The 144,179-nt window shown below is 42.7% G+C and overlaps 2 protein-coding genes across 2 annotated transcripts; one reads left to right on the top strand and one right to left on the bottom strand.

Moving 5' to 3' along the window:
• Positions 1–25,456: 25,456 nt before the first annotated feature.
• On the bottom strand, positions 25,457–36,112 carry C8H4orf33 (chromosome 8 C4orf33 homolog). The gene is made up of 5 exons (XM_028521813.2): positions 35,928–36,112; positions 33,018–33,078; positions 30,099–30,150; positions 29,771–29,970; positions 25,457–27,770 (listed from the first exon to the last, which is right to left on the bottom strand). The coding sequence occupies exons 1-5, from the start codon at positions 36,106–36,108 to the stop codon at positions 27,665–27,667; spliced, it is 600 nt and encodes a 199-aa protein (XP_028377614.1). The 5' UTR covers positions 36,109–36,112; the 3' UTR covers positions 25,457–27,664.
• Positions 36,113–41,997: 5,885 nt separating this feature from the next.
• Positions 41,998–134,710, top strand: SCLT1 (sodium channel and clathrin linker 1). The gene is made up of 21 exons (XM_036031818.1): positions 41,998–42,530; positions 49,700–49,767; positions 55,792–55,850; positions 56,394–56,466; positions 61,542–61,597; positions 62,888–63,023; positions 66,057–66,179; positions 67,964–68,029; positions 71,942–72,012; positions 83,033–83,123; positions 84,733–84,824; positions 89,042–89,219; positions 93,021–93,119; positions 96,268–96,339; positions 98,754–98,828; positions 100,599–100,744; positions 102,095–102,287; positions 106,867–107,063; positions 126,523–126,601; positions 130,385–130,480; positions 134,161–134,710. The coding sequence occupies exons 1-21, from the start codon at positions 42,497–42,499 to the stop codon at positions 134,221–134,223; spliced, it is 2,067 nt and encodes a 688-aa protein (XP_035887711.1). The 5' UTR covers positions 41,998–42,496; the 3' UTR covers positions 134,224–134,710.
• Positions 134,711–144,179: the final 9,469 nt, after the last annotated feature.

Below are 144,179 nucleotides of genomic sequence, written 5' to 3'. Positions count from 1 at the left end.
ACAAGCGATTGTCTCTGAGCGGCAAGAGAGATGCAGCAATCGGACATGGCAGAAGTTTGTTGCCTGCCTGATCTAGGAAATAAGGGCAGGTGATACAGGGAAGTCCCAACCCAAACCTGGGGATTGATGTGAGCTTCAGAAATGCTAAGTTTGAGCCAGGTGCAGCTACCCAGAAAGCATTGTTAGGGATGCAGGACTAATGGTCTAGAGAGAAGTCGAGCCCAGATATACACGCACAGACGTGGGGGAAATGTGGGGAACAGGAATGAGGGCAGAGGGCATGGGAGAGGGTCAGATGGCCCCAGTGAAGAGTGTCAGGACAAAACACCCGGCAGCAAAAACAAACAGGAGACATAGTTGGAGGAACAGCAGAAGAGAAGGGACTAAGCTCAGAAAGGACTAATTAGAGAAGTAGGAGAATCCTGCAAATAATCTTGAGAAAAAGAAAAGATTGTCCATGTCACACGTTGCACAGAAATCAGAACAGTGAGAAGATGGCATTAAATCTGTTCCCCAAGATAACTTCCACTGGCAAGAACCAACATACACGAGTTTAAGAAATAAATACATTGAAGCCCTGGCTGGTATGTAGCTCAGTGGATTGAGTGCAGGCTGGGAACCAAAGTGTCCCAGGTTCGATTCCCAGCCAGGGTACATTCCTGGGTTGCAGGCCATAACCCCCAGCAACCGCACATTGATGTTTCTCTCTCTCTCACCCTCTCTCTCCCTCTCTCTCTCTCCCTCTCTCTCTCTCCCTCCCTTTCCTCCCTAAAAATAAATAAATAAAACCTTTGAGAAAAAAAAATTATAAAAAAACAAGAAGAAAGAAATACATCAAGAAAAAGGGAGCTGCAAGGGAAGGGCTTTCCCAACAGAAAGCAAACAGGAAAAACTTTTAGGAGAACTCTGGAGACAGATGAGGAGAAGGCTTTTTAAATGGTAGACGTAAAGCATATATAAGTATCTCATTGATTTCTGGTTTCTGGCCACTGCTTGAAATGTCCTCCTTTCGTGGCTGGCATATCACAGCGTGGAAGAGCCTTCAGGTGAGTGCTTTGTGGAGCTTCCCCCGTTTGTACGTGGAACCTCGGTGACCATGATAAATTATTTTATATTTGACTGGTTCCCAGAATGCCCGAGAGCGTTTGGGCATTCTGCAACCAAGTGCTCTCTCCATCAACTCCAGCCTTGCTCCCACCCTGTGGATATTCATTTTTTTAGACAGCATTTCTCCATTTCAACCACCTTCTTCCTAAGGTTTTAAATGATAATAAAATTTTCACATCTCCTTTAATAATCTCCTGACTTGAAACTGGCAAACTTCACACTTTCCCCTTTCACACCGTCATGCATTGTGTCTGGGTAGTAGCTCCTTCTCGTGAGCATCTCCAAGTCAGAATGTGGGCACCACACGAGAAACGCACCTCGCGGAACCTGAGATGCTCTGTTTCTCCTAAGCTATGAATACTTTCATTAATCGTTAATTCATGAATAATTAATGCTAACTACCATTTCAGGGCTTACTTTGGGTAAGAAACATCAGTATAGGGCCAGCCATTCGTTATCTCATTTTATCATCTCCAAATACCTTTGAAGTGCAGGTTTTCATTGGTTTTTATTCCCTCTGACTCACAGACTCGGAAGCTGGGCATCAGAAACGGGATTCACGCGCCCAGAGGCACCAGGAGGTCAGCACCGGAGCCAGAGGCGGAGCCCACGGCGCTGGCCTCCAGCACATTTCTTCTGCCTTGGAGAGAACTCCGTCTCAGTCCTCCGATCTCACTTTATAAGTGTATCAACTGCCAATTAATACACTTTCACTATCGGAACACCGCACAAAACAATTAAATTCTCATTAGTGAAAGCAGGCATCTGTCAATTCTGCTTCATCCTCATGCAAAATATCCAAAAGGATAGAATTCAAGAACTGTTTCATTCCTTTTTCCATCCTCTCCACACACTTTTATCAGGCGATATCCTGTCTCCCAAGAGACCTGTGAGTTGTTTTAATGGGTCCTGGCCTCTGTTACTCTCTCTGCTCTGTTCTTTCTCTATATCCTAATTACCCTGAATTCATCTTCATTGATAAATAAATGTGCATAAGATCACCACGATTTGAAATTATTCCTTAATTTTCCTTAATATCATGATACTTCGTCTAGAGTTGACTTTAATACATACATCATTTCTTGTCAAATATAACAATATATTATATGTCCATAAGTATATACACATTCTATTTAATGGTATTAAATTAGAAGTATACCTTTATATTATGTGCCTTAGTGTGAATACGTTAATATCTTAACTATTATCATAATATATATCTCCACACATAATTTAATACCATTAAATTACACACATATACATAATACCATATATACACGCATATGTATGTAATTTAATGGTGCTAGCCAGCAATATATTTTATATCACATCGTTCTCAAACAACGCATATATTAGTTCTTTACTACATTCCTCTCCTAACACTTCTCCCCTCTACACTTTCGTAACTGAAATACCAGTTATTTTCATATCTTCTCAAACACATTAAAGACTGAAATGTATGATTATATTTAAAAGGAAAAAAGATGCCATACCTCTACCTCTGGAATACTTTCTCTAGAACTCCACTGTCCAATATCGCTGCCACTGGCCATACCTGGCAATTTAAATTTAAATTTGAATTAATTAAAATTAATAAAGGTTGAAATCTGTTCTCTCCATTGCAATAACCACATTTCAAGTACTCAGAAGCCACATGTGGCTAGTGGCTACCATTTAAAAAAGAGTGTATATACAGAATATTTTTCATCATCACCAGAAATTTCTGTGGGGCAGTACTGATCCAGAAGTTTCCATCAATAAGTCAATATTTAGTATGTCTTGCTGTTTCTCTTAATATAATTATCATCCATGAATTGATAAAGGCATAGTATATACATACAATGGGTGCTATCCAGACTTTTTTAAAATTCCACAATATACAACATGGGTGAACCTTAAGGACATTATGCTGAGAGAAATAATAAGCAGATCCCAGAAAGACAAATACTATATGATTCCACTTATATGAAGCATCTAAAATAGTCAAATTCATGTCATCGGGAGTGGAATGGTGGTTGGCAGGAGCTGGGCGAATGGCAAATGGGGATTAGTAGTTATTGGCATAAAGTTTCTATTTAGCAAGATGAATAAGAATCTAGAGATCTGATGTATGATATTACACCTATAGTAAGTAATTCATCATGTATGGTACACTTAAAATTTAAGAAGGTGATCTCATGGGTTTCTTTCCCTTACCACAGTGAAAAAATAAAATAAAGTAGGGCTATGCCTGGCTTAATCCAAAAGGATACAAATGGCACAGTAAGTTATTCTTTCACCATTGGGGAAAATAAAGGTTATTAGCTTCTTTCCTACTTTCTTTTTTCTATTGCCAACACTTAGGACTTCTTAATTTTTCTACTCGCTACTGTTTTGAAAAACGGTCTTGGAAATATTTTACAAAATAAGATCAATAATGTCCTGCAATTCAACAAGTCTCCCATGACTTTTTCATAAACAAAATAGCCAATAAACCTTGAGTCACTTATCGATTATTTCCCTTTTTTAAAAAACTGAAATGAAATCAGCCTTTCCAACAGAGTGCGTGATCCTTTGTAAATTTCAGTGATGAGACCACCTGTTCCTATGGACAGTCCCTTGCTGAGGATTTTGTTTCTAGAAGTTGGAAAAGAACTCAGTAGTTTGTTATATATTTTCTTATGGATAGGTCATTATTTTAGCTCCTCAATCCTAGATTTCTACCACTGTCAGCAATTTTACAATAGGTTTCAGGTTTTCCCCTTTTTACATTTTCTGAAGAGTTTGAAGACAATAGAACACACATGTGAAAAGCTGACAAAAGTTACAATTGTAACCTATAGTCATGGAACCCACAAAGGATAACTGGCCAACATATACTCGTGCACCAAACCTCTAACCTTGGCCTTATTTGGGCATACTATAAGAGGTATCCTCAAAGAGACTACAACAGTAACTTTATGTCTTAATGCATTTTCATTAGAAAAAAAAGAAATATGTCGTACTATTGTGTCTTCTTTATTTAATGATTTTTAAAAAACCACCAAAACACAGACCCAGTACTTTAAATACCAAAAAAAAAAAAGCAGCTAAAACTCCTGAAGCAGTGACTGTAATGACAAGACTGGAGTAGGGAATAATGGGACAAAAATACTGTGTTTAGTCATAAGCCCTCCAGTAGATTTTTAAACAATGTGAATTTTAAAAATAATTTTTAATAAAAAATTGCTTTTCAAACAAATCTGTGGAAGCAGCCTGATTGTCTGTCAATTGAGGAACATATGAATTTTTATGTATTAGAATAAAGTGCAGCAACTAAAATGAATAAGCCACTGCAAAACATAGGACTTTGCAAGATTTGACTGTTGTAGTATTTATATCTATTGCCCCTAGGTTCTGTCACTTATTAAAAAACATCTTAATGGCTCTTCCCAATTTATTAAAAATATGACATTTCATAAACATTTAAAATATACAACATATATCAGTTGTTTATAGACATGCACATATTGCAAAAACAAAAATACTAAGGGAATGATACAGACAAAGTTTAGAATAATGAAAGTGGAAAAAACTGGGAAAGATGGGAAGAGGAAATGAGAGAAGGAAGAGAAAAGGACAAGAGACAGGCACTGGGTGTATCTACAATGACTTACTTTTGAACATCTGTCAAGTCTAGATGGCAAATATTAAACCTAGGTGGTGGGTGTCATTATTTTCTGTACCTTTCAGCTGTGTTGAAATATTTCACTTTAAAAAGTTCTGCTTCTGCACTGTTGAAAGTGCCCTCAGTTTGTACAAGATATTCCAACTAAGTACACACTATTCTCAGCGGCTCCTTTTGGGAGCTCAGTGAAACCGTACTCCCAGAAGAGGAGCTATCGTTATGAAAACCGGCGTGCAAGAGCACGTGTAAAACAACAAGCCTATGAATGACCCTCCCACAGCCTCGTGCACGCCCGCCCTACTCAAGCCTTTTCACTGTCTTATTTTGCTTCCTCTCCCCATAACTTTGGAGAAGAAAATAAACTTTAAAAACCAAGTCTATAAATATTCAAATTTCCAAAAGCATTTTCGTCTGCATTAAAACATATAGTCACTGTATTGTAAATAACAAATGGTTGATTGGATTGAGTAAAAATGTGTAGCGCTCGCTGCAAGTGCATCCCATTGGAGAAAGCAGGAAGCGCTGTCTCTGCCTAGGTGAACAAAGAGAGAGTGATGATGGCGTGGGAATTACACCCAAAGTTCAGGCATTTTCAAATTAAATGTCATCCAGTTCTCATTTTTATCTAATCTTATTCATGATTTTCCAGCAGCTCATTCTCAGAAAACTGCAGGCAGCCTAACTGGTTAAAGCTCATAAGGACAGATGTTGGGTCACAGAGCACCTGCATTCACATAGTTAGAAGGTCTGTTTTTTTCCATTCGTGTAGATCATATATATATTTCCTCAAAATTTCAAAAAAGGATATTAAAGATAGCTAAATGTCCATAAATCTAAACTTCATCTAAATTTTCAGCTCTATTTCTATTAACAGTAGAAATTAATTACCAGACTTCTAGTAAAAATGGCAAAATATTGGGTTAGCCAAGAAGTTCGTTTAGTTTTTTCCATTTCTGTACAATGGCTCTAGTAGTGCGTAGTTGTCTTTAATTTCATTCAAAACAATTTTGTTAGACTTATTGCGACAGCTGTCATGTCAATGTGCATTTAAAAAAACTTATCAAAATGGATGGATTTTTGTGCAGCCATTTTAATACTGAAGATGGAAGAAGATATGAAACATTTTCAGAGTATTATGCTTTATTATTTCACAAAAGGTAAAAATGCAACTGAAACATAAAGAAAGATTTGTGCAGTGTGTGGAGAAGGTGCTGTGACCGATCAAACATGTCAGAAGTGGTTTGTGAAGTTTTCTTGGTACTACTGCCATTTTGGCCAAATAATTCTGTGCTGTGGGCTGTCTTATCTATTGGAAGATGTTTAGCAGCACCCCTGGCCTCTACCCACTAGAAGCCAATAGCAGGTGATAGCCAACATACTAAAAATACCAAAATCAATAAAGTTATTGATGAAAATGAGAAACGTTCATTCATTTCATGGGGAAAAATGTAAGGGACTTTTTGGCCAACCCCACAGGCACATGCTGTACCTGCATCCTCCTACAACCACATCAAAATTACAACTAAACTATAGAATCATCATTGAGAATCACCTGAAGTCTAGCCAGACAGAAGTCTTAATATTTTATGCCAGGTAAGGAAAGGAAATTCAGAAAAGGGAGAGAAAGTAGGAGGTAGGACAAAAGGGTCAGAGAGGATGAGGCAAAAAGAGGAAAAAGTAAAGAAAGGCAACCCTCTAAACTAAATAATTAATGACCAAGGAGCAGATTACAAGGATGCACACTCCGAGTCACTAGGATATAACCAATGTGCTCTAATTATCATTTTTAAACAATACCAAGTTTCACATGTCACTACCCTTTAACACTAAATAACATCTTTTAAACAAATATGTTTGAAAATCTAGAAGGCAAGCTCTAGATTCAGAGCATAGAAATAAAATTGTCTCATGGTTCTGAGATTAATTTGATTGAAACTTAAAATTCCTTTCATTCATCATTTATAATAGCAGTTTTAGACTGCTTGATTGATTTATGTTATAATCATGGAGTAATTTACTACCCTAATGTATAACATGATGTCTGTTGACTTTTGCCATACTTATATTTACACCTCCCCAAGATTCTGTCAGTTTACCAACCTCTTGGTTAATGGCCCCTCCAAGTTATTAAAAAGTTTAATTAAAGCAACTAAGGTAAAGGACTCTGTCACACTCCTCTCTGCACTGTCTCTAGTGCCTGAAACAATGTCACTGTTGTGAGGCTCGGAAATACATTCATCCAATGATTGTTTATTGAGGTCCTACTGTGTTCCTGCCAACACTCTAGGTACTAGAAGTAACACGGTGCTGTGGCTAAGCGTGGGGGGCTTGCAGGTCAGATGAGTCTGTGTTTGAATCCCTGCTCTGCCATTCAGCATACCTTGGTTTCCTCACCTATAAAATGGTCAAAAGGATAATAACTAATAACCCTTCCCTCCCAGATAAAGATTGAACAAGATCATGTATGTAACATGCCCAGCATGGCCTGTCATACACCACATCCTCAATGTGTGTTATTTATAAGTCAATCACACAATGGCTATAAAATAATTCCAATAATACAACCATTCACATTATAATCTGTGAACTATAAGTCATTGAATAAAGTTCCCTCAGGAAAGAACCTTTGCCTTTTTTTTTTGTCTTTATTGCATCTCCTCTGCCTAAAACTGTGCCTAGAACACAGGAAACACTCAAAAAAGGGTATATAATAAATGAATCTGTAATCAAGACATGTTTACATAAAAATGATTTCATTTTCTGTTACAAACATTTACTTCAAAAATTTCAAATGACATAGAAGAATGCTCTAGTAAGATTAAATGAAGCAAGACTTCTAACATATCAAGATAATCTAATATCAGGGGTGTCCAAACTTTTGGCATCTCTGGGTCACACTGGAAGAAGAAGAGCTCTCTTGGGCCACACGTTAAATCACAAACACTAATAAAAACTGATGAGCAAAAAATAGGTTTTAAGTAAATTTATGATTTTTGTATTGGGCCACATTCCTAGCCCTCCTGGGCTGCATGCGGCCCGTGGGCCACGGATCGAACACCCTGGAAACTGCCTTAGAAAGACAAGTTCAATTATATTACATAGGCAACAACTACTTACAGTAAAATGCCTACCTTTATAATATAAATAATACAATCTTCAAATTGGCAATAAATGTGGTGAGTTAATGAAGCATATCTGTCAGACACTCAGAAAAGTCTTACCACATAAGAACGTGAAAAACCCAAAATGATAAATTCAATTTTCTTATTAGTCTTGGGACAACCCAGGAGAAATGTTGTTAACAGAAGAAACTACAATTCCAATAACTTCAACCTTATCTCCCGACAACATATTTTAGTAGTTCCTGCTGCATGGTGAAATTTAGCTTATAAACATTCGTTTTCCAGTCAGTACTCCAGCAAATGTGTCCAAAGGCTGGGTCCCAGAAGGAACAGAAGAAAACAGGAGGAGCCCACAAGGATCTCCATGTACGAATTACGTAATGAGTGTCCCAGGGAGGTGGAGACATCAGGGACCCAGGTGCTTCTCTCCGCCAGAGCGCTCCCTTTTCCTCTGGACCCTTGCTGCCTCGGAGAACAACAGAGTGACGTACTACTATTTTGCCGTGTATAACGCGCACACGCGTTTTTGGTCCAAACTTTTAGGAAAAAAATCTTTCAATTTTTTAATTAATTCATATATTTATTTGTATTTGGATACTTGTTTTCTTTGTATTATAAAGTAATTTTAGTATTTATTTTTGAACATGTGATGGTACAAGAAATTTCATGTAATGAACAATTGCAAAACACAAGAGCAGATACAAGGTATTTCAGGCACTACCCATATATAATGTGCTTCTTTATTTTTCCCTTAAGAATTTGGGCAAAACAGCATGCATTATAGAAAGCAAACTACAGCTAATCCAAGTGGTGTTCAAGGAGAGCCAGGCAGACCACCGCATGCAGGATAAGCAGCACCAGGGAGACTCTGGCAGCAGGAACAGCATCTGAGAGTGGATTATCACAGTGTGCATGGTCCTCAGGGAGTGGCACTGAGGGTGGACATGATGGGACATATTCAAGGGGTGTCCCCAAAGGAGAATCAACAGGATCTGATAACTGTTTTTTGTGGGGGAGGTGCAGGGGGTATGCAGGGATAAAGAGGTCAATAATGATACCAGGATCTTGAGGCTGGTAACTTGGAGAATAACTTAACAAAAGTGGAAACTCAGAAATGAAAATGCCTGTGTACAAGGAGACACTCAGATTGGGATGTGGACAGTTCAGGCTGAAGGAGGAACAGTCAGGCTTGCACGCCCCCAGCAAAGTCGCAGATATGTTCCACGTGAGCGTGCGCACACAGAGTTCCTACTCGTCAAATTCTAGTAGCTTAAAAAACAAATGTTTTAAATAGAACCACAAAACTTATTGGGAGATTCTGAATTGGAAGTCAAGAGGCCCTGCATGTAGACACAAAGACGTCTGGGGTGGCTAGACGGCCAGACCCCTCACAGGCAGAGCTCCAGCGTCCTTTGATGCCCCAAAAAGGTCACCTTATTTTCCCTAAATTATTCAGTGAAATCGACACATTACAAAAAAAAGAAACCAAAATATCTGGGGGGGAAATCTTTCTCAAAATATGTAGCTAAAATTTTAGAAATAAGTACCACAGGACTACTATAAAATAAGAAAGGGTACAGTTTTTATAGCTCCTAGAACTTAAAGAACACTGAATTTGAATTCAATGATGCATGCTTTGCAAATACCACTTAATACCTGAAATAAAACAATTACCTGTATTCATTACTTGGACTAACATTTCCCCATAAGTTGCTAATTAATACTGTTTCATAAATACTTACTTGTCTTCAGTGCCCGTCAGATAGAGACAGTTAACTCCAGAACCTTTCAAGCCCAGGTCCCGCTGTTTCCCACCCGAGCTTTCCGTGCCGTGGAACGTTCAGATGCCCAGGGTGAGTAACATGAGACACTTGGAAACTCGGAGAGGATGAACTGACATTGCACGTGAGCACCGCCATGTATCAGGACGTGTGCCCCTTATTTCTCTCAGCCTTGGCACTGGAAATAGAAAATTTCTCACCTTCACACGCCGAGAGCCCGTGGAAAGGCTGTTCCTCATCCCCTGGCATTGTGGGGGACCATCAGAGAAGGGAGCGTTAAGGTCACCAGTCAGCCTGCAACCCCAGGCTTAGACGTGGCGGCCACAGTCCTCTGCAGCGCTGGCAGACTCTCCCACGATGGGAGAAGTCCATAGTCCAACTATCAGCATGGGACAGAAGAGCAAACATCGGGATGTAAGTAAAGCAATGTGTTCCTTGCTCCCCTGGCTTTGATCAAATTAAACTGAAATAACACTTCTCACTAATATCCTCAAGGCAATCAACGCCTCATTACATTTTAGGAAGTTCTATTAATTGCAGTAAAGCTCTTTTGTGTTAATATTCACCCATAGCAAAATTTGTACCAAAAAAAAAGTATTTAAGGAATTGGTTTTCATGACCTAGTACACACGTACATTTATTTACATAGTATGTATAATCTTTAATGATGTGAAATTGCTTTTATCCATTCCACGAAGAATTTTTGAGGGCATACTATGTGCACAGCTTCTCACTAAGTCCTGCAGAGGAAATTCAGAGAAGGAGAAGATATAACCCCTGCCCTAAAAGAGCACATAATCTTTACAGACAATGAAGCATAGAATCAGACCCCAATTGGACAACCCAGAAACATAATAGAAGCATTAGTATGGGTTGGAATAGTCAGAGAAAATATCTCTTGGGACTTGAGCTGCACAGAAAGGAAAATACATATGTTAAGTATAAGTATTTGGATAGCTTATTTTAGATGTTTATTTTGCCTACTTTAATTTCAAGCTTTTTGAGAACTGAAAATAACAACATCAATTTGCCCGCATTTACTGTTCACATTCTATACTTGCTTCAGTATACATACTGACCTGTATGTATTTCCCCAAGCCCACAAAGAGTATTAGACTATTGTTCTTTCCTAGGTATCCATTAAATGCTTATTATATGTCAACCACTTAATATTAAGGCTTATGAGGATCAGAAAGTGTCTTTTTAAAAAAGAAAAACAAAATAGAAAGAAAAACGAGGCGGGGGGGGGCGTATTTTGCAGATCTGTATCAGTTATCTATTTGCCAAGCTAATGCTGTGTAATAAACCACACTAAAATGCAGCGAATATACTGAAGTAATTCATCTCATGAAAAATATATGTATCATCAAAAAGACACACATAGAGAAGGACTTTGTTATTATAAAATACATCTTGGCCACCACCACCACCTCTTCTGTGCTGCGTGGTAGAACTACAAACACAAGACATTCCCCTTGCCCTCCGGGGACTCACAATCCAGGGGAAAGGCAGCTGTGAACACCGCCCCCTCCGGGAAAGCTGCGGGAAGTGCTTGCCCCGAAGCAAGGGGGCGCTGGGCAGCAGCCTGCAGCCCTACCCTGGAAAATGGAGGCGTGGCCCACATGCAAAGACTTCACAGAACTTACCGCTGGCAGGCGTTTAGGAACAGAACAGGAGAGGAAAGGAGTGTGGTATACATGGAGGGAACTGCAAGAACAAAAGCACAGAGCCTCGTAAGAGAAGAAGGGTGAAGAGCTGAAGGAGAGCCGAGAGCAGCTCTAAGCAGCACACTGCTCCCAGCGGGGGTGCAGAGCTGCGGGGGGTGGGCAGAGAGGGCCTGTTGGTGGAAGCAGAGCAGACCCAGCCGGTTAACACTCGAGTTCAGGCTGCGGCCAAGTTCAACCCCTGTGGGGCCTGAAGCAGAGAATTTACTAATGAGGCTTCATTACTCTGGAGGACGCCTGGAAAGAACAAACAGTCTCCAGAAAATGTGAAGTCTTATTCAAAATTTATTTTTCGATCCCAATTTCTTCTAACTACACTGGTGTGCTTTTATTGTCAAGGTTATAGTCTCTATTTTAAGTGACTATTGTGAAATGTCTTGAAGAGAAAAGGGTCTTCAAGAATATAATTGAACTCAATTCAATAACAATGGAACTCGTTATTTCCTCTCCGCAACATAATACTTCTTGAATCTCCAAGTGCTAGATACACTCAAGCACCCTCACTGGTTCATGTCTCATTATGTAAAGAAAATCAACCAACAAATGTGACCGAATGAAAAAAAACACAACATTTAGAGCCAAGAAAAAAATGACTGCAAGCTCGGAATGCGATACATTTAAAGAGCCATTTAGACAACTATACCATCGCAAAAGCAAAAGCAATTTATCTGCACAAAAGTTTAAAACTCCATACATTCAGAACTGTGATTGGTCTTTGCTTCTAAACATTCTCCATTTGTGTTTTGCTGAGTGACTTTTGCTTAGAAAAAAAAGAGGTGGAATAATTTTTTCAATTGGATGATGTGGAAGGGTTTTTTTCTTTTCTTTATACCTAGGTTACGGTCCTTCTAGTATCCCCGAATGGTTAAAGGTATTCTCCTGGCAACCTGTACACTTTAGTCAAAATATCATCTTTATCAAAATGTCAAAATAATCTGAATTTTGTAGGAAATTTTAGTTGTTTTGTTATATCATTTAGAAATATTAAATGCCAACAAGAAAAGTTATGGACCAAAGTAGCACTAATATGTGTGGACAAGAAGCACATATTTTTATTCCAGTATTCAAATGTTCTCTGGCATGAAACTTCTTAAGTGTCTACACTATGAAACCCAGTTTGTATATAAAGAAAAACTTAAACGCAAAACCCCATAACACTGTACACAACAGTTTGGAGTACCTTTATGCTTCACTGCTGATGTAAATATGAGGGCAACCCCTTTCTAAAACGGCGTGACGTTTACCAAAATCTCAAGTGCTTCAGGTCTGCTTTCTGTCAGATTTGTGAGGTTCCTGTTTGGTGCTAACACTGCACAGAACAGCACTTTGCCTGGTGAGCTTTGTTTTGTTTTGTTTTGTCTTAATCAGGTTTCCACAAAGAAATATTCTATCACCTGTAGTAACTGAGAGGTGTTATTTGGCCCCAAATGCTATGATTCCTGAACGGCAAAACTAAAACTTTCTAAACTGCAAGAAATAAACTTCTCAAAGTCAATAAAAGAGCAGATAACACTCTTCAAACCCATGTGTTGCTTAGTTTTTATAAACTTGTTTTCATAGATTTCCTTTTTCAAGGTTCCTGTAGGAAAACTGCCGATGACTTTTAAGCGATAATAATAGGAAGCCAAGCTGCACTGAAGTTAGGGCTAGGTTGTATCTCAATAGATCATTTTATTTCCAGACTTTTCTACCTGCATTTCTAAGTGCAAAGAATTAGAGAGTTACGCAATTATGTTGAATCCATTGTATCAGTGTACATAGAGAATCCAGGTAACTAAGCTAAAAACTCCATGCAATAACATCTCTTCAGTTACAGGGCTTAAAATGTGGGCCCAGCTCTTTGCAAATAAGTGCTTCTCGCCTCTACGTTTCCTAGGAGGACACGGCCCTAAAAGAAAGCCAACAATGTACACAGGCTTCTAGGGCCGTTCTTCATCCCTCTGACAAATACATTTGAGGCTTTTTTCATAGCACCTACAACTATTGAGTCATGATATTTTAAAAGGTTAATTATGTGGGCAGAAAGGTTACAACATCAAACTGATATCATTCTCCTTGTAGGGGGATTACCTTATGTTTTATAAAATACTATATATGAAGGGTCAGCAAGATAAAATCATTAATTTTGTCTAATGAGATATAAACGTGACTAATATTTTATATATATTAAAATCATGGATTTACTCTTTTGAATTAAGGAAAAGTAGCAGAAAGTAAGCCATTGATACAAAGATTTTTGTAGAATAAAAATGTGGGATGTTTATAATCTGAATATATTCATTTGAAATTATATAAAAGTATGCATATATTCTGCATAAAAGTAAGTATATTCTACATAATCTAGTAATCCTATGTACTATATATCACATTTAAGTAAGATTTAATGCATAGCATTTTTACCCACTAAGATAGAAAATAATATTTAACTTTAAGTTAGGACTGCAGCTTACTTGTAAGCAAGGCTTAGAACAAAATAGGAAGATAAGGCTTAACATTATATAAAGTCTCCTATATACATTTTAGCAATTAAAATAGCGATAATCCAGATACAAATAACATTATAGGAATAATATGGCATCTGAATTTGAAAAGAAAGCTATAAGATCCTCATCAAACCATATAAAATGATAATGCCATAAAGCTTGTCCCATTGCAGAACAAGGTGATCTGAGAAATTACAAGGCAGTGAATTTAGACCCATAAAAAGAAAATATTACTTCATAACCTTTCGTTAACCTGTAGCTACAGTTCCATAGGAGATCATAAAATCAAATTCTGTGGTTGGATTTAAAAGCTCGATAATTTTATAGCACTCATAATATCAGTGTTCAAGCTCATTGCCTTCAGCAGCTGGAATTGAATTCCTTGATCATTCATATCAGTAGACGACTAGGTATGAAGGTAGATAGTAATGTGTTGTATTAAAGGTTAAATATTGGTTCTTTGGAGTCAGATGGCATCATTTACCATGTTAGTCTCCTTTCTGACATATGTAAGAGGGATGAAGAAGAGGAGAAGCAATAGGAGCTACTTTTATACAGCAGGATGTATCATTCTCTTATGAAGACTCCCCAACAATCCACAGACCCATGTGCACGGTAAGCCTACACTCGATAAGGCACTGGCAACAGATGGACGCAAGAATTCCCATTTCTATTTCATCCTGAGTGATCTGTTTCCAAGCTGAAGCTTCAATTGTCCAGAATGTCCACTCTTCTCTGCGTGGTGCTTTAGCTTGTGAGGATACTTCCTATATCTCTCATCTGCTTTAGAAGTGCAGATTATGTGCCTACTGGCAACCTGCCTGTACTCTGTGGAGAAATGTCTATTCAGGTCCTCTGCCCATTTTTTAATTGGAGTGTGTGGGGGGTTTTGGTATTAAATTATATGAGTTATTTACAAATTTTGGGTATTAATGCATTATTGGACGTATCATTGGTGAATATCTTTTTCCAAACAGATGGGCACTAGACATATGAAACCACGCTCAATGTCACTAATCATCAGAGACATGCAAGTTAAAACCACAATGAGATACCACCTCACACCTGTCAGAATGGCTATCACCAATAAATCAACAAACAACAAGTGGATGTGGAGAAAGGGAACCCTTGTGCATTACTGATGGGAATGCAGACTGGTGCAGCCACTATAGAAAACAGTATGGAGGTTCCTTAAAAAGTTAAAAATGGAACTAACTTATGCCCCAGCAATTCTACTTCTGGGTATTTATCTGAAGAAATGCAAAACACTAATTTGAAAAAATATATGCACTGCTATGTTTATTGAAGCATTATTTACAATAGTCAAGATATGGAAGCAGCCTAAGTGCCCATCCATAGACAATTGGATAAAGAAGATGTGGTGTATATATATACATACAGAGTGGACTATTACTCAGCCATAAAAAAGAATTAAATCATACCACTTCTGACCTAGATGGCAACATAGATGGACCTAGAGGGTATCATGCTGGCAAAGTAAGTCAGACAGCCAAAGACAAACACCATGTTATTTCACTTATATGTAGAATCTAAAGAACAACGAAATAAACAGATGAAACAGAAACGGACTCATAGATACACAGATCAAACTGATGGTTGCCAGATGGGAGGGGGTTGGCGGACTGGGTGAAAAAGATGAGGAAATTAAGAAGTGCACATTGGTAGTTACAAAGCAGTCACAGGGATGTGAGGTACAGCATAGGGAATACAGTCAATAATACTGTAATAACTGTGTATGGTGCCAGGTGGATACTCCACTTATTAGGGAGATCACTTCCTAAATTATATAAATGTCTAACCACTATGCTGTATACCTGAAGCTAATATAAAATAATATTGAATGTCCTCTATAATTGAAAAAATAAAACAAGAGAAAAGCAAAAAAAATGAATAACGTGAAAAACTACAAATTAAAATGTTTTATGTAAACTTTCACTGCTCTTTTAAATGCACTGTCCTTTCGTATTTAAATCATTTCAATTGCTGTTTCCTGTCTCTGCCTGTGTCACTGGAATGCCATTTTCTGTCCCCCACCCCCCACCCCCCCCACCCCCGCCAATTCTAATTCCAGTTTCTCCCTGAAAGGATCTCTGATTTCCTCAGATGAAAACCATACCCCAACACATTCTCTCCTCCTAGTCTGTATATCCAAAATATCGCATCTGCATTTCTGATACTATTCATTTCTGTTTTACTCTAAATGCATATGGCTTACCTCTTGCTTAGCTCTCTTGTAGAGTGGAAAACTCACAAACGGTTGCTGTCTGGGTCATCCTCCGTGCGTTTCTCAGCACCTGGGGTCTTCGATGTGCCACCTGCCTGGTAAGCACCTGTGGCATGAGAGAACACTTAAATCAATGGGGTGATGTTCATGGGGGTGTGTGCTTCTGTGGCCAGGGGTGCACATGAAGAATTAGCTGTAGCTACCTGTTACCAACACCTTTATATAATTTTTCTCTCTTTCCAGCTGGCAAGTGTTTTCTTCCTTGGTTCATTTGAAAATCCCAGGACTTTAAAATAATGAAAAGAAAATGAATCTCTACCAAAAAAAAAAGATACCAAGAAACTACAGAGTTTAGATCTAGGGTTCATAGGAAAAGAAACACTTCAGTAAAAATACATAAATAAAAGAACATTGAGACTGTCATTATTTTAAACACAGTCTTGTGATTGTTTCTGGGTAGAGTCGAATAAAGCACCAAAAATGTTATTTTGTTAACCTGCTTCTTCCATCTAGTGGCAGAAAGCAGGAAGAAACAATGTCCTGGAAAAACACTGTGGTCAAATGGCCCTAAATGCCATTTGAGGAATTACTGAGGGTGGGAGGCCAATATCCAAGGTTTAAATAAAAATAGATAAATAAATAAATATAAATAAATAAATAAAGCGAATTGGCAGTACTCAATTGGCAGTACTTTGCCAATTATTAGGATAACTATCCAAGTTACTTAAATTCATATGTGCATTAGCACATTTTGAGCAAAGACTTCTGCCACCTACGTAAAGGCACCTGTCACTCCGCATTAAATCGGGATGGATTTGTTTGGTGTCCATAGTTACATTTCTGAACCAAACCATTGGGTAACTATTTAGAATCCTATTATCTCTTCAGCTATCGGCACAGGGCTACCGTGCGGTAACACGTTTCAGGAGATAAAACTGCAAGGCACTGACTTTGGCCTATCCCGCTGGAATTACCAGGTAAAGTGAATTTTCAGGAATAGGCAGTGCAATACTTTATGATCTGAGGCGTGGAGTTCATTGGAGGGGAGGAAAGAAGCAAAACTGAAGGGAGATATAATCATCTGCTCTGCATTGTTAGAGCTACCTCAAAGGCATTAATAAGAAAAATAGCAAGCAATGCACATTATACCCGTGCATCCTCCACACTCTCAAGGGCCACCAGCTTACCCCTGATGCGTGAGGTCTGGCTGCCCTCGAACACTCTGTGTCTGCCTCACTGCAAAGGTGATTAATGTTTTAGAAGCTACATGTGGGCTACGTAACAATGGAGTACTTTCCCTTCCCCCTGTTCAAGTGGGCCAGGTAGCCAGGTATGTAACAATACATAAAGTAAGAGTTGCCAAAGTTTAAAAAATATTTAGACTACATAAGGAAAATGTGTTAATGAATATCATGATTATTTCCAATTCAATATTTTTTTTTTATTAAAAGAAGACTGACTTTTTGTTTTGGAGCATCAGAATTTGCAAGAATAGAAAAATCCCGCCTTGACATCCTTAACCCCCAAAGCAAACTTGGCGGGTATTTTTCCCCCCCTCCCTAGCCACCCCCTCCACTCAGATGGAAGCAGCCTAAAACACTATGCTCTGCTACAAATGGGAGAGAAGGGAGGGAAACGGGGTGATGACACAGAGGGGAGGATAAGGCAGAGAAGGTGGGGTCGCTGGACAGCTCCATCTGGGCAAACGGCCAGGCAGAAGGCAATGCGCCTTTCACCAGGACGCCCGAGGCCAGTCTCCCCGGATGGAGCCAAGGAGAGGATGCCAACTGACTGGGAGATGGCTGGAGCCGTCGCCACCGTCTCGATGTCCCAACAGCCATACGACCTGAAGCCTCACCCCCAATCATTAAATTGACACAAACAATCGTTACCATATGGTACCAGCAGGTGACGGAATCTGGTGGCCCAGCAGGACTTCTGGCACCTGTGGCGCAACCTCGCCTGGCACTGCCCACTTCGCTTCCTTCACAACCGTATCTAATTGGTCATGCGAAATGAGAAATCCTCGGAGCTGGCCGACTCCACAATCACTCTTATGACAGATAGAGGGCAGTTGATGAATCCGGCTAAAAATCAGGTCCAAGCCAATCTGAGAAATTCCTGGAACAACCAGAGACATTTCCTCCAACTGTGAGGGTAAGTTCTTTCCTCTCACAGACCCTTCCAACGAGCAAGACCCTCGCCGCTAAGAGGGCAGCTGGAGTTCTGGCAAAAACACGCCAACCCTGCAAGAACCCTGTTAGCCCCTACCACAAAGTCATCAAAAATAAATCCTATTAGAGAGTGGGCTTCCTGGGGAGAAGCAGGCATTAGAAGGTGTATAAAGAATGGTAGTACAGGGAGCCCCATGAACACCTCACAATCCAGCCGCTCAGAGTATCTGCCCCCTGGAATACACGCAGATGGGAAGCCTCAGGGAGGAATCCAACAGGGGCTACTCCGCAAAGCCCTCTTGGATTCTGGGCTTGAAAACTCAGGCAGCTGCTCATTAAAGCCCATTTGAAAGACAGTTGCCAGCTCGTTCCTGGAAGCTGATTAAAACCGCATCAAGTCATTCTGAGGCTTCCGTGTCATTCCTGCCTTGAGTGACCCTGGGTGGGGAGGGGCCACACTGGAGAACATTCCACCTGGAAGAGGCTGGGAAAGGCAGGAAGGTCTCGGGGAGAGGGCCGCAGGCCGGAGCACGTTGCTCATCCAGCCGCAGAGAGACCCCTCCGAGGATCTGCCATCCGCACGCTGCCATGGTCCAAGCCCTGGGATTCTTTCCCAGCCAAGACAAAGCAGCTGCCCGGCTCTGTGACGGGAGCTCCTGGCTTGTGGGCCATATTACGGCTTAGAAATTGGCAGCTCTGTGCCTTACCGAGAGGAAAAAACCTTGAAGGGAGAAAGAAAGGCATGTGTGCAAATTTGGCAGAGTCGAGAGCCGCTAATTTAGCAGTGGGAGAAGAATTAGGCTCCCGATCTCAGAGGAGCATTTAGATATTTACGGCCTTGGGGCTGTCGTCAGCAGCAAATGGGTCTTCTCTCACCAGACAACAGAGAATGCTCTCATGTGGCACTCCGTGAAGGAAAAGTCACTGAGAATTAAGAAAAATTAAAGTGGGCCATGTGGATATTCACCAAAAAAAAAAAAAAAAAAAAAAAAAGAGCCCAGTTTCCAGCTCAGAGAGGAGATGAGAATGCTAAGACAGAGGCCGTCATCTGATTCCGGAGCCAGCTACCTGGGCTCCTGAAACCAGCAGGTACACAGTTCCAGATCCAGGGACAACCCGCGCCTTCCCTCACAGGGGTACACGTTCCATAATGACACCTGTTAACAACTTACTACAACGTCCGGAACAAACAGAATGAGACCCAGAATTTATTGAACGATGGACCCCGGGCACCGCCCCTAGACTAGGAGACGCGGTATCTGAAGAGCCAGTTCTGTTAGGAAGGACTAGACCGACGGATGAAGTGACACCAAGCATCAGTTTCATCTATCGTCAACAGTTATACAGGGTATCAGAGGATTTTTCTGTTTATTTATACCGTTAAATAAAAAGCAAGATTTATGTAAGCAATGATCCCCTAAGGTGAGAAAACATTGGGGGAAGCTGAATTAAATTTTCCAATAGATATAATACTTATAAAACACAATTGGCCAGAGAAGACAGTGGATTTGGCTTAGAAAAACTATATATTCAAGTTAAACGCTTCCATCAACACATTATGAAATGTTTCAAATAAGTGTGAATAAAGGAGAAAAAGAGGAACTGAGTTAGCCAAAGAACAGTGAACGACCTCTAAAGTATTTTAGGTATTTTATAGGGCAAATTCTTATCCACGATAAAAGGTGCAAATTCTGGTGGTTAATGGAGTTAATGCTGTTTTGTATAAATATCAAAGAAATGGGTGAAAGGAATAATAAAAAAGAGATACCTGATATGTGGCAAAGATGTTGACTAAGTTCAGGAGGTGGACCAGGGGGAGGGAGGAGTTAAAGCTACTGCTCTGTGATGCCTTTCCAATTACCAAGGAAACATCCTCTGGGGGGTGGAAAAGACAGGTGTCCCAGTCTAATCTTCTTGTAAATATGCTGATAACTGAGTGACTGAGGCTAAAGATCTTTGCCAGCAGTAGTGTCCTTATCTACAAAATTCTCGTAGCAAAATTGTCCCTAGAAGCTATGGATTTATAAGTCATGACCCTCAGGAAAATGTTGTGTGAGCCAATGGCCAATCTAAATATAAAATGGAGATATTTCATAACTTAAACCTCCTTCTTGCTGTGTGTCATCACCCCAAAACCTCACTGATAGAGCACATTCATTACTCTGACCCAGAGGCGGCGTCCAATGCAGACAGAAGGACCCAGGGAGCCATAAAGGATGGGCTGGTGCCTCAGACTTCTGATTGTTTTATATCCTTAAAATTATCAGTGAATCTAAATACCAACCTACGTTCATGAAAGTTTAATTTGACAGTGAAATTCTTTCTGTTAGATCCAGTATGCCAACATTTCTATCTAAGATGGAAGAGCATGTAACTATGTATACAGGATAGGACAAAAATAGGTTTGCAGTTGTCTGTATGGAAAACAATACAATGATTACAATACAGAACTCTAAAAGAATAAACTGTTTCACACATTCACACCTATAAACCTACTTTTGCCCCATCCTGTACTTATTGCTTGTATTAAAAAATGGACGCATGAACTATAAATTTCGTTAATGATAACCTACAGGAAAGGAAGATAATATGTTACAGGAAACTAGAATGGAGGCCAGCCTTCTCCCAAGCATATCTTGATTTGTAGGCTTGAGTTTGAAATCTCATATTTAAAATTATCTTAAATTTTTAAAAATCCCAAGAAGTGAAAAGGGAAGGAAGCCAATGAATCTCACTGTTTTGAGTCTGGTGGCATAATCCACAGACAGAGACTATACTCAAGATAAAGGCTCGAACACAGGAATTTAGTTACATATCCTCCGTGGGGTATACTGTAAAGTCAAAAAGAATAACAAAAATGACATGTCCTTTAAACTCTGTTCAGTAATCATATAATTGTTGATGGCATTTTTTATTCAGTCTATGTGTGTATTATGGGGAAAAGCAAAGGAGAAATTACGTTGAAATCAATGGACACCAATTTGGATCACGTTAGAAGGGAAACAGAGTATGACCATGAAAATAAGTAGGAAGTATCCATATGAAATCACAATGTATTTTCTATTTAAAAGGACTAGAAAACATGCACCCAGCTCATTAGCAATGGGCATTCCTAGTGTCCCCAAACAGTGGTCTCTAAATATCATTTACCACTGAGGGAAATCAAGACTTACAGGAGAAATGGCCAGCTCTGTCTATAGTGGGTAATATTCAAGATAAGCCTGGACCATCCTGGCATTCAGAAAGCAAATAAGCTAACTACTAAGGTCAAGTTAAATGCTTTAGGAGCTAACTTAAAGAGAATCCCTTAGTCCAAGGATGAAACACTTTGACCATCAATGAGAAAACTGCAGTGGATTGACTGATACACGTAAACTCTTTTTAAATCAGTAAGTTCATAAAGATACTTTTAAAAATCTTATTTGCCATCTTTGGATATCGCTAGAAAACCAATTATTCAGAAAGCTGCTAAATAAAAAGAATCAGCATTTTTCCTGTAAAAATGGCGCTTCTTGGTATCAAAATAGTTGAATTGGGATCATTTTTATACAAGTATTCCAGCTAAGAAATACGGAAGAAGAAAACTGGATTATTGACATACTGCAAGCCCTCATGAATTCATGGATTTAGGCAATGCTCATCAATGGCTTCCAACATCACAAAAAGGAAACAACCAGACATTATACATCTCCTTATAAAAGAATACAACACCATCGACAAGACACTCTTACCCAAAATTGAACCTGACTGTAATCAAGCTCCTTGATGTAATGCGCAGAAAATACAGGACATTATATAGATTCCATAATCCACTTCCTAATGGGTTTGCAACCTGCAGCTCGAAAGGTCACTGATGTAAATCATTCCACTTCATTACTTTCCAAAGAAAACAGTCTTCTCAGAAAGGGAAAAAAAAAGATGTATTGTCACTGTTGCAAACAATAAAATATTAAGGACAGGGAGGCAGACATTCATGACCTTTAGGTCCTCTGCACAAGTAGACTATAAAATCATTTAGAATAAATTACTGCAGAATTACTTCAGTTTCTAATAAATAGAGATTAAAAGCCATTATTGTTATTGCAAGTCACTCCAGAGTGTGAAGTTTGGTTGCCAAAGTTGTCCTGTCTTCTAAAGCTTGACTCTTGGTCTTTCACAAAAACCAAGTTAGGAAAAGCATTTATTGTAAGAGGTGGCCTGGGTTTTCTTCCTCTCTCATCTTCCCCTACACTCTGACTCACTCCCTATTCAGGATAAATACTAAGGGATTGGCATTCAGATTAGCCACCGGTCCACCAGAGTCCACCTGCTTCAATGACAGTGACACTGCTGCAATAAATGATGCCCAGGAGGGGCCTGGGGAAAAAAAACGTGTCTGTCTTTGCAAAACTGGCTTATTAATAAGGAGTGGTTTGAACACTCACCTTCCCTGAGACTGTATATACCCATAAAAGGGAAGGGCTCATGAACACCGTTTCTCTTCCACATTATTTTTATTTGTAGAATCAGGTAACAACGTGGCATCAGGGCTCACAGTAGGTTGGTTTGGGTTGAATCATTCCACCAAACAGGAGCGAGGGGCTACAAAGAGGAAAACAGGAAATGAGGAAGAGGTACAATAAGGCGTGCTATTAGTTGGCCACTGTGACAGGCAGCTGCGGTGTGATCGCTTTAGGGACCCTCTGAGGGGCGATGTGGAAGGGACCTCAGAATTGCCCGTCCAAGGAACAAAGGGGCAGAGTATGTATCCGCTGACTCCTGTCCTTCTTGGTCAAGGGTCTGTCACACATCCAGGGAAGCTGGTGAGTGAGGACGGCCAGGTGGGTTCCCGAGGGTGGCCCACACAGCTGAGGCAGCAGTGAGGCCCCGGTGGGAGCAGGGGGCCTCCAGCACAGCCGGGCGAGGTGCTGCCAGCCCCCCGAGTGAGACTGGCTGCCGGAGTACAGGGCTGAGAGGACTGGGGGTGAGCCACAGGAGCTTTCTGATGCACCGAGGGATAAAATCAATGTATGAAATCCAACGAAGCATTCAATGAGAAAGCGGAGATGATCCTTGGGCTTTGAGGCGTGAGTGGAAGCACCCAGGGCTTATTGTAATGGCTTCCTCCATTTGCCACCCTTTTTCTTTTTAAGAATCAGACTAATTACATTCATTATTTTCTGTCCCAAGTGTCTAACATTTTTTAAAATATTTTATTTATTTATTTTCAGAGAGAGGAGAAGGGAAGGAGAAAGAGAGGGAGAGAATCAGCAATGTGTGGTTGCCTCTCCTGTGCCCCCTCCTGGGGACCTGGCCTGCAACCCATGCATGTGTCCTGACTGGGAATCGAACCATTGACCCTTTGGTTTGCAGGCCCATGCTCCACTGAGCTACACCAGCCAGGGCTTCTAATGGTTTTTTTAAAAAGAGGAAGATGAGAGGAAAAATTTTCTGCAGCAAAATTTTTTTAATATCAAAAAGTATTTTAGAGGTAAAAGTAAACATTTTCCTCTGGATTGTGACTTTCCTGGCATGGGGCTGGGGATGAGGGGACAGGAAAAGCACATGGACGCACACACCGTGTTATCTATTTAGGTGGTGAGAAGAGACCATCAGCATGATGCTGGAGAGCAAGTAGAACACTGGGGGGAAATGCATTCATGCGTGCTGGTAAACAAAGGGGTGATTGTCCTTTCACGATCCTGAGGCTGAAAACCATGTTTGAAACAACCATTACAAACACCCACTTTCAAATATTAAGTTTCTACAGGGCGCATTGTTTGTGTCTTATTAATGGACACATTTTCCAAAATTCTGTGGTTAAACTGCGTGTTCCCTTCAAAAGACAATGTTTATATAATGTGTTTTTGCTTGCTTGGTATTGAAAGAAGAAACATCTTTTTATCTAGATGAAAGAAAGTTAAGAGATGCTTAAAAAACATCTAAACTGATTTTAAAAATACATAATACGTTTTAGAAAGCCGCTCATACACAACTTTCCAATTAGATGTTTTATATGGTTGTGACTGTGATCTAGAATATTTGAGCTTTACTTTTTCCCCGTGTTACAAACAGTGATGACTTATATCTGACCTTGTGATTCATAGCAATAGATTCACTTCTAAAATCAGGACGCTCTGAAATGTATCTTATTTTTTTGCACTGATAGATTTACATGCATGTATACAATTATTTCTCAGGTAACATAATTATTTATCGGGTAATCATTCTAGATTATTTTACATATGTATTTCCTACCCCAAACTGGCAGATGGTTACCATATCAAATTAGGTAGTTACTACTGTCAATTTTAAAAATAATTTCTACTTAATCAAAGATGCCGAACACTGCTGCCATGTTAAGGAATTAGAGTACTTCTTGCTTTGTTTTTCTTGGAAAGGAAGCATTTATCTTACACCAGCTCTCTTTTCAGATAAAGAAAATACTTAATGAATGAAAAAAGTTAGTTGATAAGTCACATTTATGCAGCACTAACAATTATTCAATGGAACGGCATAAATTTTAAGTGAACACCATTTTATTTGTAGTTTATTTTATAACAGTATTTTATTAAGGTATACTTTACATGTAGTACAATCACATATCTTAAAATACATACAGTTTAAGGAATGTCGACAAATGTATGCAGATACATAGCATCATCCAGATCAAAATACAAAACATTTCAACCACCCCAGAAAGTTCCCTCCTCCCCGTTTCCAGGTCTTGGAAGCCCCTCCCCTACACTGAGCAGGTGTGGTTCTGACTCAAGATAGGCTGGTTTTGCCTATAATTGGTCTTCATATAAAAACAATTATACAGTATGCTGTGTCTGGTTTCCTTTTCTCAGCATAATGCTTTTGAGATTCATCTGGGTTGTTGCACGTATTAATAAGCCATTCTTTTTCATGAGAAGTATTCCATTGTCTGCTGTATGAGACTACCCATTCTCCTGTGGATGGAAATGTGATTGTTTACAGTTTGGTGCTGTTATGAATAAAACTGCTATGAACATTCATTTCTCTTGAGTACATATCTAAGAATGAAATGCTAAATCATAGGGTAGCTATGTATTTAACCAGAAATTGCCAAGTAGTTCCCGAGCGGCCCTACCATTTTACATCCCTACCCATAGTGTAGGGAAATTCCGGCCACTCCACATTCCCATCAATGGTTGGCACTCTCAATCTTTTCTTCAGTTTCAGCCAGTTAGCCATTGCACATAGTTTGTAATTGTAGTCATTCTGTGGTATCTTGCTGTGGTTTTAATTCACATTTCTTTGATGATAAGTGAGGTTGGAACCTTTCTATATATTTATTGGCCTTTTGTATGTTATCTTCTGCCAAGTATCTGTTCTTTTGCTACTTAAGAGCAAGAAGTGGTTTGTGGTTTGTCTCACTATTACTGATTTTCAGTTCTTCACATATCCTCTCAGTAAGAGTCCTCTGTCAGATACCCTGTATTTCGAATATTGTATCCCAACCTGTGACTTCCTTTTTCACATTTCCTGGAGGCTTTTGATAAGGAAAATCTTTTCATTTTGATGAAGTCCAACTTATTTTTTTTTCTGTTTCAGTGAGTACTTTTTATGTTCTATTTGAAATTTAGATAAGTTTAAAATTTAGAATCTGTCTTCTTCGGATCATTAAGACTTTCTCCCAGAATTTTTTATTTCTCCAATCACAGTTAGGTCCATTTTTTCTGTAGGATATTAGGTAGAGGTCAGGGTTCATACTGTTTCATGTTTTTTCAGTTATTGCCACACCATATGTTGAGAGGACCATCCTTTCCCTTTTCAATACCATGTGCCTTTGTCAAAGTCGATTGACTCCAAAGACTTCCCTTTCTGGGTCCCCTATTCTGTTCCACCAACATACAACGTATTTGTCTAAATTTATGCCGAGGGCGTACTGTCTTCACTACTGAAGCTTAGTAACAGTCTTGATTCAGGCAGTACAAGTCCTCCAACTTTATTCTGTTTCAAAATTGTTTTGGCTAAGGTTCTTTCCATTTTTTTCCCACATATTTTTAATTATATTTTTTCCATGACCATTGAATCAGCATGTTAATTTCCACCCCAAAAAAATCTTCTAGGGTTTTTTTTTACTGGGATTGCACTGAATCTACAAATTGCTTTGGGGAAACAGAGTAGGTGCTCCCTTCTCCCCGGTGTGGGTGGGCAGTCCAGACAGACGGCTCTACTCCTGTGCCCTTTGGAACCCCGGCTCCTTCGTCTTTCCGCTCAGCTCTCCCTTAGGTGGCTCCTTGCTGACCATGGTCACTAGTGTGTTACCTCGGGAATTCACTCTGCAACTCAGGAAAAAGGAAGGGGGAAGGCAAGGGACAAAGGGTGTACGGCACCTGTGTCTTTCATCTTTACAGCATCTTTTCTTGAGGCCCCACCAGACACTACGAATAATGCTTATATCTCATTGACATGAGCTGTCTTATGTGGTCATTTCCATCTGCAAAGGAATCTGGGAAAATGCAGTTTTTGACAAGAGCCCTTAAAAATTAAAGTTCTATTCATACAGAAGAGTTGAAAGTATATCTTGGGTAGGCGACTGGGTATCTGTACTAGTAATGAAGGTTTTTATGCAAAACTGCTAACCTCTGAGTTGAGAATGCTGGAGAAACACCAGGTTTGGTGGAGAGGTTCATGCAGGACCTACTAGATAGCTGCAAGCTCTGAAATATAACTGAAAATTTGAAAATTGTACACCAGGCTATTTGATGTTTGCCAAAAAACAAAAAAAGAGTACATTCCACCCATTGTTTAATAGCATTAAGAAAATGGCATTTCTTTATAATAAAAGCAGAAGCTGCTACTCAAATTTCATTCCTTCTAGAGTGAAAATAGTCCTAAGACAGGAAAACCAGCTCGTTAAATAACACATGTATCTTAATGATGCCTTGACAGATGTGGATTTCCTGTTGAACTGAAATAGGTCACTGTTTTCTACTCATTTCGAGAGTGGACAAAAGATTCTGAGCAAAGAATTAATGTATATTACACGGCATTCAAGAATATTCGGTAAGATGGCCCTGTCTCAGGATGGCCGAGGTTTGGGGAAGCGGGAAGAGAAGTGATGTGAGTGGCCGAGTCGGGCATATCTGGGGTAAGGGTGATACAGAGCAGAGGCCAGAACTCACTAACACCAGGGCTCCTGGCTAAATGACTCAGAGAAAAACATTAACTTTTTAGATACAATCATCAACACACTTTCCATCTTCTTATTAATTTATTCACCACTTTCCAGAGAGATATACTGCCATTGACCTTTATGAAAATATTTATTGTTGAAATGCTTTCACGGCATCTTGAAAGAGATTATGCTTGCTATTGATTTACCTTAAAAGGTATACGGAAGAAGTGATTGATGTGGTCAGCTACTATACTCCTACAAATCAGGCTTCTCTGTTAGCCACAGGTCAGATTCTGGTTGTTTCCACTCTTCTCCAAGCAGTGTGTTAAAACTGAAAGGCTTGAAGTATTCCAGACGGTGGCTAAATGTAAAGAAAAAGAAGGTGGGAACTGAACTGAATTGCACGTTTGTAAAATAGTTGTTCTGATGGGCTATTCATGCTGTCACACCTGTGTTAGGACAACACTCTGTCTGAAGAATACCGAAGGTAAATGGAGACTGTCTGTACAGCTTTCTCACTCTGGCTCTCAGACACTCAGCCCTGAGAACAGGCACCCCCGTCCCAAAGCACTCTCCTCGAAATTCTACAGATAGCTCCCTCACACTGGAGGGCAGAGATAAAAATCACCCCTCAAAACCTGACTCGCCCCACCTTGCCTTAAATCATATTACATTCTTAAAGATGTTTCATATTTACACTTTGATGTAGTTTACCTTAGTCATGTCAACAACCGTTTTTAAAAGTTTCAGCTCCATCGATTAGAGGATATATATAGTCCTTTGACAAACCAAAGGAGATGGAAAGGGTGTTAACCCTAGTGCTTTTCTTCCCAGGAGCACCTTCTAACTGTTGCGGAGATGTCTCCTGGGGCTTAATGCAGGCAGAGGGAGGTTTCACTAACATGCCGCCGCCCGTGGAGCTCAGCTCTGCAGGACATCACTCAGCCTTGCCTCTGCCCTGGCCCGTGGTATAACCATACTTTTTCCTATGGTAAGCCTGCAGTGACATATAAATTGAGGAGCCGAACATAACGTCACAGTAAGGAGCCTAAATATAAGGAGGTATTAGGTGGTGAAGAGGCAGAGAAACAAGCCACATTGATAGGAGGCCCTGAGTCCTTTGCATCCAGACGCCAGTCCTGTGCCACTCACCTGGCCAGACCGAGCCACAACTGTCAGTCCCAGGTGAGGGGGTTAAGGAACCGACAGTGAAGGCTAAGAGAAAAGCAGGGAGCTGAAGACACTGGTTGGAAAGGCTCAGGACTGGGAAGGAACGCAGAGGGAAAAGTGTGTCAGGCAGGAGAAAGGAACAGGCTGGAAGAGATGAAGGCAGAATAAAGAGTGAGCAAGACAGGAAGGAGAAGGCAAAGAGGGAGAGGAGGAGAGCATTTTCCGGGGTAAAAAGGCAGGGAAGTGAGTCTGCTGTGGCGCAAAGCCCGCTGGGATGTCGCTGTTGGGCTCTTCTGAACCCAGGCTCTCCAGCTGGTCGTGGCCACCTGAGCACACTCAGAGGTCTAGAGAGCAGGAAGCCCAGCGTGCGCCAGGGAGGCAGCTGGCTCTTCCCGCTAAATGAGCAGAGCATGCTGCAGTCCCTGAAGCATCCACCCCGCTGCCCAGGAGCTGTGTGTCCTCAGGTGACAGATTCAAAGAGACGAGACTCAGATCAGGCAAGTGTAGGCCTGGGCTGGGCTTACATGCCCGCTGCCCCACGGGGGCCAATATCTCATATAGTAAGTCCACAGACAGAGCTTCTAGGGACCCCACAGGGGAACGTGACTGTTAAAGGGAAATCCAAAGTCATGAGTCCCCATTGGGTATTTACAGTCTATTCACAATACTATCAGTCCAGATACACCTTACCTATCGGGAGTCATTTTTATCATAAGCCATGTTGCCTAGAAACTCAGTTGATATTTTTATCCTTATGAGGCGACCAAGGGAAGAGAGCTAGGGATTTAACTGAAGAGCTAGGGATTCTCAAACAACGAGGGAAAGAATTTATTAACCCTTTGTTCACACCAAGAATCTGGATGCCTCTGGCCATTTAGCTCTGAAAGGGATCACAAATGAACGTGTGATACTTCTACACCAGCTGTTGCAGTACTCACTGAGCAGCATTGTTCTCACACTGCTGTGGAAGTGTGAGCACTGCAGTTACAGCAGTGAGTGAGACAGCCTGTCCTTCCACAGTCAGTGGGTCTGTCAAGTGTGTTTGCTGAGGACCAGCAGGGAGCACAGGACCCAACCTGGTGCTTGTACATACAGCTCTCCTCTGAGCAAAAATGTTACAACTGCTCCACCAAGAATTGATTTCCAGACACTCTCACAGGTGGAACGTGCCTTCATTCATTTCCTACTTACAAGTCAGGTTTTTGTCCGGGTTGCAGTTCATGCCGAGGCACAGGGTAAAGAGCTTCATAACTTCTTTTATCCTTTGATCCATGAATTGCAAATGCATTGAATTTTGTCACATTTGGTGGAAAATAACTCCAAGGAATACAGGCTGTGCCCTCCCAGGTGGTCTCTCCCCTGGACGCTTTGAATGATAGAGCAAGTTCTTGCTGGGAAACAATATATGAAATAGAACAGGTAAATTCAGATTGACACTTTAAACATATACATTAAATATTACACATACATATATATCTTCTACATTTAAGAATTTTGTCTTGTGTTTTTATTTACTTACTTTCCACACATTTCTTCTTCCAGATAATAGAAGCACCAAATGCTGTCCATGGCTGTCAAAATTAAAATTCCTCATGAGTGTTTGAAAGAAACAAGCAGCATTTTCTTCGCTATCCTTCATACTTGCAATGTATTTGTACATTCCAAACTTCCAAATAATTAAAAAGATGCAATACAAACATTAGGTAATTAGAGGAAGAGCCAGTGTGTTCAGTTACTTAGAAATAACATCTTTAAGTTTACCTTTTTCCAGACAATTATAGTCAAAAGCTACACATGCTCAGATTGCTTTTATATTCTTTTTTTTTTAAAGATTTTATTTATTTTTAGAGAGGGAAGAGAGGGAGGAAGGGAGAGAGAGAGACAGAGAGAGACAGGGAGAGAGAGAGAGAGAGAAACATCAATGTGCGGTTGCTGGGGGTTCTGGCCTGCAACCCAGGAATGTACCCTGGCTGGGAATCAAACCTGGGACACTTTGGTTCCCAGCCTGTGCTCAATCCACTGAGCTACACCAGCCAGGGCGCACTTTTATATTCTTTACATACAAAATTATATAAAAAGCTCCCATTGGTTAGATGATGCAAAGTGTGAAAAGGAGCGGGGGGGGGGGACAGCATGGTATTTGGAAATTATGATAAAACCAGTTTTGAAAATGAAAGGACCCGAAGAGAAGCCGGCAGTAATTCCCAGGTCTGACCCCAACAACTTTAGAAAGGTTATTTCTATAAGAAAACTGTCTTGAAGCTCATTAGGAGGGGAGAAAAGACAAAATACAGATTGTCTAAAACTTTATTTGTCCACCTCTTGCATTTTTCCTGCTTTCAATCATTAGATCGGGCACCACTGTCACATTTTCAAAGAGAAACACGATTCTCAAAGGCAACTCAAATGAGGGAATGTAATTGAGACTAGCCAGGTCAATAAGAGGCAAAGACTTGCAAGTGGTCACGTGACACAAATGTATTGTCTCTGGAAAAGACTCTCTATCTGTACATTTCTGTACGGAGACTCTTTTGTGAACTTTTCAAGGAGGGTTTTCTTTAGCAAGATATTCTAACAGACGACAAGTATTCTTTCCCTCTGCCTCATTTTATCATTACTATGCAAGCTTAATAACAGCCTAGGAGAAGTAAAAGTTCTTGTAAATTGAAACAACAGTATTTTTCACATTACTTTCCTAGAGATTAATTATTATAGGAGTTGATTGCCTGAAGCAAAACCATGCTTCTTGATTATTGACTGTCCTGATATATATGAAACCAAACTACTCTGAGGGTTTTTTTAACTTTTAGAATTTATTAATTTTGTACATAATGGTTATTATTTATTACCTTAATAAAAGAGAATCTAATTATCCTATTCATCCAGTACTAATAAAAGCACCAGTTTCAGAGTTTATGAAAATAAACTGATATTTTTATCTAATAAAAGTGAAACTAAGGATAAAACTTTAGAATTATAGTACATTCAAGTATTTTTTTCTAAAGATTTTATTTATTCTATTTTTAGACAGAGGGGAAGAGAGGGAGAAAAACATCAATGTGTGGTTGCCTCTCACACACCCCCTACTGGGGACCTGACCCACAACCCAGGCATGTGCCCCAACTGGGAATCAAACCGGCAACCCTTTGGTTTGCAAGCCAGTGCTCAATCTGCTGAGCCACACCAGCCAGGGCGATCCAAGTTCTTTACTGTCTTACAGACAAGTTATAAACCTGCTTGCTTTAGCTTTCTCACCTATACGGTGAAAATAATCACCTAATAGGTTAAATGTTTTTATGTCAAGTGACAGCTTAGGACAATTAATCATATTTTTCCACAAAAGATTTTGGCATATTATTTGAAAGGTGACGTGCAAAGATATATGTTATTCTTTTGAAAAGTATAATTGCAAACAGCTAGATTTTCCACATTAAAGTTAGCAGAAAAAACAAAATAAGGAAAAGAAAATATCTATCATCTCATTTAACTCAATCCCAAGGCTACAAAGAAACAAAGGCTACTGGATATTTGATACTGGGAGGCACTTAAATGTCATTTAAACTGAATAATCACAATACAAAAAATATTTCATCATTATTTTACTAATTTAAAATTTGTTATACTATAGATGAAAGGAGGGCATAAGTTAACTTTTTCACATCTACAGGATAAAAAATGTCAACCAGATAAAGAAGGTTCCCCGGAGAATGGTTAAATGTGAACAAAGAGCGTCCAAGCTTAAAACCTTAAATAAGTCCAGGAAGAGCCATGTCCGATTCATCCCTGGTACTGAACGCAGAGTGACACACTCAATAAATGAATGATGAATAAATAAAGGGATGCAAGAATACATTTTTATGGAATCATAAATTTAAAGTGTAATCTAGCCATTAAAAAATTCCCTGAAATATTTTCATAAACTAGTTTAATTCATTATATCTCTGTTTCCTTTTATTTCTGAATAGCTAGTACATAATAATGCAAATTTACAGAGTAAATAATGAGCTTGTGTTTTATAATAATCTTTCATTTTGCAAAAAGGAATTTTTTTAATTTATTAAAAAACCAACTACATTAGTAAAACAAAAATTATGTCAACATGATATTTTCAAGCACTTATAATACATATAGGGTGGGGTAAAAGTAGATTTACAGTTGTTCATATGGAAAATAATATAATAATTAATAAATAACAATACAAGAATAAACTGTGTTTTGCATACTCTCAACTGTAAACCTAATATTAGCCCACCCTGCTCTAAACATGTATTTTAAATTACACACTAATTTGAAAATAAGAACTATGCATAATTCAGATTAGCATTTCCTCTACATTGTTGGAATTAGTGAGTTTTTACTATGACAACATGATTTATAAGCAAAAATCAATGTGTTTAAATTATGTAGTAATGAGTTACAAAAAAAATTTCATACTTACGGGCAAAGTTCAACTTCTAAATATTGTTCCGTAATGTCATTCAAGAAAAATGCTTCCACAACTTTGAAAACAGAAATACAATATATTGAGAAATTTAATTTTGCTTCAACAATAACTAATTTCTTATTCCTTTAGAGTATAAAATAAATTAACTCATTATTTTTAATTATAGCTCTATCCCCAATAGGAAAAGGAACAAAGAAAATAAATAGACATTGCCTAGAAATAAATCACCATCAAATTCTCCCATATGAGATGACCATAAATTAAAAAGATGAATAAAGGCTACTGCTGGCGAGGCTGTAAAGAAATCAACACCATCACACAGGCTCTGAGCCAGCTTTCTTCTCCTAAGGATGTATCCTAAGGAAACAACAGACAACAAGAAGAAGTAGTAAATGTAATGCTAGTCACCAAAGTATTGCCCCCAAAATTGGAAATTATCTAAATGATTGTATCCTACTATGTAGTGTTGTTGGCAATTATATAAATAAATCTACTATATAGGAAAGCTAGTACGTAAGTTACAGAATTTATGTATTCTATGCGGTAGACTTTAATGTAGTCATTAAAATCAAAGACACGGTTAAATGTTTTTGACATGAAAAGATATCCATGATATTGTATATGGTAAGTAGGGTACAGAGCAATCACAAAGTTGGCAGATAAGCAAACCTCTCAATGTGTTAATAAGTGATGCTGCAGAGTGGGTAAGGGGTCAGGTCATGAAAAATCTTATACAGAAATCACGTTAAGAAGAGTAAAAGTAGCCCTGGATTAGTAGCCCATAGCTCAGTGGATTGAGCTATGGGCTACTAAGTAGCCCTGGAAAAGTAGCCCATAGCTCAGTGGATTGAGCATGGGCTGCGAACCAAAGTGTTGCAGGTTCGATTCCCAGCCAGGGTACATGCCTGGGTTGCAGACCATGACCCCCAGCAACCGCACATTGATGTTTTTCTCTCTCTCTCTTTCTCCCTCCCTTCCCTCTCTAAAAATAAATAAAATCTAAAAATAAAAAAAGGAAGAAGAGTAAAAGTTATCCTGGAAGGAGCAGAAGCCTGAGCAGGTTTTTAAGTAGCTGAATGATGAGTTTAAATTTTTATTTCAGATAGATCCCTCGGGCTTCCAAGAGGGAAGGGTGGACTTAAGGGCAAAAAGACTACTTAGGAGGCTCTGCCCCAGCTGAGGTACAAGGTGAGGGAGGCCTGGCCGGCAGCAGAGACGGTGGGAATGCACAAGGGGTACAGAATTGGAGAACCATTTCAGAGGGGAATCCGTAAGGCTTAATGAATCCAAATACGGCGAGTGGGAGAGACCATCTTGGGAAAATCCCACATTTCTGTATTCGGCGATTTGATGTACCGGAGCACCGCTGATACAGCGGCAGGGTGGGCGGCTGGGGAAAGCAGCGGGTTTATGAGAACGTGGGTGAGCGGGGTCGGGGACTTGCTGAGTAGGCGAGTCGCACTGCGGCGTCCCCCAGTGGGAGGCCGATGGGGGCAAGCTCTGTGTCAGTAAGAGACAACATGTGTTTAACATACGATACGTTAACAGACAAAATGCCTGCTCCACAGATGGTACAGAAAAAGCAGATGTTCACAGGGGCTAGAAGAGTCATCAAAGGTTTCTTTGAATAACTGGAGCCTGACTGATCCCTTGAACGACGCGTGGTGGGGGCAGGGCACTAGAATGAGAAAGGGTCCGCGCGTGAGAAGACGCATGGACAGTGACACCACGACCTTTCAGAAGGCGGGGGCTTCGGGCCGAAGGTGAAAGCCCAATGCATGAGGACCCTGAAAGTCTACAGGAAGGGTGGGAACTTTATCCTAGGGACAGTCACGGTTTGTGATCTGGGGAATGGCACCATTTGGTAGCTTACTTAGGAGACCCAGGAAAGGAATCAGACAGCAATCCTGAAACTGTAATTTTATGGTGTCTTTGAACCTTCATCTGATATGTGAGATCGCTTGTCAGTACGTTAAAAGAAAAACTACATTTCATGTTGAAGTTGGTGCTGTTTCTATAAGTAAAACACCCCAACACTTCCATACAGAAGGTTTATAAGGTTAAAGTGGCAATCTGGAGAGACTTAAAGACAAAACAGGCATGCTGAATGTTGGGAATAAGGAAATTAAGAACTAAATTTCCTCTAATAGACAAGAACCACATTGTAGCTAAAAGGAAATGATAAGGGAGACACAGGGCAGTTAAGCAAACATCCCGTGTCTAGCAGACGCTCTCCCCTGAGTAGGCTAGATAAGCAGTGCTTTGTAGTTTTTAATGAGAAAATAGAAAACTAGCTAGCTAGAGCCAGGAGATTACTAGGTTAATGAACAAACAGCCTGCCTTCCCGCCTTATGCAAAAATGCTTGGTTTGAAATTCCCATGCGCGGTCTCTGTAAGCGAATTGCTAACTGCCACGTCTGCTTCTGCATAACGCTTGTTTGCCCGCCCCTATATAAGAAAGTAGTTGTACGCGCTCACGCGAGGCTCTCATTTGCAGCTCCTTGTGGGCACTGTGTCGCTGGACACTTTGAGAGTTCGCCCCTGCGCAGGTTAAACTTGGCCAATAAAATAACATCTTTGAACCCCTGAAAGTCTCCGATACTGGTTCTCGCGTGTGCTGGATGCTACACTGAACTCTTCTAAAAATAGCTGGCAGACGGAAAGGAAGGACACACAGCAGCCTGGATCTGTGGTTGCCCTTTCCACCGCTCTAGGCACACCGTGCGAGGCACGCAGGTCACGGTGAAAGGGCCGGAATGAGGGGCTGGTAGGAAAACACCTCACATTGCACGTGTCAGTTCCTCGGAAGCACTCCCTTCCCCACAGCAAGACAGAATAAGCGCTCTGGGAGAGGTTATTACACAAAGATTTATGTTTGCAATAAAGTGCAGTACTTCCACTCACCTTCATAATCCCACAGTCCGCTGAAAGGCTTCCCGGGCGCTCCGGGTGGGGCCGGAGGGTCGTTGAAAAACGGAGCGCTGACCTGCAGGAGCACCCCTCCGCGCCCCGGCTCCAGCCCGACGCGCGCGGGCTCGTGGCCCACTGGGGAGCCGTCCCAGGTGTGTGCAACTCTGAAATCCATGTGAGGCTCTAGAGGGAAAATATGAAAACACGCTCTTTCACATTATACCCACAATTCCTTCGGTCAGGAATGAAATGAGCATTTCCGTGCCCAGCAGCAGGCAGGACCCGGGGGCCGCAGAGGGAGCCGCACAGGCTTTCCGCGGCGAGTCCCAAGGCCGTTCGTGTCCCGACACATGGCAGACACCGCGTTCCGCTGTAAAACGGGCAGTTGGCTCCCAGATGTTTTGAGACTGTAAGTCTAGATCCCAAATCACTTTATAAAATTGCAACTAAATCCCCTGCAGAAACTGTGCATGTACTTAACGACCATAGGCACTGTGAGTTATGTGTCATCCTTTGTCATTTACTGTACAGTGTGCAGGAGTCTGAACTATCGACCCCTGGGAACCAAGATCTTCATAATAAAATTCAATCTGATAAAAAAAAAAATCTGTAAATCAGCAAAAGCACTGCTGTTAAGATCTGGTCTTTGGCTAAAAACTCTTTTCTTTTCGGGGGAGAAAAAAGGGGGCCCCAACCATTTAAAGGTTAGTAAGCTGTAATGTTATCTGCCTTGGCCTCAGGGTATAGGCTTTCTTAGTCCAGTTCAGAGTTTAAATGATGGCATATTCTTTTTCCATTTTCAATTGGAGAAAAAGGTTTAACCAAGCAAGTGTTCATTTAACATTTAAAATGTCAAAAATTGAAAAGGCCAAGTACATGTGACACAAGCAGTGTTTGCACTTTACATGGTTTCTCCAAGGATGAAATGGAAGGACACAGTATTATACTCACAAAGTTATATTTTGTTGAAAACTATGAATTGGGCATTTTATAAACATTATCTAATTTAATTTCACAAGAAACTTGCAGATAAACTATTATTATCTTCAGTACAGATGAGGAAAATGACTTGTTCAAGGTCACATGGCTGGAAAACCAAGAAATGGAACCAACATCAGCCATGTTTTCCCTGATGAAGTCCTTTCAGGAATCTGCAGGGAAATGAAAGCTTTATTTTAGTAGTAGTGGATTTGCCAAATTATACTAGGTCCTTATGTCTTCCTTGTTCAGAAGATAATCTTGATTAGGAAATGATATTTTCAGACTGTAATTTATGTATCTAAAGTCTTTGAAGGCATTTCCTTGCTTCATATGTTATTTTTACTGCAAGTAATAAAGTACTAAATTTTGAATACATTTATTTCAGTGAATGTGTATGGAATACCAACTATGTGTCAAGCACTGGGAGATCCAAATGTATAAGCTCTGTCTCTCATCATAAATCCAACATCTCTGAAAACCTTTTTCTAAAGTATGTCAGCTTTTCCAACTTGGCTGGTGTGGCTCAGTGGACAGAGTGCTGACCTGTAAGCCAAGGGGTCACTGGTTTGATTCCCACTCAGCACACATGCTTGGGTTGTGGGCCAGGTCCCCAGCAGGGAGTGCTCAAGAGGCAACCACACCATGATGTTTCTTTCCCTCTCTTTCTCCCTCCTTTCCCCTCTCTCTAAAAATAAATAAAATCTTTAAAAAACCAAGTATGTAGCTTTTCCTGATGTTCAATACATGCTAACAAATTTTAATATATACAACCTCTAAAATCAAAAAGTAGTTCTGGTATTGCAACCCACTTACAAGTAGTAGCATTTTAGGAAAGGGTAAGTTCAGCAATTTATATTGAAATAAGCTCAGTCAGTGATAAGACTATATAAATAGACATTGACGTGGAATTTAGTCCTGACTTGCATGGAATAAAATACCTCAATAATAAATTTATTTTCTTTAGTTAAAATATGCAGATACTTTCTTCAAAAATAAATGTATAACCTCTATCCCAACTTTTTGTCCTAGTAAGTACCTCCTTATAGCATATAGGAAGAAATAAGAATAAATAAAAACATTAGAAATGTTCATTAAATCTGATTCTGGTGCCAAAATGCTGAGAGAATATGCCAGTCTCCTAACTTGGAGCTTGACCATTCTTGATCCTGGCAAAATATAGCTCAGTGACTAGGAAGTTTTGGTAGATTCATTCATTCTCCATTCATCCTTTATACCCATGAAAATGCTGCACACATTAAAGAAACTCCTATCCTCTTTGGGGGGGTTCCCCCTGAAAATTTTCAACTTCCAGCTTTCACACAATCATCTCTATCTCCAAATGGAATTAACCCCAGCCAGTGGTGAGCTCCTCCTAAAAGTAAACATTAAAAGAATGTTTGCTCTTAGTACTGCTTTTCCCCACATTTTTAACTGCTATTACTCTTTCATCAAAAAAGTAAAATAATAATAACTTTACATTAATTTTCATGTTTCCCCTGTACTATGGAAAGATCTTTAAAGTGAAGTAAAGGTTGAGAATGGAGGCAGAACCTTGGAGCATGAAAAGCTTAAGAGAGAAAAAAAATATCCACAAAGGTTAAAAGAAGGAAGTTCTGGAATAGGTATTTTTTTCAACAGTGTTTGCAAGGACAATTTCCAAATTCATTGTCTTTAGTTTTCTACAAAAATTATTTTTCAGTTTGCATCCTCCACCCCTCCCTCGGCCCCCTCAGTTAAAAGAGTAAAGGAGCAATAAGGAAGTCAGGCCGAAAGAGGGGGTAAAATGTGCCTGCAGGAGGAGGCAGCTGAAAAATAAGTCACCAGAGGAAATGCTAACAAGCCTGGACCAAGGTGCAAGAAATGAGAAGGAAGAAAGCAGATCAAGAAGAGAACAGTCAGGAGAAATGAGAGTGAAGAAAGCATATCAAGAAGAGACCACAGACCGGGAAGCTCTTGTCAGTCCGCCTGGCTCCTCCTTCCAGCGAGATCACTGGACAGGGCTCAGCCTCAGGCCCCGCCCAGGGCCCATGCGGTCTGGGGAGGGGCTTGGAGGACTGGAGCAGACTTCTGATTTTTACCAGGAAAGAAACATGTCGAAGGGCCACCAGCGAACTTCTGAAGACTTTTAATCATTCTACCAAAGCGTGAGTGATTTTCTAGGAGAAAGAAGAGTAACTCACCCATACAAATCTAGTGCACCAATTTGAAAATCAACTGTAAATCACTAAGATTAAAATAGAACATGTACAGTGATAATTTACTAAATGTACCCAAAGCCTAACTGGTTATCTAAGCCAAGCCTGGAAATTATGTTATACTAGCTCTAAATAATATTCCCTAGCTGTTAAGTTCTATTACTCTACTAGGAGGCACAGACATAGTGGTCAAAGATTGTGACGATGGGACCACATTGCAGGGGCTCAAATCCCAACTCAGGCACCGTCCAATGGTGATTGTCAGCAAGTTATTAACAAAAAATTTTAAAACAGCGCCTACCTTAAAAGGTTTTTGTAAGGATTAAATTGGGATATATATTAATATATGTATCTATCATATATACATTTTAATGTATACAATATATACATTATAACTAATGGTGTATATGCATGTATACATTATAGTGTGTATAACTAACAATGTATGTATTGTATATGCACATGATTTAGAACAATGCTGGGCACACAGTATTCAAAAAAGTTATTAAAGTATACAGGTTTGCTTAAAGAAAATATTGTTTTGTTCAAATTATTACTATTGCGTGTTTCTGAAGTAGTCATCTTTTTCTTCCTCCAAAGGAATTATTTGGAATACGACAAAAGCAGCTCAACGGTGAGCGCACACTTGAGTGCCAGGTACCTTCAAGCTGTGTGAGGCATAAAAAGGGGGTTTTCTTTACTTTCCCAGAAGTCTTGTATACACAGCACAACAAAGTTATTTCTTTTTTCACTTAAAACATGAGCACTGGCATCACAATAGCAGATACACAACTTTAAGCTGCCATTTAGTGAAATGCACCAATACTAAACAGATTAGCTTTCTTCCGTTGAGAGGCCCATGTAAGCTCCACACAGGCCACAACTTCTCTTGACAAAGGTCTACTAGAGCTGTGAACTCCTTATCTTCAGCAGTTTTGCTTGTGGGGTGGGGGTGCTTAGGGTTGTACTGATGTCCCCAACCCCGGAAAGCAGTTACAGGTAACCACAGCGAACTGTCCAGATTACTGAAGAGTGTATGGGTGATTTCAACAGCAGTGAGAAGTTCAAGTCCCAAAGTGTTCTTTGGCTGATTACCAACTGTTGGTATAACAGCTGCTGTATTTGGTAACAAAGAAAAGGTGAATTTTTTAATGGTTTTATATCTTGACCCCCTTCTGCAATAATGGAGCAATTTTGTATTGTTCCATACAAATTATAGAATGAAAATAGAAGGGGTAAAAGTTTGACTAAACTTCACCTCTTTACAGTTTTATTTTTGAAAGTAATATGTAGAATTTTCATATATTGGTTATAAATTGATTATAAACTTGCTTTCTTCTGAAATTTCTAATGTTTTACTGTTACATGAGTATAAAAGATATTTTCAACCCCGTAATCCTCACTTAATTACAATCTCTAAAAAAATCTACCTTATTGTTTTACTAGTTACATGTCAGTTCTTACAATAAATTCATTTCAAAGTTTGTGCCAGTGGGTATTATTGGTGCTTTTTGAACTGAAGTGGTTATCTTATAGAAAACTAGCCCATGAGACAGGAGAGTTGACTGACCATTGAGATCATAAAACATGATTAAGTGTTCTAGAAATATACAGTATGGTTCTGGTTAGTTCAGCCCTAACTATCCTAGCAATTTCAGCACTTACCAACCACTTCCCCTCATTTAGTGTCTCCTTTGCCCAAGACACGATGGACTTATGTTTCTATATGGTACTCAATGTATCCAGGAAGTGCTCTTTGCTTGCACAAACACTGATGTAGCTTATCCACTTTCAGCATGGATGGAGAGTCAAGTTTATAACTACTTGTTTAATGCCAATTTAAACCACAATATGATAATATACAAGGTTCAAATGTAGGAGAAGTTACAAGCAAGTCCTTGGGGAGTCAAGGAGAAGTTCATAAAGAAAAAGTCATACACTGACCTTTCAAAGAGGAATTGGAGCTTGCACACTCCATTTCTTTTTCCAGGCAACAAAAATCAACTGTTAAAAAGAAAGCTAAATTGAGCTACATCTATGACATGTCTGCTTAGTGAAACTACTTCCATAAAAACACAATCCAGTAAAAAGCACTAAAGCTACTGGTTAGCTTCAAGTTAACATTTTTATTGCTATCATTGAAATTTATTCCAATGGTAACTTGAAAAAAAAGAAGATAAGGTTTAAATCCAAAGTCAAATTTAATGATGGGAATACTAATTCAACCATAAATGTAAAGTTTTGCCTAATTCTTCTCTTGCAAAAATGTGACTTTTGTCTTTTATTTTTTTTTATGGAAGCAAAGTTATCTCTAAAGAAACAACTGCTGAATTTACAGGACCTTTAAAGGACTTCTAACTACATGCCTCATTGCCCCGCAGTTAAATATTTAAACAATAGCTGTCTCCTTTCTCCAAAGACACACGCAGGGCACCATGGTACTTGGTTTCTGGAGATTATCGAGCCCTTACTCAGAAATCCTCCCAAGGGTCAGTCTTGGTGGAGATCTCCAAAGACGCCAGTGTGAGTTCCCCTCGGACTCAGAACCCAAGAGCCTTTCCACCCACCCTCTTTGGGGAGCGGGTTCTCCCAGTCCAGGAGGGCTGGGTATCAATGGTACTGGGGAATTGAAAACATGGACTTAATGACCTACCCAGGTGTACATTCGGGGGGGGGGGGGTCTTTAAAAAAAAAATCAAACAAAAAAAGCAGCACGGTCCAGCCACCTGAAAACACAGGGTCGCCAGCTTTCCCGCCGCCACTTTGCTGGCTCAGCTAGTTGTCATCTTTCTCATTTCCCCTCCACCCTCACCTCTTGACAAATAGCCAATAGCGTGGGAGGACGCTAGGAAGCGTGATGGCGTCAGCGCTGACGCCCGCGTGGTGACGCAGGCGGCGTCACCGTCTCCTAGGAGCGGTCCGGGCACCGGTTTCAAAGTGGCAGGGCGGGCCGAGTGGACTTCCGCGACTGGCCCCGGCCCTCCTGAAATCGCCTCTCACTCCGCGTAGGGCGCCCCCGCCGGGCTGCCCGCCGGCTCCCTCCGCGCTCTCCAGGGTGCCCCGACAGGACCCGAGTGACCCGCGGGACGCCTGTATCCCTCCGTGTCCCCGACCCACCCGGCTGGGACTCGTGTAAATGCGGCCGGAATGCACTTGGCGGGTCCCGAGCAAACCTGAAATCTGAAGTCTCTCTCCGGAATCGGGGACTCGGCCGGGACTCGGGAGGAGGGGGCGCGGCTCCTGCGGACGCCGCGTGAGTAGGATGCTGATCACGCCGCCGGACAGCCTCCGCAGCAGCGTTGCGGTCGCGTTGTTTTCCCGCACCGCGAGCTCTGTCACTTCGAGGAAAGTCGAGGTGGTAAAGATCCAAACTCAAATTGTATCCCAATGGCCTCAGAAAGCGACTCTGTGAGTGAGAAAAGTAAGCTGCACATTCCTTTTTTTGAGAATTCTTATACGCAATATTTAATGTGGTGGTTGACCAACTATTTTGTGCATGCCTGTTGGGTGCGTGGAAATTGGTGAAAACTTAAGTCAGCTGCAGAAAAGGCTTGGTGGGATATACGAGGATGTGGATATACTTCAGTAGAACCATTTGGTAAACACGGGCAGGCTCCTTATGCTTCCGTGGGACTTTGCTACAGACACCGAACACGTTTGTTATGCTTCTCACGGGCTCTGGGGAGATTCGAGGGCAATGGCCAGGAAGGGTGTCCGAGTCCGCAGTTAGAACCTAGAGGCACCGCTCCGGCCGTTTGTTCGAGGATGTTTATTGGAATCCTCCTTTTTTCCCAATTATGTGGCAATGCTACCCAGGCAGAGCTGCTACCAAGGTGAAGAGGACAATGGTACCGTCCAGGAATTTAATTCGAGAAGAGAAATATATATAAATTCCATAAATACACTGAAGTGGCAGCAACTGCTAACTCCTTTGCTTCTGTTTCTTCATAGGGTTGATGGCATGATTAAATTAGTATTGGAATTTGTAAAGGATTTAGGTGTCTGACACATAGTGCTAAACTTATTAATTAGTACAGACTTGTCATGAAATGTTGTCGAGGAAGGTGCCATTGGGCTGAGATTTGAAGTACTAATATGAGTTTGCAGTGCATCCCGAATAGAACAGTATTTGCAACATTGAGGGGATTAGGACTGTGCTTAGTTAATGACTTTCGAGGAGGTTGGCTTGGATGGAATATGGTTTATGCAGAGAAATGACCGATGCAGCTGAACGGGAAGAACGGGCTAGGTGGCGAAGGGCCTTGCCCGCTACGTGGTGAGGAGTTTGGAGCATGGCACGGGTTGCATAAACCTGTGAAAAGAAATCACTTGAGAATTACATGATCAGCTTGTGATTTGGAAAGCAATTAGGCGACTGTCACCTAGGTAAGAATGAACTAAGGTTGGCACAGTGAGATTGGAGATTTGGGGATCTGGGAGAAAGACGTAGAGTGCAACCGGGTTTTGGGCTTGAGCAACAGGGAAGATGCGGGGGCGGGGAATGGCAGGTTCCATTTCGGAAGCATCATAGACCAGTGGTGAAGAACTGAGCCTCTGGATTCAGTCTGTCTGGACTTGCACCTCATCTCGTGCTCTTTCCAGGTCTTTGGAAAGAGCTTGGGTCTATGACCTTGGGTATGTCACTCAGTAATCTGTGCCTCAGTTTTCTGGTTGTAAAATGGGTGTAAATAGCACAATAACCCCATGGCATTGTTCTGTGGGTTCAAGGAGATGACGCAAATGCATCACTCAGCTTGGTGTCTCGCACATGTAAAGTGCACAGCATATGCTATCTGAAATCATCAATGACACAATAGCATTACTTTAACGTTAGCATGATTCTTAGGTTTGGGACGAGAATATGCCCCCTCCATAAGGAGGAGTAGCTGAACACCGTCTGAGAGGGGTGGGGCTTGAGGTGGGCCCCAGGCGAGTTTGGCTGGATGGGAGAGTACCCAAGGCGGTCAGAAACTGAATTTGATGGGAATGAACCAGCCCGAATTGTTAGATAAAATTGAAGTAAAGAAACAAAACAGAGAGAACCGACTAAGACAGTAAAATCATAGTAAGTTATTTTGCTGGGGGAAAAAGTGGTCGTTTACTAGAAGACAAGTTGAGTGGAAGGAGGGAATTTCAGGGGGCAGAAGCAGCAGAGGCCGAGAGGTTTGAAATAACTGCTTGTTCAGGAAGTTGTTCGCAGGAAGAGATGAGAGTCGGTGATGGATGTTGATGACCCCCGCCCCCACTTTTTTGCTTTAACTGGTAGTTCCCCTATTCAGTAAACCACCTAACCACCAGCTAGGTAGACACAGATGGCATACCCTTCTCCCACCTACCTCTGACCTTCTCTACATTGGCTTCTATTGATCCCAGTCACCTCTCTTTCATTTGTTCCATTGGATTTGGTACTTTTCACCTGGCAACGCTGCACTACACTGTCTCTTTGTGATAAAGCATCAGCTTTATACATCATAACCACCGCCAATTCCACACCTCACCAATCTTCTAGTAAACTTCTAGCGTATTTGCACCATTCTTCCACCTCCCTCTGAGAGGGGAGATCTGATAGTTCTTAGGGACCTCTTCAAAGAGTGACTTGTATATCAAGCTAAGAAATGAAGATTTCGTTCTTGTAGTGGGGATTATGGGCAGTGGGGGTGGGCTCATTTTTTTCCTTTCACTCTCTGAACAGTGTCTCTCACAGAGCAGAACTTTCTAATTTTGATGAAGTTCAATTCATTGATTCGGGTTATTTTGTGGATCTGTGTCCTATCTAAGAAACCTTTACCTAACCCAAGGCTGCAAAGGTTTTCTCCTATGTTTTCTTGTAGAAGTTTTGTAGTTTTAAGTTATACATTTAGACCTATGGTCCATTTTGAGTTAAATTTTGTACAGGTGGAGGGTAAGGGTCAAGGCTCACTTTTTTATAAATAGATGCCAATTGAAAAGAATATCCCTTTTCCATTGGAGACCTTTGCACCTTTGGTAAAAACCTGTTGTCTGTATTCATGTAGGGTCATTGCTGGACTCTATTCTGTACCATTGATCTGTTTGAAGTTTTATAATAAGTCTTAAAATCGCATAGTGTTAGCTTTTCAAGTTTGTTCTTTTTCACAGTTGTTTTGGCTGTCCTAGGTCCTTTGCACTTCCTCATACATTTTAGAAGCAGCTTGTCAATTTCTACAAAAATGATGCTTGGATTTTGATAGGCATTACATTGAATCTATTGGTCAATTTGTAAAAATTCATATCTTAATGATACTGAGTTCTCTGATCAATGAAAAGGTGTTATGTCCATTCACATATCTCTTCAATAATTTCAGCAATATTTTATAGTTTTTAATACATAGGTTTTACACATCTTTTGTCAGATTTATCCCTGTGTATTGCGCTCTTTTGATACTCTTATAAATGGCATTATTCTTTTACTCTCATTTTTGATTTATCATTGCCACTATATAGAAATCTTTTTTTTTTGCCAATTGTACCATGCAACCTTTCTAAATTCACTTATTCTAGTAGTTTTTTTTGTAAAATCCATTAGATTTTCTGCATAAATGTTTTTATCTTGTAAATAAAGATGGTTTTACTTCTTTCTCCCAATTTAAATGCCTTTCATTTCATTCTCCTGCCCTATTGCACTGATTAAAACCTCCAGTACAGCGGAGTGGACATCCTTGTCTCGTTCCTGGTGTTAGGGAGAAAATATCTGCCTTTCAAAATTAAATATGATATTGACTGTAGGTTTTTCATTGAAGTACTTAATAGGCTGAGGATGTTCCTTTCTATGCCTAGCTTTCTGAGAGTTTTTGTCAGAATGGATATCAGATTTTTTCAACTGATTGTTCTGCATTTGAGATAAGATGTTGTTTTCATTTTTAGTTTTTTCATGGGATGATATACATTGACTAAATTTCAAATGTTAAGCCCTTTTCTTTTTGGAGGATAAACTCCTCTTGGTCTTGATGTATTATCCTTTTTACATATCATTAAACTTTATTTCCTTAAAGTTTGTTTAAAAAATTATTTTATTCTCACCCAAGGACATTTTTTCACTACTTTTAGAAAGAGAGGAAGGGAAAGAGAGAAACACTGATGTGAGAGGGAAGCATCGACTGGTCTCCACTCATAGCCCCCGGACCGTGAACCAAACCCGCAGCCCAGGCATATGCCCCACAGCCGGTTACAGGACGTGTGCAGCTCCAACCAGCTGAGCCACACCGGCCGGGGCAATATTGCTTCTGTATGACATATACAGACAAGCAAAGAAAACAGATTTAAAACTAAGTGAATTACTACAATGTTCAAAAGTCAGGTAACTACAGCCTATGTCAAGAGTGCCAGGACCCCAGAAGCAAGACTCCTTGTAATCATCTCTTCCTCAAAGATAGTAGAAGATAACCAGTGTCTTTAATTTTACGCTGAGTTCAGTGGTACCTGTGTTTGAGCTTTATATAAATGAAACCGTAAACTGTGTATCCTTGTGTATTTGGCTCTTTTCATTCAACATGATCATATTTTTGAGATTTATCCATATTCTTGCATGCAGACGTACTTTGTTAATTTCATTCCTATAGAGTGTTCCAGTTTTTCAATGTATCACATTTACTGATTTTCTTTTTTTCAAAGATTTTATTTATTTATTTTATAGAGAGGGTCAGGGAGGGAGAAAGAGAGGGAGAAAAACACCCATGTTCCTGCCTGGACTGGGGACCATACTCACAACCCAGGCACATGCCATGCCCTGACTGGGAATCAAACTGGCAACCTTGCACTTTGCAGAACGATGCCCAACCAACAGAGCCACACCGGTCAGGGCTGTCCATTTTTCTTATGATGGATATTTGCATTTGTTTCCAGTTTGGGGCCATTGAGAATAATGCTTATCAATAAAGGCTAGCGACCTTTTTTTGTCATGACCTGTGGTCCACAAGTGCACACATTTTGATTGGGTATCTCACTAGGAATTATGTGTATGTTTAAATTTAAAGTTTAAATTTACACTCCTTCTTTCTTTTCTTTATTCCACATTGTCACCAACATTTGTTTTCTAACTTTAAGTCTTTATTTTATTGTCACTTTAATCTGTATTTTCAGGTACCTAATGAGGTTGGGCAGCTTTTCTGTGTTTATTGGCCATCCAGGTACCCTCTTTGTGAAGTGCCCATTCTGTCATGTTGCCACTTTTCTATACTGCTGTCCGCCTTTTAGTTGATGGAATTTTTTTATATAACCTAGATATAAGCCCTTTGTCAGTTACATGGGTTGGAAATATCTGTGTTTACGGCAGGCATTTTTACTCTCTTAACAGTCTCATTTTGGTAGACAGAAGTACTTAATTTTAACGGGGCCCAGTTTATCAGTTTTCTCTTTTATGGCCAGTGCCTTTTGTTTCCTGATCTAGAACTCTTTCCCTACCCCTGGCTATAAAGCTATTCTCTCTGTTCTCGTCTAGAGTTTGTTGTTTGCGCTCACAAGCTGATCTTCATTTCGCCTAGAATTGATTTTTATCGAGGATGTTTTATTATCCTCCCTGAGGAGGTCCAGTTGACCCAGAACCACTTACAGAAAGATTGCTCCTTCTCCCACGCTGCTGCGGAGAGCCTCTGTGATCCAGCTCACGTGCTCATACACATGTGGATGTACCTGCGGGTTCTCTCCCATTGGCCAGTTTGTTTATTCTTATTTGACTACCACGCTACCCAAATCACTGTAGTTCTTCTGTAACAGATCTTGGTATCTGATACAGCAAGTGTTCCCATTCCCCTGTTCTTAGTTCACAAAAACGTCTGAGCTGTTCTCACTGCATTTCCACCTATATTTCAGAGGCTACTTCTACATTTCTGAAAAATGCTCTTAGGGATTACTAATTGGGATTGCACTGACCTAGAGGTGAATTTGTGGAGAACTGATATTTTGACAATGCTGACTCCTGTGAGCCGTGAGCGTCTGTCTGCTTCCTCCCGTCTTCGTCTCCTGCATCTTTCATAGTCTTCTGTGCAAGAGTCTTACACATCTTCTGATAGATTTATTTCTGGATATTGATATTTTTATTAAACTTGAAATGATACCTTTTATTATCCTCTATGTTGTCAGTATCTAGAAATCCAATTATCTTTTATGTATTAACTTGCATCCAACAACCTTGCTAAACTGACTGATTCTAAGAATTTATCTTTGTGTTCTTTTCCATTTACCACATAGACACTGTAACTATAAATAATGACAACTTTTTCTTCTTTTTAAATCTTCATGCCTTTTATTCCTTTTACTTGCCTTATTGTGTTAACTTAGACCTCCAGTAGAGTGTGAATACATGTCAAAAGAATTTATGTTTTGCCATTCTCAATTTCCAAGGGAAAATTTTCAACATTTTCACCCTTAGGTATGATGTTTGTTGTCCGTTTATGGAGGAATCTACCATATTAAGGAAGTTCCTTTTTATTCCTACATTTCTAAATCTTTATCATGAATGTATCTTGAATTTCACCAGATGCTTTTTCTAAAACTTTTGAGATGATGGTATTTGTTGATCTTCTTTTTGGTGTGCTTATTTTCTGTTTCTTTCTTTGAGTGACTAATATTTGTGATTTCCTTCACTTCACTTCTCTGGGTTTAATTTGCTGCTCTTTCTCTAACTTCTGGGGATGGATGTGTAGTTCATTGACCTCAGCCTTTTCTTCTACCACATGCCATTCAAGCTGTAGATTTCTCATTAAGCCGGTTTCAAGGTATTATGTTTTCACTACCATTCAGTTCACAACACTTTCAAATTTGTTGTGTAATTTCTCCTGAGACCTGTGGATTATTGATAAGTAATTTTTTAACTACATAGTTTATGGAGATTTTCCCTTTACTTTTTGGTTCTCTATTGCAGTTTAATTGAGCTATTTAACATGCTGTCCTTAGCTTCAGTCTTTTGAAAGTTGCTAAGACTTGTCCCATTTCAGTTTTAAATGTCCCAGGTGATCTTGAAAGAATGAGTATTGCGCATTTATTGGGTACTGTGTTCTGCTGTAAATTAAAAATATCATCTTATACAATGTTGACTGAGTGCTCTTGACTTTATTCTGAACCTCCTTCCCCATCATCTCTTGCCCACTCCTGCTTAATTTGGATTCTCCATCCTGCAGTTTCTCCTCAATGTGGGGGTTTGTCCTGGAAAAGAATTTTGGCAGATTTTAACCATTCTAAAGAATATGGCTACAGCTAATCTTTCCAACTCTTTTTACTTCTAGTAGCAAAATTTTGAAAATAATCGTGCAGCATATTTTTTGACTTCTGCTAACCTAAAGAGAAAACTAGCAGAGATAGAAAATTAAAATGTATGAGATCAGAAAAATGAGTTCTTTGCAACTGTTCTTTTCCCCCTTGGTGATAGTCGGTTTAGGTATATGGACGGGGCCCTAATCTTAAACCCTGAAGCGGTGTGTTGAGATTGATGATTCATTTCATTTTGAGAAGCAATGGAGACTAGCAGTTTAGAGTTGGCAATGTCACATAATAACTTACCTATTTCTTGCTTTTTAAAATTGAACATTACCCAATGAACTACAAATTGGTTTTCCTTTTTCTATTTTTATTTTTCAGATCAAAGACCAAATGAAGTTCTTAGGCCATATAAAATGGAAGATCTTTCCAAATATTCGACAGTACAGGTATGTTAATTAATTAAGGTCTAACTGGTTCGTTTTGGTTGTAAATATATTTACATAAATATGAACCTTAATAAATTCTACTTTGGATTATTCTCATGTGAAGTTGCCTACAGTGCTTTGAGATTTTACTTACAATTTTGATTCTTACAAAGAAGAAAGCTTGTTTTTGCTTGATGAATGTAAATTCTTTGACTATAAAAATTGCCCCCTTTTTTTTTCAGAGTTAGAGCTTACATATTATGGATGGTGTTAAAATGTCTGCATTCTAAAATGAGAGTGCATCGTTGTTTTGAAACATTCTAAAATTGCTTTTCAGGATATAGCCAGTTGTAAACTTTAACTCTCTGAGTTCCTATAAATTATGACAGACTAACTAAGAATAGTAAATAATATATGGCATTGTTTTAAAGATATCTTTTCCTTGGGTGTATGTTTTTATATGAATATTGTGTTCAAATTTTTTTAACCAGTAAGGTGCCTGTTGGTGGACTCTCAGTTACAGAATGTTAAAAGAAAAACTCTTGCTCCTAGATTAGTGATAGGTGTTTACTGAATTAATAGAGAAGTGTTTTGCTTTCAACATCAGTGAATCTTGTAATTAAAGTAAATTGTTTATAAGGTTTTAAAAAGAAAGTTATTTTTAGAGCACTAAAAAAAGAACAGTTTGGTTGACACGCGTGTACTTATCCTTACAGGTATTTTTTTCACCCTAATGTGTACTCAGCATTTAGCCGCTGCTCTTCCTTTTCATTCCCAAAGACCAGACTCAGAGTCCAAGGGTCTTGAAAATATCCATCCACTGTTCACTGTGTTAATCATATTATTTTTCTTATGTTGTCTCTTATACACATTTAACTAACTCTTAGCATGCAGGTGACAGAGAATCTTTCATAATCCAATAGCTTCTAAACTTTGGTCCAATTCTTAAGTTCTTTTGCTTCTGCTTAGTGTCTTATAAAATACGCCTAAAGGGAGGATTCGAACATAAGATTGATTTTAAAGCCCGAGAAGACTTCTGGGCATGGTGCATTGCATCATATCTACTGGAAGCTATGGCTGATTTGATTGTGAGGAAGATTATGCCAGATAAACAATGACTCTGGTCAGCTCTTTAGATGTACCTGCATTATGCATTGTGGTTATAATTTGTCAAAGCCTAATGGTAACACACCAAGCAGGGGCACATCTTCACCTACTTAATAGTGTACTCTGTGGTGACATTAGCTTTCATTCTCTGAAAGTGTACGTCCTTCTCTGTCATGTACTGTTATTGTAGTCGTGCAATCGTTTCTGCATTCCTGCCCCTTATGTGCAGTGGTGGTGCAGGGTTGCTGCCCAGGGCTCCTCCTGCAGGCCACGGGCCCAGAACACGTGACTGTCTCACGACTCCACTCATCGTGGGTCTTACCTTTCACTGCGTGGCTTGCAGGAGTAAGAGGGGAGGTAATATGAGAGCAATATAAAGGTGGTTTCATGTTTGAAAATAAAGCAAAGCACCGTAATGGCAGGAAAAAGAAGAAAATTGTCTATCTCAAGAGATCTAGAAAATAATGATTCAGTTCAGTTCTCTATGATGATAAAAATTTTCAGCAAACTAGGAATAGAAAGAAACTTCTTCAGTGTGAAAGGGCTAGCTACAGAAAACTAGATATGCATTGTACTTGATGGTGAAAGGTTGACAATTTTCCCCCGGGAATGGAAATGAAGCAAGAATGCATGCTAAAACCACTTTTGCTCGGCACCATGCTAAAGTCTGAGCAAAAAGAATACATAAAAACTGAAAGGAGGCAATAACTGTCATTATTTGCAGAAAATAAGATTGTATACATAGAAAATACCAAAAAATCTTAATTGTCAGATTTAATGAATGAACTTCATAGTTTCTTCGAATATGAGGCAAAATTACAAGTTTAAATTTATTTCTATAAGTAGCAATAATCAAATTGACAGTGAAATTTAAAATAGTAATGCTACTTAGAGTAGCGTAAAAATATTATATCTTTAGGAATAGTTCTAATGTAAAGTATGTAAGACTGGAAAACTAAAACATTGATCAAATTAAAGAAAAATGAAATAAATATAAGAATATACTATGTTCACAGATTGTAAGGCTTATTAATTGCATTCAACAAAATTTCAATCAAAATGGTAGTAGGATTTATTTTTCTTCAAACTTCTGAAGCTATTTCCAAAATTTATATGCAAAGGCTAAGAAGAGCTAAGGCAATCTTAAGAATAACAAAGCTGGAGAACAGATACTAGCAGATGTCAGGATTTACTGTAAAGCTCTAAAAATTAAGACAGTGTGACATTCACTAAGGACAGAGAAATAAACCAGTCGAACAGAGCAGAGTTCAGAAATATCTCTACACATATCAGATTTCCATTTAGGAAGAAAAATTAATCTTGATCCTTACTCATACTATTCTCAAATATTACTTCTGAGTTGATTGTGTATCTAAATGTGTAAGGTAAAATAATAGAGCTTTTAGAAAGACATTTATGGGAACAAATCTGTCAATTTGCAGTAGGCATGTTGTCTTCAAAAGGACACAAAAAAACAGTAATCATAAATAAAATGATAAAGTGGACTAAGTCAGAACGAAAGAATTCGTTAAAAGGCATCATTAAGAAAGTAAAGCCAGGCTGTAAGTGGCAAAACATGTTTGCAGTCTGGGAAAAACTCATGCTAGATTATGTAAAAAATCTCTTCAAATGAATATCAAAAAATACTCAGGAAAACAGGCAAAAGACTTGAACATGTAACTTCATGATGGTCAATAAAGTTATAAAAAGGTGTTGACCTTGGTGTTTGTCAGATAAATGCAAATTAAAACAGCAGCGATGTCCCGCTGCACACCCACTGACTGACGTGAAGGCGCGAATCCAAGTGTCCGCGAAGATGGGGAGCAGCCCCCTTAGTGCTGCCTGTGGGAGAGTCAGCCGGTCCCGGCCCTGTTCGAACACTGCCCCAGCGGTCATCAGGGTCGTCCGGGGTAGACCCATAAGAAAAGGCCTTTATCAGGAATTCACTTCATTTTGCATGACACCAAGTTCACTAAGCTTTCACTTACCAAAACTGTGTGCTTTTGATTTGATGTTCCCACAGAAATGAAATGAAAATGAAGTCCCTGGTACCAATATGCACACATTTCTGTTAACTTAGTACCTGCTGTGCAAATGCGAAGACTGCTTCCGTTCCCTTTCTTGCTCTGAGTTTTGGGTGCACTGGTAGGTGCACCTTGTGAAACTGAGTGGCGTACCTGCAATAGAAGCAAGTGCTTTTCTATATGTGTGCAGTACTCAAATAAAAAAAGTCTTCCTTTCTCCTACTCATTCTCACATTCTGTGCCTCTTACATAGCATGTCTTCACTCTTATTATTGCGGTTTCTTGTTTATTTGCCTCTCCCTTCTTCAACTCTGCGACCTGCCTTATGGTTAAGGACCATGCATTGGTTGCCGTTGTATTACCTGCTATGCCTAACATGGGCCCTTGGGGCAGTAAGTAAAATAAGTGTGTACGGAGATAAGATGTTGAAAATCAGTTATGTAAAACTTTAGAATTCAGAGGCTTCTTTCAGCTGTGTCTTTTATTGGTTTTTAATTGTATATGTGATCGTGAACACTTCTTAAAAAAAAACACACAAAACAACAGAAAATTACAGATCTCTTAAGGATCCCTTTGAATCCCTCATTCTTCCCCTCTGTGCCACTCCCCGCCACCCATAGAACTGGCCTCTTGATTTTTGTGATATATCCAGGTTGATACATATAAATCTTGTTAATTCCTTGAACTACTTACAGGATCTTTTATTATTTTTCAGTTATCCTATGGATGGACTTTTTCTCTTTGTTATTACAATAAACGCTGCACTGAACATTGTCATACAATGTGTGTTTGACTATTTCTCCATCTTTATAGGAGATACTAGATTTTTGGTCATGCTACATGCTGACATGTTTCGCTGACATTTTAACTTCACCTATGGTGCCTTTGGCTGTATAGAAGTTTTAAATTTAGACATGAAATATGTCAGTCTTTCTGTTACTGGGTTGCAATACTTGTGTTTTCCAGCTGGAAGGCGTGTTTTGAGTACCAGTGTGCCAAGCACTGCCCGGACTGTTGGTGAACAGGACAGACAAAAGGCATCTTTAGTTTGGGAGCTTGAGAAAGCTTTCTCTACCCAAGGTCAACAACACATTTTCTTAACAATCATTAATTGTTAAATATTTTTAAAATTCTGGATCTGTAGTCTATCTGAAATTCATTTTCTCCACTTAGTATTGCTGGAATGTAATGTCTTTTTGATACCCGCAATAAGTTGAAAAGCAGTATTTTGTCCACTCAGTAATAATTTCACTTCTTTCATATATCATACAACTATAAATGCTCGAACCTGTTTTTGGATTTCCAGTATTGTACTGTGTCTGCACCATGTTGTTTTAATTACTCGACCATAGTGTTTTGCTATGTGGAAGGGCATGTTCCTCCTCCTACCCTCTCCTCCTCTGCTGGAGTGTCTGACCTAGTCTTGCACATTCACTCATACATCAGGACTTGAAGAGCTGTTTAATCAAGTTTTATAAGTTCTTCTGTTGGGTTTTTAAAATTTTATTGCAGTTGCAATGAATTTTAGAGAATAAATATACTGATAATATTGACTATTCCACACATCCATGAGTATGATATAGTATCCAGCTTATTCAGATCTTCTTTTATGTCTTTTGGTATAGTCAATTTTTCTTTTTTTTCTTCTTCTTTTCTTTTTTTGACCCGAAGCCTTAGTCGGCATAGTTAATTTTTCAGTGAAGTTGCTGCAACATTTTTTGGTTGTTTTTATTTATTAAGTACTACCTTTTGTTACAGTAATGAATGGGATTTTTTTCTATTACACTTTCTAATTATTGCTAATATTTGGAAAAGCCACTTGTTTATATTGATTATCTGGTGACATAGTGTACTCTCTTATTAGTTCTAATAATTGGTAGATTCTATGTTAACGGTCAAATTGTCTATAAATAATAATTGGGTTGACCAAAAAGTCCATTATGTTTTTTTCCTCTAGTAGAGGCTCTAGTAGTGCTTAGTTGTCTTCAACTTCATTTGAAACAATAATTTGTTAGATTCTGTTGTGACAGCTGTCATGTCAGCATGCGTTTAAAAATAACATCAAAATGGGTGAGTTTTTGTGCATCCATTTTAATGTTGAAGATGGAAGAAGATATGCAACATTTTGGCATATTATGCTTTATTATTTCAGAAAAGTTAAAAATGCAATGAAAACAAAAGAAGACTCGTGCAGTGTATAGAGAAGGTGCTGTGACTGACTGAATGTGTCACGAGTGACTTGTGAAGTTTCTCGGCACTGTCAACATTTTGGCCAAATGATTCTTCGCTGCGGGGCCGTCCTAGGCATCAGAGATGTTTAGCAGCAGCCCTGGCCTCTGCCCACTGGAAGCCAATAGCGGGAGATAGCCCACATGCTCAGAATATCCAAATCAATAAAGTTATTGGAGACAATGAAAAATGTCTTTTATTTTACAAAAAAAAAGCATAACAGACCTTTTGGCCTATCTAATAATAATATTTATCTTCTTTTTCAACCTTTAAATCTTTGACAACCTGCTCGCACAACAGGCTGCATTGACTAAAACCTCTAGTACAGGCTGAACTTGAGCGATGATGAGGAAGCAGCCTTATGGTAATGAATTTAATGCAGTGCTTCTGATGTATCATCATAAACAACAGTAATTGAAGTAGGTTTATGGTAGATTTCTTTTTAACAATTTGAGAAAGTTCTTTCTGTTTTTAGTATGCCAAGAGTTATTATGTATGGGTGTTAAAATTTACCAAATACATTTTTAACATCAAATGAGATGATTTTTTTCTCTCCTTTTTCATTGCATTAATAGATTTTCTAAGGTTACAAACATTTTAACCATATTTAGTTTTAAACTACTGTCATTTTCATCTGCAATGACCTGAGAAAACACTTTTTAAGAGGAAATGTTCTCTTTCACAGAGTGCTGCGTTCAAAGGAGAGGGGGATGACGTTTTGGGAAACTCAGTTGTTGACCAAAGGTAAGGTTGAGTTACCAGAGAAGTATGATTTTCTTAATTACACTTAATTATTGTGGAAATAATTCCTTTAGTGTTAGGAATGTGTATTCCGTGGTCTGCTATATAGTAATTGGGTTTGAATGATCTCTCATCGAACTGGAAAGAAAAACTAGCCAGTGTTATGATAGTCTAGACGGGGGGCTCTCCACTGGGGTGCTTTGCCTCCCTCCCTCCCCAGGTATTTGACGAGGTCTGGACACACTTGTGCTCTTCAGAGCTGCGGAGGGGGAGGGTGCTGCTGGCACCTGTTGGGAGGAGGCCAGGCATGCCGCCGAACAACTACAGTGCACAGATCCGCCCCCCGCAGCAAAGGCGATTCAGCACAGAACACTAATTGAGCTAAGGCTAAGAACCCCTGGTTTAGGAAAAAGGCAAAGTATTGATTGCTGTTGGTAAAATTATAATAAGAATAGAGGTTTTGATGTCCCATGTATTTCATAAGTTACATACTTACTAAACCAGATTGAACAGAACATGCCTTGTGTTTTTGTATTTTTTCTTTAGCATTGTAGCCCCTCCTATTACTGAGTATGATAAGCATCTGGAAGAGCTAAATGGGCAGCTGAAATATTATCAGGTATGACATCATAGTTATCCATCTTTCTGTAATATTATAAAAAATAGTGAAATAGACTCCCTTTCTTTTTAAAAACATTGATAAGAAGAAAATATTTAGCTCTCTGTAAGTGTGTATATTCTGTGTGTGTGTGTGTGTGTGAAGAGTATCTTCAGTTTGGTTTTTAATCCAGTGTTTCCTTGCTCCTGCTCTCTGGCAGGAGTGTCTCTTCGATGCTTAGAAGCAACCCTTAGTCCATCAGTTGCTTACATGTTCATTTTCCCTCAGGAAGACCCAAAACCATCTCACCTCTTCTAGGCCTTTCTCTTTACTGTCATTTCATCTGTCATTCCCACTATTTTGGCATAAATTATTTCCTGAATTTCAAATATTGTGTCTATCAGATTTTATAAGCTATTGATCCACTTCTAATATAAGCTTAAGCTGTACCAGCTTTTTTCTAAAAACTTTTATTTAGAAGAGGAGTGGGAAAAGGGAGGAAGCTGTCCATATAGACAGATTATCATCATGGGCCCCTACAGCACGCTCAGGGAGAACAAGAATAACATAGCACATTATTGTTTGGGATACTACCTGAATTTCAGTTAGCCACATTTTTAGAGTATCCCTAACATTTATAACCTGTTTCTTTGACTTGAAAATGTTTTCTTCCTTACCCTCTCAAATTCTGGCCTTTTTGATTACTGGATAACCATACAAGAGAAGCGTTTCTTAAATAGATGGTATGTGCCTCCAGCTAAGCACACCAAGAAGTGATGATGTCTTAGGGTTTTAACATACTCATCTTTGTGTTTGGCTCCAATACCAATCTTTGCATCAGCTTAGTTGTGACAAGAGTAGCAGGCTTGCCTTAATTTAATGCAAATAAAAGAACATATAACAACATTATATAAAAAGAACCCCCCGAAACTGACTTCCTCAGATAGGGGCTAGGAACATGGTAAATATTAAGGACTTTATATCTCTTTCTTTTCTTTTCATGCACTGACAACAAGAGAGCCTACCATGTGCTTTGAAGTCTAGCACATAGTAGGCCCTCGAGTTTTGATGTATAAGTAAATGTCAGGGTTTATTGAATAAGATGATTAGATCTAATATAACAGTCTCCTATTTATAAAATAATGGTTTGATACATAGCTTTACCATAAGAACACACAGTGCTTATATCTTTGAAAAATAAAGCTCTTCTATTAAGAATTAACCTCATAAAAATGTCCATACCACCCAAAGCAATTTGTAGATTCAACACAATCCCTATTAAAGTACCAATGACATATTTCACAAATATAGAACAAACATTTCAAAAATTTGTATAGAACTATAAATGACCCCAAATAGCCTCAGCAGTTTTGAGAAAGAAGAACAAAGTAGGAGGAATCACAACACCTGATATCAAAGTGTATTACAAGGCCATTGTAATCAAAACAGCCTAGTACTGGCATAAGAACAGACACTTAGATCAATGGGACAGATTAGAGAGCCCAGAAATAAACCCTAGGATCTGTGGTCAATTAATATTGACAAAGGGGGCAGAAGCGTAAAATGGAGTAAAAATAGCTTTTTCAACAAATGGTGTTGGGAGAGCTGGAATAATACATGCAAAAAAATGGAAAATCGATCACCAACTTACACCATACACAAAAACAAATTCAAGATGGATAAAAGACGTAAATATAAATCGTGACACCATGAAAGTCCTAGAGGAGAACATAGGCAGGAAAATCTAAGATATTCCACACAGCAATATTTTCACTGATATGTCCCATAGAGCAAGGGACGTAAAGGAAAGAATAAGCAAGTGGGATCTCATCAAAATAAAAAGCTACACAGCTAAAGAAAACAGCATGAAAATCAAGAGAGAATCCACTATATGAGAAAACATATTTGCCAATGATACCTCGGGCAAGGGTGTGATCTCCATAATATATAAAGAACTCACACGACTCCACTCCAGGAAGACAAACAACGCAATTTAAAAATGGGCAAAGGACTTGAACAGACACTTCTCCACAGAGGACATACAGAGGGCCCAGAGACATAGAAAAGGATGCTCAGCATCACTAGCCATCAGAGAGATGCAAATTAAAACCACAGTGAGATACCACTCATACCAGTGAGGATGGCCATCATAAACAAATCAACAAACAGAAAGTGTTGGTGAGGTGGTGCAGAAAAGGGAACCCTAGTGTACTATTGGTGAGAATGCAGGCTGACACAGCCACTCTGGAAAACAATATGGAATTTCCTCAAAAAACTAAAACTGGAAAACTGCCTTTTGACCCGGCAATTCTACTGCTGGGATTATGCTCTAAGAACCCTGAAACACCAATCCAAAAGAACCTATGCACCCTAATATTCATAGCAGAACAGTTTACAATAGCTAAGTGCTGGAAACAACCTAAGTGCCCATCAGTAAATGAATGGATCAAAAAACTATGGTACATTTACACAATGGAATTCTATGCAGCAGAAAGAAAGAAGGAGCTCCTACCCTTTGGGACAGCATGGATAGAGCTGGAGAGCATTATGCTAAGCGAAACAAGCCAGGCAGTGAAAGACAAATACCATATGACCTCATATCATATACCATACGAACTTAGGTTCCTATAAGTGGAACCTAATCAACAAAACAAACAAGCAGGCAAAATATAACCAGAGACATTGAAATTAAGAACAAACTGACAGTAAGCAAGGGGGAGGTGGGAGGGGATAGTGGGGGGAGAAGGAGGAAGCATTTTCAGGAACGTGTATAAAGGACACATGGACAAAACCAGAGTGGGGGTGGGAAGTGGGGATGGCTGGGGTGGGGGGTAGTGGTGGGGGGAAAATGGAGACAACTCTACTTGAACAATAAAAGTTTAAATAAAGTTTTTCTATTTCATTTGAAGTTATTTATACTTTTCACTTCCAAGGTCATTCTTCTAATATATAAACTTATAAAGTGATTCTGTAGAACCAAATTTCAAAAACAAATATCTCGTTAAATTTGCAGTTTCTGTTTTATCACAAGTTAAGTGTTTCCTTCGTCTTTACTGTGAGTGGTCTTTAGCCTGTGGTCATTTAAGTTTTGAGCCACCCATAGTAATGTCCTTTAATCTTTCTATTTGACAATAGCAACAAAAAGCTCTCTTTTGCACAAATGGCATTTTGCTTTTATTTTTAGGACTAGTGTGCTTTAAGTATCTGCTAATTTCACTCTCTTGGATTTGCTATAATGACATATGTGGATTTGATTGTTACAAAATGGAATAGCTTGTTATCATGAAATTAAACTTTTAAAATTTTAATTTTTCATAATGTATCTGATTTATATGTCTCTTTGGCCATTTTACTAAGGGTTTAACTTCATTTTTCCATTTGGCATTCTCCATCTAGGAGTGATAGTGCTGAATTGATGACGACAGAAGCTGGAAGCCCCAGGGTCTATGATAACAATGGTTGCTACTTTTAGAGAGATGCAAAGATGCCGATAGCTCCTTCTGAGAACACTAGCTCACACAGATACTATTGATTAGAACTAGTACTTAAGATTTATCTTACGGACCCAGTCAAAAAATAGTATGTCTTGAAAGCAAGAAAAGTATTGCTATAATTCTCTATATGGAAGATATTTCCTTCCAGAAAATGTAAATAACAGGAGGAAATCTGATGATATGAGAGGTACTACTGAGATTTAGTTTCCTTCCAACTGCTAAGTGTTTGGGAATATTTTACACTGAAAAATCTTTGGCATGGCAGTACCCATCCACCTTTAATCCTAGCTGGTGCATATAGATCCTGCCTAAGAATTATTTGAGTAATAAAAATACTTTCAAGGTATTCTGACATTTTTGCAACTTTTAAAGATCAGTTAGTTTGTTTAATTACAAAGTGGGGATAATTGCTCCACTAAAATCCCGACCCCCTAATTAGCATGGCATTCAAAATCTGCCACCTGTCTTTTTAGTTTTATCTCTCACTGACATTGCTGCATGTTCGGTCGGATCTCAATTATCTGTTAGTAAATTCGTTCACCTTGATTTGTGATTCAGGCACCATGGGGGCCTGGGGATGGTTCCTCTTCCCAGCAAGCTTTGTAGGCAGAATTGGCTGGTACTGAGTGCCAAGGGCAGGCCGCCCTGAGCCTCTGTGGTAGGAAGGGAGAGAGGCCGGGAGCATTGACTGTTCCAGGTTTCCCTGCCAGGCTCCCTCCTGCGTGGCTCCTCTCCTCTAGCCTCGGTACCCAGTCAAGACTAACGGGATGGTCAGGAGTTGGCTGCAGCTTTGCTTTAACTGGATTTCACATGGCCTCCTTCCTGCTCTTCAGCGCCCACTCACCTTTATTGACAGCTGACTGTCACTCTGGTGTTAGCTGTATTTTTTGCTCTTCACTGTTGCATATATTTCTCCCTACCAGAAATGCTCTACCTTTCCTGCTGAAATCCTATGATCCTTTTATCCTTTCAGAGGAAATTAATCAAACCTTCATCTCATTCCCTTTATAGTACATATTTTATTCTTCTTTGTATTTTAATCATTTTTTTCCCTTCTTTCCTACCGACGTTGGTGACCACATTGGTTTACCGTGGCAGCCTTGTATAGTGCAGAGAGTTTACACAATTAATAAAGGTGTGAATCAGAGACTGGAAGAATGAATGCTAAAGATCTTTACATATTTTTTCACCATTAATATTTTACTTTTTGAAATACAAGTGCTTGTATAGGCTCTATCTAAATGAAGGTGAATTAATTAAAATGCATATTCATGGTAAAGGAAGCATCTGATACTTGTTCTAGTGACATAATGATATCTTTCATCTTTTTTCTGTAATAATCTACAGATCATGGAATTACATTTAAAACCTATCTCAATGTGTTATATGAAATACTTTATATTCTGTTCAGAATGAATGTTTCAAGTTTTGTGTATCATTAATATTTTCATATCTAATATTGCTTGTTGGAAGTAAAGAATAATTATTTCTCATTTGGAGACTAGGGTCCTAGAATATGATTGCTTGCATATGAATGGATGACTCAATCGAGATCTGATTGTTTGGGAAATGTATGTCTACAGCCATATTTTATTCTTTTAGAAACAGATGGGTGAGATGAAACTACATCTTGAAAATGTCATCAAGGAAAATGAAAGGTACTGTATCACCTAACTATTGGTTCTTACTGTCTCAGATAAATTTTATTGTTATCTGATATTTTATTTATAGAATACAAAGAGTATATCTATATAGTATAACTATACTTGTATAGTTATGAGTATTATCTCTCGGGCCTGATTTCTTGTTCAGTTCCTGGCTCCATTACTTACTAGCTGTGTGGCCCTGCACAATTACTTAACCTCTTTGTACCGTAGTTTCTTCATCTATAAAGTACGTGAAATAGGCTACCTGATAGGCATCTTTTAAATGTTAGCAATTATTGTTATAAAACATACAGATACAACACAAACCTGTCAAGCAAACATCCAACTTAAGAGCCAGTATGTCACACAGTTGGGGCATCCACCCACGTGTTCCTTCTCAGCCCATCCTCCTTCCCTCTGCAAGAGGTGAACGCTGCCTTGAACGTTGTACTTGCCATGTTCTTGCGTTTGAAAGTTTTTATATGTGTATGTGTTTGTAATAATACATTGTTTATTTTTTAGTTTTATTATTTATGTGTTAATAGTAAATGCTATTTTCTGCTTATAATTATATGCATGGTTTTGAAATTTTTATATTATAAAACTTTTTTCCTCCTAGGTTTGTGTAATTTTAAAATAAAGTACTTAATCAGTCTTTTAATTTGTATATTCCTTTGCCTTTCTAGCTGTTTTAAAGTATGAACTATCTGTAATTTAGTTTAATATTAAGTTTACATTGAATTTAAGGTTTTCAGAATTATAGTCGAGCTATGTAAGAATGTGCTTTAAAAAGCCTCAGTAATCTTGATTTCATAACTAGCAACAGTTTCATTGTCTGATCACTAACTGAGACGAGTAAAATATCAAATAAGTTTTGTGAAACACAGTGAAGAAAATATCAAATAATTCTATGATTTAATACCCCATTTCCATTTAATTTACTAGAAGAAAACACTGTCACATTTTAAATATTTTTCTGAATGTCTTGTTTTATCAATTAAAGTATAATATCTGAATTTTACCTTTTTGAAAATTCAAAAACTCCCTAGGAAAAACTGGATTAGACTTGAATTAATTATTTCCAATTTAATGCATTTGAAATTGTAAGATAATGCTTTTATTCTTATAGCACAGTATTGAATGGTGATTAAAAACTTCCCATTTTTAAGGTATGCTTAAAAATGATCTTTATGGTAAAGAATTCTTTTTTAACCCAAATGTTTATTTAAGTAACCCTGAAACATTAATCAGTGTTACTAAAATGAATTTAGATGATTGCTGTGCTAACCATTTGCCCCAAAGGCTGCACGGTGAGTTAAAAGCTGCTGTTGAAAACCAGCTGGAAGCCCTTCCCCTCGGCATCGAGATGAAAAGTGATATATACGTGGATGACGAAACAGTTAAGAATCTTCAGGAACAGTTACACCTAGCCAACCAAGTGAGTGACATATATATTTTTTAAGTTCAGTTTCTGAATAAACAGCTTTTAAAAATCTGTGTTAATCATTATTTATGAATTATGATAGCAAAATAACAAAATTGTGAACATGATTTTCTACAATTCACGCAATAGTTAACATGTAACAAACCTTTTAAATAATACCCTGATTGTTATAAATGTAGTTGTGAAATATGTATTTTAATTGACTCATAAAGCTTGTGACATGAATTTATTTTTTTTAAGATTTTATTTCTTTATTTTTAGAGAGGGAAGGGAGGGAGAAAGAGAGAGAGAGAGAAACATCAATGTGTGGTTGCTGGGGGTCATGGCCTGCAACCCAGGCATGTACCCTGACTGGGAATCGAACCTGTGACACTTTGGTTCCCAGCCCGCACTCAATCCACTGAGCTACGCCAGCCAGGGCTTGAATTTATTTTACAAAATATTTTAATGTCAAAGGATATTTTTAAAGAGAAAAATCATCAGTTATCCACTTTCCAATATTTGTTGGTTTTTTTTATTTTTTTTGTCTTCCATTTACAAAGATTATGGAATTATATTTTTCAAAAATGATACTTCTACAATTACATTTTTCTAAAATGATACTTCTAGAATTAGATTCTTTCTTGTTTTATTTTCCCTCATTGTATTGAAATATTTGATAAGCCATGTTATGAATATTCTGCATTCAGTACTAATTATTTGACATATACGTAAGGGAATTTTATTCTAATTTGCTGCTTTATATCCTAGGCATCTCATATCTGACATGGATGTGAATCCCAATTCTTCTCCTTTCTAGCTGTGTGCCTCAGTTTCCTCACTTATAAATGGGGATTAGAAATTCTATATTACAATTTTGATTATAGTTATCTGTGAAAAGTCAAATATTTTTATTCCTCAGAAATTTGGTTTTGGAATTGTTTACTTATGAAAGTGACATTTTAGGTTAATCAGATATGTTGTATTTACCTTGATATCAGGAGCATGTATTGAACCCTGATTTTTTTTAATCTGTAAAGGAAAGGAGTTTGGAAGGCCCTAGAAGGCAGAAACTTGAGGAAATTGTGTTTTTTACTTGCTCTAGACTAGTGTTATCAGGAAGGATTTATACATGTTTATGCAGAAGAAATATGTAGTAGTTGGTAGTTTCAAACTACTATATTTATAGTTTCAAAAACAAATTTTTAAAAATCGGCATGTCTCTTAAAAGCATCTCTCTCTGGTAGTTTTGTTGCTATAATTCCCAGTGGTAAATTTTACTAAAATTTGAAAATTACTTACTCTTTTTTGACCAAATTTTTTAACTATACTTTTTAAAACCATACTCCCATACCTTACCCTTTTCTCCTATCTTTCCTCTCTCTGCCTCTGCATCACAAGATGTAGATGGAAAGCTCTCACTTTTTTGCTGCATTTGGATCAGTTGTTTCATAGAGGATTTGTTGAGGTCCAAGTTTGAGCAGTCAAAAAGTAGAAAGCAGCCCTGGCCGAGTCGCTCGGTTGGTTAGAGCATTGTCCTTATAGGCCAAGGTTGACAGTTCAAAGCCCAGTCAGGGCACATATTGATACCAGAAGCAACCAATGAATGCATAAATAAGTGGAACAACAAACTGATGTCTCTCCCCCCCCCCTTCTGTCTCTAAAACCAATAAATTACCCAAAAAAAATGTTTAAGGGGAAAGCAGATTAGCTACAAATTTTTCCATGAAGGTTTCTCTCTGACTCTGCCATTACTTTGCTGAGGAGCCCCATGCCAATGGCCTGAACTTCCGTTTCCATGCCCCTAAAAAGAAAAGAATGCTTTCTGCATGCTCGTCTAGTGTTTCTCAGACTCCTGGGTTTCAGAGCTGCTCTTCAGGATGCTTCAGAATTATTAAGGACCCCAAAGAGATTTTGGGGTCTGTAGGTTGTTTATCTATCAGTTTCTATGTATTGCAGATTTAAACAGACATTTTAAAAATGAATGGGAGCATAAGAGCACATTGTAGCAGCCGTCAGAGTGATGAGAGCATCACACATCACATCATATAAACCCTGGGAAACTCCACTGACTCTCATCAGAAGATGAGAGTCCACACGGCAAATGGTTTGTTTCTTTGGAAACGTAATTTTGACTTCAAGGATCTCCATACCGCACTTTGAGAATTGCTGTATTGAAAGAGTAATGACTTGAGAAGATTCCCATTGTAAATACCAAGTGAAAATTGTATAATACAGACAGCACATGATATGATTTCCAGTTTTGTTTAAAAAAAAAGTACAAAATTTTCCCCCAAAATTACATTTATAAACGTCAGTACATCCAACATTTATAAACATGATTATAATCAAATGTTAGTAGTATTTACTGTCAGTTGGTAAAATTATAGGTAATTCTTATTTTCTTCTCTATTTTTCTGTGTTTTCCTAATTTTCTGCAATAAACATGTATTCTACAATCACAAAAAGTCTTGTACTTTACTGGGGTAATTTTCATTGTCAGTAATTGCTAAGGCTTACGCTTTGTTGATGAGGAAGGAGAGTGGTTTAATCCCCATCTCTGATTTAAGGATTTTAATTTTTACCTATGAAATCTAAATAAAGAGAAAATTTCAAGGAATTTTCATCTTCAGTTTTATTCTCTAAATTATTAATACAACTTCATGGCATCAAAAAACACTACAGTCAGCCCTGACTGGTGTGGCTCAGCCGGGAGGGCATCATCCCCACCGGGCAAAGGGTTGCTGGTTTGAGTCCCAGGCAGGGCAGGGCCTGTGCCTGGGCTGCGGCCTGAGTTCCGCTGCGGGGGCACCTGAGAGGCAGCCTGTCAGTCTTTCTCTTTGACCTCGATGTTTCCCTCCCTCTCTACCTCCTTCCCCCACTCTCCAAAAAAATTCTTTTAATATTACAGTTATACCATCGTCACACAGAATTTTATTTTTGTTACTTTATGTACAAGAATTTACTCTGTGAAAGAATATGAGTATTTTGTACTGTACAGTGGCCTGCTAACAGTTGAATGAGTCCTCCAATGTTTTTGTTTCGCAGGAGAAGAATCAGGCCGTGGAGCTGTGGCAGACCGTTTCGCAGGAGCTGAACCGACTACAGAAACTGTACCAGGAACATGTGACGGAAGCCCAGGTTTACGTAGCTGAGAGCCAAAAACAAAAGGTAATCTCGGGCATCACGGTTCTCTTTTACGTCAGGAAGAAGCCGCATCCCGGAAAAACTCGGTTTTGGAGAGGAATGCCTGTGTTTCCAGTGTGTCGTTTGGGTGAACGATAAACAGAACTTTGAGGGCCAGAGATCTGTGGAACAGATCATCACAGCCTGTGCTGGTGCACACTGGGTTTGAGGGTGTGCTTAGCAGTGAAAGCCGTACTTAGTGTTAAGAAGCAGCTATTAGATTATTATGTATAAATGGGCTTCTAAAGCTTTTATGTTCCTGATTTCCTACCTGGCTTAAAAGAGAAAAGCTGTTCATTGGATCATGACCAATGAAGAAATTTGCTCAATTATCATAACACTATGTAAAATGAAAATTGACACCTTTAAATGTGACCTTTTACTAAAAGAGATGTCAAGTGTGTCTAACATAAATTAATCAGAATAAAACTTTACCATAGGGAAGGATATCAATGACTCCTTAAAGACTTCTTTTTATCCAAAACAAGAATCATTTTACATCCCAGGTGGCAAACACAAGGCCCGAATCTGGCCCTCCGCCTTGCTTTATCTGGCCGGCACCTGGTTTTTACCCTGTCCCTGTGGCAGCACCAAACTCTCACTTAACTGTGAAGGAGTAGTTACATTTGTACAGTCCTGAAGTTACATTCAGCCCTTTGCAGGTAACCACGAGGCTGATGCCACATCAGAAAAGATGTGGCCCTCGTGAAAAGGAGTTTGACACCCCTGTTTCATATTCTTCCAAAGCGGATAGGTCAGTGTCACCTTAAGCTTCTGTTGAGGAGAACCCCTGTCTCACAGGGCCGTCCGTTCCTTCAGAAAATGTGCTCCTTTATCCTTTTATCTGTCCTTTTTCTGCTAGGAGCATTGAAAACTATGGAGTAACTCCAATTCTGATGGCTTTTCTGTAGATACTGGGAAGGCAATGTTTGTAATTGGAAATTCCTACCTGAAGAAGTCATAACAATACTTACACGATGCTTTGCAGTTTACTAAATAACTTTTCTCTATATGCCCTGGTTTAAAAATAGCCCATGTGATCTGACCCATAAGACTGTTGCTGCTGATATATAGAAAGCGTTTCTAATATAAGTATGTTCTCCAAGGTTGTTTCTTTATTGAGGTCAGTCACCTAAGCCATCGTGATTTTGTTTTTTTCTTCACCTGAGTAGGATTATGTTTGCACTGTAGCGGTGCAGTAATTTCTTTTCACAGTGCTTCAGAAACAATACCATGATCTTATTTCCCCAGTTCTCTGTCAGTCTTTAATTCTGTCATCTGACGTATTAGCAGCTCCTCCCAACTGTCTGTCACCCACACATGTGAAGTTTAATAGGAGTGTCACAGACAGTCCAACAATTAAAACCTTGTGGCGTTGAAGCTGCGAGAATCTGCAAAAGCAGGGAGCGGGGCAGGAACTCCTGGCCGTGTTTGCGCTGCCGGTTTCTGATAGGTCTCAGCGTGTTTCCAGCTCTGGGCAAGACTTCTCCAGCGCGTCTACTTACTAATGAACTGATTTCTAGATTATAGTGTAACAAAAAACAAATAACTACATGACTTTCCATGTTGTCTACTTACTTAATTTTGTAATCATTTCTGTAAAAATGTATTATTTCTTCAACTATCAATTCACACAGTAATAGAAGAAATGGCATTGATTTTATCTAGACTTAGACATAGTGATTTTAAACTTCACTTTGGTTCAGTTCTAAATAAGAATTGCAAACCGAATGCTGCTTCTATGTCCCCTCCTACCTTTTGTACCGTAGGATCAGCTGAGCAGCTTCCAGCAGCTGACCAAGCAGCTGCATGTCACTAATGAGAACATAGAAATGGTAAGTGAAACTATCTATTTAGTGTACTTGCTTATATACAGTAGAAATTGTCATTATAAATATTTATTTATACTAATGTAAATTAGCAGAAAATAATGGTTGCATGAAATTAAACTAGGTAAGTGTAAGGAGTATTCTTTTCTTTTTATCTGTCTTTTTCTTTCACATTTAATAACACGACAGGAGAGCTGAAGCGAACATCTATCTGCAATACATTTTCATTTGAAACTACTCTAGGGCCGTAGGTGGGATCTCCTGAGAGTAATCTAGACCGTGACCTCCTCAAGGAAAGGTCGCGTGCGCTGCTGGTGTGCTCCGTAGAACGGTCACATCAGTGCAGAGCCTCGTTTCTTGAAAACCGCAGGACACCGAGAACCAGCTGTAGCTGACTGACCACCGGCACCCACTGGTGCACCTCAGTCTCCCTGTCCTTTTTTTTTTTTCTCTAAACAAATGTAATTAGCCCTTCCAGTTCTGCTCTTGACCATTTTTTCTCTAACTTTTCCTTCCTTTCAGATTTTTTTCTTTCTCTTTTCTTTTCCCCTTTCTTTTCCTTCTTGGGGTTTTATTTCACCTCATTGTTGAGTAATAGGATTGTGACATCTCAGGTAGCTACACTCTTTCCTTTCTCTGCTTTACTCAGTGACTCTGTTACTTCTTGTTAGTACCTAATGAAAATGTCTGTGTTTAAGTGCGGTGTGGTGCCAGCAAACGTAAGCTGTACAATTTTACTCTATTTTTTAAAATTTTCTCCTTTAACCATGTAAACATATTAAATCAGCTTTACCCTATTTTACTTATGTTAACATTTAGAATTGCCAGTCACTTATAATTTCTTATAATATACTTCTTAGGGTTTTAAAATGGTATTAACAAAATACAAAACAAATTGACTGATTTCCATAATTAAAAAATCCTATTTCTACTTGGAATTAATAATGTAACATCACAATCATCCCTTCTTTGTTTCAGAATGCCCCCTAGAATTGCGGGGGTTGTGTAACTCTTTGGTATATTGCACAGCGTAGCCCCTGTTTTATCATAAAGAACCCAGAATCATTGTGGTGAAAGTCATGAGAAAAGAATATTTGAGTAATCACAGGAAATACACTAAAAATTTCTACGGCACGGATAAAAGAGAGTTGTTTTACACAGAGCAGATAAAAGACTAGTGCGGTGAGAGTAAGGACAATGGTTAAGGGAAACCTCAAAGTGTGAGGTTTCTTAGTGTGCACAGGAAGTGTCGGGCAGGACTGCCAGGTGCACAGGGGTGGCTCGGTGACTGTGGTGCTCTCGTGCGTCCCAGAGCACGTTCAGAGCCCAGTCACAGGGCCGGGGTCAAAATCAACGTGAAGAAAAGTGCCCTTTGAACATTAAACAGCTTCTATTTAAAAGTTTCCTGATTACATGAATAAACTCATTAAATGAATAGGTTTCTATAGATGCACAAAAAATCGACGAGTATAAACCAAGTAAATAAAATAGCTTTTGTGACCAGTGCACATCGATAACCTGCCAGAGGTTAAATGCCCTGACCTGCATGGCCCCTAAAAGGGCAAGTTTACATTTAGTTGTTGTGACTAGATACAGTAAGAGTTCTATTTGCAGCAGGTTCTCTTTACTTGGAATCATATTCTTTTTTGTTTGCTTATCTCTCTAAAATTACTCAAAAATATCTGTTAATTACATACTAAGTTCCTCACACTGGAATAGATTCTCTAGTTGCAAGAGAAAGTGCATCTGTCCACAGAGCCCTGGTCTACTTGTTGGAAACCTTCTTACTGAAGGAAAGACTGTGAAATAGTCAGTGACTAAAGTGCTGAAATAGATGATGACCGGAAGAGATGCTTCCTTTGGCCTTTATGAGTCCCCGCGTCCACAAATCTTACGGGTCTGATCACACACACAGAACAAGGCCGTGTGTCAGGTGCAGTTGTTGAGCTCCCGCTAGGATTGCTGCCAAGTTACGTGTGTTACCAACACCAGCTTCTTAAAATTCATGATGCCAATTTATACTTCTACTAATTATTCTATATCATTTAGCTTTAAGGTGCTCCCAAATAGTGTGAAAAAAAAAAGAAAAAGCACAAGCATTATTTACGCTAGTGCCAAAACAGTATATGTAATAAAGCATTAATCGTGCAACACAGACACCACAGAGGAGTTCAGGGAAGTGAGTCGGTTTGGACCGAAGTCGTTGAAGCGGCTTCACAGGAGACTTTGAAATTGCATTGAAGGTCACCTGCTACCCCACACGAAGTACACACCCTCCCATTAAATGCTTTTCAGCTAGGTGGTAAGTCCGCCTCTGCCTTGACTATCCCCTGTAAGAGATACTATACTTCCCCTAACAGCCTTTTCCTTTCAGCTCTGGTTATCGGAAGGCTAAAAATCTCTCCTCAGATTTCTTCCCGCTGACACATGGCTTTATCTTTTGCAGTGATATAGAAGCTCATTTCTCAACTCAGCCCTTCAGTCATTCGCATGTAACCATATGTCTTTCCTGGTTCATGCCTAACGTTACACCCAGGTTGTTTTGTTGTTGTTTTTTTAATTTTTTGATGTATAATTTTCCTATGTATTATTCTGTCCTCCTTCTCTGCATGTGGTAGTTGGTCCCTTGAGTGGTGGTCTGTGAGTTGGATACTGAATCCTGGTCTGCAGCAGCCTCCTTCCCAAGATAACAGTGAAGACGCAGTGCAGAGGCTTGCTTTCCTGTCTCCTGAAGACAGCCATCCATTCATTCATCTCTCAGAAGTAGACGTCCTAAAAATGTGCTGAATCCTGTGCCAGACCCTGGGGGTCCGGGACAAGCTGGTCCACACACACACACACACACACACACAAAGGTTCTTGTTGTAGCCAGAAATACATACACTTTCAGCATTGTAGTATTTAAATATAATGCAGTGTGCATCGTAAAAGTGCTTATGAAGTTTTATCAAAATGTCGAAAGGAAATTCTGCCTTAGCGCGAGCGGACCGCACAGGGCGTGGAGGGATGAACGCCGGCAGAGCCAGGACATCCCGGCGCGGGGAGAGAGAGCGCTGTGTGGAAACTACAAAGTCCATGAGACTGAGAGAAGCAGCACAGTGAAGACCACCCCCGGGACTTTTGTTGGAGACGTGTGTGTGGTCCGCCAGGGTGGGAAAGACTGAAATCAGGACTGCCAGTTAGCTGTCGTCCGCATGATTTTGCACATAAGACACGTGGAGACGGGTGGGGAATTGATACCATCGCGGTGAAACCAGCACTTACAGAAGAGAATCAGCTCCCCTAGAAAAAAATGTTCTACACCTGGAAAACCGCTTCATATCTTACTTTAGTTTCCTTCCCAAGCAGACCCAGAGGGACAGGTTTCAAAGCCTGTGGCTTATTCAGGAGATGATACCGGAGTGCACCAGCAGGGGTGTGGGGGAGTGAGACCGGGAGGGAAGAGGGGCTCCAGTGAAGGGTCTTTAACTGGAAGCAGATCAGCTCTGTGAGTGACTGAGCCTTCATCCCACCCACACACACGGTGGGGGCCCCTGTCCAACACGGGCTCGGAGCTGTTCCCCCAGGGCCGCGAGACCAGTCCCTCCGGTCACTGTTATGGGGCTGCTCCAGAGCAGACGGGGGACCTGAGTTCTCTGACGCCCGGCGCCCTCTGCGCAGTGAGGGAGCAGAGGAGGCTCAGGTGCCAGGGAAGGCCGTAGGGCAGAGATGCAGACACACGTGGTTTGGGCGGAAGCAGGTGGCCCCTGACGCAGTAAAGGCAAGGAAAAATGGCCAGGGTTTTATTTTACCCTCCACAGATCTAATCATCATCATTACTTCATTCTATTTCTCTACTCATATGTCCTACAGTTAATCTTTAACAAAGTAGCTTTAAATGTTCTGACAGTGAATGTTTTTATTTTTTTCCTGTGGCAGACTAACCAACACTTTCTGGAAACAGTAACTGAACAAAATGTGGAAATCGAGCGACTCCGAAAACAACTTAGGTATTTTTTTAAATTAATTTTCTTTCTTTAGTGTTAATTATTTTCCGGAGAAACTGATAAGGCCATAATTTTCCCAATGGGTGTTTTTTCCCTCCCTTTTGAGTTTTGTATGTATGATCTTTTGGGATGGAAACAGGCTGAAATCAAAACTATTGGTCAGAAGGCAGCTATAATATAAATCCATTTCCTTAGATAAAATTTTTCTACAGGTCTTTCTCTTTGGATTCCACCACAAGCAGACTTTCTGAGAAAAGGGTTCCGAGCACGCAGTTTAGATGTAATACCAGGGAGCACCATTAGGGGGAGTGAAAAGGGATATAGGGAGGAGAAGAAGAGAAGGCAGCCAATAAAAGGCTTTTAAAGTTGGACAATTTAATACTGTACATGCATATGTTTGTATGTAAAGTATTAAATGTTATGGTACAGTGGTTTAATCATCATTGCATTAATAGATTTTACAGGAAAAACTCCAAATGACAGAAGAAAAATTGTCACTTGTTCCTCTCCCTCCTGCTACTTAAAATTAAGTAGTATAGTCCTATAAGTCTTGGTTCTATGCTGCAGCACATGTTTTTAAATTGTAACGTATGCAGAAAAGACATCAGAACCTACGACTGCCGCTCAGAGAAGTGAGGGTAAAGAGGGAAAATCAACAGAGGTGGCGGAGGAGAGACCAGTGAGACGGGAGGGCACCAGGACCAGCGGTGTCCCAGGAGCTGAGTGGGGTGGGGGGGGGGGTGCGTGCCAGGGAGGAGGAGGGCTGCTGAGTCCGGCGCATGGGATGAATGTAGCAGGGTGAGCTCTGGGAGCCGACCATTGAATGGAGCCGTGTAGAGAGCAAATTAGTTTCCCACCTGCTGTAACAAATTATAATTGGGGGCTTAAAACAACAGGAATTTATTCCTCATAGTTCTGGACGCTAGAAGTCTCATGTCACGGTGTTGCCAGGGCCCTGCTCCCTGTTGGCTCCCGGGAAGAACCTCTCCTCGCCTCTTCCACTGCCCGTGCTGTAGGCGCTGCAGGTGCTGTAGGCGCTGCGGGTGCTGTAGGCGCTGCGGGGCCCTGACAGCAAAGCTCTAACCTCGCCCTACCTCTGTCTTCCCACAGCCTTGTTTTCTGTCTCCCTCTGCGTGCCTCCTCCTCCTTATAAGCCCACCCTCATCTACGATGATTCACCTTGAGATCCTTACCTTAACTCCTCTGCCAAGTCCGTCTCCAAATAAAGTTTCAGGTGGACCTGAATTTGCGGGGGCGGGGTGGGGGCACTCTGCAACCCACTGCAGAGGTCATTGTGGTTTTAACAAGAGCACTTCAGCTTCCACTTCCCTTTCACGCCCGTGCAAATCATTAAAAAGCATTGAGCTCATTCTGGGTGGCAAAACAATTCTTAACAATTTTCAAAGGATTGACTTAACACAGACCACAGTTTCTTAGAACACTGGGCAAAGGATGTGCCCAAATATTTCAGAAGTCATGGCAGTCTGGAAAATGCATGCTGAAATAATGTGATGCTTCTTCACACCCAGTTATCAATGCCAAAAACATAATGTGCAATGTAATACCAAGTGCAAAAGGGGCTTAAAGAATGATGCAATTGATATACATTTTAAGTGCTTTTAAAATTGTATTGATTATGGATATACATTTTTAGTTTTTATATATCCATATATACTTAGATATATATCTATATTAAACTATATAGTAAAAAATAAAATGTCTATATATTGCATACATATTACAAAAGAATAAAATAAAAACATTCCCAGGAATGATACACCCTAACTTCAAATTAGTGATTCTCTCTGTGGGGTAAGACTATTTGTAGAAGTAGGGAATGGGAGGCAGCCTGGGTGTCTAGCATCAAGGAAATGGGTAGATAACATGCAGTAACTGCATCCTTGGAATACCATGCATCATTTACAAACACATGTTTACAAGTAAAGATGTAGTTACAGCAACATAAATTTATAAAACAAGGTTCATATTTTAAAAGTAAAAAGATTTGCTCTATAACATAAAAACTCATGCAAATAACAATATACAATTTACCATATCCATATATGTGTATACTCGTATATCTATATCTATCTCCAAGGATATATCACATTTTAATGTGAAGCACAAGACAAGCAGGGATGACAGAGGGCTTGAGAATACAGAGGAAAACAAACGAACGAGAGCAGTCACTCACAGCTAAGAACGAGAACAGATCATGGGAAGGAGACTGATCGGTTTAACTCTGCGCTCAAGGTTCAGGAGAGAGCGGAAGAAGAAAAAGAATATTAAGGTGTATGGTGTTTGTAGTATAAATCAGGGTGTGGAGATTCTGGAGGAAAAATGAGGCAGAAAATTGGTTTATCAAGACCTGCAGTCATACGATAATAGTGGAAATAACAAATAAAAAATGCATGTAAATACTATTGTACAGGAAAATGGGCAGAACTTGGTGATACTGGGATAAAGGACAGGGGAAGATCGTGGAATTTTATTGCTAAAGGTATCTTAATGATCATCTTCCTTTAACTTTATGCTTTCATAGAAGACACCTAAATGAACCAAAGGCTCAGAAGTTATCGGTCTCTTTGAGGGTTGCACAAAAATCCATGGAAGGCCCCAGCTGGAACTCGCATGTCGTAACTGCTGATCTGGTGCGCTCCTGGGCCTGGTCCTCTGCCTACACGCACAGCAGCGTGGGGTCCAGAGTGGGAGCTGCTTGTTAAACAGAGGATGATGAGTGGGTATGAGTGGATGCATTGTTTTTTAACATCTGTGTGGAAGTTCCGTTTGGCTTTTGCACATTCAGGCCCCAAGATTATCAGTGGAGATTAGAGATTGATAAAGCTGGTTGTGGTTTCCTAAAGCCTGAAAGGTCTTAAGTGTCCACCAGCAATTTTGCCACAATACCTATTGGCAATATTCTATAACTTAAGCAGCTCAGAGTTGTATACATAAAACTGCGCTTGCTTTTCCTGACACAGACTGGAAGGAACATAAGGAGAGGCAGATGCTTCTTTCAGGGAAGAGAGTGTTGCTTTCAAGTTTGACAGATTCTGAATGATGGGCATATTGACGTTACCAGCATTTAGGTTTTGAGCTGCCCTATATAGCCTGCCAAGAATAACTAAATTGGAAACTCTTTAAACACCAGTGTTAAGTTTGTACTTATACTGAAAACATACTAGTTTCATTTGTTGTCTGATGTTATGGTACAAAAAAAGTTAGAATCGTGCGAGTTTGTAATTAGAGCTTTGCATCATTCTCCTTTCCGAGCGTTTCTGGCGATGCCCTGCCACAGCAGACGGAGGTCTGCAGCCGGTTTCCGAAGGGCCTGCAGTCACCTGCGATCCCCGGCCCTCCAGCTGTGCACAGAGGGCTGGCGCTGGTTGTTCTGCTGTCACGCACGGAAGACGCTTTGGGTCCGTCCTCTTTACCTGTGGTCGTTACTCTGTTGGTCAGAAACTTCATAGCTTTCTAAACGTGGTTAAAACTTGCCTGCTCTGGGAAGACTTCTCTCATTCATTCCACCAGATTCTTACTCCCCTTATGGCTCTACTCAGCATGTATTCATTGAAACAGACTTTGTGCTATTTCTCTGTAGATGCTTTTCTGTCCTACCTGTTGGTCTCTGATGTGTGTCCAGCTGAGCTAGGGAGATGATTGTTTTTCAAGTCGTGTCCGCTCAGATTTTGCATCTGCCCCATAGCGTCTCTGAAGGGAAAGGTTGTCGTCTGTGTGTGTCATTCAGGAACAGCCATATTGTCTCGGCAGAAGGAGGTGCTGCGGGGACCCACAGAAGCACCCGCCTGGGGTCTGTGCAGCCCTCTCGTCAGAGCGGCATCGTCAGAGTGTTCGGTCTAGAACGCCCCAGCCACCGTGGAATGATCTCACTAGCGGAAACAGATATTTTCTTCGTATGAACAACCTGGAACTTGTCAATCAGTGCCTTTCCTGTCCACTGAGAACTTAAACATACACCAGTGTGCTCTGAGGGTCGCAGCTATCTTCAATGAGTTTATGTGCGACCTGATGGCCTCAAATCAGCCTGACCCGTTTCCTCCCACGTCCACTTTTGTAGCTTGACAGCCTCTGTGGAGATGAGACCCAGTGAGTGTTTCTCGCTCCAGGTTCCCCCGGCGATCTCCACGCAGGTGGCTCAGAGGCACCTGGACTCAGCAGGCTGTAAACTGAGCGCGTTACTGATCGCAGGTCCGCAGTCTCATCTTTCTGCTCGTGAACGGCTCCATCCAGTGCTGCCTCAGAAAACTAGGAGGCATCTACATTCTTGCCTGTCACCGCTCTGCCTTCCAGGTGTTGCCGTCAGAATGGCCTTCCCGCAGTGAAACCCGATCACATCACTGGCCTGCAGTGCCCACCAAATGCCTGTAGGTCCTGTAGGCACCAAGGGCGTCCAACTCAATGTCACCGGGGGCCACGTCAGCCTCGAGGTTGCCTTCAGAGGGCCGAAATAATTTTAGGGCTGTATAAATGTAACTGCTCCTTAACTGTGAAGGAGTTGAAATCACTTTCAGCCCTTTGAAGGCAACCTCGAGGCTGATGTGGCTCCCGGTGACGATGAGCTGGACACCCCTGCTCTAGGGTATAACCCAAGTCACTCAGCACAACATGAAGCTTTCCCTGACCTGACCCCCAGCTGCTTTGGATCGCGCCCCTCCTCCCCTCAGCCTTCCCGACTTCCTTGGTTTCCCAGACTAGCCATGCTGTCTCCTCCGTCCCTAGTTGTGCTCACAGTGTTCCGGCTGCCTCCATGCCCTTCCCTGATCAGTACCCACGCAGCCTCCAGTGTTCAGCTCAGGGGTCACAGGTTCCAGAAATCTTTTTCTGAATTTTCATGGTTTCTTCCTCCCCAGATAGAACCAAGTATGCCTTCCTTGTGCCCCAGCTGTAGACACTTCTCATACAGCATTTTCAACACTTGAGCATATTCTTTATAAACTAATCTCTCTTTACTGGCTTTTAAGATCCTTAAAGGCATGGCTCATAATTTAGTTCTTTCTATCTTGCCATCATCTAGGCCACTGCTAGACACAGGGCAAGTCCTCAAAAGATATTTTTGAGAGATGAAGTCAGTTAAGTAGTTAATTAAATTGCACTTCATTGGAGGGACAAAGCTACCTAATTTATGTAGGTTTTCTCTTTGTGTACATTGTCATTGTTCTTATGGGGGGGCAAACAGCTTCTTGAGATGTCATTATTTAGAAAATGATATTTTATATTCTTCAGTTATGCAGTATTGTGTGACCACTTACTAGTTTAATTTCCAAAACAACACACCAGAGAAAACCATTTTTAATGTAATTAATAGTGTCTTTGCAAAATGAATTAAATGATTTTTAGTGTTTCCCGTTATGGATCCAGGGTTTAATTGTACTGACTTTAAATCTGTCTTTAGTACCAACCATCTCAATGTTTGAATGCATGATGCATTTAAGCATTTTATTAATGTTCAGTGCTTTATTTAAATGTGAAATAAAATCCAGGAAACATTTAAAATGTGATAGTGAAAGGATTTTTAAGTAAGTAGTTTTATTGAAGAATATAAAAGCAATTTGATAGGAATATGATTCTTGATATCACTCTATTATGTTTAATGTAACAAAAACTAAATTATATAAATCAGTCTGTATATTGTATTCATTTTTTATTTTTTTTACAAATGCATACTTTATTTTTCAAAAACATTGTATGTGCCGATAATTTTTATATAATCTCTTTTTTCCCTAAAAATATATGTGCCTTTGCCAGGTAATAGTTTTATTTCAGCTGATGTAACAGATTTTTCTCAGATGTTTCATGTTCCAATTTGAATAATATTATGTCTTCTATTTGAAGAGCGCTGTGGAAATCTGGAACTCATAGGTCGCTGTGTTTGATTCATAGCGTCTCCTGGAAACTCGTCCGTGTGAGGAATGGCCCTGAACAGATGTGCTTCGTCATGAGAATCGCCAGACAGGCCTTATGTGTTGGCAGCTAGTCTTCTGAGCGTAGGAAACATGTTGTAAGAAATAAGGCTTTGCTGTCATCTTTCTATCTCTTCACACTACTTTACTTATAGTTAGTTACCCCTTATTCAATATTTACATCGTTTGCTCTTAATCTTTAAGGGGCAGAAAGAATGTCAGATCTTATTCCCAGAACATCCTGGTCAAAAGTAGGAACACATCCACACCTTCCTTGTTCGGCAGTTTTGCCTCTAATCATTGATTACTGGTGTATTTCAAAATGTGTATTTTATTGATAATAATTTTAATTTGCAAGTACTGTGCATTTGTACACCTAACCTAAAAATGTGCTTCTGTATAATAAGAAGTATAAAGAGCATGAGCTTTGAAGCCAGACAGCTCTGAGTTTGTGTTCTCATTTTGTATTTTGTATTTTGTGTTCTGGTTCTGGCTCATTGACTCAGGTAGGCTGCTTACGGAATGGACTTCAGTCTCCTCGTCTCTGGAATGGAAATGAAATGGCCTTCTTTGCGGCACCGCAGTGTTCTGTAGCTCGTACTGTCTTTGCTCTCCGCCGTTCTGCTTCAGCGTACAACCCACCCAAGGAGACAGGCAGGTGTGATACTTACAGAGCAGGTGCTGGCAGATCTGGGAGTCGGTGTTGATGTCCGAAGTAGGCAGCGGGTGTTTCCCTTCCTAGCTCTGGGAAGTCAGCCTTCCCTGCATTGTCACTGCTACAAGCCTAGCGCCAGATGAAGCATCCCTTTCTCACTCCATCGCTTCTGTTAGGCTGTGTGCCCATTTCTTGTGTGCTGTTCAACCCCCGATCTCTTCTCTTCCCTTCTCTTCTCAACCTCATTTCACCAGTTACATTCATTCTTTTTTAAAAGCTTAGTCCCTTTTTTGTGGGATTCCTCCACGACCTCAAATATGTAGACCTCCCCTGGTGATTCTTCGGCTTTCTCTGTTTTCTCTGTTTTCTCCTTTCTATTCTCCGAAACTGCTTGGAAGACGAGTGTATTTGCTCTGGTCTCTCTTTGGAATTTCTTTCAGTTTGGATTTGATCCTACCTCTCAGTTCTTCTCCTGAAGATCACTGTCACCTTTTTTGCCTCAAAACACAATCCTCCATCCCCCTGGTTGCCGACTCACCTCGATGGAGGGTTTTTCTGCACGTGGGTGACCTGACCCCCACCTTCCCCTCTGCCGTAGTCCTCCACCTTCCCCTTAGTGACACACCCCGCTAGTGACTCATCTCTCTCAGTGCCTTTCTCACACTCTCTGCAGTTGCTGCTAATTCGCTCTGCCCGAGGCTCTTTCACCCTAGGTTTTCTCAGGTTGACCACAGCTCCATGAGCATCTTTGAGCATGTCCATTGCATGAGCCTACTTAACAATGAATTAATATATTTTCCAGTTCGTCAGTGATACCCAAAGTTAGATGACTCTAAAACTATATTTGTAATGATCGTTTGAAGTCTTCTTGTAAAGATAAGCATGCCGATCGTGTAGTTATTCTGTAAAATCTAAGGCCATGGCGGTGCATCCGAATCACTAGACGCATGCTGAAAAGCACTGATGACCAGGTACCACCCGAGACCCTGCAGACGAATGAGACAGACTGCGCGTGTAGAACTGGAAACGCTCACCGCCGCGCACAGCAAGTGTAGAGAGGCTTTACTGGTATGTTAGAAAACCATATTGTGACATGGAAATTAGAATGCTGAACTACCTTAAATTGTGTATAACTTTGAATTAAACTTTTAAAGACTCAAGAGTCTCTATCTTAAACTTTTGATGGCTCAGTACATGGATTATTAACATCTGTTGCTTTTAGAGTTTCTTGGTAGGCTTGTTTTTTGAATAGGTTTGATCGTTAAATGGACACTAAAGATTTAAAGAAGAAAAAGTTAAAATAAAAGTTTTCACAGTTTTGCTGTTTACCATCAGTTTCCTAAAACAGAAATTATCATAAAATTTCAGAACTTTGTCTAAAATAATACTTAGTTATTCTTTAAAGTTTACAAGTATCAGTGGTTGGCTTGACTGTGGCACTGGGTAATTACTGAAGTACTTATTCAAGTACCAAGGGATGCATCTTTCTTCCATTTTAAAGGAAAAAAAACTAGCATGTATATTAAATAAAATAAGTAAAATCTGCATTTTCTCTCTGAATCATACCATTTTTCATTATATGAAATTATTATTATAAACATTTTTAGGATTTCCTTGATATGAGACAGCAAAAGAAACATAAAAATTTAAAGTAGACCCATTGTATTTGATGTTAAATCTCAAAAGAATGTAATATTAAAGCATTTAAATTTGTGTCCAAGTTAATGCTGTAATTTAAATATAGTACTATATTGGTTATACTTTGCTTAATAAAGCAAAGTTTGCTTTTTATAAATCATGAAAAATTACGTTAAAGAAATATCCCAGAAACTTTGAATTCTTTGACAAGAAAGAATGCCTGAAAATGAAATAATGTGCTTTTTAAAATATTCCTTTGGGGCAAAAATGAAATATGTGAGTAGTTGTGACATCAAGATTATTTAGTTATTCTTGTTTTTTTTAAATGAAATTGGTTAGTCTACAATGAAAACTATTTTCGACCTTGATGTAATTTGTACACAAGCAAACATCTATCTAAAATGTTCTGCAAGTAAAATAGTATAATAAACATACAGTTGTTGAAGTTGCTTCATAAAATAAAATGAGGATTATTTTTGCTGGTTCTTTAGGGATTCAAAGTTTAAACATGTGAGGGACTCCCGAGACCCCACCGTCTTGGCACAGGCATGGGCAAGCGGGGGGCCCAGGGACCCCCGCCCAGGGCCCCAGGGTCTCTGTTCTCACAGAGACGTGCTCTGTCTGCAGATCGAACTACTGAAGGCGCGTGTGCACGGGACCTTGGCTGCAGGAAAGCTCCAGGCAGAAGTTCCCACGGGGTCTTTCTTCCCCCCTGTGGTCACACAGTCTAAACCAGCTCTCTAACCAGATAATCCAGGTGAAAACCACCAGTTGTAGTTTGTGGTTGGGGGTTGCCAGAGGAGATTCAGGCTCTAAGCAGCGTGTCGTAAACCCCACTTTTCATTTCTTGGCCGGGAACCAAGGCCAGACGTACAGGCATCGCCCAGCTTCCCCAACCCAGCTGTGAAGTCACGCTACACCACACAGTTCCTGGCAATTCAACGTCCGGAACAGGGCAAGATTATGACGATAGCCTACATTGGTAGAAACCACAATAACGTTTATAAAGTGCCTTCATGTGAATTAACTGACTTGAACTTTATGATGATTCTGCAAGCTCTGCCAGAAAGATGTGTCTTGATCTCCACTTCATAGCTGCAGTTCTGAGGCTCAGAAAGGTGAAGTGGCTGACACAGTCCGCGTGGCTCTTCCGGCGGCAGGGCCAGGTCCAAAGGACAGGCCTCACAGCTTAGGTTCCAGAGGAGTTTTCCGTCTTTCATGCCAGAAGAAGATATAAACCACTGTTTCCTCCTTTTCTAAGTACTTTGTGGAACAGTGTAGAAATGACGAGTATGTATAAAGTACTGCTTGTTATCCCCCAAAAAACATAGGTTTTTGTGGTGTTTTAGGAGCCATGACATAAGAATCCAAATGCTCTCAGAATGCTTTTTCTTTCAGTGATTTCCAAAAACAGGTCCTAGGACCAGGCCTGAAGTTTTTCAAAAAAATTATGTGAGAGAGGGATTCTGTTTCAAATGAGAGATTCACAAAATTACTATTCTAAGATTTCCGTACACGAATATCAAATTGGATAGGCAAGATCTGAGTAAAATATTGAGGTACACCTCTGACTCTGTCTCCTTTCTTATTGCCTTCTCTTGCATCCGTTTGTGATTATATTTACTTTTACTACAACACGTGCTGGGTACTGTGCTCTCTAATGAGGGGTTAACAATTAACAAAATGTGATCCTTGCCTTTAATGATCTTAATTCTACATTTTTTGTAAATTTTGAATTCCATGGAAGAGTATCTGTTAATAATATACACAACATTCTTATGAGGACTGGGATTATGGGGTCTTTTGCCTAGGACAAGTTAAGGAAGACGCAAGATGAGATTTAGGAATAAGTCTTGAAGATTGAGGAAGTTATCAAAGAAAGAGGAAGGAAGCTAGTCCAATCAAATACATGAAAAAATAGACAAGGATATGTTTGTAGGAAACAGTAAGTTCAGTGGTGTGTTATACCTGGAATGTAAATTATATGGGGGTGTGGACTGAGTGCAGGCTGCAAACCAAAGCATCGCAGGTTCGATTCCCAGTCAGGGCACATTCCTGGGTTACAGGCCAGGTCCCCAGTGGAGGCCACATGAGAAGCAACCACACATTGATGTTACTCTGTCTCTCTTCCTCCCTTCCCCTCTCTAATAAATAAATAAACAAACAAATAAAATCTTTTTTTAAAAATTATGTGGGGGGAACTGGCAAGGGAGGAGACTCTGAGGCCAGATGCTGGCTAGCCTTACATACCATGCAGAGGACTGTTGACTGTGTGACCAAAGATGTGGGGGACCCAGAAATCATGATTAAACGAGAATTTTCATCACCGGGTAGGTAGCCTTTTCTGCAGATAGAACACCTGGTAGCAGGTGAGCTGACAAGGAGACCAGCAGTAGAGAACTCAGTCTGGGGTCATTCAGAACAGCCTAGGAAGTGGTGACGGAGCCAAAGGTTGGGCAGCGGGAGTGAAAATGTATCACACAGTTGAGAGACAATTTCGAGGTAGAATCACCAGGCAAATTAGATAGAAGTCAGGAAACCAGCCATCAGTTGCAGAGGTTTGGTGCACTGGACCACATGAGCGTCTCAGCGATCCTGTGCCCAACAACAGGAGGGCGGGTCAGATGAGTCTGCCAAAACCGAAATGAGGAAACCACCTATTACAGAGGTTTGATCCTGGCGGATTTTCCTTCCTAAACACGTATGAGTGCAAAATCAGTACTGGTTTTACTGAACTTACATATATTTTTCTGGTTTTTTAAATTCTTGATGGTGTATGAAAACTGTATCAATTTACTTTCCGTTTTAGGCAAACCAAGACAGATCTGAGAATTGCATCTGCGAAAGTGGAAGAGTTAACTAAAATGACTGAAGAGTCTCAAAAACAGATGAAAAAGAAGGTATTTTCTTATTTCTAAGACAATTGATTGCCTGTGGCTCAGTTTTTTGTGTATTTATTGATCTGTTTAGATTAGGTGTTCAACAGGGTTGCTGAAAAATGAAGTAATCATTTTCTTGCCCCCAAAATATAAAATTAGGAAGCTAAATTATAATATTGGAAATAACTATATTACCTGGTTTTCAGCCGAAACTTACTAGACAGGAAACTGTGTAACTGTTGGCCGCAGGGGCGGCGCATAGGGAGAAGGAGGGCAGTCAGTGAAATTCACTCTCAGTGACCCAGCTGTTGGATTCAGTCAGGCAAAGGCAGAGGGGAGGGAGCAAAAAAGATATTTAAAGAAATAATGCCTGAAAACGTCCAAAATTTGGTGGAAAACATCAGGAGATCGAAGAATTTCAGTGAACCCCAAGCAGGATGAACACAAAGAGAATCACGTTTAGAGACGTCGCAACAAACTGACAGCCAGGTACAAGGATGTGGAAGCAGCGGCAGGAGAAGGGCCTGAGCGGGAGCGGCTATGAGCACCGGTGACTTCCCCTTAAGGGCCTGGCAGCGGACGGCGCTGGAATAATGCGTCTGATGTGCTGAAGGTGATGAGAATGCTCACTGAGAGTTCTCTGTGCCGTGCAGCTGCACTTCAGAAATGAAGCCAAATAAATAAAGGCATCTTCAGATCAACAAAAACTGAGAGAAGGCGTCCCTGGCAAAGCTGCACTTCAGAAATGCTAAAGAAAATTCTTAGGCTGAAAGCAAGTGACGCCAGATGGCAACTCAGGTGTAGGGAGAAATGAAGAGCAACAGGAATTATGAATATGAAATAATGTATCAACACGTTTTTCTTTTCTCTCATTAATACCTTCAAAGACTAGACCGCTTTACAGCAGAACTTCGCACTGTGTTCGGTGGGCTCATAAGGTGTGCGGACTGGGGGCAGGACAGTCGGGGCCCTCGGGTGGGGCAGTCAGTGCAGACGCACCGTTTCCCGGTCCCCTGTGTCTGCGAATCAGTCAAACTCTAAATAAACCGGGATGAGATGAAGATGCACATTGTCATCACTAGAGCAACCCTAAAAAAATAATCTAAACACATAGAGCCAAAAGTCAATAGAAGGATTAAAATGGCATTGTAAAAAAAAAAAAAAAACACTTGTTTAACACACCAGAAGGGAAGGAGTATTTTTTAAAGACGGTACAAACGAAACCTGAATATATTTCAGAGCATCCGCATCTCAACGCAGCGCTGTCCTGTGTCCAGAGCGGACGCAGTCTGACCTGGTCAGGGGGCGGATCCCGAAGGCAGACTGGCTGCCTGCAAACCCCGCCTTGTTCCGCTGGACTCGCGCTGTGGAAACACGGTAGTGTGAAACACTGGTGGAAATCTACACGCAGTGACTGTTTTTGGTTACTGTTCTACTGCAGTGAGTTCCCTTTCCCCTGTTTCAGTACACGTAGGACTTGTTTCCAAAGTGGCCCTGCCTCCTGAGACTTGACATATGAAGTTCCAGCAGTGTGGTGACTCTGGAGCGCGAACTGTTGTCTGTGTGCTGTCAAACGGTGAGTGGAATGTTCCCATGTTCAAAAGAAGCTGCCGGTGTCTTCGTTTCCTAGGAGGAGGAGGCGGCGTCTGCCCAGCGGAGAGAGGACGCCTCGGACCGGCGCTTGCAGCAGCTGCAGACCAGCGTGAAGCTGCTGGAGACAAGGTGAAGAAGGGTTCGGGGCCCCGCGCTCCTCAGACGGTGTCCCCACGTCAGAGTGTCAGTGTGTGCGCTGTGAGTGCTGCACAGACTGTAACCACAGGTCTAAGGTCTGATTTATTGGGCATTTTCATTTAAAAAATGATATTCGAAAGATCGGTATGTTTTGAAAATATATTCCAAGGTCATTTCCGTCTTTTCTCCAAAGCAGTCATAGTCAAGTTTAGTCAATCCCAAAATCAAAAACGTTTCCATCTTGAAGCGGAAAAAAATAATAATGAAGTTGGGTGAAAGTTATATAGAAAAACCATTTCCTAGTAAGCAGCGACACAAGAGGAAAAAATCCCTGAGAAATCGTTCTAGATGTGTTCCCTGGAGTCTTCCAAGGCAATAATTTTCAGTTATCTTCGAGGTCTGGATTCCTTTTTTTATTCCAGTTTTTTCTGAATAATTTTTATTGCATTTTTTTCATTACCATTTAGTCCCCATATATCTCCCTCCCCCCTGCAATCACCACACTGTGGTCCCTGTCCACGACTGGACTAGTTTTTAAATATATCTGTAGCTTTGTCTTTAATTGCTATCTGTTTTTTAAAAAATTATTTATTTTTAGAGAGAGGAGGGAAGGGAGGGATAAAGACAGACAGAGAAACATTGATGTGGGAGAAAGATACATAGATCAGTTGCTTCTCGCACCCCTCCCCGACTGGGCACCTGGCCCACCCCCCCAGGCAGGTGCCCTGACTGGGAATCAAATGTGAGACCTTTCGGTTTGCAGACCGGCCCTCAGTCCACTGATCCGCACCAGCCAGAGCTAATTGCTATTTTAATGTAAACATTCACTCCAGAATCTTTCCTTGTTTTGCTCTTGTTTTCTCCAAACTTAAGAAGTTTGAAAATCGTCATTTGTAATCTTGTAACGATACCATGCCCACAGCCTATAAATTCACATTAGAGCTAGAAATCTGTGCGTGATTGGAATCTTTTACCGTCAGAAAAGTCTGCTGATCCGAGAACATCTGAAATTGAGAGCTCAGTTCTACTCACAGGTCCACGGCTAATTTACTGTTTGTTCGGGGAAAAATTAGTGTCTTCGACCTTCTGTGTCCTGCTCTCCAAAATGTTGATGAAAGTAATTTCTTTGCTCACAGGAGGTTGGGAGCTAATCGATTTTAACTGCTAACTGGATATTGTGATGAAAGAGACAATTTTTCTAAGTGCTAGGGTTTGGGGGTTTTGTTTTTCATTTTTCTAAACTTCTCAGCAGTCAAGTTGTTTTCCTTTCCTAAACTTCTTTGTATTAACCTTAGAGGAAAAAGTCTGTGGTTAACAGGATTTCACGTCTGTTATTTTAGTAACACCTGTGCTATGAAAATAAATGCTGGAGACTCAAACCAGTGAAATCCGAGGGAGTGAATTTCTCTTCCTATCGATGCTGAGAGTACTGAGTCACGGTGAATCGGGTTTATTCCTGCAGCAGCGCTCTGAGTTGTCTGTGTAGTGTAGACGGGTTGTTTTACTGTTGCTTGCTGTGAGTGTGGCGCTCCAGTGTAGCCTGGCCGAACAGCTCCCTGAGAAGAGGCCGCTGCCCGCGGAAGAAAACACGAGGATATTTCGTAAAGTCAAGCGTTCAGCTAGCCTCCTGAAAAGAAATGTTGGCGTTGGCTGTCTTTCAGCACTATTAAATTAAATTTGTACTATGATCAAAATTGGTTATCTATTTTAAAGTTTTAAAAAATCTCTGATTATTAGTGTACTTGATCTGTGTCTTTAGCAGTGTTCAGCCAGTATGTTTAGGTGGGAATGTGTCTTATTTAACGGAACTGTCAGATTTTAAAGCTCTGCATTTATTGGTCATCTTTGGTCCATAAAATCAAAGGCATTTTGGTCTCAATAAATACTATTATAGTTATTGAAATTATTAGTTATATTTAAAATTATTTGTGACCTTTCAAATGTCACAGTCATTTAAGAAGCAAGGTCACATGTCTTCGTCTTCCAGATAAAGGTCCCATTTTCCTGCTTTTTAGATGATGTATGGACCCTGGGAAATGTCCCCAGGGGCTGTGCGTCCTCCCTGGGAGGGACTTCTCTGAGGAATACGGCAGGCATTAAATGAGCGGCATGGCTTTGAACTAGCTCTTCATATGCCCCATGTGAGTCCACCTGCCGTGCCCGCCTAGAGGACCCAGGGAAGCGGAGGGCGAATTGAGGGTGGGACGGTGGCCGGTGTCCCCGTGGGAGGGTGCGTGCTGCAGCCGAGTGGCGGGAGAGAACGACGTCCTGCACGGCAGCCACAGAGTCAGGCCTGAGCGGCCTCAGTTCCTGACAACACGGGGACTGGCAGATTTGAATTTAAAAAAAAAAAAACCAAAGCCTAGTAATATGTTGTTTTGGAAAACAGCTCAAACAAAGAGTAAATGAACTAGAACAAAGATCTCAAGTTAGATTGCCTTCTGCTGCTGGCAGCGAAGAACCCTGACTAAATTAGGGACAGACCTTAGCTCACTCCATTTAGAATTGAGCAGACGCACTAATAACAACACAACAACAAAAATATGTTTTAAGAAGAGAGGAATGCAGTAAAAGGTAGGCTGACTTCTGTCACCTCCAAAGCTTGGAGACGGGGCGTGGGGGGAGCTCAGAGTGTGCCGGGGCAGGGACACTTATTAGGGTGTGAGGAGTGGGGTGGGAGGGGGAGGGGCCAGGAAGGGGAGCAGGCTTCTCGGAAAATGTCTGGGAAGAACAAACAAAGGGAAGAGCCGTCTTACCAGAACATGTTATTAAAGTCTCAGGGGTAGAAAAATGAAAAACATAGCAATCGTTTAAGGAAATCTAGGAGCTTACATTAACAATCTGCGGATAAGGGAGATCATCTTCATAAAAACTGAAACCTGAGAAAATGAAAACATCGTCGGATTTATCTGTGTTAAAGTGAAATTTTGCCGGGTGGTAGATTCCGTACATAGAGTCAGTAGGCACCGACGGCAAAAAGTGGGTTTGGGGAAAACATTTGCGGCATGCAGGACAGACCCAGGGTTAGTGTCTGAACATTCAAAGAGTTCTTATAAAAGAATCAGCAATGTAAATAACCCACTGGGAAAAATAGGCAGAGGATATGAAGAGAAGATTTAAATATGACAATTCGCATGTCTAGCAAACTTTTAAAAATATGCTTAAAGCCTCCAGTAATCAGGGCAATACAGTTAACAGTGAGATGAAGGCGCAGGCATCAGAGCAGGGAAGGAGAGAGCTTTCGGACGCGTCGCTGGGGGATTTCTGCCAGATGCTGTTCAGTGAGGACAGCGAGCACAGGAAAGGGTGGTCTTAGTTTCAATAACAAAACATTACGTTTAAAAACCTGTGGAATCAATGTGTACATACTGTGCATATGCATTTATGTGTGTATATGTATTTGATTTTATGAGCTTGGGAAAAATACTCAAAGAGTATATCAGTAAGTTAACATGGGTTATCTGGGTGGGAGTAGGAACTGGGAGCCGACCAAAAAGGAAAGGGGGGAAAGAGGCCATGTGAATGGAAATAACAATGCATTCTTTAAGGGTCTGCTTTACAACATCATCATGTAACTATACAGTGCACTATGATACTACATTATGTTGTAACTATACAACACACTGTGATACCATAGAAACACATTTACAACATCGTCATGTAACTATACAGTGTACTGTGATACTACCGAACGTGTAACATAGAGTCTAAGTTTCTAGGTGTGGTCTCAGCCCCACTGCTCATTAGCCATTTGACCTTAATCAAATGCTTAATCTCTATTAATATTGGTTTCTTTGATCTTCTTTAAAATAGAAATAACAAAATCTATGTTGCCGACTTTTTGTGCTAATCAAATGAGAAAATACATGTGAAAATAACTGGAATGCTGTTACTGTAATAGGTGCTCAGTAAATATGCTATCTCCTTCCTTCCCTTTAAAAATGTTTAACTTTTAGTCCTGGCTGGTGTGGCTCAGTGGACTGAGTGCAGGCCTGCAAACCAAAAGGTCGCTGGTGTGAGTCCCAGTGAGGGCGCATGCCTGGGTTGTAAGCCAGGACCCCAGCTGGGGACACCCCAAAGGCAACTGATTGATGTATCTCTCGTGAAAGATCAATGTTTCTCTCCCTCTCTTTCTCCCTTCCCCACTCTCTAAAAATAAATCTTTACAAAAGATATTGAACCTTTACAATGTGATTATTAATTTTTAGATTATGTGTAGCAATTCAAGAAGCCAACCAATTAAGAGCAGAAAAAACACATTTGGAAAACCAGACCAGAGACTTACAAGCAAAGTACAATGAATTAGAAAATGAGAAATACGAAGCTATTCTAAGAGCCAGAAATAGCATGCAACTCTTAGAAGAAGCTACCCTGCAAAAAAACCAGGTAAGAACTAATTAACATGTTTATTAAAAAATAAAATACTATCTGCCCATGTGACCTAATAGTATGGGAATTTATAACTACAGAAAAAACACATGAAAATGAAATTGCTATGTTCTCCATTAATAAACACACATTAGTGACAATAAGACTTAGTATCATGGCCATCTGAGAGACAGCCTCCAGCCACCTGCGGCCTAGTGCCTGAGCACGCCTGTGTCCGGCCACACTGGGCGCCCACCTCGGGGACATTCCGAGGTCCCCATCGCTGCTGAGCCACCAGCTACCGTCATCGGCCACCATGGGGACGATCCCAGGCCTGCGCCACAGCCGCCTTCCCCTGTGCCACTGCCACTCCACAGCCCACCCCTCAGCCCGCGTCATGGTGCTTTGTCCACCCTCTTGGCCGCAGAGCCTGACCAGCAAGTGCTGATGCCTGCACCTCTCGCACTGTGTCCTGCGCCTCACAAGGTGGGGACCCCACCACCCCACCGCCACCTCCTTAAGGAGTGTGCCAGAACTACCACTGGGAATGCCAGGCCGCCCTCCACAGACACACCGACCTGGAGCCCCATGCCCCACCCACCTGTACCTGCCCACGGCCTCTACTTCGACCACCAGGAAGTGGCCTTGAAGCCCTTCCCTACCTTGTGGCAGCGGAGGGAGGCATGGGAGCCGGTCCAGATGCTGATGCCCCTGCAGAACCAGCGACAGGGGCGCATCCGCCTGGGCGGTATCCGGGGTCCTGACCAATGTCACTGGGGCGCGGCCGGAGGGCCATGAAAAACACCTTGCAAATGGAGAGGATGGTGAACCGCAGCCTGCTCAGTCTGTCCCACCTGGCTACCATCAGGAACCACGCCCACCTGTGTGATTTCCTGGAGCATCCCCACCTGCGCCAGGATGTGAAGTCCATCAAAAACTCGGCAGCAAATCTCATCAACCTGCCCAAGCCTGGGCCCCGGGAGGTAGCCTGGCACAGTCCCTCTTTGCGAACTCACCCGGGGGGGCAGCAAGAGCTGAGCCTGGGCTGCCTTACTGGTAGCCACGGGGTAACTTCCCTGGTCGCCGGCTGAGCATGCCTGTTGCCATATTGCCCTTCAAACGGTTCACTTAAGTTTTTATGTTCGAGTTTCATCATTCCTCCCAAAAGTTATTGTTTGCTAAATAAGTAAAGGTGTTTCATAGAGAAATTTTTAAAAAGACTTAGTATCATAAAATTTGATACAATGTCAGCCCTCTCCCAAAACTGACGTGTGCACGTCAGACTTTTCTTCTGTCTGCAGCCCTTGCGTAGCTGATCTGCAGCCCCGTCATCTCACGCTCCCAGAAACCTGCTTCTGCACCTCACTGCGGGAGTCCCCGTATCGTGTTCGGTTGAACCAGATGAGTCTCACTCATCCTTACTTCCCCTGTATCACCCACACGATTACTCTAATAGAGCAGACACTTAAATGACAGGAATGAAATTTAGCTGCACAGATTTATCAACTGGGGCCCTTATGCCACTGTTTTCTTTCACGCTAACAATTGATGCCTAGCCGTCACATATCATATTTTTGTCTCTCACCACTTCCCTGTGAATGGTGTATAGCTTATAGACATCATAAAGGACATACTCGGATACCTGTTTGTAGTGTTGCTGCCTTCCTTCTGTGGGGATCTTTAAATCATTAATTCATTTAACCAATATTTATTGAGTACCTATTACATGTATAATACCCTACTGGGAAAAATGGAAGTACAAAGGAAATGCTTTATTTATGTTTTCCTTTCTTACGTAGGGGAGGGTTTTCCGAGAAACCTATTAAAAGTGAAACAAACTATAATTTGTCTATTAAGAAGCTAATAAGAGATTAAAAGACATAATTATCCAATTTAAACCGTGGGAATGCTAATATTCCCATCTGAATTCTGCCTCAGAATGGTTGAAAGGCACAAAATAGACATAAAATGCTTGGGAATTTTTCTTAACACCTAACATGGCTTTAAAAAGAAATTAAGAGCAGGACACCACTGTTTCCCTTTCCCCTCGGAAGCCCAGACTCGGGGGAAGCCCAGACTCGGGGGCGTCCCTAGCGCCAGGCGGTCAAGGACGACCCTTGGTGTAGAGCCGGTGCCCAGGGAGGCTGGGAACAGCGCCCCCTGCCTGCCCCTCACGGCTCCTCACCCCAGGCCTCAGTCCGCAGACCCTGGCAGAGGCTGCTGATGGCTGCAGGGTGAGGCCCCCTTTTGACTCACTGCATGACCGTTAGAGGGCTTCTGCCTTCCGCTCCCGTCCAAGGAGTCCCGGAGCCTTTCAGCCCGTCGCACAGGCAGACAGGAAGGACAGCCTCGAGCAAATCTCTCACCACGCTTCCCCCTTTCCTCGTGGCTTGCTCTCCCCCCAACAGGGCTGCCACATCAGAACAGCTGTGACTCTTCTCAGCTTACCTGTTTAAGCAGGAGGGAATTCATTAAAGTTTGGTTTTTTTTAAAGACAGAGATGGGAATGTGTGCGTTATCTTTGGAAGATAGTAAGATCCAAACACAGGGCCACTTACCACGTGATGATTAAAAAGAGAGAGATGCAGTCAGGTGGAAAATTGGAGCTGTTGCAGGCTCAAAAAGATACCTGGGCAAGGGAGGTATATTTGGGAATTGTCGGCATGTAAATGATATTTAAAACCATGAGAGCGGATTAGCCCACCAAGGGTGGACGTGGATGGAGCAAAGGGGCAGGGCCCGAGTCTCAGGCCGTCTGGTAGCGAAGAGGCTGAGGGGAAGCGGAAGGAGCAGCAACACAGACGGAGAAGGACTGGCGAGTGGGTTTGGAAGAAAGCCAATGCTAGGGTGCACGAAAAGACCAGTCACAAAGTAAAATGAGGGAAAAAATAGTCCAGCATCTCAATTTAATCTGTCAGATTAAATGACTACTCAGAACGGACTCCTGAGCCATCCGTGGGGCTCATGGCTGCTGAAAGCCTGAGTGGGAGAGTGTGAGGGAGAAGGTGCTGAAGACAAGGCAGTGGGGGCGCCAGAGGGCTTTGCTCCCCAGGAAAGCACAGAAATGGGCATGACTGACATCGGGCTGGGATGATACAACTAGTTTTTAGGTGGGAAATAATAATGATTGGAAGGATGGAAACACATCAGGAGCCCTGGCTGGTGTGGCTCAGTGGACTGAGTGCCAGCCTGCAAACCACTGGGTCACAGGCTCAATTCCCAGGCAGGGCACATGCCTGGGTTGTGGGCCAGGTCTCTGGTGGGGGGCGGGGGGTTGAGAGGCAACAACACACTGATGTTTCTCTCCCTCTCTTTCTCCCTCCCTTCCCCTCTGTCTAAAAATAAAATCTTTTTTAAAAAATATACACATCAAGACAGAGCAGTTCATCTCTACAGTGATTGAGGTGTGAGATGACAGGGGACTTAATTTTAATAGTGAAAACCAAGGGGGAATCCAAGAGGCTTTTCCAAGAATGTAATATCTAGACTTGATGACTTATTTTTATATAGGGACTGCAGGAGAAGGAAAATTCAAAAATGATCCTAAGATCCCCAGCTGTAGAGATTAGAGAGTGATGGAGTGGATTCCAAAGGAAAAGAGTCCATCTTCTGTTAGGACAGGACCAGGTGAGGAGGTCGGAGGAAACAGGCACCGTTCAGAACCTAGGGAGGAGCTCCAAGTGGAGACGTCTCGGGAGTTTAGAGCACGATGTTTGCTTTCAGGAAGGTAGTCCGAGGATAAGTTTTTACCCATTTATTATGTCATCTTTGTTAACAATGATGTCATCTACAATAACTTGGAATGCTTGTTTTCTAAAGGCTCTGCTGGAGGAGAAGCAAAAAGAAGAGGAGATAGAGAAAATGAGAGAAACGTTTTCCCAGGTTGTCCAAGATGCTGCCGTAAGGACCAAGAAGGAAGTAAGGTGTTTTTAATTACCTTTAAAATGTAAAGTCTCACAGCTTAAGATTAAAGACTACCTAAGTGTTTGCCGTGGGGACTTCACTTTCAGCTAAATGCATCCAGTGTGCCAAATTTCAAATAAAAATCATCTCGGGACAGTGGCGCCTACTATTTGTACGGAGTGGGCCGGCGGGGCAGGGCAGGGCAGCAGGGAGAATTGTGAAGGGTAACATGCCCCAAGTGTAAAGTTAAAAAGGCTCAAAACGAAACTTAGAATGCGTAAGAAATAAGAAAACCTGTTGTCTGCAGTATCTTAGGGCGTCTGAGGACAGGTGGAATCTGGCTGAACCTGTTACTTTACTGGTAAAGAAACTAAAACCCAAACAACAATTAAAATTAAAAAACAAAGAAAGAAAGAAACTAAGACCCCTAAGGGGTCACCGACTGACCCCTCGAAGTCACGTTCTAACCGAAGCCAGAACACAGCCCCCCGCCCTTCTCCCTGCTGACCTGAGCCCTGCTGTTTCAGTCACATCATGCTGGTGCTTAACCCAGCCTGTGAATTGTGTGGTGGTTTGCTATTCTGTTGTCTAGACGAAATCTAATATTTTTTGTGTTAAAGCAATAAGTTGTTTCTTGGTTTGAATTGTGAGGCTTATGAACGTTAAAACTGTCTTGGAAATAAAAGTTGGCTTCCATCTAGCAGAGACGGCAATGAGATACATATACTTGCCTTTTCCTCTAGTTTAGACAGGAATCTCTTTGTCAGTGGCGTGGTCAGTTTTGGTAGTGCGATGTGAGATCAGGGGGAGGAAACGCAGAAACCCCCCCTGAGGCGAGAAGACTGAAATGCGGAGTAATTAAGGAACTAGCATAGGGCTCCGCCTCCAGGAGGGAGTGGAACCGGGATATGAATGCAGCCTGCTGGTTCTTGAGCCATGCTCTCAGTCACAGTAATCTGTGTCCATTTATTTTTGGAAATGTCCAAACCCACACAAGGGCTCAAAGAGCTGTACAGTGAACACTTCTTTACTCCTCACCCTGATAACCCTTAACACTTTGCAAAATCCATTCCCTTTTGCCAAACATTCGCTGAGACTATAGGCATCATAACACTGGACTCCTAAGTATCTTGGCCTCTGTTTCCCCAGAAAAAAGTACGTTTTACTGCACAACTACACTACTATTACCACACCTTTTTAGAAATCCACGTTACTTCAATACAATCCACAGTCAAATTTCCCTAAAATATTCTTGGTTTTTAATGAAAACCAGCAGCAGTTTGGTTTTCTAAATCCAGGATCCAGCCCACCATTGTGTGCCTTGGCATTTGGCTGCTGTCTCTGAAGTTCTCACCAGTTAGCCACAGCGCCCCGCCTCCCCCTGTAACAACGAAGAACCCTTCGTAGAACCCGGGCTGGCTGTCTCTTCGAGCATCCACGTCCGGGTTCACGTGACGGTTCCTGCTCGATGGGGCCCAGGTCACTTGTGCAGAGCGGTGTGTCACCTCCTCCTCCAGCACGTCAGGGGGCTGTGATGTCAGGCTGTGCGCGGGTGATGCTGAGCCTGACCACATGGTCAGGGCGGTGAGACCAGATGTGTCCGCTGTAACCTTAATCGATAATTGGGGGAGATATCTGAAGACCATGCAGGCAGTTGTCCTTTTCCACCAAAATCTTCCATCCAGTGGTTTTGGCACTCAGTGACAGTCCTTGCCTCAAATAAGTATCATATGGATTGATGAAGATGACAGTATTCTAATTCTGTTATTCTTTCTGGGTATGTATGAGTTGTCATTTTTCAGTAAGGAAGTACCCTGCCCCGTTTTTCAGTACCACTGTGGGGTCACGAGTATTTGTTATTTGTTACGTTATATTGCCACCGGTCTTTTTCGTCCCTGAGCTGTCTCCCTGGCTCTCTTGCATGAGTGATGTTTCTCTCTCACCCTGTACTTTCCCTGCCCCAGACCTGGAGTCAGTCAGTTCTTCTTCAGGAAGCTTTGGTTGTAATTTTTTAGCTTGACATTTTTGTCAGAGGCAAGATTTAGCAAAAGCAGAAATTTGTAGTATAATTTTTACTGTAATATGAACATTAAAATGCTTGCCTACATAATTATAAAGACTATGCAATAATTAACATAAATTATCAAAAGCTGATACCCTTTTCCTTTAAAACGAGCTCCTAAACACCTGAAGCTAATATAATATTGTATGTATGTCAACCATGTTTTAATTAAAAATAAATTGAATAAATAAAGTAAGTTACCTTCCATAGGATGGTTGGATACACTGTATATTCCTCCACTGGATAAAATACAGGTGTTAACTTTTTTCCTGCCTAGATTTTTCCACGAGCAGTATTATTTCTCACTGAGGTAGACTGAAGTAAACTGGTTTTTAAAAGCCTCATTAGTTAAAAAAGTGTTTTTATCAAAGTACTCATGATATGGGAAATCCTCTAATTTTCTAGTTCTAAAATAAATTCACATTAGTTTTATGATTGATGGAGGTTATCTTTTGTATGAATCCTTTAATAATGTCTGTAATTTTTCAAGTATTGTGTTCTCTACATTCAGTCCGAGACTTTCCGCAAACTTGAGGTATTCAGCTGCCCCCTGAAATCTGCTTATCTCCCTCCCTACATAGTCTCAACAGGCATCTGTGTGCAACCTGTTATGTCTGCGGAGCCACACATTAAGGGAATTTACAGAAATGTAAAATAATCCCACTCTTCTCAAAGTATTTTAATTTTAGAAAGTATATTTACTTTTTATAAAAATCAATTGTTTGTGTTAACCTGTAATAACCTTAGTTATTGTTATTTACGTTGGGGTCAATAAGTAAATATTTTGAAACTTTCTCAGTTTTCATTTCTAATATGATGAATTTCAACAGAAAGAACCCATGGCAAACAAAAAGATCTTGATTTTTACAACGTAAAAGGGTCCTGGGCCCAAGTGCATGCTGCAGACTGTCCTTTGCCTTGGTCTGCCTCCCGCCTCTGTCGCAGAACATTCCAGACTCTCTAACCCATCAGGCGCTTGCATATCTTTTATGCCCTAAAAGTTACCGATTTTCTATCAAAATTATTATCTTAATTGTGTATGTTGGATATTATTAATTTTTATTGTAGACCTAAACTATTCATAAATATTTTAACTTACAGATTACAAACACGAGAAAACTTTATAACATCCAGATTTCTCGACTGACAGAAGAGCTTTCAGCACTGCAGATGGTACGTTGGGAGACTGTGTTGATTTTGCTTCTGAGGTTGCTTGTTTGAAAAGCCAAGGTGCATATTATTGGGCATGAGTTCATTCAAAAGTTTCTTTTTAAGACAAGAACTATGTTAGATGCTTTAAACAAAAAAAGTAAAAATCAACGTAAACATGTTATCTGCAGTCTTGGAACTTTCAGCCTAGCAGGAAGGATGGGTGGCGTCTGTCATGTTTGACCACCTGTCCTGACACAGGACGCACTTGGTGCTGTTGGAGTGGCCGCCACAGCCGCTGCCACACACTGGGTCCACGCATGCACGCGGGACCGGAGAAGGAAAAAGTGTACGTGCCAGTGCAGAGGGGAGAAGACAAGTCTCCCCGAAGAGATGCTTACCGAGGATGAGTGGGTGCTGGGGGAGAGCAGACAGGGTATTTGTGTGACTAGAGATGGACGAAGTAAACAAATTTAACTTGAAGATTAATGGAATGGAATTTAATAAGCTTGCTTACAGGAGAGTAAAAGTACAAGCGTCTCCAAAGTTGGGAAGATCTCTGATGGATTTAATCACTCCTGAAAGGACGCAGAAGTCTTTTCCTCATTCTGCAAACTCTGTAGCAGACAAAGTCAGTGTGCGCAGGTGCTGAGGCTCACAGAAACAGGACACTGTTACCTTTTGTTTGTTTAATGCCATTTATTTTAAGGATATAGTAACGTTAGGTAAAATTAATGGGATGCAGTGTGGCTAATTAGTCATGTTTAATTCTCTGTGGTTTTTCAGTTTTATTTTCTCTTCTCTCACCTGCTGTTCTGCATGTTCTCTTGCGTGGAGTGATTGAGCTGTCGGAGGACTAAGAACTCTGAGGAAGGTCCTGCCTTAGTCCAGGATTACTTAGTGGATTGTAAACTCCAGAGGGACAAGAACATTTGCCCTTTCTGTTTTCCAAAAAGAGCATGTACTATTTTTAGGCCCGCAGGGATTTTAACTTTTACCTCTGTAACCACCAGAGCTATGTAAACTCACTTTAGAGTAAAAAATTATAATTTCAGGTTATTTCAATATATGTTTTCTTAGAATTCATAGTAAAAAAATCTAATACATAGCTAAGTGGATTTTTCTATAAATGTTAAATATTATCTGTTGATTCCATAGGGAAAATGGCACTGACTGAAAAAGTGTGTGTTGTTGTCTGTGCGTATGATTTTTGTTTTCCTTGTTTGTCCATTTGTTGCTTCCAGTTTTCTGTCCCACGTATGAATGAAATCATGTAGTTCTTAACTTTTTTTTTTACTTATTTCACTTAACATGATATTCTCAAGGTCCATCCATGTTGTCATAAATGGCAATATTTTATCTTTCCTTATGGCCAGGTAGTATTCCATTGTATATATCACCCTTGTAAATCCAGTAAAAATAAAGGAAAAACGTGTTTAAATTAAACATTTAGAAATACATTTAAAGGAAGACATGTTCAACTACTTTTTTAAAAAACACGATTTTCTCAGGAAACTCAGGCTACAGATTGAGAACAAATATTTTCAAAAGACAAAGGTCTGTTATCCAAATTATACAGAAACTCCTAAAACTCAACAATAAGAAAACAAGTAACTCAATTTTAAAAATGGGCCAAAGACCTTAACAGACACCGCACCGTAGACGATGCACAGATAGCAAATGAGCAGATGAGACGATGCTCCACCACGCAGGCCACAGGGAAAGGCAAAGTGAAACCACAGTGAGAAACCACCCGTCACGCCACACAGCTGCGGGCACGCCCGCGAGCCTGGCCCGGGCACAGAGCACCAGCCTGGCAAAGATGGGGGGCGGCAGGGACTCTCATTCGTTGCCAGTGGGAATGAAAAATGGCGCGGTCACTTTTTTTATCAAAGATTTTATTTATTTATTTTTAGAGAGGGAAGGGAGGGAGAAAGAGAGAGCGAGAACCATCAATGTGCAGTTGCTGGGAGTCATGGCCTGCAACCCGGGCGTGTACCCTGACTGGGAATCGAACCTGTGATGCTTTGGTTCTCAGCCCGAGCTCAATCCACTGAGCTACGCCAGCCAGGGCTGCAGTCACTTTTAAATGTGGTTTGGTGGTTTGAAGATACTTTTGGAGAAGTGAAGATACTTCTGCACATGCCCCAGTAATGTCACTCCGCTTTAGGTGCCCAAAGGAGTTGAAAACAGGTCCACACAGAAACCTGCACATGACTATTTACAGGAACTTTTTGCATAATTCCCCAAATTTGGAAGCAACCAAGACTTTGTTCACTATGTGAATGGGTAAATGAACTTTTCTTTTTTCATCAGCGTGGCCCTGATGCCCTGATAGAGTAAATGTGGCATTCCTGGTACGAACAAATCCCCTTCCTTCTCCGTTTTTCTCAAGGATTTACCCATGCACGTATTTACAGTGTGACTTGAATTTACAGGAGTGTGCCGAAAAACTCAGCCAAACTGAACGAGTCATGAAGGAGAAAAAAGCAGTGGAAGAAGAACTAGAAAAGGTAAAAAGAAAAAGGAAAAAAATAACTGCCTAAAACCCCACTGCAAATGCTCAACATCACTGTCTGCTTTCGTCACACTCTCCACTAGCAACCCCCATATGTTAAGTATTCTCCTGGTGAGTGTTTTTATTCCCTTGGCATGCATTCAGAACCCACCTTTAAATACTGGTATTGTCTGCATACGGTTCTTTATAAGAAGAATGGTCACGTGATTTGAACTTTTTAATTAAAGGGATACATTTTATGAAGTAGCTATTTTCCTTGCTTAAACCTCAACCCAGTGGTAAATTTTATTTTGTCTATCTTTTTTAAATTTTACACCAACTCTTACTGGGTTTAGGCCATCTATAAATATAGCAAGTATATATAACCCGAAAATTATAGCACTGCTATAATTTTTACCTTTAAAAGTACAGATTTTTATTTCATAGTTAAGAAAAATATGTAGTGCAGTGCTATTTGAGAGAAAGTATTGCAAGAAGCCCATGGCTAAATTTTTTCTTACTTAGAGAACTTCCTTCCCATCAGCAGTGAGTATCACACTCTCTGCAGGCGCCTCGGGGGAAAGAGGGAAACTCAATCGGGTTCAGCATGCACTGGCCCCGTGTTAAAAAAGTGAATGGTAGAGTCAAAGTTTGGTTTTTTTTTCAAAGAGGAGCTATATAGCATAAAAAGCACATGATGTATCTGTATTACTGACATTTAAAAAATCGTAACAACATTGAACATAAAAAAGAGTCATTGACAGAGCACACCATCTGGTGTGACCCCACCACTCACCTCCACGGCGGATGCCTTCTCAGTGTTCGTCAGTATCTGTCCCGTTTAGATTCCACCTGCCGCACGTCAGGGCCTGGGGTGAATACTCAGTGTCACGGACGTTGGTTACGGAATAGGCTCTCGTGGGGAAAACCAGCGCTACAAGCGGAAGGCGACAGGTGGAGGAGACGCAGCTCCCTGCGCTCCCACCGTGCTCCTGCAGACCGGGGTGCGCAGTCCCGTGCCGCCCTGCGGGTGGGGTCTGCCCGCAGCAGCACGATGTGCGGAGAGGCCGAGTTTCAAGTAGAGCAGGAGTAGCAGCAGTCTTGTCAGTGGGCGGAGACCCAGGTTGCTGGTCCAGGCCGTCTGGACTCGAAGGGGAGCTGTGTGGGGGGTTGGTCTGAAGACGTGAGCCGCCCCGCGCCTGCGGACCTGGCGGTTCCGGGCATGTGGGAGCCCCTGTGTGGTGGGAGAAGGGCCGGTCTCATGGGAAGCTGAGCCTGGGCACGACCACTCCTACAGGTCATTCCCGCCAGATGGTTGTCCAGCCAGCACGGAGTGGGGCTTTGGAGTCACTTCCAGAAAGTTCTGCGCATCGCATCACTGCACGCGTCTGTGTTTTTGAATATGCAAATACAGAAGTGACTTGTAGGGTCTTGTTCAAGAATCAAAGCAGTTATCTCTTAAATGGAGACATCTAGAGTACTTTTTTATACTTCAGCTGTTTTACATTTTTTAAATATTAAAACGATTGGAAGAATTTACAATGAGCATGAATAACTTCAAAAATAAGTGGTTATTATTTTATGTCAGCTTTTAGCATTGTGCATGTGTTTTGTAAATGCGAAACAACCAGATCAATTACTAGTATGTTCTAATAGGTCACAGCGAAAACAGGCAAGCCCGTGGTCATGGGTTTGGGTTTCTCGTCATTGATTTCACTTCCTACGCGTGTGCTCTCTGAGACCCCTCTCTTCTGTAAGGTAATGCACATGTGAGCCTCTTCTGCAGATGTACCGTGAGGGCAAAGGAAGTGAAAATCTCTACAGAAAACTGGAGGAGATGCACCAAAGATGCCTGGTTGCAGAGCGTTCCAAAGACGATCTTCAGCTAACACTTAAGACAGCAGAAAATAAAATAAAACACCTCGAAATAAAGTAAGATACTCTCTAGGATTGTCTGTGATAATACTTTCAGAATGCATACAATTTTTGATAGAGTACGTTTTTATAGGACTAATAATTAATTATATTTTATGTTTAAAAAAACCTGAACACTAAAGAGCTTCTTTTTTTTTTCCAAAATTATTTCTGAAGACTAATTTCTTTTCTCTAAGGAAGGAAAGACTTAATAGTACTTTATCATTTTGCTTGAACTTTCTCCTTTCTGGCAGTTAAATAGGATGCATATATGCAATATCATCCTTACCTTGTTTCTCTGCTAAAAAACTAGGAATCGAGTCACGAGGCTTGATCTGATCCAGCGTTTATCTCGTAAGAATTCTTCACAGACAGTAGCGTGCTGGACCTCTGTTGGGAGGCACGTGCGGCGTGGCTGGTTCCGATCTCGGCACTGTCCTGATCTCAGTGCCCTTTGGTGACTGTTGTCTAGACCCACCGTTCCATGACAGACTTCATCAGCTGAGGCCGATAGAGAAAAAAAGATCTACAGTATTTATCAGTGGGGAACAAGGGCCCTGTATGGACTAGGGAATGTTCACAGCAGTTGATGACCTGGGATTGAGAAGATGGAGATTTAAAACGAGAGGAATAAAAATTAGCAGTATCTATGTTTGGAGGCTGTGCCACCCAAAAACTTATTGTCGAGGAAGTTTAAAGATAACATATTCAGCCCTGGCTGGCGTAGCTCAGTGGATAGAGCTCGGGCTTCGAACTAAAGCATCACAGGTTCAATTCCCAGTCAGGGCACATGCCTGGGTTGCAGGCCATGGCCCCCACCAACCACACGTTGATGTTTCTCTCTCTCTTTCTCCCTCCCTTCCCTCTCTAAAAATAAATAAATAAAATCTTTAAAAAAAAGATATAACCTATTCAAACTATGATTAAATAAGAAGTTTGTGGAACGAGAGATTTATAAAACCATTTCTAAGACATAGAAACATATGAAAGAGGTCTTGCTGTAATTTGCTAACATGGTCAGCGAATGCCTTTCTGTGGAGCTGACTGATGGAGTGAAGGAGTTTTGATTAGTACCCACTTCTCCTCTCTTACCACTCGCTTCAGTTTGTCCCCTTGACGTCCTGTTTGCACAGCGATGCTCAGTGCTCGTAAAAATTTGCAAGAGCTTTCACTCACATTTTCTGGGTGAGCGGTGACAGTTCGGTTTGTCTGTTCCTTGCTATGACTGCCGAGTTGAATGTGTTTTCCCGGCACAAGATAGCATCGTGACCCCACACGGCCGAGTCTCCGGTGAAGAGAAGTGGCTCGGAACAGAGGGGCAGAGTCTGCACTTTAAGTTTACGTCTCTCTTGTTTTCTCCTTAACCAGTTCCTCGGAAGAGATATCGCGCTGCCAAGAAATGATCCAGAAACTTCAAAGTGCCTTGGAGTCCGAGAGAGAAAACTGCGGGCTGGTCAGCGAACAAAGGCTGAAACTGCAGCAGGAAAATGAACAGTTACGGAAGGAGATGGAGGATTTAAGGAAGATTGCTCTGGAGGCTCAGAAAAAAGCCAAGTTAAAGGTACTTTCCGACGAGTCCGCGTTAAATACGTACTTGTGAAAATCCACGTGTTGAGAGTATCTAGGGCCAAGTAACACATTTTTCAGGTCTTTTTTTTTTTTTTGCCTTCTTGTCAGGTAGCACTAAATCATAATGCAAAGCATTAACTGGTTTTTTCTGTATGGTAGAAGTTGGAAAACGTACTCGAAAATGATTGCTTTCACTATCCACACACAAAAAATTCTTTCCCAGCCAGGAAGGACACGGATACTCCTGCCGAAGCAGCCGCAGCAGTGCTAGCGGAACTATAGATTATTAGATAACTGTACAGGCTGCCTCTCCCGCCCTCCACACTCGCCCCGGGGACCGCACTCGCACACTGGCTCTACAGGGGGCCCCATCAGTGTGCTCTGAGAACCCCTCCCTGGTGGCCCGAGAATTCCATGCTAGGGAGAAGGCAAGGGTCCACGTCTCCCCCAGGAAACCCCCCTTCTCCTCCCTCTCACTTCTCCCCTCTGTGACACTGACGCGCTCAAGCAACAGGAGCGTGACCGTCTGTTTCGGGGGACTCGCAAAGCACGGGAGTTTACCAGCAGCGTTCTGCCGCCGGCCTTGCCCATCATCCAGTGAGACTTCTGTAAAAAGTGGCATTACCCCTTTGTGATGGGCTGGCGACGCTAGTGTCTCACTTCGGTCTTTGTTATTTGGGGGAATCATAACAGTCACATGCAGCCAAGTTAGTCTCAACATATGTTTATTGAATAACTCCTATTACCAGTATTCGACCCTGTGTTCACTGATACAACCTTGAACTCTGAAAAGGAGTTTGAACTTGATGCTTTAGTCAGTGGGAAATCTTTGAACGACAAGGGAAGAGTTGTACTAGAAGATAGTAAGGCTTTATGAAGCTACAGTAACTAAAAATGTATAATCAACATAAGAATAATCAGTGTGATCACTGAAACCAAATAGGGTCCAGGAAGAAACCCATCTTTCATAATCACCTCATTCTAATAAAGACACCAGTACACTTCATTAGGGAAAGAATTATCTTCATAATAAGTGATGCTAGGCCGTCTTTTCAAAATAGTTAGTTGACCCTTGTGCCATGCATGCACATTAATTTGAGTTGCCTTGGATACCTAAATGCACAGTATAAAGCCGTGGAGCTTCAGGGAGAAAAATCTTTACGTCCTTGAGTAAGAAAGAATTTTTTAAACAGAACACAAAGCAATAATCATGAAAACACAGATGATTGGATTTCATTAAAATTAAGGACATCAGAAGACACCAAGAGAATGAAAAATGGAAGAGAGTATTGTGATACATACAACCAAAAAAGGACTTATGTTAGGAATATAAAAACTGCTATCAGTTAATAAGTTATTAATAAGGACATAACAGGCATCTCGTTGCCATAAATGGGCAAGACTTAAATAGGCACTTTATAAAAGAGCCTATATGAAAACAGGTTCAATATCATTATTTATTGGGGAAATGTAATTAAAACTACAATGAAGTACCGTTACATACCTGCCAGAACGGGTAAAACTTAAAAACTAACAATATCAAGTGTTGACAGAGTTGCAAAGCAGTTGGAACTGTCACGTGACACTCTGGGAGCGTGCATTGGAACCACCACCACCTGCAGCGTGTCGTGAGGTTGGACTCACGTGTGTGTGCTCACATACACGTAGCATGTGCTACGCCAGATGATCCTGGCCACACACAGACAGAGAGAGCACTTGGTTCTCTGCAGGGCGGGGCCCAAAGGGAGAAGGCAGGGGGACCGTAAACGCTTACTCCCTGCCCAAGGTTCTGATTCCATCATTAGCGGGACTTTTGTTACCTGTAACACCGGCCTGGGGGCCGTGACCCTCAGCTTTCCCAGGTCGCTGCAGACCCGTCCAGCTTGGTAATCGGAATTACATCCACTGAAGGATCTGGGGTTTGTTTAAAGACTGAATGTTGACTCCTAAACGCCATCGTTTGTTCAGTCGGAGCTGTGCTTTGACAACTTCACTATGTTTCAGGTCCTAAAGATAAAATAGTCAACAAAAAAGATGTGGTTCCCACCCTTAAAACCTTAATATTTGCATGGAGGGGCCCACTTGAAACATCTCCTCACAAACTGATGAGTACGTTTTAGGAGGCGCACAGGGCTCAGTGAGAGTGCATACGGAGGGACCTGACTGCTTCCATGGTGAGAGAAGCACCCAGCAGAAGCAATGACAGCTCCATCCTAAAGTTGAATAGAGTAATGTGGGGGACCCCGTCCCACAGTGTCCCCCAGAGTCACAGGTGAAACAAGGCTACCAACGCAAGATCTGCTTGGGGAGAGAAGGCTGGCTAATCTCTCCAGGGAGAGGAGCCTCGAGGTCCTTCCTCCTGAGGCTTCTATTGAGAGTGACACGTGCAGGGGTGTACGGCAAGCATGCCGAGCTCCCCCCTCAAGGTCTGAAGGCCGTAGTTACAGAAAACAGATATTGTCTATAGATGACAATTGAGGAAGCTCAGAGATCTGCCTCAGATCAGGGCCTGTTAGACATGTCTATGCCAGGGGGTCGTCAAGGCATGGTTCATGATGCTAGGAGTTCTCTCCTTCTGCTTTAGATGTAGATAACAGATTCCTGGCACCAGGGCCACACAAAGCAAAGCGAGCCTCACCGTTGCAATGCATTCTTCAGGCCTGATTTCCCACAGGAACCCTCGGTGCTGGCATTGGGTCATGCCTGCCTCCCAGCATTCCCAGCATTCAGGTCAAGTCTTACAGGCCATCATTCAAGGCCTGGCTTGCACAGGGCTGCAGTTCCCGACACCATGCAGAGTGGTCCCCAGCAGAGTAACTAACCTAAGCAGAAGGGGAGAGGTTTTTCCATGCCAAGGGAGCGTGGGAAAGGATCCAAGAATGGGAAGGCATTATGGCAGGAACGGAGAAAGAAGGGCCGCAGTGGCGTGGCACAAGCCGGCAGACGTAGGCAGAGGCCAGGCCCCAAAGGGCCCCAGAGCAAACAGGTTTTCCGGGTGGTGACAGGCACCTACCTTGGGAGGCAGAGTTCTGACACTGTGTAGACACATAGATCACCTTTTGGTACATATGGGAGAGAGACAGACAGAAATAGACAGTCCCCCCCTGAGATACCAAAACCATGGCTTCTCCAGAGGAAGTGCAGGTTAAGGCAGGGAAAGAGGGGGAGTATATTGAAATCTAAGTTTTCAGAATGTAATAATTCAAAAAGTACTAGAATAGCAGGAGTCAAGGAGCCTCAAGAGGCTTGCCCAGCAGTAATGCAATACAGAGCCAAGCAATCAATATTGCTTTCCAGTGCCTGCATTCATAAAGTCTTACATTTCTGCCCCCGCCCTCCTCGAGAAAGCAGATGTAAGCGTTCCAGGAAGCCCGTGGCATTCAGCAGGGGCAGCGAGGACAGGCTGCGTGCAGTCTGCCCTTGTGCGCCCGGCCTTCTGCTGGTGGTGGGTCTTCTCCGGGGTCTCTCAGCCACTGAGAGCATGAACCTTATCAGTCACCTGGTAAGATCGGGGCACTTGTTCATTCTTTTCTCAGTTTCGAAGGAACCTTATTGAATGAATTACTAGGAGCCGTGCCAGCTAGGACCATTTTCCAACTACATCGCTTTAAAATACCACAAGGTAGTCATTCTTTATAATATTTCTTTAGGGTAGCAAGGTAGAGATGTCCTGAGAGTGCACCAAAGGAGCTGTCCTCAGAGCGTTTTTCCCAGTTGGCTCGGGGATGGTGATAGGTTCACTCTCCACAAATACAGGAGAAGGCGATTCATGACGTGCCTTAGGGCATTGAGGCTTGACTCTCCGCCTGGGTCACAGCTGAGAAGCATCCAGGGTATCCCAAGAACATTCGCTTGTATGCTCATTCTGCATTAAAAGGTGCTTGTAATGACATACATTACCTAGAAATATACTGGACTTACTTCTATATGAGATTCTCAAAGTTGTTACAGCCTTTTTTTCCTGAAAGAAAAACCCATTTATACTGTAACTAAAATGGTAAAGGAATTCCTTTATGTGATACTCTCTGACTTGGTGAGGCCCTTGTGAAAGACCGTCGGGGCGGAGCTCCCGAGTTGGTGGGGGGGCGGGGCTGTGCCTTGCCCTTTGTATCTCCTCCCTCCGGCTGTTCCTGAGCCGCATCCTTTAAAATAAACCAGTGAACATTTTTTAAACGGCTCGAGTAAAAACGCAACTCTCAGTGACAGAGAGCATGCACATTTGTTTTGCGGATTCTGGCGACAAACGTAAAAGTAAGTGATGAGAGCAATTTCCCATCATAGAAGACGCTTTGTTACTGCTGGCACTTTAAGGTGTTGGGAAAGTGCTGCGAGGAATGTTGGTCCATCGTAGTTCTGGCTCCACCGGATGGTTACTGTAATACAGAGTACGTTTTCATCGGTGACCAGGACAAACTGTAAACTTAATTTCTGTATGGATTTCTCATCCAAGCCTTTGTGTGCCACAGACAGCCCAATGAGTGGTCCCATTTGTGTGTATCATTCATCGGTCAGTATGTCCCTGAGCACAACAGAAAATGAAGAGAAGGCGCTGTGCCCATTTTATTGCCTAGGTCAGCACGATGGAGCACGAGTTCTCGGTGAAGGAGCACGGGTTCGAGGTGCAGCTGAGGGAGATGGAAGACAGCAACCGCAACTCCACCGTGGAGCTGAGGCGGCTCCTGGCCACGCAGCAGAAGGCGGCCGATAGGTGGAAGGAGGAGACAAAGAAGCTTACCGAGAGTGCCGAAACGAGAATCAGTAATCTGAAGTAAGTCCACTGTTCGTTGTTGGATATATTTTACAGAACAAATTAACCTTTAGTTTAAGGTCTGTGCCACAATCTTTTTGTAAAAATGTGGAATTCTGGGCCTTGTACTTATATTTTTTTATTCAGAAAGGGTTTATTGAACTATTGTAAAAATATTAAGCATTGTAAACCAACATTGACATTGTCTATTATTTGCAAATTTTATGCATATTCCACAAAACATGATTTTTGATTGGACATGGCAGTTTAGAATCTTAATACTATTTTCATACAAGTCTAGCATAATAATGTTCTGCAACTGCAACACAGTCTGTTTGTCCTGCAAGGACTAAAACTTTGGCTCCCTGGCCCTTTCAGAAGAGGTTGGGTGCCTCCGCCCAGAAGAACATAAGCTTGAACACTGAGTGGGGTGGGGTGCTGTGGAGCAGGGCCCCCACCCCAGGCCACGCACCAGCGTCTGTCCTGGCCTCTTAGGGACCGGCCACGAGCAGAATCACCCGGGTTCTGCCTCCCATGTCCTCGTGGTCATCCCCACCCACCCCTCCCCGCCCCACCTCCTGCCCCATCTTCCACCGAAAGGTCAGGGAGCGCTCCGCGAGCTGAGCGGCGAGACCAGACGTGCGTGTCCCACAGACGGACCGTGGCGTGGGGAGCCACGAGGCTCTCCAGGGCTCGGCCACCGCTGGTGCACCGGCGTCGGCTGCTTTTCCTCACCACCAGCTCACGGTCAGAATGGCCTCAGAACTCTTTGCTGTGTTTTTGTCTCTTTAATGTTTTTGAAGTGTTGGGAGTTTTTAGTGGATTGATTAATTTGAGTAACCTAATATACCTTTAGTGGATTCAAAAAAATACGGATATTTTTAACGGGGTATCCCTTTAAAAATATCCCACCTCCCGTAGCACCTCGATCGATGATGATACTCCGTAGTGAAGGCAGGGCTTCGGATGGCTTCTTTCTTACACGGACGGTGCACGTGTCCGCGGTCAGTCACGCACCCTGGAAGCCGGAACCAACTCTAGCTGCAAAATAAATCCATGCAGACTGTTGCAGGGAATTAACATTGCGGTTATATGATATATTACTTCTCATTAAGAAACATTAGCAGTTAATTTCAGTGTTATTTCTTACCTAAAAGAAATACACCTCATACCCTTGATTTTTAACCACAACATTTTGAGTGAGCTGTAGTGAGGCCAGAGGCAGAGGAAGAGGAACCAGAAGGAGTTTCACAGTCCCTGTACTCAGGGCTGCCGGGGTGAACACCTTTACTGTGGTTTCGGCTGGAAGGCGCGGGGCAGGGCGAACAGGTCTGGGCCTGGCCCACCGGAAGCACTTCAGTGGGCTCGGAGGCACGGGGTCTGGCCCCGGCTGTCTGCTGTCCGAGCTGGGGCAGGGCCGGCAGGTGCGCGGTGGTCGGAGTGTGAGCGCCGGAGGGGAGGTGGTAGGCGTGTGAGCTGAATCAGCTGCTCAGGAAGGGAACCGACCGGTCTCTAGTGAGGGCCTTGAAACAGAATCAAGACAACATTTAAAAACAACTATTTTACCTTTGAAGCAAGTGATGGTGTAGTGTCCTAGGCCCAGGATATAAGGGTATACATTATTCTAATGGGCCAGAAGTGTCTAACTTTGATGTTATTTGTATCGCAATGTTGAAATGGAAGATGAAAAAGTTTCTGTCATATTGGCTGAGATCTTAAAAACATCTTGAAAAATGTAGCAGAATTTGTACCTGTGCTTCTTGCTTACTGAGCGTCTGAGGATGTTCTGTGAAGATTTGGCATCCCATTTTCTAGTTTGGCTTTGATGACTAGCAACTATAAATCTACTCGGGCAAAGCATTTGTCACTTGGCAGATATTTTGTGCCGAGTTGAAGAGAAAGGGAGGACCAGCCCTTCCTGGGTCCTATCACATTGGATTTTTCCATAGTTCCCAGGAAAAAATGAGTAAATAAGCTTTAACTTTACATTCTCATTATATTAAAAATAACATGTAGATTACTGAAAATATTCATATATTAAGCCTGTAAGAATAGAAGCTCATGAATATTTCATCCATTTGCTGTATTTATTAGTAATCTTGAACTAAAAGTGCCCCCATTTGCTTGGGTTTGGGCTTTCGGTTCCTCTTTAAAAGTATTTGGCACTTGGCTGTCTGTGCCTTCACTCTACTTCCTAACCCTTCTCTCTCTCCGGGATCACTGCTCCGCTGTCTGGGTGGTTTCTGGAGCCCCCATCCTTTGTCCCTGGATGCCACGTTCCGCAGTGAGCCAGAAAGAACTTTTATGACATAAATCTTGTGAATTCACTCTCTCATCCCTTCCCACCCACAGTTAAGAACAAGTTGGCCATAGGCATATTCCAAACTGGCCGGTATACATGTTCCCATCCCACTTCTCACCACCTGCTACTTTTTATTACTCTCTTCTACTTAAGAAATTTTTAGAGCCCCGGACAGGTGTGGCTCAGTTGGTTGGGTGTCGTCTCAGGGCACATGCCTGGTTGTGGGTTTGGTCCCCTCTAGTGTGTCTCTCCCTCTCTTTTCCCTCCCTTCTCCATTCTCTAAATAAATCTTTCAAAAAAAATTTGTTTTAGGTAAAAAACTCCTACCACCTTAAGGTCCCTTTATTATAATTAGCATAAGAAACTAATGTTACCACTTTTAAAGATCAAAATGACGCCCAGACCATCAGTCCTTTAAAAACAGCTGCTGGGTACCACACCAGCCAGTTCCGTTTTGTGGAACCACAGGGCAGTGGTGGGAGGGGCCCCAGGTACTGCAGTGACTGCTGTGCCCAGCGCGGAATCTCACCTGTTAAGGACAGCAGCCCTGACAGACAGACGAAAATTCCTGCCATTGTGAGACTTCACAACAGGGGAGACAGGCAGTAAGAGAAATGAAGTGTGTGATGTGGCCATGACAATTGCTAAAGAAAAAAAGCACGCAGAAAAGGGCAGCAGGCAGTGTGTGCATTTTCACAGGGAGCGCTGTTTCAGACAGCTCAGCGGGGAGCATCATCCTCAGCTCTCCGGCCCCTCTTTCCCTTCTTCCTTTTGCCAAACATCCCCGGTTAAATGCACACTGTTGCCCAGTCTGTGCCGTCACCCGTTCTGCCCACGGGTGACGGCTGGAGAAAAACCCAGCTGCGCTGGTGGTCTCACTTTAAATTCATGGTCACAGAAGGAAGGGCCCCTTAGCTGCTGTGCAGTCAGCCTGTATATTCTGCTCTCCCTGGTGACAGCCGTGCCGTCTTGTCTTTCCTCAAACCTTTCACGACTCCTCCCCGTCATCACTTTCACGTGAGAACCTCAGCTCTTTCTCCGAGAAGAGAGGAGCAATCGGAAGGGGTCGTCCGGACTCCCACCACTGCGGTAACAGCCTGCCTGCATCCTTTCCCGGAGACTCTGCCGTGGCAGCAGACAGGCCGCGTCTGATTGGCCAGACCGGCTGCTGCAGTGGGAGGCCAGGCCCTTCACCTGCCCCGTGGGTTCCCTCTCTGCTGTGCCTCCTTGTCGGAGTCTCAATCATATACAGAGAATCTTTTCTGAAAACAACTTTCCATAACATAAAATGCCTAACATAGCAACATGTAGTGGTGAAATAACCTGAGAGAGAAATAAGTAGAAACAACTCACGGACTACACAACTCCAAGCAAGCCAACCCAGCTTCCGAGGACCACCCCCATGCCGATGAGACCCTGCGGTGTGAGTCTGCCCAGACTTGGCCCCGGCTCTGGCACCTGCGGTCAGGTGTGCGAGCAGCAGCCAGTGGATGGCGGCCCTGCCCGGCCCAAGCGGTCAAGCAGCGTTTTGTACTGGACTCCGGTTGTACAACGTGAATCCAGGAGATACAGTGAGGACTGTTTTCACTCTCCAAGAAAACCAAGTCTTGGTAGACAAGCTTCCAAACCCTAAATGAGTTGAAAATACCAAATTTCCAGTAAGTTAGCGTTTTTTTTACCTCCTAGAAAAAAAGGAAATAGAGTATTTACTTCAAAATCAAGAGACTAGTACCATCACTTGACACTGAACATGGGTAAGGGTATTGTTTTTATTCATTATGCAGTATTTCTAAAAATAGTTTTTAGCATCAGTCCAAAAATTAACAAACCTCATCATTCTGTCAGAGACCCTACATTCTAGTTGGGGACTTAAACTGTAAAGATCTCTACTAATGGAGGTGTACTTGCTACCAAATTTTTTGCAATTTGATCTTTACTTTTAGTGAAATTCGTTTTACCATTTCTATGAATTTGAATTCATAGCAAACTCAATTTTTATGTCATTGCTAAGGACTTACAGTGTTCCCATAGCTTATTAAGCAATGTTTCAGAATTAGTATGAACTTTTCAAATTACCCGCTTGGCACCTAACTGAAGGCATTGTGATCATTTGCAGTTTACGTGGAATCCTAGAATGCTGTGTGTGTCCTCCCAGAGTAGTCTCCACCCTTTATGCAGGACTCTGCATCTGACAGGGGCCTGGCCCGCAGCCCAGGCATGCGCCCTAGACTGGGAATCAGACCGGCGGCCCTTTGGTTCGCAGGTCCATGCTCAGTCCACTGAGCTATGCCAGCCAGGACTGGAATGTCAGTTTTAAAGCCTAAAAATGTTCTCCACGGTGTGAGTTGCTGACTTAAGATCTTCCCATAGAAGTCGGTGGGGTATATAAAAAGGGATTAAGCAAAAATAAATAAGCAAACAAACAACCCTCATCACCAGAAGAAAAGAGGGGTGGGAGGGAGGTAGGAGAGCATAAAGGGGGAATAAATAATAGTTACAGACATGACTTGGGGTGGTGAACACACAATACAGTCTACAGGTGATGTATTATAAAACCATACCACATAAACCTGTATTTTTATTAACCAGTGTAACCCCTATAAATTCAGTTTAAAAAAAAAAAAACAAGCTAAAACCATAGCTTCTAATCCAAGGTCTGCTCCACAAATGTATGATTATGTATAAACCACTAATTTTTTCCAAGCCTTTATTTTATCTTCTCTAAGAATAAAAACATTCAGTTGCTATGGTTATTTATGAAATAGTATAAATATCAAAGCATCTCATAAACTGTAAAACATCATGCAAACATTATATATTATCAGAAATATTCTGTACTCATATTTTTTATTCTGTACTTATATTTAATTGCCTTACTCTCCCTGTATTGCTAGTCTTCGACTGTCTGAGATATTTGCAACATCCTAATTTTTAGTTTTCATCATGATCTTATCCCTTGAAGTTCATGTGGATACTAATTGTTATGACTGCTTTTCCTCTGCCATTCCAGTTCAGTGTAACACAGTTTTTAAGAAACCCACAACTTCATAGAGAGAGAATCCTTCTCTGAATGCCCTTATTAAAGACCAGAGAAAAAGAACCAGATTTTTCCAACCATTGTCTCTCTTGCCTAGGTGACAATTTGGTCTTTGTTCCAGGGATTGAAACACTCTTTTTATTAAGTTTAAAAAAACCCCGTGTTCCGTGGCATTTTTGGTAAGTTGAGTAGGTTAAGGAAGATTACTTAAAACCAAATTGGTTATCAAAAATAAATCAGTTACACATTTACATCCTTGAAATTTTTAGATTTAGTCATTTTCTTTAGAAATCTTTTAAAAAAGGAATAATTATGCTTAAGTTGAAATAAATATTTCTTGGTTATATGATAATTTTTATAAAGTTATAAAATTGTGAGAACATTATATTCTATCAAGGTTTCATTGCATATACAAGATCTGTCCAGAAGGTATCCAACCATGTAATATGACAAATAGAGACATTTATTGCAGAAGACACAAGAAACACTGTGCATAGGACAATGATGCCTCAGTCCCCTTCCAAGTAGACACCTTGGGACCTCACACAGTTCTCCCAACCTCCATCAGCTGCCCCGTCGTATTTTCCTGAATCTCACTGACAGTCTGAAATCTCTTCCCTTTCAAAAGTGATTTTAGTTTTAGGGAAAGCCAGAGGTCTCAGGGTGCCATATCTGGGCTCAGTGGGGGATGAGTCGCCTGGGTGACTTGATGTTTCACCAAAAAACTGCACGAGACGTGATGCATGAGTCTGCACATTGTCGTGATGAAGCTGCCAGTCACCACTTGCCCATAGCTGCAAACCTCTGAATCATCCAAATAGTTTCCGCAGAGGAGTGTTCAAGCTTAACACAAAACTGAATACAGATTTGTTGCTCTACTCATTCAGTCATTTTGAATGCAACAGCCACACAATATATACGCTCACTCAATGGCGTCTACCGCCCCCACTGACCAGTACAGTGAAGTCATCATGGTTCACGCATGTGCAATCCAGTCCACTCTCCTTGGCTGCCAGGTCACATCATTGTTGCACAAACTATTAACAGTGGCAGGACTTTTTCTGGACAGACCTTGTAGTTGGGTTTTGCACAGGAAAATCTGGGTTTTACAGGGCATACTTAACTTTTATTTGACATGCCTGCATCGGTTGGTTGAACCACAGGGTTGGAAGTGAATACATTCCAACATACTAAGAGTTTCTGCGCATCTGCTGTGTCGCTGAAAACGTGTCCATATGCTCTGACATGTCAAAACTAAAATGTTTACATTCAAAACAGAAATATTTTCACAAGATTTTGCATGAAGACTATTTGCATTCATAAAAGGGTTGAGAAAATGTATTTATTTTCAGCATGCAAGGAGGCAGGCGGTGCAGCGTCACAGGTAGGAGCACTAGCTCTGGAGTCAGTCCAGCCCGAACTTGAACCCCACCCAGCCCAGCCCTTCACACTCACCTGTGAGCCCCCTGTGTTGGTGTCAGTTTTTATGTATGTGGTCAAAAATGTGGAAGGTGTTCACTCCGTGCCTGACATGTGAAATATTTAGGAAGGAACAGGAAAAGGGCTTGGGGAATAGCCTTGGTAAATGCTAAGGGATTGCCTTATCCCAAGTAAACCAAAATGTAATGCATGAGATACACGTATGAGGAGCCTACGTGCTTATTTCATTTTTAATTGTACAAAAAATGTACTAGGTCTAGAAAACACCAGATTTTGGGCGAGATTTACGTATCTGTGACTTGCATCCTCTTTGGAGACCTAAGTCATACTGAGGCACATGTACGAAATCAAGTCACAAATCTTTCCACAATAAAAAAGTATCTGCTGAAGTATTTTCTCTATACTTCACCTGTTGATTATAATACAGAATTGCATGACAGCCAGAGTTTATCATTATTGAAGTAGGAGTTTACGTTTATTCCAGTGAAAAGTGGGTCGCGAACGCGATGCTCTCCCCTGGACGCCTGTGCAGTAGCTTCCGCATCGGGCACTAACCAGGGTTAGCTCGGGACTGCCCCAGCAGTGCCCCAGGCGAACTGCTGGATGGCATTCCTGTGTCTGTGGGAGCGGATTCACTGGTTTTCCGTAGAAATGGCTTTGCTTTGGTTTCGTTTTTAGAGTGATTCAGTGACACAGCACAAGTCTTCGGTCCACTGTGTCTCTTATTAATGATGAATTACAAAATAAACTACAGAGCAATGTATTGAAAGATCTAATAGTCATCTGACTCCCTGTAAGGGATTTTCTGTATGTGCCACCAGTTTAGGCATTCTGCCATTCATATGAAACGTGTTATTCGTCGCTGTCAAAAGTGAGCTTCTCCAGGTCAGATCCCAGCACCCTGCTTCCCAGCGCGCCCCTACTGCGCGCGCAGAGCGTCAGAGCTTCCCCACCCCCCCCCCCGAGCTGTGCCCGTTCACGGCATGTCCTCTTCGCTTCGTGACAGTTCGGTGCTCGGGCAGTCACTGCGTTCCTGCTGTCTGTGTGGCCGCCGACTCACCCTGGTCAACGAGCACTAGGGGCAGGACCAAACACCGGCGTGGCCGCCAGACCCTCAGGAGGCTGGAGTCCTCTCTGGGCCAGTTTTGCTGCTGCCATAGGAGACTTCCGTTGCTTCTGACAGCGGACAGTTAAGTGTAATTACCGGGTACCTGAGGTTTCTTAAGATCTACCCGAAAGTGAGTATAGCCATAATGAAATAGAACACACATTAATTAGAATAATTTTTCCTTCTTAGTATCAGAAGCTTTTGTAAAATGTGATCTCCTCTGCGGTATATATTCTTTCATTTTGAAGTTTGCTTTAATTTGTAAGATTTTATTGATTCATTTATAATCATCCCCCCTTCGTTACTCTTTTTTTCTTGAAATCTGTGATACAGAGGATCTCGAGCTTTCAAGAAGAGACAGTATTGATAGTTGCTTATTGACGTATAGTGTTCATAACTGTAATGTAGCCGTACTGACCCTACTTGAATGATAGGTTGTTATTTTCATAGATTAAATTTTAAAACTTTGTGGGGGGATGAAATGAGATGGCATTCGTCTTGCCGACACCCAAGTAGACAAAGCTGTGCAGTGGCGTTGCCCGGGACAGACCGTTTGGACAGGACACAGAAAACAGGCCGCGTAAAACTGGACACCTCGTTCATGATGACATGCATTTCAGACCAGCGGTGAAAACATGATGCTTGGAAGCAGTTAGAATGTTTCTCATCCCGTATGTAAAATATGTTTCAGATGGATTACAGAGCTAAAGAAAAAAGGTATTAAAAGAAATGGCTATGTATATTATCTTAGAATATAAAAGTTTTTCTAATCAAAACACAGTTTCTAATAAAGAAAAATATTCATTGATTAACCAAAAAAAATTAAATTCTATATGAAGGTACCAAAGATAATAAACCAATGACAAAAATTAAAATGAAAGGATTCATATGAAGAATCCATCAAGAGTTCAATAATTAAGAGAAAGATTAACAGCCTAACAGAATGATGGACGGAGGGTGTGAACTGGCAGTTCACAGAAGCAGAAATACAGAGCGAATGTACCAACCAGATTTGGCCACACGGGTCCGGGAAGGGATGTAAATTTAAACAAGAATCTTACCCAGCGAGTTGACAGAAACCCATGAGCAAGCACCCAGGGAAGCGGGAACCATGAACCGGTGCACAGTGCTGGTGGGGCCGGCAGACCCTTTCTCGGGGGGGCCGGTGGAGCCGAGCCCCTGCAGGCCTGTCACACCTGCGGCCGCAGGAGTCTGTCCCCAGAAGCCCTTGCACATGTGCGGGCGTGCAGTGACACGCCTGTGCTCGCTCTCCGTCAGGCCCCACACGTCTTTAACTGGGCCCTTGAGGTCGCATCCTTCTCTCTGGGGGTTTTTCACTCCATCCCACCTTTCATACTTGTTTTGGAATTACTTTCCTAAAAAGCAGATGTGATCCTGGCCCTGCCTGCTTTACCGCTTCTGTTTTATTGTTGCCTGTAGGATTTCTACAAACTTCCCTTCGCCTAATGTATCACCAGCAGTCTGCCCCTCTGCCTCTGTCACGCACGTCGCTTGTGCTGTGGCCGCACAGAACAACCTCCCCAGTAAAAACCAGAAGCGCTCAGCCGGCCCGGTGCGACTCCAAGTCCGCACTCCCTTCGGCCCTCCCCCGTTGGTTGAGTGGCCTGGCTCCTTCAGTACTGAGGATGCGGCAAAACCCAAGGTCCCCAGACCCCACTTTCTTGGAAGATATCAGATTAGTGATGGGGAAGTGAAAACTAGCAAATATATATAAGTCCAAAGTCAGATGACAAGTATATGCAGAAAACTGAAATAAGGCAACATGGTAATGAATGGGTAGGCAGACACCTGAGACAGGTAGACAAATAAGACCTTGTGAGGAAATTAATATTAACGTGAGATCTAATGAGAACAAAGGCTCCTGCCATTTACACATCAGGAGAAAGAGCATTTCAAGCAGGGCAGCTAATGTGCGGGTCCCCAGGCGGAAGGACCCCGGGTAGGTGTGAAGTCACAGGAACACACGTGGAGTGGATGCAGGTGTGACAGATTTGGACAAGGTGTTGTATTAAGTAGTGACAGCCACCATAGCAGAGAGACTCTGAAATCCCAGGGGCTGAGCTCACACCAGGAAAAGGGGGCTATTCCTTACTTATATGACATGTCTAGGGCAGTTTGGCGAGAAGGCTCTTCTGTAGAGGTTCCGCCGCCTTGGAGGCCTGGTGTTGTGAGATCACTGGACCAGGGAAGGGGGTCGGAGGGGAAGGAAGAACGATGCTGACTGTTAGCTACGTCCCCTCCGAAGTGACTCGCTTCCCTCCCTTTCACCGTCACTGGCCGAACTAGTCTGACCTCACGGGGCACGGAGGTGCCCGTGGAGCACGTGGGTGTCTGGTGAGCACGGGCTTTGCTGCAGACCAGGACCTGACCGTTTATTAGCCAGGTTACAGAGTTTTTAAGTGTGAGTGAAGGACAGTGGACAGTTTAGAAAGAAGGCATCTGATCAGATCTTTTCTTAGAGACCACCCTGGCTGCTGGAGGGAAAAGAGAAGTTAAAAAGCTGGGAAAGGGCTTAGAAGGCTATTGTTGCCAGAGTCTTGTTAAGAGAGGGTGGTGGCTTAGGCTAAGAAGAAAGGACAAGGGGGATCATTGGGGGTCTTTTTTTTTTTAGAGGTAATTGAAAGTGTTGATGGGTCCGCTGTGGAATACGACGGCAAAGAGAGGAATCGGGAAGATTCTACCAGTAGTTTGAGCACGCTGTTTCTTCCTAGGGGCACCTTCTCCCAGCCGCCAACCTGAAACCCCTGCCTTCCCTCCAGGCCCATCTCACACGTCTTTTCTGGTCCTGGAAGGCGTTCCCACTTCCCGTGAGAACAGAGTCCCCCCTTTCCCGCCTCCCATACCACTCTGCTCGTCCCTCTCTGTGGCACTTATGGACTTGTGGCGTGGCCACCGTTTATGTCCCTCCCTTCTCCAAGACCGTGAGCTAACATCCTTGCTGGGCACATAGCTGTTTAAGAAGATTATGTTTAATCAATGAATGAGCAAATATCCAATAATATTTTCTTCTCTTGTCCAAAACTCTGTATATATGCAGTTACGCAGCATCTGAGCCCAAGGAATTCTCTTTAATCCCTAAAACATCATTCTTGGCTATATATCTGTAATGTTTGGCTGCCATACTGCCTTTTTTTTGAGGGGTTGGTTTTTTTTTTCTGTAAATTAACAGGATGAGAGGCAGCTGCAGGTACTGGCAGATTACAAAATGTGTAATTACTTAAAGTAACTGAAGCATATTATAGTATAATTCAACAGAAAAAAAACCATCTGGCACACGCTATGTTAATTTGTCATGAGAGAGAGCTTCTCGGAACGCACCCGCTGCAGCTGGTGGCCCGACGTCTCCCGCGACGAGGAGGAGGAGGAGGAGGAGGAGGAGGAGTGCACCTTTTGTTCGCCGCTCTTGTCTGCTGTGGAGCGGAGTCCTACGTGACCTGCTCTGCAGACACCACCCGAGGGTTTCAGGCATCGGGGAGATTTTCCCTGACACCGCATCAGCCAAAATACGTGTGGCTCACCCTCACCTTCAATTGTGCCTCGATAATGGGACGATCCGAGCAATTATAGTAATTAGTTGTAAAGCCTAAGATGTTGGCCCAGACTTCGAACTTATCCCATGCCTTAAGGAACCATAACTTCTTTTATAGAAAGTATTTGTGGTATTTTCAAAGCGATTAATGCATTGTAGGGACAACCTTGCTTTCAGCCTTGTGACCGTGCCTGTGCAGTTACTGTGTGTGCCGGAAACACTGAGAATTGAAGTGCTTTAGCGCGGAAAACCTCTCTGCGTGGGTTAGGAGACGCATTCTGTGGTCGGCAGGCAGAAAACGACTGATTGGTATTACAAAACAGCACCTCATGCTGGCCTTTTGGAAATAACCTGTATTTCCAACTCTCTACTGCACATTTTCGTAGGTGCCTCAAACTCGATATATTGAAAGCCGGGCCCACTGCTTCATGCCCGGCCCACATCTGCCCTTCCTCCCGCATTTTCCTTTCCACGAGTGGTGATACTTCCCCGGTTGCGCAAGTAAAACTCCAGAAGTTATCCTGAACGCCTCCTTCCCCTTGCTCCCCTAAATCAAGCACTGCTCATTCCGGCCTCCCCCTACCCTGGAAAACATCTCTCTTGAATCTGTCCCTTCTCCTCTAACAGTTCAGGCCACCCACGTCGCCCACCTGGGTCGCTGCTCTAACCCCCAGTTTACCGCAGTCACCGATCCTTACTGGTTTTCCCGCTGCAATCAGCGAAATCTTTGGACACTCAAATTCAATCACGTCACCTCTCTTCTTGAAACACTTCGGCACCTCCCTATAGTGTCGGCGACAAAGTCTGCATTTCCTATTGAGACACAGACGGTCCTTTGCAATCTGTTTCCCTGCGTTTTCATCTTCTTCCGCTCTCCCCACCCCCATCTTCCAGCCACTCTGTGTGTCCTGTTCATAGGGCCCTGCGTCCGGCTTTCTGGGCCGATCACCCTTCCTGTTTTCCGGACCTTCACACATGGCTCTGACGATGACACTCTTCCCTTTCTCCCCTGCTTCTGTCCGTCTAACTGCTGCTCATCTTCCACACATCGGCCTAAAAGCCTGCTTCCCCCGGAGGGACAGCTCCCACCCCGTGCCTTCCACGTGGGTTCCCGCAGCACTGCGGACTTTGTACAGCAGCGGCTGCCCGTGTCCGAAACCCAGGAGCTTCTCAACGCGACTGGTGTCCCTTACTGTCACTAGGGCGGCGACTGGGTCTCCCCTGAGCCATCCCACCGGCGCCAGCATCGTAAGTAGGACGTAACAGGCACTCATTTCAGTATTTAGTGACTCAGGTGGACTTGACAATTGCCCCAGTCTCATCGAAGAGCAGCAGCTAAAATGAGATGCGAGGAAATTCACGCACAGTCTGTAATTTCGAGTGCATTCTTCACATAACTTCTTGAAGTAAGCCTCCTATGAAAGATACTTACAAATAGAAATCGAAATCATGTTGGTTTTTCTAGGAGCCGTCTCTCAACTTCATTATACCCCCTGATGGCCACTGGGGAAATGTAATCACTGAACTGCCTAGTTAGTTCTGATACGAGAGCAAGTGGGCAGTGAAAACGTCGGAAAAGCAAGTTACAGGACATTAGAAATGCTACTATTGAATGGACGAGGCAACTGATTATGGGGCATGAACTAAAATCTGCCCAGACTAGAAACCACCTTCTGCGTGCCAAGGCACCGTGAGTGCTAAGTTGTGAACGCAGCTTCCTTCTGGAGCCCTGAGTCTGGTGGGCAGCGACAAAGGGGAAGGGAGACCAACCCGCAGACGGGGCGAGTGTGGGTGTCGGCAGTGGCATGAGGAGCCCAGGCACAGGGAGGTGAGAACAGTAACCGGCGCAGGGGCAGGGCGGGAGCTGAGTGAGATGGCCTGTTTATTTTTTTAAGTCACCAGACAGTTGGCCTTTGAGCTGGGTCCTGAAGGATAAAAGAAACCAACAGCACAGAGGAGCCAGGAAAGGGTTGCAGGCCGATGGGAAAGGAGCGACGACAAGGGCCCAGTGTTTAAAGGGGGGACCCGCATCGTCGCAGTCTGGTGAGCGAGGGGAGAGGCCACCGGGCTGAGTGAGTCAGGGTCCTCCGGTCAGGAGAATCTCAGGCGCTATTTTAAGTAAGATATTTTTACTCTCAGTAACATATTTAAGACTATTTTCAGGTAAAGTCCAAAATGCAGCAGTGGGAAGTCATTGGAGGATTTTAAACATCCTTAAATCTTCGGGAGACCACTTTAGACCAGCTCTCCACATTGTGTGGAGAAGAGACTCGAGAACAGGCAGAAGGGGAGTCGGGAGACCAGATGTGAGGTCGTTACAGTTTTCAGACACTAGACGATAGTGGCTTAGAACAGGACGTCGTCGGTTGAGATGGAGAGAAGTGAGCAGTCACGCATTATGTGGAAGAGGTAGGACCCAGCTACTGTGAAGTCAAACACAGGGGATGAGGGAAAGGCAGGGGTCTAGGCTAATGCCTAAGCTTTTGGTGGAGCTGCGGCAGGTGGCATGGCATTCACTGGGAAGGAGAGACCAGCAGTCTGCACTGTGGACAGGCTGCACGTGAGGCGCTCCTTGGTGGCCTGCGGGTCCCGGACTGGACGGGCTCACCCAGGGGGAGCGTACAGCTGGGAGAGGGAGGTGGGACCTGGGGCCAGGAGCAGGAGCGCTCTGATGCATGCCTGCAGCTGGCCTGCCTGCTCTGGCCTGGGGTGTCCTCCGTTAACTGCAGGAGTTTTGAAACCCGAGGAAGAATTCCCTTTTTTCAGTAGTAGAGTCTGTGGAAGCCATACCGAAAGTTAAAATTACGGTATTTGCAATTACTGACCATTTTGCCACCAAGTTAGGATTAAATTTTTTCCAGGTAACCTTTTTGCCTTTTAGGTCTTCATATTGTATGATGCCACAGAGACATGCTTTGCTAAACTCTCTTGTAATGACTGGACTTAAAATGAGGGGCAATATGATCTCGCTGAGAGATCATTTTGATTAAAAGACTGGTATGAATTCCATTTTTTCATTCAGTTACTTTATGACATTAGGAACATTAAATAACTACTCTGAGTCTTAACTCCTTTCCTTACACTTTGAGAATAATAGCTACTTTGCAACCTTGAAGTAACAGTAAGGTACCACGGAAAAGTTAAGGTGTAGCAGAAGACCCTCTTGGCTGATGTCCACTTAATTACCTAATGGCCCGAACCAGTGAACCACGGACCCATGCCAAGCACTCTGACCCACGCCCAGGACATCCTCCATGCCCTACCTCCGCCCCTGCCTCACGGGCTTCCCCCTTGCTCTCCAGGAGTCGGTGTGTTTGTTTGCACACCAGGCTGTGCCGGCCATTCTTGTTTGGGAAATATGCGACTTAACTGAATAAACCAGTGATTTCTGAGTACCGAAAAGACCAATAACCCAGTGATACAGAGCACAAACAGAGAAAAATGGACCAGTGGTATACGAGCACACAACTAAGTTTCTCTTAAACTTTAGTTGTGTACTTCGGGGGATTGGCTGTTGAATTGGGTTTGGACGGGCCGCTCCAAAAGAACAGAGGGAGTGCTGTGAAAATCTGGCGTACTTTTGTATTCAGATTGCTTGTCAAGCACCTTTAAATTCTGGTACCACATTGATGGAGCCAAAAGTGGCGATAACTATAGATAAAATTCTATGGATGCGCCTTGTGAAAGACATTCAGCATTGAAACATTCCGGCCAGTGTGCTCCTACTTTTTTTTCTTTTTTTAATTTTTTTAACTATACTCCAGGTGGAAAACCCAGACCAAAATCCTTCTCTTTCCTGAGATGTCAGACTCCCTAAAAACATGAGGAGGTCTCTGGGCCCAGAAAAGGATGCAGACACACAGGACCTGGCCCTACCACAGTCTTGGGCGTCTGTAGACGCTCCTGGCACCTGTCCGTGGGCCCCCGGTGCCAAACCCCTGCCTCACGTCCTCACCTGCCACCTGCTCGCATCTCACACTGGAGAACTTGATGACTCAATCAATCTTGATTGTAATATTTTGTTTACTAGATCATGTGATGTTAAGTTATTTTTTTAGTTTTACTTATACAGAAGGTAGCAAATCAATTACATTTTACAGCTGCATTTCTAAATTGTGTTTGTAGGCGTGACTGGGATGATTTATCACACACATAAGTTATGTAAGTGAACTAAAAATATCAGAACAATGAGGGCTGAGTGATATTATAAAGGATTCCTTATTCTTATATACTTAGATTAAACTTGGTAGAAGATAATTTTACCTTAAGCTTTATAACATATCGTATGCCGGAAATTATACAGAAATTGGGAACAGTTTCATCTAAGTTCTTTAATTAGTGTAAAGTACTCTTTAAGCACCATAATGTCGTAAAGAAACGGGAGGTGTCATCCGTTGTTACACCTCCTGGCAGGCTGCACTTAAATCACCCCTGACAGGCAGGAATGTTTCTGTTTTTAAAGATTTCCGGTGCAGAGATGACAAAGATGTATTTGGCAAGGGTTTCAACTGTAGTGCCACTGAGAAACTTTCTGGAAAGTCGTATTTAATGTCTTTCCCAAATCACTGACGATACTGGGAACTGCTGGTGATGATCGCTGATGAAGAGGGAGTTTCTCATGGATCTTACAGAGTCAGATCCTCCGCTTTGGTCTCCCGTCCCTGCCACCCCCTCACCCCCCGCAGTTACATGACCTGGCGGAAGGAGCAGCAGCTGCAAGGCCCTGGCAGGGGGGCTCCAGGAAGGTCTCCAGGGACAGAGCTGGAGAAACCCCTTCTCTCTTCGCCCGTTAGTGCCTCCTGAAGTGTCGTCAGAAACGAGATGGAAGTCATCAGAAGTGAGATGAAAGGAAACACTTAGCAGAAGAATAACCATTTTTTTAGCCACTTCAAATTCTTCGTAGAAAGAAGCAGAATATACAAAAATCTAAATAAATAAAAACAATCTTTATCTAAAGTATGTTTTGCGGTAGATTCCTCGGTAAATGTTTATTGAGTAAATAAGGAATAGAATTTCCTAACGGCTAGGTTTTCTACAAAGTTAGCCTACAAATCAAATATTGATTGAATTTCTGCGTGCAAATCAACTGTTGTAGATACCGTGGAAACCAACAACAACCCCCTTTTTTAAAAGTTTCTGTTCTGGGGGGGTGTGTGTGCGCCCACACATATGCATAGCTATGCGTACCCACACATGTGTAGACCACTATTCAGCATCCTAACACAGGGCTGCCAGATGCCTTGCACGTAACAAATGTGAAGCTTTGATGTGCAGAGAGCACCGTCTGGATGAAAATGAGCTGGGAAGGCGGCGTGGAAAGAAGGGCGGCAGGGTGGCATCTGGAGAAAGCGCGGGACTTCGGTGGCAAAGCTAAAATCGAGGAGTAGGAAAAAGGATGCAGCCGGAGCCTGAGAGCGACGCACGCGCGGTTGGTTTGCCAGGCAGCGAGAGCCTCGCGAAGTGCGGTGAGGTCGGAGAGATGAATGACACGGGACTGGGGAGGACTTCCGACGCCTGTGTGGACTTCTTTGGTAGCGGGGGTCCCCGCAGTGATCAGTCACCGACACAGTGGGTTCCCCCGCGTGTCGGACAACTGCGCCGCGCTGCCCAGGTCCGGCCAGGGCGCAGCTGTGCACGCTGGGCACGGCCCCGATGGTACTGGCGCGGAGACTGAACTGGAAGGACCAGGTAACAGAGAGACGTGGCAAAAGAGGGGTCTGTTTAGGGGCACAGTAGCTGCTGCGTGGAAGGGGAAGTGAGGCGTGGAGTCCACGGCTTTGCGGCCAAGCCCCGCTGGCCGCGATGGCGGCGGTGTGGAGTGTGCACAGCGGGGACAAGCACAAGCACGCTTGGTGTCTAGCGTCAGGTTTGATGGAGGACCGAACCGCTGGGGAATACGTCCAGAGAAGATACAACTTGTGCGGCGTGCACATAAACGTCTTAATGCTTTTGTTCCAGAATGGAATGCCTCATGCCCGCCCCCGCGCCCGCCGTCCCTGACCGGTTCGGCGTCGCCTGCGGTCCGGGGGAGCAGCGCAGAGCGCGCGCTTCGGGAGCGAAGGGCCCAGCTTCCGTCCCGACCCCACAACTGACCGGCTACGGGGCTCTGGGCGAGCTACCTGACTTTATTTTTCTATATCTGTGTCTTTAACTTTTCTCACGCAGAAACGGGGTTCTCATAGAGTTATCATGAAACCAAATGCATTTCTATAAAGCGCCTAGAACAGTGTCCGTCCAGTAGGAAGCGCTGTGAAAGTGCTCACTGTCAGTATCACCATCGTCGTCATCTTCCTCGGTATCATTTGCCACGCCTGCCGAGCACCGGGTTGTAAGGGGAGACTGCGCACCAGCCAGGGCGGACCACAGGGCTCCATCCACAGCAGACTAAATATGGACGAAGATTAAAGAGTAACTCAGAATTAATAACTTGTATCTTTTAATTTTATGAAAAACAGTAGTATTTTATTAGCACTAGTGTCGTTCAGGTGAACGGTCACAGGGTGAGCAGCTGAGACGTCAGGGCACGCAGCAGGTGCCGTCTGGAAGGGCCTTCTGTGACCCGCGCGCTGGCCGGCTTCGTGAACGTGAGCGTGGTTTCACCGCCACTCAGTGGGGTCAGAGGTCACTTCTCATCAGCGGACGCGCAGGACTTCCACCTTTCATTCCGCTTGACCCAGACTTGCCACTGCAGTCATTTTGCTGTTCTGTTGCGCTTTGTTTTGTTACGGTGGGGATTCTAAACCACATGACAGACTTAAAAATAAGCAAAACAATGTAGTCGACTTTATCACCGCCATGGAAGTAAAGCCGAGGTTTGCCTGTCGCAGAACCAGCGACCGATCCTGGAGCTCCGCGGAGCAGCCGCCCGGCCGATGACCTCGCCGAGCCAGACCGAGTGAGTCCCTCGCGGTCTCTCAGTTCTGTGACGGCGACAGCTCCGCGTTCACCGCCGCAGACCTCGCACTTGGCCCAGAGGCGGGTCAGTAAATGTTTGAGGAATTGATTTGTGGACATTATTATTTGTTCTCGTCTGTGTGTTTATAGCAGATTGCTTCTGGATTTTAACAACTGCTGTTCACTCTAACACAGGACACTCGAGAGACCAAGTTTTAAGCTGTTTGTGGAGCTCCTTGGGGGCGGGAATCAAAGCTGAAGTTATTCTGAAAGTGTTAATCTGTTGATTTCTTTTAAGAAGCAGAAGGTCAAAGGATAACATCCATCTTGAATTACTATTTTAATTCTCAGAAATTGAGTCACTCTTTCTTTAACCTCTTTTTAAGATGACACCGTATCTACCTCTAACCTGGGACTCTTGAAATTATCTTTGGCCAAAAACAATATAATCCGTATATATTGAACAGGGAAAGTTCTGGGCATGAGACATTATCAGCTAATAAAGCACAGAGGGCATTAATGGATAAAATGCAGCACATGTGCAAGCAAAGCAGACAGAGGCCTGACCCTCCTGCGTAAGCGACGGTGGACAGGTTGGCCTTGCCTGGCCCTGTCCCGGGTCGAGCCCCCCCAGGAAGCGCTGCGTGGGACTCTGACTGCAGCTGAGAGGCACAGCGGCTGACGGGGTTCTATACTAACCATCCCTGTGTCTGTTTAATAAGAGAATACTTTCCTTTTAATGCCAGAGAATACTCAAGATGATAATACTGAAGACACTTGGGCACTTCTAATTTTTTGCCACAGGAAGGGTTCCTGTGGCAAAAATATAACATAAAATGTACTGTCCTAACCATTTTTAAATTGTGGTAGGATATGCATAACATTAAATATACCAGCTTACCCATTTTCAAGTATACAGTTCAACGGTGGTGTGTATTCACATTGCTGCACAACCAGTCTCCAGAATACATGCGTAAGAAATGAATGAGTCCTTTAGATGTGGTGTATTTAGAAACTTTATTTTGCACAAATACAATATTTTTGCTCAAAGCATGAATGTGTATCTCACTAATAAAGATTCCATTTTGTTCTTTTTTTTTTTTTTAACAAACCAACCCTCCCTCCCTCCCTCCCTTGCTCGGCTAATAGGAGTGAGCTGAGTCGACAGAAACTTCATACCCAAGAGCTGCTTTCTCAGCTGGAAATGGCGAATGAGAAGGTAGCTGAGGTAAGATAATGACTCTCCCGGGAAGAGCTTCTGCTGCAGCACGGTGTACACGTTAGAGAATTGTGCTTGAGCCAAGTCCAAATTAATTCTGTACTTGGAAGTGGCCACACAGACGTGAGTACTTCTTGTGGAAATCACCCACACCCTGGAAGTGCACACATAACACAATGTGAAGAAAAGCTCTGAGCGTCAGCGACTCATCGCGTGCACGTGACCAAAGGGGGGGAGCTGGGGCCGTGGTGCGGGGCTGCGCTTTAGAGGCCTGCCCTCCTGACGTCCCTGTGCATCTGGGCTCCGTCTGCAACCTTTCCCCTCGCTTAGTTTTCATCCATCGCAGGAGACACGCAGCAAATACTGTGGCCCGGTGGAATATATTAAAATACTGCTTTAGATTCCTTGAGAGCTAAATATAGCAAGAGTTCAGTTTTTTTCTGCAAAGTTCTAAGGAAGTAAACATCTTCTGGATTACAATTAGAGCATTCTAGAACTCTAGTTCTTCTTTTGGAGTTCTGACTTCAAGTGTATTTGTTGGGGTTTCTGCAATGGGCCCCGTGGACCCCTGTCTCGCTGTGACCTTCTGCAGGTGCCACAGTGAGATCGCTATTCAGTTACTCTTCGGCTTTGTGGCACCGGGAATTGATGTGAGCCGTTTAGGAAACAAACACGAGCCATTAAAGTGTTCTTGGGTGTAGTTCCCACTTCCCGAAATCTGTTCTCAGGATGTCATTTAAATTATAAGAAAATTTAAAGGGAAACATTCAACGCAGTACTGTCAATAATATTGGAAGGTCAGAAGCAACCACAGTGATCAGTGGAAAAAGAAGAACACCAATACATTGTGAGTTATGTAATCTGGACCATGCCTTATTACTGTAGCAGCAGAGGGAAATGCATGTTATAGGTAGTGTCCGTGTGATTAGAAAATGTTTATTATGGATGATGGCGACTTTTTCCCCAAGTTTTTGATGTGCATCATAATTTAAGACTATGTATTTAAACAACTTGGTAAATTGGAACAGCTGATACAGTTTTCGGCATAAAATTTAATTTTGTTTTGGGACACAATAAGTATAATAAGCTCATTTTAACAGGATACAGTTATTTCAGTATTTTATGCTGCTAGACATGACATTCCCTGTAATCACGCGTATGTTAGGGTGTGGGAAGTATATAGTCCTTCATAGAAAGTGCGTTTTTTTGCTGTTCCTGATTAGGCTAGTTACTCTCTCAATTCCCGAAAGTGCCAGAAACTTGAACAGTTCCAGTTGCACAAAAACATTTTCCTCAGGCAAGTGAGTGTGGGGAGGGCTGATGCATTTTTTTAATTGACGGCGTCTCTGAACTTGCGTGCATCACAGCGTGTTGTCACAAATTTATGTCCACGGTACCTGTCTAGGTTCTGGAGGCCGCGGCAACAGCATTACAGATCGGTTGGCTTAAACATCAGAAATGTGTTGTCTCTCACTTCTGGACGCCAGAGGTCCCCAATAGAGAAGTCAGCTGGGTCGGTTCCTTTTGAGGGTTCAGAGGAGACTCCGTCATCCCCTGCCCCAAGCCTGTCCCCCTGGCTTCTCGTAGCCCCAGGCATCCCTCCACTTGTAGGTGGTAGTCTCCCGTTTCTTCACGTGTTCTTCCCTTAGTACATGAGTATCTGTGTCCAGATCCCCCCGTTTTATGGAGACCCCCGTTGTATTTGATGAGGGCCGAGCCTAATAATATCATCCCAACTTAATCATCAGCAAAAACCCTATTCCAGATTAGGTCACATGCATAGGCACTAGGGGTGAGGACTTCAATATCTTTTTTCTTAGGGACATAATTCCACTCATAACAAAAATCTTAATAACTCTGTTGACCCTAATGCTCTCTGGAGTATATGACAAGGTCTGTCCAGAAGGTATCCAGCCATGTAAAATGGAAAATAGAGACATTTATTGGAGAAGATACAAGAAACATTGTACATGGGACAATGAGACCTCAGTCCCATACAAAGTAGACACCTTGGGACTTCACACAGTTCTCCCAATCACCATCAGCTGTCGAATTTTCCTGAATCTCATCAGTTGTCTGAAATCTCTTCCCTTTCACTGGTAATATTAGTTTGGGGAAAAGCCAGAAGTTGCAGGGTACCAAGTCTGGATATAGAGGGGCTGAGTCACCTGGGTGATCTGATGTTTCACCAAAGAACCCTGCATCAGACCTGATACATGTGTGGGTGCGTTGTCATGGTGAAGCTGCCAGTCACCAGCTGCCCAGAGCTGCAGCTATTTTCTTCCTATTGCATCTCTCAACCAATGAAGATCACTGAGGTAGCACTCCTTGTTAACTGTTTGGCCTGAAGGGTTGTACTTGTGATGGACAACACCTTCTCAATCAAAAATCACAGTTAACGTGGTCTTGATCAACTTGTACTTTGCCACACCTTCTTCAGGTACAGAGAACCAAGCGACTTCCATTGGGACAACTTCACCTTCATTTCCGGATCACGGCCATAGGCCCACCATTCACCTCCAGTTATGACCTCCTTGAGGAAACCTGGTTCACTGGTAGCAGTTGAATTGAGTCACTAGCAGCTGCAGCACGATGTTCCTGCTGCTCTGGTAGCAGAAGCTGCAGAACAGATTTCGCCATAACATGTTTCATTCCAAGATCATGCATCAAAATCTTAAACACAGAAGTTTCTGGAATCCCTAGATCAGCTTCTAGTTTTTGCACTTTCTGCACTGTTTTTTACCTATGTTCAACATTCTGAGCTGTTCTGCTTGTTGCATTCTGGCCTTCCAGAACACGATCACTTTCAACAGATTCTTGACCATCTTCAAAGCGTTTGTGCCACACTTTTATTTGTGCTGCACTCATTGCATCATCCCTGAAAGCCTTCTGAATCATCCAAGTAAATTCTGTGGAGGAGTGTTCAAGCTTAATGCAAAATTTGATGGAGACTTGTTTGCTATACTCTCAGTCATTTTCAATGTGACAGCCACACAGTACACATGCTCACTCAACAGTGTCTACCACCCCCTCTGAGTAGTACAGTGAAGTCATCATTGTTCACACATGCACATTCCAGTCCACTCTCCTTGGCTGCCGGGTCACATCGATGTCACCCAAACTGTTCTTCTTATGTTAACAAAGACTAGATTTTTTTCCAGACAGACCTTGTATACTGTTTGGAGAAACATGCAGAAATAGAGTTCTTCACTTTTTAAAGAATAACTTTAACATATAAATCATTTAAGACACATCTAACTCTGTAAAAACCAGGATTTCTAGAATGAGTATTTTCTGTTTCTTCGGATTTAATGATGTCCATCCCCACTTTCCCTGGAAGCTCATTCTAGCCTAGTGGCCCTCGAGGCCCAGTGGGCAGCGGCAGTGCCCCCTGGGACCTGGACAAACCACGGGCTCTCAGGTGGGGAGCAGCTCTGGCTGGGGGGGCCCCGGTCTCTGCCTTCATGCTCCCCACATCCAAAGCAGTGTGCTAGCATCTCAAGGTCAACAGATCAAACACTGAAAATCTCGTTCTTCACTTTAATGCACTTGGCTTTGCATTTGATTCACTTTTTTTTATGGCACGTAGAGGTAAAAACAGTTTAGTGAGGCCGTAAAACCAACTTTGAAGTTCACAGCTTGAAAAAAATGTAAACTTAGAGATACATTATCTTTGCATTTTATAAGAGGTAAAGCGATGTCCAGGTTTTCCATTGATTAGCCCAGAGAACGTCTCCGCGCTGTGTCGCGTGTGGTTTTCTGACCGGTGTGTCTCCCATTGCCCCTCAACAGAGTGAAAAGTTGGTTCTAGAGCATCAGGAGAAAGCCAACAGACTGCAGCGGCGGCTCAGCCAGGCGGAGCAGAGAGCGGCCTCAGCTTCGCAGCAGGTAGGGCGCCGCCTCGCTGTCCCCGGATGCCAGGCCGCCTGCGTGGGCCGCGGCTGAGGGCAGGTCCTCGCAAGTCCCCGAGCACTAGGTCTTGTACTGTTATTCAACTGGACCATTTAAAGTGAGTCTCTAACATTCGAGGTTGGAAAGGCAGACTTTAGAGACAAACAAGCACCTCCTTCCGATGACCCCACACTGAGCCCTGCACCGTCCACTCACGGCCACCGGCCACCAGCAGCCGTTTAAAGTAATTAACGTTAGACAAAACGAAAGTTGAAATCCTCGGTCACGCCAGCAGATTCCAGCTGCTCGGTAACCGCGTGCAGCCACGGCGGACACGGGGGACAGCGCGGGTGCGGAGCGGCTCTGCCCCCGCAGGAGGCCCGGGCAGCCCTGCTCTAGAGTGAGGTCACGTGTGAAGCTCGGCGGGGATTGGCTGCCGGACTTTGAAGTAGATAACTGCTTCAAGCGTACCGTTTTGGATCGCTGTTTTTATTGTAGTTTTTAAATGGAAAAAAAATTACTCTGCGTATCGGTTAACTTCATTGAATGTACATTTGTATGTGATAATTCAAATCTAGGATACGATATCAAGGCCAATGGGAAACAGAGGTAGGGAATGCAGAAGAACATCAATGAAAGGCTACGGGGGAATTTCCCATAATGCACGCTGTCGTGAGGAGAAGGGCCACTTGCTCTGAAGCAGGAGCAGTATCCCTTCCACGGGGCACAGACCGAGGCCGGTGTGGAGACCATAAGGACAGGCTGGGAAGTGCAGCGGGACAGATTAGTGCATTGTTAACTATATTTGATTATGAATGCACTATTTTAATTAAAATTAATATTCTTAGATATTACAGCATCTTATTCATAGTAAAGCAGCCCTCAATGCTGAATTCAGTTTCTGTTCGTGATACAGACTTTATCTGGGAATCTACTTCTGAGGGGAACACGCTGGAATAAACTGTAGTCCTGAGTTGCCCTTCGGTTCCCCGCCCTCTCGAACGTGGTCGTAGCTTCATCAGATACGTGTAACTTCTCATGAGATGATGAATTAATGGTTACGTAGCCCCTCAGGAGTTCCTGCATTCGTGTGGATTGTAAGGCAGAGGAGCCGGGGTGTCCTGAGCAGGGTTCTGGGTGCATGTCTGGTGTCAGGCAAATAGCCTGCGGCCATTAAGGAGCCGGGCGATTGGGGCGACCCCACTCCCCCTGCCACAGTGTCTCTGATGCCTGCAGGGTGACCCCAGCCCCCGACAGGGTCAGCGAGGGCCGAGGGGCCGCACACGGTAAGCACCAGGCACTGAATGGTGCATAGGTGGGTGTTCAAGAGATTAAATTTCCTGTATCACAGCCCTTAGAGCTTCAAGTTTCCCCTTTTTAAGGAATATGATAAAGAAAATGCCTACTTAAAATCGACTACCTTAAGTTCCTTAGTAAAAAGGGTAGTTGCAGAGCCTTAATTATATGCCCTGATTGGCATCTGGTTCAGTCCCTGCCCCCCTGCCCTGCTCCCCCCCCCCCCAGAGACGTAGACCTACACACTCTCCTGTTGAACTCTGAGGGCAAGGATCCCACCATCCTCCTCCTGAGCGTTTCTGACGTTCCCACAGTGACCACGGCACGCATCCTCCCCCCAGCTTCCCTCCTTCCGTTTGTTCTCCCTGGGGGACGGAGGGGCCCCGCTCCGCGTCCCCCCCACGCACAGGAAGGAACTGGCTCCCTGGGGCCACCGTGTTCCCATTTTAAATGAGTGATAACTTCCTTATGAGACATGTTTGGTTTTTTAAAACCTTTATCTTCGTCTTCTCTGAATTCTTTCTAATTTTTTTCACTTTCCTCTAAAAACTGGAAAGCACTATATCCTGTGAAGGGCCTGGTAGCTCGTGAAATGGAGTTCAGGGAGGGCACGTTCAGGGTGTGTGGGACGTCTCATTGGTGTGGCCCGGCCTCAGTCACGCCGGACGTGCCCCCCACCCCCTCTGTCTGCACCGCTGTCACCCGCCCTTGTACCGCAGTGACATGTGCTAAGTCGCCGGTCTCCGTGAGTGTGTGTCGTGTCTTAAATACCAGTGTGGTGTGGCCTTTCTCTGCGAGAGCACCCAGCCTAGAAACGAGGACAAGAACCCGATAAACATGAGTATGTAAAATTTCAGATTTACACATTAAAAAGTCACGAAGTCAATGACAAAGCATTTGTAACACAGGTGACAAAAAGGCTAGTGTGGGAAACACATGTAAAAAGTGGCTAAGTCCACAGAACCAGTCCAACAGCACATTGGACAAGTGGCAAAGGGTGTTGACAGGAAGGAAGGACAGATGGCTTTTTAAAAAGATTTCTACATTTATTTTTAGAGAGAAGGGAAGGGAGGGAGAAAGAGCAGTAGAGAAACATCAGTGCCTCTCACGTGCCTCCAACTGGGGACCTGGCTCGCAACCCAGGCCCGTGCCCTGCCCGGGAATTGAACTGACGACCCTTCAGATCGCAGGCCAGCATTCAATCCGCCAAGTCACACAGCCAGGGTGACAGATGGCTTTTAAACATTTTTTAAAGATGCTCACCCTCAGCCATGAAACAAATACAAACCTAAACTGCGTCCACACATCGCTTCCCACCGTCAGGTCCTGAGTGGGGCAGCCCGTGGTTCTGGCACTTCCCGGCGTCTCTGGTGTAAATGCCGATGACGCCGTCCCTTGGGAGCCCGGGTGGGCACCATCTCTCAGAACTGCAGATGCACAGTGTGTGACCAGCAGTTCTGAGGGTTTATCCTGCAGGTGGCGCGCCGGTCCCTGGGCAAGTCTGCACGAGGAGGCATGTAAAATGCTAAGTGCAGCGTTGCCTTTAATTTTAAAAGATTGAAAACTGTCTAAGCGCCCATTGAACAGGAAACCAGTTAACCTACAGAACGTCCAGGCAGAGGAGGCTGGCCGCTGGCGAGAGGAGAGCAGTAGATCTCGTGGGCAGCCGTTTCTCACACAGAGCGTTCAGCGGGGAGACGAGGAAAAGTGCGTGTGGTGCTTTACATGGGAAATAAAAGGGGGCGAGGGAGTGCCCGCACGTATCTTCCTTCAGAACATCGCAAGGAGCGCGCTGGGAAGCTGGACATGGCGGCCGGTGGGGGAAGAGCTCCGCGGAGACCGGGCAGCAGCGGCGGCGGGCTCCACCCTGTGTGCTGTCGGCTCCGTGTCTGCTTCCGCGCCATCGGGTGTGTCCCTGTGTGTGTGTGTGTGTGTGTGTGTGTGTGTGCGTGCGTGCCGTACTCACTTCGATCACTTCCGATTAATAGTTCAGTGTTTTCCTACCAGGCTTCTCTTGCTGTGATCTGGCATCCTTTTATCCCCAGCCCAGCGCTGTGCTGGCTTGCGCTTTGTGTTTTAGCCGCTTTTCTGGTGAACTTTGACCTAGGTGCCCTCCGTCCAGCTGTGAAGCATGCCCGGGGATTCTGGGTCTGCGCCGAGCTGTGGCGTGTCACCCCTGACACGCGCACCTCTAGTGTGACGCAGACACTGTCAAGTCTCAAGAGGAAAATAGAAATGAACACAAAAAGTGGCCTCTTAGAAGACCCCTTCCAATCTGATTATTTGCAATAATTGTAAGTTGCGGTGCATTACACTGGGTATTCGCCTAAGATTTTCCATAGAAAAAGGAACCGCGGACTGACTGTGTGTTTCGATTGCAGCTCAGCGCGGTCACCGCACAGAGAAGGAAAGCGGCCTCGGTGCTGACGCTGGGAAACACCTAGACACGCCGCGACACTCACGCTCGCTCGCAGGACGCTGGCGCCGAGCGGCTGCACCGGCGTGCGCGCCGCTGCCCGGGGAGGAGTCTGCGGCCGGCAGGCCGGGCTCGGGGGTCGCTCCGCTGAGCGTCCTCCGCGCTGCGTCCCGCCCGAGGGCGGGTGTAAAGCAGAGCGGTGACAGCCTCCAGTGAGCAAGGAAAACGCGACCCTGTCCTGAGCTTCAGGGGAGAATAAAGCCGGCCGAGGAGACGCCTTCGCCTTCATCACTGTGTCGATTTTTTCATCCCCCCTTTCCTTTGGAAGAGCGTAGTAACTTTTCAGCTATGCTAATCATGAGGAAGAGATTTTAAGAAAAGTTCTAGAATTTTCATATTTCCACTTCCAAGATTTGAGAATTTTACATCTCATTGTTACTTCTAACTCATTTTTAAGGTTCCCAAGAATCCGTTTGATTATGAACTCATAAATATAATAAATTATGTGTTCTAAACTGACGCTCTTGTGTACTTTAATGTGTCATTGTAGTGATTCGCTTTTTCACCGACATGATTTCCAGTATTCATCCAACACCGACACGGAAGAACTCGGGAGGTTTGGGAGGCTTTGTTTCGGCTCTGCTGTTCGCAAAGCAGCGCTGACCACACGGCGCGAGTCCTGAGAGTGCGTGGGCCTTGGGCGGCTGCGGCCCCGCGGGCTTTCACAGGCCCACGCGGCTCCCTGGGCTGCGGGGGTGAACGCGGCACGCCCTGCTTTCCGGGGATGAGAGCAACAGGCGTGCGTCTGGCTAATGCTAGGAGACGGGGCGGTCGCTCAGGTAAAAGATCACCAGCCGAGTTCAAGGTGACACGAAGACATCCCCACGCAGGTGCTCAGCCAGCGGTGGGAATGCAGGACAGGCGCTCTCAGACTGGGCTGGCCGGGGGCGGGGGGGGGGGGGGGGGGGGGCGGGCGGCTCCAATGCGCAGCTGTGGGGCGAGGCCTCGGAGTGCAGGAGCCTGTGCAGGTATCGTGTTCTCGTGGCCCTCCACCCTCCTCGTCGTCCAGTCCCCCCCACACATGTGCGCATTGTGCGGACAACGACTCGGGCCAGGCAGGGCCCCTTGTTGTGTCGCTCTTAACGGTCCAGCACTTACCAAAGCTCGTGCTTAACTCTCCGCGCTTTTTCCTTCAGGGCCCTCTCCTCCCCGCAGACTGCGAGCTCCTGAGAGCAGGACTCACGTCCCCTTGACCCCAGCACCCACCAGGGCTTCCGGCCCAGCCAGGGAGTTCAATAATGATTCGTTCAAATGTGGAAAAAGAGTTTTTAAGGACAGGACCTTAGGAAATGTCTTCATTTATTGAATGAGCTCAGGAAGACGCGTGTTTGACGGAGACCGACCGACCCAATAAGGCAGAGGCAAAAGGAAGGGGGCACAAGGCGCGGCGGTGGCCGCGGTCGAGCGCAGGGACGCGCCAGTGGGTCCATGGGGCAGTCCGGTGGTGAGTGGAGGGGCGCACAGCTTATTTCCACTTCTTAAAGAATTTGCATTTGATTCTCTAAATTCCTTCCCATGTCATGCGCAGACTAATTTCCATGTGATAAGAGTTATTTTCATATTCATGTTTATAGGATGTAGAATTTATTTTTAAAAACGTTTTATTTAGAGATGTTAGAATTATATCTCACCCAAAAAATGAGGCTGTAGGAGAAAGCGCTTCAGAAACTAACCTCCTAGAGAAATGGAGACTCGAACTACCCAGGCTCACTTCCTCGAGGCCAAAATGGTCCGGCGGGAGCACCTTCCCCACACTCGGACCCGGGCACCGACGCCTTACATTTTCATGTTAATCACCCCGTCTGGTGGTCTGCTTCTTGAATACTTCCACATTCTCCAAGGAGAGGCTACTGATGTACAGATAATTGGCTTTTCTGACCTCTGTTGAATGTGAAGAGACAAGAAGATACCTTTAGCCACGGAACTGAGCTGGTGTGGGCATCTTTCAGGGAAGTTTGTTAGCTGGTGGTTTGCAATAGACAAATTTCTTGAAAGCTTCGCTCTCTCTCAAGGTGGTCAGCCTTGCCTCCGTTTTCCCAGGCAGGGTCATTTCTTCTGCGAGTGTTGGAGGAGACGGGAAATGGACAGGAAAGAGAGAGAAGAGATCACATGGGTCCGGAATCGGGGGACGACACAGCTAGTTCACTTTATTTATTCATGTGTCTTTACTGTGCCTCCCTGAGAGAGAAGAGCGACGTGATTACCTCTTCTTCCCTTTGTGCACAAATATGCAAATCGGGGCAGCCAGCAATCTTCTGATTTCCCCTCCGCTGGGAGGCCGGTAGCTACCCCCAATAAGGGAGAGCATCAGCAACAATCCCGCCTCTCGTTTATTCAGCAAATGTGAATATTTTATAGCTGCACAGTCTGCCAAGCCAACTCTCAGCCAAACCAAGGGAGACTGAAAAAACACTTCAAACCTTTTACTCTATAAATTCTCTTTTCTAGCCATAATGTGTTTCACCAATTTTTCCAAAATAACAAATCTTTTTAAAGTATATTTTATTGATTATGCTATTACAGTTGACCTAATTTCCCCCCTTGGCCCCCAGCTGCCTGATATCCTGTTTCCCTGAAGCACTCTCCCCATTTAGTTCATGACTGTGGGTCGTGCTTGTAAGTTCTTTGGCTTCTTTTTTTCCTGTATCATTCTTCACCTCCCCCTTTCTATTCTGTGCCTACAATTATGCTTCTTATTCCCTGTAATTTTTCCCCCATTCTCCCTGCTCTGCCTCCCAGCTGATAACCTTCCACATGATCTCCATTTCTGTGATTCTGTTCTGTTCTAGCTGTTTGCTTAGTTCTGTTTTGGTTTTTGTTTGTTTTTTAGAGTCAGTAGAGTCAGTTGTTGATAGTTGTCACTTTTTGCCTTTTTAATGTTCATGGTTTTGATCATCTTCTTTTCCTTAGATAAGCCCCTTTAACATTTCATATAATAAGGGCTTGATGATGATGAACTCTTTTAACTTGACCTTATCTGGGAAGCACTTTATCTGCCCTTCCATTCTAAATGATAGCTTTGCTGGATAGAGCGATCTTGGATGTAGGTCCTGGCCTTTCATGACTTTGAATACTTCTTTCTAGCTCCTTCTAGCCTGCAAAGTTTCTTTTGGGAAATCAGCTGACAGTCTTACGGGAAGTCCTTTGTGGGTAACTGTCTCCTTTTTTCTTGCTTCTTTTAAGATTTTTTCCTTATCTTTAATCTTGGGTGATGTAATTATGATGTGTCTTGGTGTGTTCCTCTTTCGGTCCAACTTGTCAGGACTCTCTGTGCTTCCTGGACTTGTATGTCTAGTTCCTTTGCCAAATTAGGGAAGTTTTCTTTCATTATTTTTTCAAGTAAGTTTTCAATTTCTTTCTCTTTGTCTTCTCCTTCTGGCACCCCTATGATTTGGATATTGATGCATTTGGAGCTGTCCCAGAGGTTCCTCAGCCTATCCTTGTTTTTTTGAATTCTTGTTTCTTCTTTTCATTCTGGTTGAATGTTTATCGCTTCTTTATGTTCTAAGTCATTGGTTTGAATCCCAGCTTCCTTCCCTTCTCTGTTGGTTTCCTGTGGATTATTCTTTATTTCACTTAGTATGACCTTCATTTCTTCCTTTATTTTTTGGTCATACTCAAGGAGCTCTCTGAGCATTCTGATAACCAGTGTTCTGAACACTGCATGTGATAGGTTGGCTGTCTCCGTTTCACTTAGTTTTTTTCCTGGGGTTTTGTTCTGTTCTTTCATTGCAGCCATTTTTCTCTGTCTCCTCAATTGGGCAGCCTCCCTGAGTTTGTTTTTGTGTATTCAGTAGAACTGCGTTTACTCCATATCTTAGTAACATGGCCTGTGTTGAAAAGGCACCTGTAAATTGTGTGGGGCGGGGCCTTAGGTAATTGCCAGGACAGGGCAACCTGCCTCACTGCTTTGTGGCTGTGTGGGGTAGGGGTCGGACAGGGGACAGTGCCACCACCTGGCTTCTGGCACTCGGCCCAGTGCTCGCCCCATTTCCAACCTCTTCACCCCCTTCCCGTGTGTGACCGGCGCCCTCCAGCTGCTCCTCTCGTGGTGAACCCCAGAGTGGGTAGGTCTGTGTGTGTTCTAAGGCTGTGCTAGCCCTTTTAGCAGCAAAAGTCCAGCAGTTTCTTCCACCACCCCAACCTCCGCTGGTTTTTACCACCCGAGGTCATGGGGATCTGCCCTCCTGGTGCTGGACCTCTGTGCCGCGCCGTCTGGCCTGGGGCCAGGATCGCTCATTCCCAAGGTCTCCCACCCGTCCATTCTGCCACCGCCGCCACCTTTTCGCAGGCCACCTGTCCACCCGTCTTAACAGCTCCGCCCCTCCTACCGGTCTGGATGAGTGTGTCTTCTCCGACTCCTTGGTTGTCAGGCTTCCATACAGCTCCGTTTTCTGATGGTTCTGGGTGTAACTAGTTCTGAGGTCTGGTTGTAATTCTTTCAGTGGTGGTGGGAGGAGGCGAAGCACGTCTGCTTACAGCTCCGTATTGACTGGAAGTCAGCGCACTCCAAAACAGCAAATCTTTAATGAGCTTTTTTACATCTTATCAAAAACAGTGATTAATGTTTCAGTTTAAAGTCTGCATAGACATACATACATGTAAATAGGGAGGACACAGGCACTGTGAAACGTGGTGTTACCCATGAAATCTGCCCCTTCCTCACATTTAAAACTTAAGAAACGTGTGGCTTGTGTGACAGTAGCCATGCTCTCAGGATCCATATGAGGAGGAACTAAAATAAGGATGTGCTTAGATACCAGAAACCACAGGGTGGTCATTTCCGACAACACTGGCACCCGGCCAGCCAGGGAAAATGCTCACTAAGTGGCCGTCCCGCCCGGGGGCTCCCCACAACGCTTTCCCACACGCCCCCATTCCACAGACCCTCCCGGCGGGCCCGCTCTCACCCCGTGCTCGCTTCTTCTGCTCAGAAAGGACACAGGAATGTAAGCAACTGGGAATAACGTTGTAAGGATAGCTTTGCATCTGTTCTACTTCATTTCTTTTTAAATACACATTTTTAGAGCTCACTACTTAATGTTTAGCAGCAAAGCACAACTGTCATTGTGCACAGCTGTTGAATTCACGGCAGGGGCAGTGTTCTGTCCCCTGGGTGGCCCGGTCCACTTCCAGCCACCTCGACCACTACAGACTTGGTTCCTCCATCCTGCACGGAGCTGGGCTGCGTCTCCTGCCTCGGCTCCTGTACACAGAGCTCAGCCACCTGCCGCGTGCCTGGTCCTCAGCCTTTGAGAGTAACCATCACGTTCTCCCTGCACCTAGTAACACACCTCCACTTCCTCTGAGGATTGGGCTTTGAGTTGGCCCCGTCTCTGAAAGTACCACCCCCCTCCGCCCCACATATGCCCTCCATCACTCATTCAACAAGGGCGTATTGAGCACCTGCTGTATGCCAGGGATGCTGGGGATGCATCGGTCTCATGCCCAGAATCAGACATGAGATTCGAGGTATCAGCTGCTAGTTCCTTGTTCCGCGTCACGACTCAGGGGTGGAGGCAGGGAGACGCCTGCCCAAGAGCGGGAGCGGCACTCGACTCCCCAGGGGATGGTCAGGGCTTTCAACTGCATGCCCTGCACCTTCCCCGCCCCAAAGCGTCTGACGTACCGTCCTAGGGGACGCGCTTTTAGAGGTTCGTGGGAACAGACATACCATTTCTCATTAGCATTTAGGATGAGAAACAATGAAAACTATTCTTCTAGAGTCTACACATTCTGCAATGCAGCTTAAAACCATGCTGGCTTTTTGGGGAGTTGAATAATCCCACAGTTGGGCAGATACTGAGCCTACTGTGGACTGAAACCCTCAATCTCTAACAAAGGTTTGGTTGCTGAGCCCTGTCTTTGCCCCAGAAGCCAGACTGGTCATTTATCCCTTTTAAATTTCATTCTATGATTACAGTGTGCTGAGGTCTTTTTAGCTCCAAATCCATCATCCAATTTGTTACCCATAAGCATAGGAACCATTTCTGATTTATTTTGTTTTACTGCTATATTTCTTGCACCCATGACTGTTCTTTATTTACAGTGAACATCACCTACAGGTTTGACAAATGTGCAACCCACGTTTCTGTGAAAGGATGCGCACTAGGCAGCTCTGAGCACAGTCAGTCTCCAGCCCACCGACCGCCACCTCCGGCAACGGGCAGCCGGCCGAGACCCCAGGTGTTCAGCCCGTCTCACTGCTGCTTCACTAGCCCAAAAACTCAAGGAACACCCACCCTCCAGCTTAGCAAAAAAGTCATTAATGCCGCCACTGTCCTACTTTCCAGACCTAATCTAGTCTTCCTGTCCACGAAAGAGTCAGATGGAGTTCTTCTTAGTAAAATCATGCAGCCACCTAGGAATCACGGCTTGTTCCTTCATGGTTTGTTTGTGGTTTTTTAACCCTTTAAGCCCTTTAATATGGCATCATGGAAATTTGCATTCAATATTTGCATCTTTTTTTTGGAAGAATAAAAAAGCCGTCAGAGGATAATGTGATTGTTAGCACTTAGATCTGTGAAGACTGAAAATGAGGGAGTAGCACCTCCTTCCGTCTATAAGAGAAGGAAAGAAGCTGTGCTCCCGTTCCTACAGGTAACCAGAAGGATCCGTTGGAGACCCTTTCCCGGGCGACAGTCACCATGTTCATGATCCGTGTTCATGATGCCCATTCGCTGAGCACGCATCACATATGAGGCATGGTGCTGGCATTTCGCGTGTATTAGCTCATTCACCCAACAGGCCTGCTAGGCAGATAGTACCATTCCATTTCCAAGGAGGGGAGGGGAGGTGGGTGTTAAACAACCTGCCCAGGGTCAGAGCGGGGGAGCAGCCCCGAGGCTCTCACCCCAGTTTGTCCAGCACCAGGTCCTCCTGCTCACAACAGGGCATCTTTGGAGTGTGCGGGGTCCCCACTGTGACATTTCTCCCACGCCTCTGTAGGTTCTCGTAGGGCCCTGGGCTGTCCTTCTGCCGGGTCAGGAGGCTGAACTCACTGTGAGCAGCAGACACTCTCTTACGGGTGCCTTGCTCGTCCCAGACTCATGTAACTCGCTGTGTGTCCATCCTGTCCTCAGTTCAGGGATTGTGTTCTCTCACTGGGAAATACGGATGCCAAATAGGACTCAAAACATTCCACCTCCACTTTTCCGTTCATTGGCCTTATTACAACCAGGCTGAACTGTGAGGCCCGTCCCCCTTTTATTCTTTTCCTTTTTTTTTTTTTTTTGCCGTTTCAGACTCTAATCCAAAAAGCCCTTTTGGTCATCACATTAACATGATTGCATAGAAAACTTGCTATACCTAAGAAAAGTATCTTCATATATAGTGGGATCTGGTAGGTTTTTTTTTCAAACACTGTGTAGAAATGGGCCCTAACCTAAAGAGCTAAGTATCTTTTGTGAAAAATAGATACAGATCTAAGTAAAGAAAGCTATAACATTTACCCCTGGCTGGGGCTAGGGGTCAATCCACTGGTGTGGCTCAGTGGATTGAGCACTGGACTGCAAACCAAAGCGTCATTGGTTCAATTCCCTGTCAGGGCACATGCCTGGGTTACAGGCCAGGTCCCCAGTAGGGGGATGCAAGAGGCAACCACACATTGCTGTTTTTCTCCCTCTCTTTTTCCCTCCCTTCCTCTCTCTCTAAAAACACAGAAATAAAATCTTTTTTTTAAGTTATAGTATTTAGTGCTCTATCTCCTTTGAAGATTTCAAGATTTCTTTAATGGGTGGTAAATATTTCACCAAAAAAAATCTATCAAATGTGTACCAAAAATCATACATATGTTAAATTTTGCTTAGCAATTGTAGAGTAGTTGATATACTATTGTATGATTTCCTATATCAACATTTGGGACCTGGGACTAGTTAAAGCAAAAATACGATCACAAGCATCTGATATGAAAAAGAAGCTCAGACAATTCTAACAGTAAGGCTGGACGGACCACAGTGATGGAGAAAGAAGGAATATGCCCAAAGAGGCTGCTGCAGTGGGGAGGGGAACACCAGAGAAGACAGATCAGCTTCATGAAGAAAACGTTCCTGCCCTGGCTGGTGTGGCTCAGTGGATTGAGTGCCAGCTTGTGAACCAAAGGGCCACCAGTTCAATTCCCACTCAGGGCACATGTCTAGGTGGTGGACCAGGTCCCCAGTAGGGGGCAAGAGGCAACCACACACTGATGTTTCTCTCCCTCTCTTTCTCCCTCCCTTCCCCTCTCTAAAAATAAATAAAAATATTTTTACAAAATAAGAAAGTGTTTCTCACTGCTATTAATCCTGAAATTAGAACCATCAGCCAGATTAGTGGATAGGATAACCATCATTAATCCATAATTACAAAGGTATTACACTGCTTAAAATGCAGCCGTATGTAAGCCAAGTAGTAGTGAGCATGTCGAGATACCTTAGTGTTAATTAAGAATGATAGTACGTGTTATTTTTTTTACTTTTTTTTTAATCTTTGGTATTTAATTTGGCAAATAAGTCATTGCTGGACTTATTTGTAAAAATTAACCAGATTTATCATAACTTATATAACAAAAATACTGATTTGAAGGTTTTGCATAGCATCAATTTAAAGTCTTTAGACATTAGTCCTAATTCTAGATTCACCATCAAGAAACTGTGATGTTAAATACTTCTCTTTAACTTCCCGAGCAAAACGTGTCAGGATATAGAAATAACTGTTACTGAGTTCCTGATAGGAATGCTGTTTTCTTTGCTCATCTCTGTGTATATTTTATCTGCAAATGGGAATGTGTGTGTGCTACAAAATACACATCGATGACCCCACATTAACCAATTCCATTCTGCCTGGGAGAAGGCGGGGACAGACCGCAAGCCGACTGTATTACTCATCACCCGTTAGTTATATGCCCGCAGTCACTGCACCCATATGCTGATGTGTTTTAAGCCAAGATCATTGGCTTTACAGCAATTCGTTCATCTAAAATTCACCTGTATAATCCTCAGCACACATGAGAACACACCAACTACTTTATATGAACTGTTTTCTGTTCGGAAAGGCGGTAGAGGCCCGTGGACGGACTCCCAGCTGTACCGCCTACCGACCTCGAGCAACGGAGCCGACTATCATGCCTCAGTCCCCTCGCCGGCAAACTCGGCAACACCTGCCTCACACGCGGCAAGGACCAAACAGTCACAGACGTGAAATGGCCCCACGCCCGCCATTTGAAAAGCCCTTTGTAATAATTTGCAGAAGTCTGGAGGTTCTCCTGAAGGCTGCACGCAGAATGACAACATCAGATTTTAACTGCAGAAGTTATTGCTATGGAGACAGCGTCGGCAAGTCTGCAGCTCATTGGGAGGGAGGAGGGGCTCACTTCAGTCAAGCAAACGAGAGGCTGCTGCCACAATCCAGGCAAGAAACGAGGCGGCTTTCGGTCCATGGTCAGCGGTAGTGGGGCCGCGAGGAGTGAAAGGCTCCGCAGAGACAGTGAGTGCAGCCCGCACGCAGACCTAGATCACGTGCAGCGGTGGGGGCTCAGGAGCCGGCCCACCCGGGACTCCCCCGTTTCGGGCAGGCTACAATGAAGGATGGAGGTGCGGGGAGACACCGGGCCTCTTCCCACAACCAAAAGGACAACAAGTTTAAACACAAAAAACAACCAGAACTGCCAGAAAATCGGACTGTATGGAAGTCTGACAACCAAGGAGTTAAAGGAGAAACTCACCCAGACTGGCGGGAGGGGCAGAGACGGACAGCCGGGCAAAGAGGGCTCACAGCAAGGCGGCGGCTGGCAGAGTGGGCAGTTCCACATTCGCGCGCAGATAAACCGGGAGGAACAACTGGGGAGCAAGACAGACTGCGCAGCCCAGGGCTCCAGCATGGGGAATTAAAGCCTCAAACCTCTGACTGAAAACACCTGTGGGGGGTGAGGCAGTGGGAGACACTCCC

The sequence above is a fragment of the Phyllostomus discolor genome, chromosome 8 (genome assembly GCF_004126475.2).
Source record: "Phyllostomus discolor isolate MPI-MPIP mPhyDis1 chromosome 8, mPhyDis1.pri.v3, whole genome shotgun sequence".
Classification (NCBI taxonomy): domain Eukaryota; kingdom Metazoa; phylum Chordata; class Mammalia; order Chiroptera; family Phyllostomidae; genus Phyllostomus; species Phyllostomus discolor.
Note: the sequence above shows the minus strand (reverse complement) of the source record. Positions and strands in the feature narration are given on the sequence as shown.

Excerpts from the sequence above, each read along its gene's own strand:
- C8H4orf33 (XM_028521813.2), bottom strand. The coding sequence starts at position 36,108 with ATGGATTTCAGAGTTGCACACACCTGGGACGGCTCCCCAGTGGGCCAC. Across the intron at positions 33,079-35,927 it reads CGGACTGTGGGATTATGAAG|TTGTGGAAGCATTTTTCTTG; the intron begins GTGAGTGGAAGT and ends CTGTTTTCAAAG. Across the intron at positions 27,771-29,770 it reads CCCGGACAAAAACCTGACTT|CCACCGTCTGGAATACTTCA; the intron begins GTAAGTAGGAAA and ends CTTTACATTTAG.
- SCLT1 (XM_036031818.1), top strand. The coding sequence starts at position 42,497 with ATGGCCTCAGAAAGCGACTCTGTGAGTGAGAAAA. Across the intron at positions 56,467-61,541 it reads GGCAGCTGAAATATTATCAG|AAACAGATGGGTGAGATGAA; the intron begins GTATGACATCAT and ends TTATTCTTTTAG. Across the intron at positions 93,120-96,267 it reads CCGTAAGGACCAAGAAGGAA|ATTACAAACACGAGAAAACT; the intron begins GTAAGGTGTTTT and ends TTTAACTTACAG.